We start from the raw sequence: 144,179 nt of genomic DNA on the forward strand, positions 1-144,179 counted from the left end.
CTTTCTCCTCGTTTAGGTTTAGTGGTTTTGTAAGGGTCAACAGCAGTCTTTGAGATAGCCGTTGGTTAGCCAGAGCATGTCTTGAAGCTTTGTAATGGTTGAGTGACTAATATGCTTGGGACAGCACTTGCACTGCCAGGATTTCTTTGGTGAATCTGTGGAATTCATTGCCACAGGCGGCTGTGGAGGTCGTCATTGGGTATTTTTAAAGCGGAGATTGATAGGTTCTCGATTAGTGAGGGCGTCAAAGATTACAAGTAGAAGGTCAGAGAATGGGGTTGAGAGGGAAAGATAGATCAACCATCGAATGGCTGAGCAGACTCGATGAGCAGAGTAGCCTAATTCTGCTCCTTTGTTTTATGATGTCCTAAAATGTTTGGAGAGAATGCAATCCAACAAAAAATCTGCAAACGTCAATGAGTGATGTGACATTAAGATAGCCAAAGAGGAGAAGACAAAGCACATATGAAATCCTCAATTAATCCCAGGCATAAGCACTCACTTCAGGACACAAAGTGCTGGTATAACTCAGTGGGTCAGGCAGCATCTCTGGAGAACATGGACAAGCAACATTTCGGTTCGGGACGCGTCACCACTCGGAAGAGTGGTTCCGACCCGTAACATCACCTATCCATGTTACTCCAGAGTTGCTGGGTTACACCAGCACGTTTTGTCGTTTTGTGTAAACCAGCATCTGCAGTTCCTTGTTTCTACAAGTACTCACTTGTTTCTCACCAGTTTTATATTTCCGCCACTTCTCTTTCCTGATTCTTTTTACATGCTGCGTGTCTCACACTGGGTCAACATAAAGAAAGCACAGTGGCTATATTACTGGATGAGGAATTTGGAGTTTAGAGATGCAGCATGGAAACAGGCCTTATGGCCCTGCATGTCCACGCCAACCATCGATCACCCGTTCACACTAGTTCTATGTTATCCCACTTTCTCATCCATTCCCGACACATTAGGGGAAACGTTTTTTTTTCTCCAGAAGCCAATTATTTTACAAACCCCGCACATCTTTGGGATGTGGAGCATCCAGAGGAAACCCTTGCAGTCACAAGGAGAACATGCAAAGTCCTCAAAGACAGCATCAGAGGTCAGGATCGAACTCGGGTCTCCGGCACTGTCAGGCAGGCTGCAGCTCGACCGCCCCTGAGTTTACGGGACTGAACCAATAATTTGTAGTTAAATTTTAAAACAACACTACAACAGCTGGAGATTTTTAATGTAGTGAATTAAATGAATGTGAAATAATAAAGGTAGGATCAGTCATAAAACTATTCAGTTAAAATAACAAAAAAAACCCTGCTTCACTGGGGAAAGCATTCTCATTTCCTTATTTATCTCCTGGTCCGTACTCCTAAAGAGCTGGCCAAGTTCCAGGCTAACTTGGAAGGAGGGATAAATGTTGGTCTTGTTGTTGCTGACCACATGATGTGAAAGAATAAACACAATTCCAGAAAATGGCAAATATTGAGTTAGCAGCAAAGCTACCGTGCTGCATGCTGGTGGAGAGTGACACATTCCAGTCACAGATCTGCGTCGAATTATGGCTCCAGATCAACATTTCAGGGCATGACTTGGCATAACATATTTTCCAGCCAGCCACAGAGTCCACAAGCTCATCATTAATCATCTTAGCAAGTACTTAACAAGCAAAACACAGGTTTTCAGCTGTGAAAATCTCATTGATTTTAGTTTGAACTGTTTAATTGATGGAAATTGCAGCTGGAATTACATACCATCTAAATGATAAACACTTAAATACACAAACAATACAACAAATACAACAAATAAAAGAGTCGTACAACGGAGAAACAAGCCCTTCAGCCCAACTTGCCCACACTGACCAACATGTCTCATCTACATTTGTCCCACCTGCCTGCATTTGCCCATATCCCTCCAAACCTATATTATAAATGTAACCTATCTAAGGAGGTACTGTGGTACAATTGCACAGCCGTAGAGTTGCTGCCTTACAACGCCAGAGAACCAGGTTTAATCTTCACTACGGGTGCAACCTCACGCCGGGTGCTCTGGTTTCCTCCCACACTCCAAAGAGTTTGAAATACAGGTTTGAAAGTTAATTGGCCTTGATTAAGATTGTAAATTGTCCCGAGTGTGTAGATATTGCTAGTGTACGGGGATAGAGTCATAGTCATCGAGTGATACAGTGTGGAAACAGGCCCTTCGGCTCAACTTGCCCACACCCGCCAACAATGTCCCAGTCACACTAGTCCCACTTGCCTGCTCTTGGTCCATATCCCTCCAAACTTATCCTATCTATGTACCTGTCTAACTGTTTCTTAAATGATGGGATAGTCCCAGCCTCAACTACCTCCTCTGGCAGCTTGTTCCTACAAACCTGTGCATCTTCGGAATGTGGGGGGAAACCGGAGCACCTGAAGAAAATCCATCCAGTCACAGGGACAACGTACAAATTCCGTACAGACAGGACCCGTTGTCAGGATTGAACCCGGGTCTCTTGCGCTGTGAGGGAGCAACTCAACCGCTGTGCCTCCCTATGTTTCTGTTTCCTTCCTTCAAGCTCCTTTTGTGTTGTTGGGTCTAAATCCTGCAACTGCTTCCCTAATTCACGAGAAGGCCTGCCATGAGTCAAGGCAGCTAATCAGCACCCCCTCAAGAATGATTTGAAATGAGTAGTAAATGCTGACTCTGCCAGTCGTGCTCCTTTCATGAGACACCAATCAATTAAAATTAAAATTCACTTCTGCATTTGTGTCAAGCAAGTGTATATAAGAACATAATGAATGGTAGCAAGAGTAGTTCATTCAGTCTCTGCACTGCTCCACCATTCATCAAGGTGGTGGCAGGGTTTTCTACTCCAGCACCATTATCCAGCATTATCCCTGTGCCTTCTTCACACTGAGGGTGGTGGGGAAATGGAGTGAGCTTCCAGAGGACAGAATTGAGGCAGGTACTACAACAACATTTAAAATATATTATCCCCAATTCCATGTGCTCTAATCTTGTTGACCAACTTACCATGCCGAGCCTTGTCAAAGAGAGCAATGCAGCAGAGGCCTGAGGAGGCTAAGGATCTACTTCAGGACTGCCTACAGTCAAAGGACAGGAACAGTTACGAGACCACTTCAGCCTGATTAAATGTATCTCAGTCGTTACTGGTTTTATCAAGAAATGCAGTGACAAAGCTTAATTGGCCTCTGTAAATTACCCCTAATGTTTTGGGAGTGAATGAGAAAGTGGATACCATAGAACCAGTGTGAATGGGTGTGTTCGGTGAATGTTCGGTGTGGACTCGGTGGGCTGAAGAGCCTGTAAAAAAAAATGTTGTATCTCTAAACTAAGCCATGTTCTGACAAAGAGAATTATGGTCAATCTCACCAGGAAGCTTGGATGAACAGGGAGATACATTGTCTGCTAGTATCCAGATTGGAGGCTTTCAAGAAGGATGACCGCGTACTGTACAAGAAGGCCAAGTGTAATCTTCGCAAGATTATCAGGGAATGCCAAGAGATAACTCTAGAACAATCTAGAGACTCTGTTCAATCAAGCAGATGCCAGGAGATGGTGGTATGGCCTGAATTCCATCAAAGATTTCAAGACTAAATCGGGGGCGTTATCTGGCAGTGAGGCATCTCTACCAGTTGAGATCAATGCCTTCTGCGCCCATTTTGAACAAGAAAACAATATTCTATCAAGGCTCATCCCTTGTAGAGATCACACTTGGTCTTCTTGAATGGTTCGGGTCATCCTTTTTGAAAATGGAAATTGGTGGAAATGTAATCTGCTTTCACGAGGATAAACTCTCGGACAGCCAGCCAACCTGGACTATCTGAAGAAGGGTCTTGACCCGAAAGTTCACCCATTTTTTCTCTCCAGAGATGCTGACTATCCCACTAAGTTACTCCAGCATTTTGTGTCTATCTTCTGATCATAGGGTGCAGCAGTACAGTTGCTGCCTTACAGCGCCAGAGACCCTGGTACGATCCTGGCTATGGGTGCTTGTCTGTAAGGAACTTGTACATTCTCCCTAAGACCTGCAAGGATTTTCTCCGAGGACATTCAGTTTCCCCCCACACTCCAAAGACGTACACCTTTGTAGGTTAATTGGCTTGGTAAATATTGTCCCTAGTGTAGGATAGTGTTAATGTGTGGGGTTCGCTGTTCTGTACAGACTTGGTGGGCCGAAGGGCCTGTTTCTACGCTGTATCTCTAAACTAAACTAAACAACTAGTGAAAGTCTTCACCAACACCATCAACCTCTCACTTCAACAGTCTATGTTCCCATCTGATTTGACGAAACCTCCATCATTCTAGTCCCCAAGAAAAGTAAAGTGACCTGCCTCAATGATTATGGCCCAGTAGCTCCTACATCAACCGTACTGAAGTGCTTTGAAAGATTGGCAATGACCCACATCTGCACCAGTCCGCAAGACAGCCTAGATTCCTTGGAGTTTGCGCACAAGAAAATAGGTCTACACAGGACGCCTTCTCTCTTGCCCTACATTCAGCTCTGAATCACCTTGACAATAAGAACATCAATGTCAGCATGCTGTTCATTGACTGCAGCTCAACCTTCAACACCATAATACTGTATAAGCTCATCTCTAAACTCTGGACCTTGGTCTTGAGATTTCCATCTGCAACTGGCTTCTGACTTCTTGACTTGCAGACCTCAGTCAGTTAGGATTGGTCCTAACAATTCCTCCACCGACCCTCAATATTGCTGCTCCTCAGATTTGTGTGCTCAGTCCCCTGCTCTGTTACATGTGCACCCGTGACTGTGTGGCCAAGTACAACACCAGCTCGATCTGTGAGTTCCCAGATAATACCACTGTTGTTGGCTGGATCACAACAATGATGAGACAGAGAACACCGGAAAGAGATCCCAAACCGTGCGCCACTGTCTCAGAATAACAACCTAGCCCTTAACGTCAATATGACCAAAGAGTTAGTTATTAACCTAAAGAAAGAAGGGGATGAACACATTCCTATCCTCAACAATGGAACTGCTGTAGAGGTGGACAACAGCTTCAAGTTCCATATCACCAGCAACCTAACCTGGTCCCTTCACACTGATGCAATGATCAAGAAAGTGTATCAGTATATTTACTTCCTTCGATGTCTGAGAAGATTCGCCATGTTCATGATGATTCTCTTGAACCTCAACAGATGTGCTATAGAAAGTGTTCTGACAGGATGCGTCTTTGCCTGGTGTGGCAACTGTTCCATTCTTGACTACCTGAACTTACAGGGAGTGGTGAACACAGCCCAGTACATCACAGGTTTGTCACTTCCTTCCATCCAGTCTATCTACAGTACATGGCACTTTGCGTCAGGAAGGTAGGAAGTATTGTCAAGGGTGTCTGCCACCAAGGCCATTCCCTTTGTTCTCTTCCTACTTTCTGGGAGAAGATACGGGAGTTTGGAAAGCCTAGACTTAAGAACGTCTTCTACCGCACTGCTATCAGACTCCTGAATCAATCACCTCTTTCACATCCCCGTCCCAGTAATGCTGCCACATACTCTTACTCTTAACTCTCACTCAGTTATTCCATTATTGCACTTCAGTATTTTTTTTTGGCATTACTTCAGATTGCCCTGCAATAGAACACAGTACAGTACAGCGAGCTGATCCAAAAATCTCATATATGCCACTATCATATCTGCATCACCATCCTCTCTGCAAAATACTTGACCTGCACATCTCCGTTAAACTTTGCGCCTCTCATCTATGCCATCTATCATGGAAAATAGGTTCTGACTGGGCTACCCTATCTATGCCTCTCATAATTTTATATACTTCTATAGGTCTCCCCACACCCCTGGTGTTCCACAGAAAATAACTCAAGTCTATCCAACCTCTACCTGTAGCTAATACCCTTAAATCCAGGCTTCATTTTGATAAACATCCTCTGCACCCTTTTCAAACCTCCCTTCCTATAATGGGAGGACCAGAATTGAATGCAATACTCCAAATCACTATTACAGAGTAAACTGTGACCTTCATGCGAGCAAGGAATATCATTGCACCCATAAACTAACCTGTATGCAAAATTAAACCCTATCCACTGGTTCTCCTTTGTTCCTCTATTGATCATGTGCTGAAAGAAATGGCACAAAGTGTTGGAATAATTCGGCAGGTCAGGCAGCATCTCTGGAGACCATGGATAGGTGACATTTCGGGTCAATTTGTGTAAACCAGCATCTGCAGTTCCTTGGTACACAAAATTGCTGGGGAAACTCAGCGGGTGCAGCAGCATCTATGGAGCGAAGGAAATAGGCGACGTTTCGGGCCGAAACCCTTCCTCAGACTGATGGGGGGGTGGGGAAAGAAAGAAGGAAAAGGGGAGGAGGAGGAGGGTCCTAGCGCCCGTCTGCCCAGCCTTGCTAACCTCAGTGGCTGCTCCACTGACCCTCCCCCATCGCCCCCCAACCATGTCACACCCGCTCTTCCCCACCCACCTTACAGCCCTCTCTCCCCCCCACCCCCTGACCACCCACCACCCCTCCAACACCCACAACCCCCCCCCCCACACATCGCCCCGTCCCCAGTCTACCCACCTGCCTTCCTCTGGCCCCAACTCCCACCCTTGCCGGGTGTTCACCATCCCCCCCGACCTCCCCCACCCAACGGTCTGTCCTCAGCAGAGGTCTCACCTTTGTCCCCCTCCGTCCCCATCTCAATGAGTTCCGCGCCCACCATGACTTGGAGCGCTTCTACCGTCGTCTCCGCCTCACAGCGCACGTCCATGGGAAGGAGTCCTCGCCCCCTAATGATGACCCCTTTTCCCGTCTCCAACGCACCCCCTCCTCGTGGAACCCCCCTCATAAAGTCCCGGCTCTGGAACTCTTCATTCAGAACTGCCGCCGCGACGTCAACCGCCTCAACTTCTCCACTCCCCTGTCTCACTCCAATCTTTCCCCCTCTGAACGCACTGCCATCGAATCACTCCGCAAAAACCCAGACTGGGTCATCAAACCAGCCGACAAGGGAGGTGCCGTGGTAGTCTGGCGCGCCGATCTCTACAAAGCTGAGGCCACGCGCCAACTCTCGGACACCTCCTCCTACTTACCCTTGGACCATGACCCCACTGACGAGCACCAGGCCACCATTTCTAGCACCATCACCGACTTCATCAATTCCCACGCCCTACCTGACCAAGCCTCCAAACTCATCGTTCCCCAGCCCCGCACGGCCCGTTTTTACCTTCTCCCCAAAATCCACAAACCCGGCTCTCCCGGCAGACCCATTGTCTCTGCGTGTTCGTGCCCCACCGAACTCATCTCCACATACCTTGACTCCATCCTATCCCCCTTGGTCAAATCCCTCCCCACCTATGTTCTAGACACCTCAGACACTCTCCGCCGCCTCCACGCATTCCACTCTCTGGGCCCTCACCCCCTCACCTTCACCATGGATGTCCGGTCACTCTACACCTCCATCCCCCACCAGGATGGCCTCAGAGCCCTCCGGTTCTTCCTCGACCAGAGGAGCAACCTATACCCAGCCACTGACACTCTCCTCCGCTTAGCGGAGTTGGTCCTCACCCTCAATAACTTTACATTTGACTCCTCCCATTTCCTCCAAACACAAGGCGTAGCTATGGGCACACGCATGGGCCCCAGCTACGCCTGCCTCTTTGTCGGGCACGTTGAACAATCCTTGTTCGAGACGTACCAGGGCCCCATCCCCGACCTCTACCTCCGTTACATTGACGACTGCTTTGGTGCCACCTCCTGCACCCACACACAACTGACTGACTTCATCCACTTCACCACCAACTTCCACCCGGCACTCCAATACACCTGGACGATTTCCGACACTTCCCTACCATTCCTTGACCTCACCATCTCCATCGCAGGGGACAGACTCCTGACCGACATACATTACAAACCCACTGACTCACATGGCTATCTGGACTACACGTCTTCCCACCCTGCCCCCTGTAAAGACTCCATCCCCTACTCCCAATTCCTCCGCCTACGCCGCATCTGTTCCCAGGATGAGACATTTCATACCAGGGCATCGGAAATGTCCTCGTTCTTCAGGGAACGGGGATTCCCCTCCGCCACCATAGATGAAGCTCACACCAGGGTCTCATCCATACCCCGTAACACTGCTCTCTCTCCCCATCCCCGCACACGCAACAAGGGCAGAGTCCCTCTGGTCCTCACCTTTCACCCCACCAGCCGGCAAATACAACACATAATCCTCCGCCATTTCCGCCACCTCCAACGTGACCCCACCACTCGCCACATCTTCCCATCTCCCCCCATGTCTGCCTTCCGCAAAGACCGCTCCCTCCGCAACTCCCTCGTCAATTCTTCCCTTCCCTCCCGCACCACCCCCTCCCCGGGCACTTTTCGTTGCAACCGCAAGAAATGCAACACCTGTCCCTTCACCTCCCCCCTCGACTCCATTCAAGGTCCCAAGCAGTCGTTCCAGGTGCGACAAAGGTTCACCTGTATCTCCTCCAACCTCATCTACTGCATCCGCTGCTCTAGATGTCAGCTGATTTACATCGGTGAGACCAAGCGTAGGTTGGGCGATCGTTTCGCCGAACACCTCCGCTCAGTCCGCAATAACCTACCTGACCTCCCGGTGGCTCAGCACTTCAACTCCCCCTCCCATTCCCAATCCGACCTCTCTGTCCTGGGTCTCCTCCATTGCCAGAGTGAGCAACAGCGGAAATTGGAGGAACAGCACCTCATATTCCGTCTGGGGACCTTGCGTCCTTATGGCATTAACATTGAATTCTCCCAATTTGGCTAGCCCGTGCTGTCTCCTCCCCTTCCTTAACCCTCTAGCTGTCTCCTCCCACCCTCCCATCCGCCCGCCCTCGGGCTCCTCCTCCTCCTCCCCTTTTCCTTCTTTCTTTCCCCACCCCCCATCAGTCTGAGGAAGGGTTTCGGCCCGAAACGTCGCCCATTTCCTTCGCTCCATAGATGCTGCTGCACCCGCTGAGTTTCCCCAGCAATTTTGTGTACCTTCTGCAGTTCCTTGTTTCTATGTGCTGAAAGAACTTCAGAAGATTAGTGATACATGATTTTCCTTTCATAAACCCATGCTGTGGCTGTGCTCAGTCATGAATTTTCACACAAAGGGTGGTGGGTGTATGGAACGAGCTGCCGGAGACTATCCCAACATTTAATAAACAGTTGGAAAAGTAGATGGATAGGACAGGTTTGGAGGGACATGGTGGGACTAGTGTGGATGGGACATGTTGGCAGGTGTGGGCAAGTTTCCCCATTGTAACACTCTATCTTCCACAGGGTCCCATTGCATCTGAGCATTGGCAGGATCCGGGTAGCAGCGCCCCCCAGCGGCACTGAGCCCGGAAGTGCTCGGCGCCTGGTTACTGCGGAGACGCGACGCGGCAGTTGGCGGCGGTTGACGGCTGACAGTCGCGTGGTTTAAAGGGCGAGTTCTCCGGCTGACAGTCGCCCCGCGGTAGTTGGACGAAGGGAGAAAATAAAAAGTTTCTCGCCGATCTGACGGGCTCGGACAGCATGGCCGGGTATTTACCTCCGTGTGTCATTGACTGCGGGACCGGGTAAGTTGCCGTTAGCGCTGGCGCTGCACCGACGCCCCGCCCCGCCCGCTGCCAGTCACAGCCCAGCTGATTCCCGTCTGTTGCACCCAATGCAGCATACACACACACATATATATACATATATATACATATATATTTAAATATAAATGCACATTAGCAGCAACTCCTCCTGTTTGCACTGCAATGGGTGCAACTATGCACGTATAAATAAATACACCAGAGTATGTTTTGTTTTGCAGGGCAATTAAAACAGTGGGATTAGAGGAATAGCAGCTAGTGTTTTTGCAAATTACATTTGTGTTTTTTTTTAAATCCCCCATAATGTTATGGTAATGCTCAGCATTTCAGGCAGCTTCTGCACAGGCAGAATCCAATTTAACGCATGCGAATGACCTTGCATCTGTTAGTGTCTTGATAAAGATACTGCCTCTTGTACTAAGTGCAATTGTGGCTCAGTAAATGACAATTTAGCAACATTCTGATTTAGCCAGAAAATGTTTACACTTCAGTGACTTTCATGGATAAATAAAATCTCGGTATCATCATTTTGAAGAACCTCAGAATATTTATTCCTAATCGACATTATCACAATCCATCATATTCTGTCTAAATTGATGGTTGAATTTCTTGTGTTACAATGGACTAAACTTCGGTTGAAAAGGGGTGTGAAAGATACAATGTGAATTGAAGTTTCTGTTTTCAATTCAGGTGAACAGAATTTTTTATTTCAAAAATTAGATTTCCAGCATTACCAGGTGGGGCAGTAATTTGAAACGACCGACAATCAGTGTCGCAAAAATGCCCATTTTGTGGTCTTCAGCTGTCCACATCACTGTAGGTATTAAATTTCAGCTGATATTTATACCTCCTTGTTTCTGTATTCTCCTCCAGCCTTCAAACCTTTGACATATCGGATTCTGGCCTCATAATCAGCCCAGGTTTTACAATCTGAAGAAGGGTCGCGACCTGAAAAGCTGAAGAAAGGTCTCGACCCGAAACGTCACCCATTCCTTCACTCCAGAGATGCTGCCTGTTGCTCCAGCATTTTGAGTCTACCAGGTTTTACAATCTTTAGGAGCTATGTTTTCCGTTGCTATTGAGCAAGAATTAAAACAACATTCTTAAACTTTACACCTCGCTTTCATGTCTTCCCCTTTATTCACTGTTAAATCTTCCATCCTTTTTAACCATTGGCCTAACATCTTTAATGCAGCATCTGTGAAGCATTTTGGAATGTTTAATTAAATTAAAGGTACCTGGAAATTTTACGACCAGCCTATAATCAAGGAAAAGTCTCACCCCAGTCACTCTCTCTTATCCATTCTCCCATCAGGCAAGTGCAACAGAAATGTGAAAGTGCATACCTCCAGATTCAGGGACAGTTTCTTTCCAGCTGTTATCAGGCCACTGAACCATCCTATCACCAATTAGAGAGTGATCCTGACCTACCATCTTCCTCGTTGGAGACCTTCAGACTATCTTTAATCAGACTTTATGAACTTTCTCAAACTAAATGTTATTCTCTTTATCCTGTATCTGTACACTGTGGATGGCATGATTGTAATCATGTATGGCCTTTACGCTGGCTAGATAGCATGCAACAAAAAGTTTTTCACTGTACCTCGTTACATGTGACAATAATAACCTAAATTAAACTAAATCAAGAAACAGAGGAAGTGGCATCAATAAAGGCCATAATGTTGCATATCAGTGATCCAGAACAAGTTGCATCTCCAGCCAAGCTGTTCAAGTAACTTTGGCATCTTATAAATTAGAGTGGAACACTGCCCAGAAATGCCTGGTTCACAAAATTGAGGGGAAATCCAACTCTGGCTTATCAGCAACAAAGTGTTAGAATGAATTGTTGACAGAGGTGTCAAGCTGTGCTTTTTCAATAATATGCCCAGAGGTGCAGCCAACAGTTAGGAAGATCAAAGGTTCAAAGGTTGATTTATTGTCACATACACCTAGATGTAGTGAAATTCTTTTTGCCAATGCAGCACATTAAAAAAGGAATACAAACATAATAATAATAAATAGCTTTAACATAAAAAACATCCCCCCACAATGGTTCCCATTATGGGGGAAGGCACAAAGTCCAGTCCCATCCCCAATGTCCACCCATAGTCGGGCCTATTGAGGCCTCCACAGTTGCCTCTACGGAGGCCCGATGTTCCAGGCCGTCCTCGCCGGGTGATGATGTTCCGGCGTCGGGAGAGTCCTCCCAGCGGCCTGGGAACCCTGGAACGGCCGCCTCCCTACTCGAGACCGTGGCTTCCGGAGCCGACAAGGCCGCGCCGAATGGAGCTCAACTGGCGATCTCGTCGCAAGATCCCAGGCTCCCGGTGTAAAATTTCAGCGTAATGTGTAAATTACATATTAGCCTTTGTTGCAAGGAGATTAATGTAGAAGAATAAGGAAGGCATTGGAGTTATGAGGGGCTTTGCTGTGATGATGCTGGTATTAAAAAAAAAGGGTTACATTTAGGAGAAAAACATTATTATTTAATTAGGCAGACTAGCAATGCGTCTAGATATTACATGTTGGCAATAGGAGGTCTTGAGTGTTTTTTACATGAAATGGAGGCATGGCAGGACGGTTCAAACCCTTGAATGCATATCAAGAGTCAAGAGTGTTTTATTATCATATGTCCCAGATAGAACAATGAAATTCTTACTTGCTGCAGCGCAATATAATATGTAAACATAGTACATTGTAAACAATATGATAAACGAGAGAGAAAAAAAAGTTAATTCTACCTCGCCACCAATTCCAATGTTGGTGGCTGGGGGGGGGGGGGCTTTCTGGAGCGCTAGTATGGGTGTTGTGGGCTGAAGGGACTGGTTTCCAGAGGGCTAGTATGGGCATTGTGGGCCAAATGGATTCTTGGGCTGGCGGCTCAGTCACTCAAGCCTGTTGTGCTGGCAGCTCACTCGCTCATGGCTGGTGGGCTGGCTGTTGACTCACGGCTATTCCTTGAAATTCCATTTCAAGCAGGGTGCAAGGCCACCAAATTCAGGTGCAGTTTCTTACCACTTCAAGCAGGGTGCAAGGCCACAAAATTCAAGTGCAGTTTCATACCATTTCAAGCTGGGTGCAAGGCCACTAAAGATAGCGAGTCATGACCTCTCCCTCCTCCATCTTGCAGACTGAGCCACGCCCACACTTCTGGGTTTCATAGTCCCTCTCCCCCTCCCACCAGCAGGGGCGTGGCCTTCATGATGTGATTGACAGGAGAGAGAATCACAACTAATAACTCTTTTATTTTTCATCTATGGGAAAAATCCTTGGCACCTGATGAGCGGAGGGGGACTCTGAGTAAGATGGTCAAAAATCATAGCCGTACGCGGTAGCGTTTTTTCTAAAATCAATATAATGCGCAAACAGGAAGTGGTCAAGATTAGACTTTTAATTATATAGAAGGCAAGGCAACTTTAATTAGGCAAGGCAACTTTAATTAGGCAAGGCAACTAATTAGGCAAGGCAACCTTAATTAGGCAAGGCAACTTTAGCATTTCCAAACCAAAGGCAACACAGCTTTAGCATTTCCAAACCAAAGGCAACACAGCTTTAGCATTTCCAAACCATGGCGGACTGCAGGAGTGGGGCGCCATTGTGTATGGCTGCTCTGCCTGCAGTCCGTCCTTTCACCCTTTTTTATTTTTATTCTTAGTCTTGTTAAAAAAAAAAAGTTTGTTGGAGGTCTTCTTTTATGTGGGGGGAAGGGGAGGGGGGAAACTTTATTTCCTAGTCCCTACCTGGTCGGAGAGGTGGCTTCCCTCCGAGCTGCTTCTTCACCCCTTCCTCGGACTGGAGCGGTGTCTCCTGTCGGGACTGGCCAGAACCCCAGCTTCGGCGGTGGCGCAGCACTGAAACACCATCACGGAGCGGGCGATGCCTTACCGGGTTGCCGTGCGGTAAGCTCCGTGCTGTGACCGCCGACTCCAGCACCGAGGAGCTGCGGTCTGCGGAGGGTCCAGCCGCTGGCGGTGCTGGATTTAAAACACCACGGAGCCTGGGATCTCTCGCCGAGATCGCCGGAGTTGGAGCTCCGACCAGCATGGCCTGTGGACATCGGGAGCCGCAGTCTCCGGGGAGGGAGCGGCCGTTCCTGACACTCCAAGCCGCTGAGGAGTGTTTCCCCCAATGAGCTCCATCATCCGGAAAGAGGGCTTGAAAACATCGGACTGGCTGCGGAGGCCACAAATAGGCCCCGACCTCGGGTGATCACAGAGGAAGAGGACTGAACTTTCTAGTGCCTTTCCCCACAGTGGAAAATTTTGATTCTGCTGTGGGGGGACGTTCATGTTAAATTCTATAATGTGTCATTTTTCTTTTTTAATTTTTCTATGGATCTACGGAAACCTAATTATTTCTTCTATGTAAAGCACTTTGGTTTCAACGCGAGTTGATTTAAACATGCTATATAAATAAAATGTACTTACTTACTTACTTACTAAAGGCAACACAGCTTTAGCATTTCCAAACCAAAGACAACGCAGCTTTAGCACTTCCAAACCAAAGGCAACACAGCTTTAGCATTTCCAAACCAAAGGCAACACAGCTTTAGCATTTCCAAACTATATTTTCAAACCACATTAAGGACACTGACAGGTCAGTAAAACCACTCACAGTTTAGTAGACATGTGTTCAGTGTTATTCACAGCTCAGACTGAGAGACGTGGCCCTTTCGCTCCCCCATCTTGCAGAGACTGACTGAGGCATTCAACACTTCCGGGTTTTATAGTCCTTCAGGAAGTGGCATGGCCTTCAGGAGAGAGAATCTCAACATTTTTTAAACACTAATAACTCTTCTTTTTCATCGATGGGAAAAATCCTCTTGTCCTGTGCAACGGAGGGGAACTCTGAGTAAGATGGCCAAAAAACACAGCCGTAAGTGGCAGCGTTTTTTACTAAAATCAATATACAGAACAACAGGAAGTGGTCAAGATCAGACTTTTAGTAATATAGATATAGATATACATACTCACAAGTACACATGCACATATATCATACACACATATTCAAAAAACAAACAGTAGTGCAATAATAATAATTATAGTCTATTGTACTTCAGAGCTTATTTAAGGTTGTAGTGTTTAATAGCCTGATGGCTGTAGGGAAGAAGCTGTTCCTGAACCTGGACGTTACAGTTTTCAGGCTCCTGTACCTTCTTCCCGATAGCAGTGGTGAAATGAGTGTGTGGCCAGGATGGTGTGGGTCTCTGATGATGCTGGCTGCCTTTTTGAGGCTGCGACTCCGATAAATCCCTTCAATGGTGGGGAGGGCAGAGCTGGTGATGGACTGGGCAGTGTTCACAACTTTTTGCAGTCTTTTCTGCTCCTGGACGTTCAAGTTGCTGAACCAGGCCATGATGCAACTAGTCAATATGCTCTCTACTGTTTGAGAATTTAGGATGCTTCTCTCATCCACAAAGCTCAACGAGGTGGTTGGAAAGGTAATGGGTAACCACTAGGCAAAGGGAAGACATGGAAGGTGTTACAATTATATGCTGTATGTTGTCTTACTAATGATCACTTCTCAATGCCAGAGAAAGTGATGGTTCATCAGGGTAATACAGCCTGAGCCAGTTCTGTGACAGCTGCCTGAAATTGGGATACAAAGGGCAGGAGAGCTACTGTAATAGTGGGTTGATTAGTTAAGGCGCAGATGATTCCAGACTGATATGGTGCTAGATCAAGGATATGATTTGATTTTGATTTGATTTGATTTAATTTATTGTCATTGTCCTCAATGAAGAGACAACAAAAAATTTTTTCTCTTACAGTCGTACAAAAAAAAACAAAAAACACAAAACACATAACACAGGAGTCCACAACACAAACATCCCCACAGCAGCACCAAAGTTCCCCACTGTGAGGGAAGGAACCAAAGTCAAGTCAACCTCCCCGTCGATGTTCCCCAATGTTCACCCGTGGTCGGGGCCTCCCGAGCACCCTGTAGTCGCCGTTATGGGCGGCCCGATGTTCAGGCCCTCTCGCCGGGAACCTCTCGTCGGCCACCTTCCACCGGAGTCCGCGGCTCCCGATGTTCACAGGCTGCGCTAGGCGGAGATTCGCGCTGGCAACCCCCGGCAAAGGGTCCCAGGACGCCGCGATGTTAAAGTCAGCGCCGCCCGCGTTGGGAGCTCTGCACCCACAGCTCCGTGATGTTGGAGCAGCTGCCCAGCACTCCGGAGCTCAAAGCGGCGTTCCCTGGAAGGCCTCGCCCGCTCCGCGAAGTTTCCAGAGCCTCGCCGCCGCTGCTGAAGCTCTGGTCCGGTCCTGGCAGGAAAGGCCGCGCCAATCCAGTTGGTAGGCCGCGAGGGGGGGGGGGGGCGAGGACGTGACTCGGATAATAGCCACATCCTCGCCAGGAAGCGACTGAAGGACGGTTTCCCCCTTACCCTACCCGCTTCCCCCCCACATAAAATACAAAAAAACCCAGAAAAAACAAAAAAAACACACTTGAAATATAACAAAATAAAAAAAGACAGCCAGACCGTGGGCGGAGGCAGCTAGCAACAGCGCCGCCGGATGTCCAGACAATGGATATCATTGAGTCTGAGGAGGCAAGGTCAAAGCCTAAGGCTGTGGTACTAGAAACAGAGAAAGAAGGGTGACTTAGATAACAGGGATGTAAGGAATGTGATTTTTAAAATAAAGTAGGACCTCAAAGGTAATAATCTCCAGATTGTTACCAGTGTCACAGAAATAGAGGTAAAAAGGTTTAAATGAAAGTGTGAAGGTAGACAAAAATGCTGGAGAAATTCGGCGGGTGAGGCAGCATCTATCGAGAGAGGGAATAGGCGATGTTTCAGGTCGAGACTCTTCTTCAGACTGATGTGTGGCTCAGGACAACAAGCAGGAGGAAGGTTTTTAATTCCTAGCACAATGGGACAAATTCCAAGATAATATGAAACCTTTGTACGCTAGATAAATGGTTGTGATTTAGCAAGTGAGCATAGAAGTTGAGGAAGAACAGCAAGTATTGGAATTATGGAGAGAAAAATAAGAGAGGTATTAATAAGATTAACATAGAGTTTATAGAGTCATAAAGTAGGTATGTTACAAAACTTACCTTCAGCGACGCTGCAGTTCTGTCACTTCCCGTGTGCACCACTTTGGCACCTTTGAGAGGGGGGCGGGTTTAAAATGCCGGTTTTTCCCAGCCTGTTGAAATCGATTTTTGTCAGGCTGTTTAGCTGCTGAAGAATAATCGCTCCGACATCGGTTTTATTAAGTTTTTTTTCAACTGCACTGGATATTTTAATAGCTGGAGTAAATAAAAAATCAACTTCTAAAGCCGTCAACACCGACAACGGGGACGGATTTTACATATGGGACAGGTAAAGGAAAGCCGTTTATTTTACATATAAACGTGCTTCTTAGGATGCCTTTAATCAAAATTTTATGTTGCGAAAAGGTGACTTAGGCCCCATATGAACCAGCAGTATTTTTCCTGCCGATATGGGGTTTAAATTCACCGCAACCGCAACCGCAACGTTCCAAATGATCGCGTTCCACAAAATCCTACTCGCAAGATGATTAAAATGGCCATTAATTTACGGGAATTAAACACTAAATTCCTTCCATTTGGCCTATAAATTCATGACAATGAGATTTTAAAATCATGTTATATTGTGAATTCTTGTGTGAATGATATTTGGACACTTAGGCTATTTAAAAATGTTAACCTTTTCTTAAGAAATTGATAAATGTTTAGATCTAGTAATTGAATTTAGTAATTAGCTACAATTAGGTAACTAACTAATTATATGCTTTAATTTCAGGTCATCCAAGTAAGATTGTTTCATATTTGTTTCAGAATGCTTCAATCTATAATAACTGAAAATTTCATTCAGTTCTCTTAATTTTTAAGAAAGTTATGGGCTTTTGACTGTCCTTGATCACAGCTTTTGAGTTAAGTCAATGGAAAAGCAATAGGGAACAAGATGCTAATTTCCGAGTATGAAATGGCCATAACGTTTTTAATACTGAAGATATGCAAGTGAATTAGGTGTCAAATTAAACTTCTTTTCTGCTTTATCTGATGGGTAAATTGCAGACTTGATTTTTAAAATCTCAAAATTTTGTAACATTGCTACATAAAACAATACAACATGGAAACAGGCCTATCAGCCAACTTGTTCATGTGGACCAAGTTGGCGTTCTGGGATAGTCCCATTTGCCTGCATTTATCCCTCTAAACACATCCTATATTGCAGCGTTGATGCAGCAATCAGATATGCTGTGAATTTATTGAATGGCGGAGCAAAAATACCCTAATTCTGCTCCTTAGCTGTATGTTTGCATGGAAAATGGCTAATATGGTTTTACTGTTTTTTTTTAATGGTTAGATTTTGTAAATAAGAGAGGGATATGGGTCAAATTCAGTTAGATGGGACTAGCCGAAAGTGACCATTTGGTTAGCATGAACCAGTCATTTTCCATAGGTGGTAGAGTAATTATTGGACACATTTTTGATGGGTAAAATAAATCAACATTTTGGAAGGTGCAGGTTAATCAAGGGAAGTCAGTTTGCATTTGTTAAGGTAAATGAGGAGTGAAAATAGGGAAAACACTCCTTCGGTTGGAATCCTATCTTAGACAAAAGAAAAGTGTTGTAGTTGTTGGAGGTCGTAAACCCAAACATTTTCTTTATCACTGCTTTATCAATGACCTAATATTGGCTGTTGATTGTTCAATACCCTTTGAAAATCCTCAATAAATGAAGCATTATGTGGTTTTAACATTCTGGCATGGGCTGATAAGTGGCAAGACACATTAACACCACAAAAGTGGGAAAACAATCATTATTTCAAGCAACGGAGAGTCTGCCTGTCTACCCTAACATTCAACGGTATTACTGTGGGCGAACCTTTACCATCATCATCCTGGTTGTCACCATTGACCAGAAAGTCAACTGTTCCTGGCACATAAATACTACAGTTAAAGGAGCAGTTCAGAGGTTGGGTATTCTGTGATGAGAGATGTGTTTCCTGATGGCATCAGGCTCTCCCACCATCTACAAGACCCAAATAAGAAGCAAGTTGGACAAATGCAGCTCCAGTCACTCTTGGCTCAATATCATCAAGGACAAAGTAGCTTGCCTGATTGGTACCCGACCCCTAATCCTAAACATTAATGCACACCGCCAGCACACAATGGCTGAAGTGTGTACCATCTAAAAAAGTCACTGCAGTTACTCACCTGGACTGCTCTGACGGTTCCTTTAAATCCCATGTTCTTTACCATCAAAGAGGGTATGTCCAGTAAGATTATGTAAACAGCACCACCTTCAGTTTCTCCTCCCAGCAAGCCATCCTGAATGGGAAATATGTTGTTAACTCTTAATGATGGAACTCCCTTTTAATCATAGTCTAAGGATACTTTCATCAGAAGATCAGCTTTGGTTCAAGTTGACAGTCCGTCTCCTCCTTCTCAAAGTCCATTAGCGATGGACACAGTGGCTGCACTGGCTTTGCCAGCAATGTCCTGATCCCATAAACTGGATAAGTACCAATGAACATGAAAGTGAGCTAAATGTGGAACGCGCATTGTTGTAACATTGTCCCATTGAAATTAATATAATTTTTCCTTGCCTCACAAGAAATGAACAATAATATTAATAACTTCAATCACTGAATAGTTTAACACCCTGATTTATTTTTTAAACAATGTAGTGGTGTAATTATGATTTCAATAATGATTTGTTCAGAAGTAAAATCAGTTATGATGTCCCTCAGGGTCGTTGCTGTAATAATTAGTGGTAGTTTAATTACATTGATGCAGATTGGACGGCATTTTAAGTTAAGGAGAAGCAAAAATATAGTATTACATCAAAACAGTTTTGATCCAGAATTTGAACCACTGAAATTTTGAGGGAGCTACTTTTTGCATTAATCCTTTTTTCTGTTCCCTATTGTAACCCCATAGTCACTACAGATTTTCATTGCAGAGAATTTGCTTACATGCATATTGTCCAGATTACTTAACAGCTCTGGCCATCCCCTCCACTGACGTTGCCTGACCCGCTGAGTTCCTCTAGCACCTTGTCTTTTACCTAACCTAACTGTCCGGGTGATAATGCTTCATTTAACCTTCCTATTCCAATTTTGTTCATATGATTATCTAGCTTTACCTTAAATGCATCCATGATATTGAATATCTGAGATGTTGTACTTGTAGGAAAATGTACTTTATCCCAAGTTCATTCTTTGACTTATTAACTGTATGTATTCATGACGTCACAAGCAGAAACATTTCAATGTTCAAGCTATCTAATATCTTTATTTATTTTAAAGCCCTTTCCTTTCTTGTATTGTCCCACCATTTTTTTTTTGCACTTTGTTCAGTGTTTCCATACTCCTTTTGTTATAAAATAGAGCATTGGATATTTTGCATGTCCCTCAGGGTCTAACCATGGTTCATTTGATAAGGCTCACTACTTAATAAACAGAAACTCACAAAAACGTTAGTTAGACCAACTCAAGCTTTACTGATCATTGGCCGGGAAGTGACGAGGTGCACCAATCAAGTAAGCAACACAGACACTTGACTTCCCCCGTGCCACCACTTCAACGAAGAAAGAATTGCATGATGTTTTATCCTGTGTGTTTGTCACTTAGTCACATTCCAAAGATGTTTGTCATGGTCAGAGATAGTCAATACACATTACCACAGGATGCGTCTGAGCTTGTCTCTTGTCATTTAGTAGACACATTTCAAAGGCATCTAATCAGTTGGTACTTTCAAGACAAGACATCTCAAAGACATCGGTCATTGTCTCAATATACATCACTGAGACAAGTCTGCACTTCTTTCGTCTCATCAATTGGTACACACATTTCTAAGGCATCGGTCATTGTCTCAATACACAGCAACCTGTGGCAAGCCCGGGCTTGTCTCTCTCTCTTATCAATCTGCAGGAAAAGGCCTGCTTGAAACGAAATATAAGCTATAACCTAGTCCAGGATTCCATTATATATCTTTTATATATTTAAAAGCATTTAACCTTTTCATTCCCACCTTTTTATCATTTTTGATGATAACAATTACAGTCCTCGCAGAGTACATAAGAAAGGCCATAAGCATCGCAACAGACAAATTAAGAGCACAATTAGTAATACAATCAATCCATAGTGGACAATAATTCCCCAAGTCCTTCCAAACATATTAAATGGCCACCAACCTCCCCTGGAACTATAATCATGGAATTCAGCCCCTACCTTCTTTATTTTAGCCACTTCCATTCTGATATGGGCGGCCAAGTTGGTAATGTTGGAGGAAGCATCGGGAATAAAAGTACAACATTCCCGGCTGATTATGGTGCACGTCCCTCCTTTTACTGCTAGGATAAAATCTAGGGCCATTCCGTTTTGTAATACTACAGTTCTCATAGCTACCATCTCAGCTGTTACCCCTTCTATCTCCTCCTGGGTTGCACTCAAGGAGGCGGCAGTGGCATTAGCAAGCATCTCCACAGTGGAGACCATTTTAATGAGTTCCCGTGATACCACCATACTCCCATAGGACAGGAGGAGGATCATAAAAAATTGCTCAGCTTTCGTTAGGCTTTGCTTGGAAATCCCCGTATGCTGGTGTAACTGGTTCATGCTTCTCATGTGTGGGATCACATATGCAACATAACAGCACCCTGTCAATGATTGGGTCCTTTTAGTCGTTCCCAAGTAGTCCCGTCTGCTGGCGGCATTCCTGGTATCCATGGGTAGGCCCAGGATTCACATACAAAATATGTGCCATTAACCGGTCGGGGTGGGCCAGTAATGGTGGCTGACTGTTTCCCAAAAATACACCAGTGCCTTGGCAAAAACAGGTAGTATTAACTGGCCTGTGCGGATCTCTTACTTCTGCAGTCGGGGTGCATCTGCTGCGCTTGTCATGTTTAATTTCCAATCTTGTTTAAAGGGAAGGGTGTACCATCCTTTAAATATGGGTTAGTCCTCAAGTTTGCCATTCTGAAGGCATCCATTAGTTGCTGCCCTATTGTGAAAACAGTTCCTCCTCCATCAATGTATGAGATGTACGTATACACCCAGCATACACTTATATTATCACATAGGGCAAATTCAAAACTCATAGAAACAAATTATTTTCCCAAGTCCAGTCCATCTAGGCCAACTCCAGAATAAAAGGTGGGTCAATAGCCCAATTGTCCTTTCTTGATTCTCCGAACTGTTTACAGTCAGTCAGATGTATCCAACAGAGGTGATCTTCAATCTTCACGGTGGTTGATGTTGTTGGTAGCATTTGGTACAGTTCCTTTTAACACAGTCTCAATTTCTTCCGGTCCCAGTACTTTATCAGTATGTAGTCTGACAGTGTAAATAGCTCGTTCTAAGCTTCCCCGCAGTCTAGTTTCAGTCAATAAAATACTGAGTCAAGCACTTGCGCATCTAAACTTTATTTTGGTAAAACAGTTCCCAGTACTATACCTAAACACCGCTGGTTTTATCTTTGTATCTGCCTGGCGAAGCCCTTCTAGCCTCGTGCAAGCAGAGACCCTCCAGAAGGTCACGCAGTCCTAAGCGTTCTCCCAGAAGTTCGACACTGGACCTCGTGGGAGCGGCCTTTTATAGGTCTCAGAACCTTGAGGGGCAGAACCACATGGGGGTGGTCTCTATACAGTCCAATAACAGATATCGATTAACACAGTACATGATAAACATTTCTCTAACCAAATAATACAGTGTATCTGACAACGTTTCTGGTTGCAAGTTAACAGAGATGAATTATGCAACATGTGCCTGGATATTCAAGAAACCCAGACAAGGCTCAACACTTAACCCAATCAACATCTAGCAAAGTAAAGCTACACAAAAAAGCTGGAGAAACTCAGCGGGTGCAGCAGCATCTATGGAGCGAAGGAAATAGGCAACGTTTCGGGCCGAAACCTCTAACAAAGTAAAGCTTTGCAACAATAATTACAATGTGTATGTCTGGTTTGCATTCACCCAATCCGTTCCATGTAATTTACACCTAATTGTCAGAATCTGCAGATGTTCCATTCTCTTCCTGCAACTCTTATCTAGGCTTTAGACAAACTGGCACCATTCTGCAGCTTGTCCCATTTCTGCAGAAGGCACATTAAATTGACCTAATGGCCTAGCAGCCTTTACTCAATTTTAGTGTCCTGGCATCTCCAATTTGACCAGAATTAACATTCCTTCCTTTTTATCCTTCTGAACCTTCTGAATTTTGTAGTCAACAGGGCAGTACTCTGTATATCGCCAACTTGGACAATATTTACCAAGCCAATTAACCCACAAACCTGTACGTCTTTGGAGTGTGGGAGGAAACCGAAGTTCTCGGAGTAAACCCACGCAGATCACGGGTAGAACATACAAATTCCATACAGACTGCACACGTAGTTGGGATCGAACCCGGGTCTATTGCGCTGCATTTTGCTGTAAGGCAGCAACTCTACCGCAGTGCCACCATGACTGCCTGTGATAAACCATCATTTATGATAACCAGATAATCAGGTAATCAGGTAACCAGATATACATATATGTGTCCATTACATTCTCCATCTATTAACAACAACAAGACGATGATGTTTCTTCCCAGAATCTTATCAAGCTTCCCGAGTTTTCGTGGGCATAGCTTCACAATTTCTATCTGATGAGTCTTCACCTCCCGATTTTTCATGGGCGCGAATTCCCTCCATCCGTGTTGTTGCCCATTCTTCCATCCCTTTCCATGGTCGAACCTATAACCTATAATTCCTGAAAAACATGGGACAAAACAATTTACCATTCATGTGCTAAAGCTTTCCCATACATTCAACTATAATTCTGTTCTGTCAGTACTATCCCTTTTCCATTTCACTATAACTATCTCCACTATATTCTGGTCTATCACTGTATTCCTATTACTATTCTATTCTATAATATACTCTTTACTATCCTAGGATCAACACTAATCAGCCCTCTCCGTATTCACATGATTTTCCTTAATGTATATCTGATGATGGTTTCTCATAAATTTCAACTGGGTTCAGTCCAGATTTCCCCACAGGCACGACTCTTATTTAAAGCAAACCATGAAGAATGTTTCAATTTAACCAAATTCAGTTTCAGCCTTCAATTTAATATTTTAAGTTTCAGGGTCCATCTCACTCTTCTCATTTCACAGCTTTGTGGTCTATAACACAATTCAATTCCAATTCCTGTGGAATTCCCAGCTGATCAAATTTAATCAATCGTTTTCCATATGTTGTCAATTTTACTATAAAGCCAATCAAGAATGCCAAATCTAGGAACAATTTCTTTCCACCTTAATAATAGAAGCCGCTTTACTATCAAGGGTTAAACAATTTAGATCCACCGGTCAAATACATCAACTCTGATATCTCAACACCCATTTCTTTATTTCTCCTTCTAATTCAATAGACTTCTCCAGTACTTCTTCCTTAGTATGTTGGCTCAGCTCTCAGTCCATAGGGGTTCTTCCTTATAGCTAGTTTTCTTTAACCACTTTTTAGCATCAACTTTGGTCTCTTAAAGGGAAGTCTTGCTGTTCAGAATCAGAATCAGAATCACACTTTATTCGCCAAGTAAGTTTTGCAACATAAGAGGAATTTCATTGGCCAGGTCAGTCATACAATTAAAAGCAACAGATCAGTCAAAAACACATTTTAACATGAACATCCACCACAGTGACTCCTACACATTCCTCACTGTGATGGAAGGCGAAATAAAGTTCAAGTCCTTCCCTTAGTTCTTCCTCAGTCATGGGCCTTGAGCCCCCGTTGACGGGAAGATCTTGACTCCCATAGCCGGTGGCGTTCGGGCCCACTGCGTCGAGGCGATCAGCTCCCGCATCGGGGGGATGTCAGCTCCCCCGCGCCGGGCAATCGAACCTCGCTGGTCGAACCTTCCGCACCATTGGAGCTTCCCGACTAGCCTCTCCCGAAGACTGCGAGCTTTTGATAGTAAGTCCGCGGTGGTCGTGGTGGGAGCGATCCCAGGCAAAGGATCAGCACCGATGTTAAGTCTGCGCCCCGCGATAGGCTCAAAGTCAGTTCGAGGAGGCCTCCAGCTCCATCGATGGAAGGCCGCAGAGCGAGCTGGAGAATGTGATCCGAAAATTAATCACATCTCCGGCAAGGTAAGAACCTGAGAAAAAGTTTACCCCAATCCCCTCCCCCCTCAAACCGAAGAACATTAAAAGCAAACTTTTAACACTAAAAAATAACAAAAAGAATGAAAAAACAAACAGACTGCCGACAGGTTCCTCATAGTTCCTCTTTTTACTATTTCCAATTCCAACTCTCATATTCCCTGAATAATCCTTCCATGTTACCAGATCTTCCCAGGTTCCATCCTTTATGATGTTCTCAGAATAATCCTTCCCATCTTTGGCTGCCTGTCTGGGGATGAGACAATAACAATACCCAATTAATAATCAGACTTTAACTACTCCTAAGCCAAATCTCACAAGTCAGTTCCAAATTTCAAACTTTAAGGTCCCTCTAATTCATTACCATACAATTTAGAGACCAAATTCAAAATTTTATTAATTTATTTCCAATAACTATAATTTAGGCGCAAAGTAGGTGTTTTGCCCCAAACCACAGTGGAGTGTCTATTTTCAAATTCAAATTCAGTTATAGGAATAGTCATCATAGGTTGTCTGTATCTTTTAGAAATGGTTGGATGGTGTTATTTTCTTTTTCCTTCACTGGTGTCAAAAACTAGATGATGTTAAAGTTGGGCACTAGGGTAGGTATCTTCTTCTTCCTTGATGTTAGTTTCAAAGGAGTAGGGATACTGAGTAGCAGACTTTGCTATCTGTTGACCTTGCCAGATGTGTCTTAAAGGGACAGGACAGTATCATTTCTTCCTTGTTGTTGGTCCCTGTTTCTGGGGAGCTACTTTACCTGAGCTGTGTCTTCCACCCATTCTCAAGGGTCCAACTATTCTTTACCTCACTCCCCAGATAGTATGTTGTTGATTATACTGTCCTGCATGCACAATAACTTAGTAACGAGTTAGTACAATAGCTCCTTTCCCTACTCCCGTACCTCCTGCACAATAAGTTCATTTCTTCTCTCCCTAGTGCCGGTTCAGTTTCCTTTAGTCCTTATTCTCTTTGACACCAGCTACTATGTTTCCCTTTTCGTAGTCCTTCCTTTTAGTGAGGTTTCTCGATCCAAATTAGATTCCTTGTGTCTCTCCTCCTGGGATTCAGAAGGGGTGGTGTTCTTTCACGTTCTTATAATTTATTATTATTTTTAGGCCATGTGAGGATGCCCTCAGATTTCATACTTTGTATTAGCTGGCAGATCAGGGCTATCGGAATGGATTTGGCTGCCAGAATGTCCCTGCCCCCTGATCTCCTGGCCAGTGTCCTCTTCCTCTACCTTCGGGGTCCCAAGTGTAACCTCTAGGGATCCACTGATTTCTTAAACCCTGTGGCCCTTCTTTGCCCCCTTCCTTCTTGGAATTCCCTCACAGGGCACGATCAGCTCCAATGTCCTAATTCCCCACAGTTGTAGCATTGATCAGGTCTATAACCTCTCCAACCAAACCGAGGGAAAGTCGGCTCTCGGAATGGCATGTTAATCCACACTTTAAGATACTCCTCCTCCTTATCTTCATTCAAAGTTATTTCACGTTTCTGGATTCTTAGTACGGGTCTCTGGAAGGATTTAGTTGCCGTCGAACCAGGTTGCATTGAAATGTGGACATCTGTGGCCCGGGGATCATTTACACCTACTGCGGGATCTAATTTTAAAGGTGGAGTAGGCAGCTTCCTACTAGGGAGTTGCCTACAGGGAATCCACTCTATACCCACATCGTCGGGAATTTGCTCCGACCTAATAATACTATCAGTCAGGATCGGCCACTTCATATCCTCCTGCTGCCTCATATAACCATTTAATAACCATATAACAATTACAGCACGGAAACAGGCCATCTCGACCCCTCTAGTCCGTGCCGAACACATAATCTCCCCTAGCCTCACCCTCAGAAAAGCTACTCGTTCTGCTACCGGAATCTCTGTACTTAAGGAAGGATTCTTTCACTTTCCCACTTGATTTCCTAATTAATTTTGGTACCCACTTCTGCGGAACCTTCCCTCTAGCTCCTTGATCCCCCATACTATCCTCTGCTGCCACACCTCATTCAATATTGCTAAATCTCAGATATTCACACACTTTAAAACAATAAAATTCTCACTCGAAAGTAACACAATTATACACACCTCAAGGAAATTATTCAAATTCTTAAAACTGTGATACACCCAAATACGCTCATAAGCTTGCCCACCATTCCACACGTGATGCACTGAATTAACATGGAATTTTCACGAAGGAAAATGGGCATCACAATTAGTTTTTGAAATTGTATCTCCATGGTTTTCCCTCCTTACCAGTACAGGTGCACAACCTTTTATCCGAAAGCCTTGGGACCAGACACTTCTCGGATTTCGGAATTTTTCGGATTTCCGAATGGAAGATTTTTAGCGTAGATTAGGTAGGTAGCGCGGGCGGCTTGAAAAGTCTGGAGCGGCTGCCTCCTCCCCGGAGACCGGGGAATCATTGTAAATCATTGCTTAAATGTTAGTCAGTTAGTTTGGAGGGATTTTATGTGGTGGGGGGGGGGGTGAAGGGGGAAACTTTAATTCTTAGTCCCCTACCTGGTCGGAGAGGCGGGGAGCGGGCAATGCCTTACCGGGTCGCCGTGCAGTAAGCTCCGGAGCGCTGTGGCCGCCGACTCCCAACATCGCGGAGCTGGGGGCTGCGGGCGTCCGGCCGCGGGAGGCGCCAGTTGGAGCTCCGACCCCGGCAACTCTAACCTGGCTGCGCGGCGCTCCAAATCCAGCGCCGCCCGCGGCCGGATGCCCGCCGCCCCAGCTCCACGCTGTTGGGAGTCGGCGGCGTCGCAGCGCTGGGATACCAGCGGGGAGCGGGCAATGCCTTACCGGGTCGCCGTGCGGTAAGCTCCGGAGCGCTGTGGCCGCCGACACACAACATCGTGGAGCTGGGGCTGCGGGCGTCCGGCCGCGGGCTGCGCTGGATTTGGAGCGCCGCGCAGCCAGGGGTAGAGTTGCCGGGGTCGGAGCTACAATCGGCGCGGCCCGCAGCCGGACGCCCGCAGCCCCAGCTCCGCGATGTTGGGAGTCGGCGGCCACAGCGCTCCGGAGCTTACTGCACGGCGAGCCGGTAAGGCATTGCCTGCACCCCGCCTCTCCGACCAGGTAGGGGACTAAGAATTAAAGTTTCCCCCTTCCCTTCACATAAAAGCCCTCCAAACTAACTGACTAACATTTAAGCAATGATTTACAGATGTTTAAGTGTCTCCCCGGTCTCCGGGGAGGAGGCAGCCGCTACAGTAGTACAGACCTGGGTTGACCGTGGGTCGTTTCGGGTCAAGTTTGGCGCCAAACGCGAGCTTTGGTGTGCAGACGACATCCTGGGAAAAAGGTCCGGTTTTCGGAGCTTTTCGGTTTCCGGAACTCCGGATAAAAGGTTGTGCACCTGTATTCGTAAGGCAGTGTATATGATATTAAAAAACGGACAGAAAAACATCAGTTATACAAACTTTTCCGAAAGGGGTTAGCCAGAGGCCCGTCAAAGAGTCAATGGCACAGCCCTCTCATTTCCAAAAATCGCGTTGGGCGCTAAGAGGTGTCTCTCTGTATTAACTTTACATCACTCACGTCTTGGCAAGGCCGTACTGTTTACTAGAATCTTTGGTTCTGTGGGGACTAATGTGCAGAATTTGGTGCTTTGGCAGAGGCAAGGGTCGACAGTAGTATCCTGTCTCAATGATACTCTGGCTCTGCATTGTTTAGCTCTCTCACTGCTGGATTCATTAGTGCTCTTCCTTCCTCCTCTGCATCAGCCCTTTCTCCTCTTTTTTCTCATCTTTTTATGTCTCCGCGTCGCTATTTGTTCCCCATTCCCCCCTGAATTTGTTCCTTATCCCCCCTTCTTCCATAAACAGTATCGCCATGCCAGACAAGGTGTCCCCGGGGTTATTTCGTTTTAGCGCCCTTTCCCCCCCCTTTTTTTTTAACCAATTGTCGCTTAAATTGCAACAATCAGACCTTTTTTTTGGCCTTTTCCTGTTGTTTTATAATGCCAATTACATTCTGCCTATAACACATCCCAATTCTTAGGTATACCATCCTTTTTAATCTTTTCTGCCTTTTTAACAGTTTCTAAATTCCATAGTCTTTGTTACTTTTAGGATTCAAATAACACGTGTTGGACGGGCGTTCCCCCGTCATTTTAATCCAAATTATTCCCCATAGCCGCGAGTCTCTTCTCAGCCCGGCTACTTCTCAACCTAGCCGCGAGTTTCTCTCTGCCCGGCAACCTCTCAACCCAGCCGCGAGTTTCTCTCTGCCCGGCAACCTCTCAACCCAGCCGCGAGTTTCTCTCTGCCTGGCTACTTCTCAATCTAGCCACCAGTTTCTCTCAGCCCAGCTACTTCTCAATCAAACCTCGAGTTTCTCTCTGCCCGGCTACTTCTCAATCTAGCCGCGAGTTTCTCTCTGCCTGGCTACTTCTCAATCTAGCCACCAGTTTCTCTCAGCCCGGCTACTTCTCAATCTAGCTGTGAGTTTCTCTCTGCCCGGCTACTTCTACTTTCCCAGTAGTAAAACACCTTACCGACTACTTTCCTAATTAAATACATTAATTTATGACAAACCTTTTTAGTTTGCTCTAACCAATCGCCGACTACTCTCTTTGTAGCAAAATACATAACTTACGACAAATCTTTTTAGTTTGCTCTATCCAATTGCCGACTATTCTCTTGATAGCAAAATACATACACAATTGGTCTTACCATTGTCTGTATTAAGGACCTCGACAGGGAACCAGATCAACCTCTGTCGAAGGACAACAGATGTTACCGGGAGTTTCTACGGATGTCGGTCTCAAAGGGTCCGATTAGAGCTCAGTTTTCTCCATGTCCGATCCCGGTCACTTTGCAGCCTCTTGCACATTCATCTGTTGACGGTCCCAGCGAGGTCCTGCCGACTATACGTCAATGATAAGGTTCACTACTGAATAAGTAGACAACTCACAAAAACGTTAGTTAGACCAATTCAAGCTTTACTGATCATCGGCCGGGAAGTGGCGGGGATGCAACAGTCAAGTAAGCAACACAAACACTTGACTTCCCCCGTGCCACCACTTCAGTGAACAAAGAATTGCATGATGTTTTATACTGTGTGTTATTTAGTCACATTCCAAAGATGTTAGTCATGTTCAGAGATACAGTCAATACACATTACCACAGGATGCGTCTGAGCTTGTCTCTTGTCAATTAGTAGACACATTTCAAAGGCATCTTATCAGTTGGTACTTTCAAGACATCTCTAAGGCATCGGTCATTGTCTCAATATACATAACTGAGACAAGTCTGCGCTTCTCTCTCTCATCAATTGGTATACACATTTCAAAGGCATCGGTCATTGTCTCAATACACAGCAACCTGAGGCAAGCCCGGGCTTGTCTACCTATCTTATCAATCCACTGGAAAAGGCCTGATGAGACGAAATATAAGCTATAACCTAGTCCAGGATTCCATTATATATCTTTTATATATTTAAAAGCATTTAACCGTTTCACTTTATAGGTTTAACAGAATTATTTTGATAGTGAACTCTATTCCAGAAAAGCTCAACATTGTTCCAGAGAACAGAGAAGAGAAATAAACATTTTTTTATAGGTGGATTGCTGGAGGGAGAGTATGGTCGGACTCCAACTATTTTGCAATATGAATGATTTGGATAAGGGAACTGATTTTAATAACTCCAGGTTTGTAAACAGTGCAAAGCTGGAGAGAATGTAAGCTGTGAGGAATATCTAAAATGGCTCAAATGTGACGTAGACAAGCTGTGTGTGGGCAAAGCACGTCAATTTAACATGGGTGAATGTAAGTTTATCCACTTAGGTTCTAAAAGCAGAAGGATTGCATTGTGATGGATTCTGAAAAAGGATGAATTGGATGTCCTTGTACATTGAGAGTCAAGGGGCAGGAGTGTTTTATTGTCATCCATTGCATTCAGAAAGTATTCAGGCCCCTTCACTTTTTCCACATTTTGTTACGTTACAGCCTTATTCTAAAATTGATTAAATTCATTTTTTTAATCATCAATCTATACACAATACCCCCCAATTAAAAAAGCGAAAAAGGTGTTTAGAAAATTTTGCAAAGTAATTTAAAAGAAACAACCGAAATATCACATTTACATAAGTATTCAGAGCCTTTGCTATGACATTCAAAATTGAGCTTCGGTGGATCCTGTTTCCATTGATTATCCTTGAGATGTTTCTACAACTTGATTGGAGTCCACCAGTGGTAAATTAAATCGATTGTACATGATTTGGAAAAGCACACACCTGGTTTATATAACGTCCTGCAGTTGACAGTGCATGTCAGAGCAAAAACCAAGCCATGTAAACAAAGGAATTGTCCGTAGACCTCCGAGACAGGATTGTGTCGAGACACAGATCTGGGGAAGGATATAAAACAATTTCTGCAGCATTGCAGGTCCCGAAGAGCACAATGACCTCCGTCATTCTTAAATTTGAAAAAATAACTTTGAAACCACCAGGACTCTTTATAGAGCTGGCCGCGCGGCCAAAATGAGCAATCAGGGGAGAAGGGCCTTGGTCAGGGAGCTCCAGAGTTCCTCTGTGGAGATGGGAGAAACTCCCATAAGGACAACTATATCTGCAGCACTCCACCAATCAAGCCTTTATGGTAGAGTGGCCTGACGGAAGCCACTTCTCAGAAAAAGGCAAATGACAGCCCGCTTGGAGTTTGCCAAATGGCACCTAAACAAGATTCTCTGGTTTGATGTAACCATGATTGAACTCTTTAGCCTGAATGCCAAGTGTCACGTCTGTAGGAAACCAGGCACCGCTCATCACCTGGCCAATACCATACTTACGGTGAAGCATGGTGGTGGCAGCATCATGTGGTGGGGATGTTTTTCAGCGGCAGGAATTGGGAGACTAGTCAGGATTGATGGAAAGATGAACGGAGCAAAGTACAGAGAGATCCTTGATGAAAACCTGCTCCAGAGCATTCAGGATTGGGGAAGAGGTTTACCTTTCAACAGGACAAGGACCCTAAGCACACAGCCAAGACAACGCAGGAGTGGCTTTGTGACAAGTATGTGAATGTCCTTCAGTGGCCCACCCAGAGCCCGGACTTGAGCCCAATCGAATATCCCTGGAGGGACCTCAAAATAGCTGTGCATCGATGCTCCCCATCCAACCTGACTGAGCTTGATAGGATCTGCGGAGAAGAATGGGAGAAATTATCCAAATACAAGTGTGCCAAGCTTGTAGCGTCATACCCAAGTAGACTTGAGGCTGTAATCACTGCCAAAGGTGCCTCAACAATGTACTGAGTAAAGGGTCTTGAATACTTATGTAAATGTGATATTTCAGTTATTTCTTTTTAATTACTTTGCAAAAATTTCTAAACACCCGTTTTCGCTTTTTTATTATGAGGTATTGTGTGTAGATTGATGATAAAAAAAAATAATCCATTTTAGAATAAGGCTGTAACCTAACAAAATGTGTAAAAAGTGAAGGGGTCTGAATACTTCCTGAATGCACTGTATGTCCTGACCCCTATACCTTCTTCCCGATGGCAGGACTGAAATGACAGCGTGGCTAGGGTGGTGTCGGTCCTTGATGATGCTGGCTGCCTTTCCGAGGTGGTGCCTCACGTGAGGCATGTGAGCTCGTCTGGGAGTGATACATATTTGTAGCACGAGCTGCCCCCTGGTTTTGCTTTGTAGGAAGTGACAAGGCCAACAGTCAATAAAAGCAAATGTTCAAGTCAGTCAGCAAGTCAGAAGGCAAATCGTATGTTGGCCTTCACTGTCAAAGGATCTGAGTACCTGAGCAAAGATGCCTTATCACAGCTGTACAGGGAAGGCCTATCTAGATTTTTTATCTACAGTTTTTTTTTTTTAACTCATCTAAATTTTGATTTCCCTATCTGAGGATGATCTTGCCATGGAGGAAGTGTAAAGAAGGTGACCGAGAATGATTCCTGAAATATGAGGATAGAATGCTTGGGTTAGGCATATATTCACTGAAGTTTAGAAGAATGAGGAGATCTGTAGAAACCTACATTCTAATAGCTCTAGGTTGATGAGATGTAAGGAAGTTGTTCCTAGAAGCAGTTTACAGCCTTGGGAGATCAGGTTGTATAATTCAGGATAAATGTCTTCACCTTTTGGGTGGTTCACGTGGAGTTCTCGAGCACAGAAGGCTGTAGAGGCCAAATCATAAAATATCTCCAAGTTATATTTTACCCAGAATGCCAGTCTAACTAATCCCACCTGCCCGTACACAATCTGTACCCCTCAATTCCCAGCCTGGTCATGTGTTTCTCTAATGCATATATATTTTTGTCTAGACTGTCCCAATGGAACAGAAGCCACATCTACCACAACAATCTTTGAGCAACACATTACATTTCCTAATCTTGTACATGATCCATATCCCTCCATTTCCTACATATCCATCTGCTTAGCTAAAAGTCTCTTAAACACACATATATATATATGTCTCCACTTCCACCTCCGCATCCAACATCCACTGTGTATGAAGTTGCCAATTGGATGTGACCTTGGTAATGAACCCACTGTTCTCTTGAACCAGCCACTCCCATCCAGGAACTCTTTAGTCAAATGAAGTTGACCAAGTATGGGGAATAATTTGGCTCCAGTCTGCCTCTGCCAGGGATAATGTGTCACTTTTGGTTATGGAGGTCTTTTATCTGAATGCAAACTGAACAAGTCAAAGTGGCAGTATTAAGATGGAGGATGAATTCATGAACTGAATACAAGATGGTTTTCTAGATAAATATGTTGAGGAACTAACTGGCAAAAGGCTTGTTTTTGACCTTGTGCAGTGAGAAAGTGGCAATCGATGATTTGTCAGAAACGGGCCTTCAGGGCATTGCATTTATAATTTAGAGTTTTACATTGAAATTGAAAGTGAAGTAGTTTGATACAAAATGATTGTCTTAAATCTAAATGAAACAAACGATGTGTGAGGAGAGAGTTGACTGCGACTAGTTGGGAAAATATATCGAAAGTATGACTGTAAAAATATGGCTATTGAAATAATGGGAGATTAATTTAATGGGAGATCCCATAGAATACAAAGAGCACACCTTAATAAACAAAAAGAGTTGGGGGGTCTAGCGCTCCCTAATTTTATGTATTATAATTGGGCAGTAAATATTAAAAATATGATTCACCTGCTGGACAATTCTGCCCAGCAGGTGGACTGGATTGTAATGGAAAGAGAGGACTGCTCTCCGTGTAATATAGGAGCGACTCTCCTCTTACCAATACATCTGAATAACAAAAATTATAATAAAAATCCAATTATACATAGCACAATTAGAACATGGAAACAAATAAAACAGAATCTAAAATTAAGAAACCTATCTCTTTTAATACTGTGAGATACAAATTCAATCACAAACTCTTCAGAGACAAGGTCAAGAAACAAGTTTTCCTTTATTACATTTCTGCGCAGAAAAGGGTGTCTCTCCTCTATCATCCTCTAGAGACACACAAAAATGGAGATTGTATCTATCTTTTATACCTTTCTTCACTATGGGCACTACCTCATGTCTCCCCATCGAGCTTCGTCCAATCATAACATAAAGCCCACATTCCCACGAGAACGTCCAGAAACGTCTCGGAACATCTCCTGACGTCAAAGGCTTCTGCTGGAGTTTTTATCTGTTACTTCTTTATCTAGAAGTTCCCTCTGTCCTGTATATTGTTACTTTCTTCTACCAGCAGTCTGGCTTCTGCTGACACCTTATTTCTTTCTAAGTTATATTTTTCAGAGTTCTAGTATAAATCAACCATCCCTATTAATCCTTCTCTCACAATCCACCATTTTACTTTTTGGTACGCAACTCTTGATTTATACTATATCTTCCTTTTCTAGTGCTAGCAGCAGATTCTTCGCCTCCCTATCCTCCTCTCGCTAGTCATACTGTGTTCTGAAGGCCATCATGACGGTGCTGTTCTTTGTCAGGGCTGTCTCTATCAATCGCTGAGCCAGACCCCGTGCGCAGGGAATGATACAACATCCGAATAGGCACAAAGTCAATGGTTCCTTCCCTTCACGCACAGTCCATGGGCTGATATTGTCCGGTGGGGCCTCCATAGGACCCTTAAATCAGCTTGCGTGTGTCCACCCTTTTTCTTTTGTTTGTACTGGTGTCTTGGTGATTAATAACACAAGGTAGGATCCAGTCCACCTAGGTTGCAGCTTTTCTTCCTTCCATGATTTTACAAGATCCCAGTTCTCTGCTTTCACAGAATGGATTGGCAAGTCAAGATCGGGGACTCTGTGCCAGCAGCCCCTTGGTTTTTTAATTCTGTAATAGAACGAGATACTGCCAGTAAATAGTTCCTTAAGAAAACATCACTACCCTCTATGGTGGGTATTCCTTCTCTCTTTCCCCAAATATCTAACTCGTTCAACCTTTCTCTTATAATTATGCCTACCAAAATTATACACCATACTCCACAATTGACCTCACCAATACCTTGTACAATTTAACATTACAACCCAACTTCTATAAACAATGCTCTGATTTCAACTTCATTCCTCAATTCACAATCATTTACCATGTACGTCTAATTTGAATTGTCCTGCCAAGATGTATCACACTTATCAACATTAAATCCATCTGTCATGTTTCAACCCACTCTTCCAAATGACCTAAATCTCTCTGTACACTTTTAAAATCTACTTCATTATTCACAACACCACCTATCTTGGTATCATCTACATACTTCTTAATCTATCTTACCACACCAACATCCATATTATTGATTCACATGACAAACAACAGTGGACCCAGCACACATCCCCGAGGTACCCCTCTAGTCATTGACCTCCAACCTGACAAACATCCATCCACCATTACTCTCCCTCATTTCCCATACAGCCACTTTTTAATCCATCTTGCTATTCATTACTAACCTCTTCTTAACCAACCTTATTTCCTTATTGAACCTTGTCAAAGGCCTTACTGAAGTTCACCACTTTAACCTCGTCAATTTCCCTAATAACCTCTTTTTAAGGAAAAAAGATCAAGATTAGTCAAATATCACAATCACAAATCCATGCTAATTCTTCCTAATCCTACCCTATTTATCCAAATCCCTATAATATTGCCTTTAGTATCCTTTCCATTATTCCCCACCACTGATGTCAAACAACGTTCTTGTTAAAACTCTACACTTCTTTGTCCTCTTGTTCACTTACCTCAGGGCTATTATCTATTCGTACCTGCAGGACAGCCCTCATGTAATTATTGTAATTGTACTAGGTATCTCAACCTTCTAAACGAACATCGGTCAGGTGATTTAGAAAACTCATACATACACCTTGTCTTCAGGTTTAAAGGGTCCTTCCTCCTGGTCCATCTCCGACAGCTTTTACTTTACCTGTTCATAAATAGACTTGTATATCATTATTAACTGTTTCATATACTTTTTTTTTTTAAATTCGATCTGTAACTGTTCCAAACTCGGTCCACTGCAGGGACTTCTCCATTGTGCCACCCATGGCTGGTTAGTTTGCATGCAACATTTCTTCAGTGCCAATGGAAGAGCATTACACAAATGTTCCATTTATTCTTTTCATCAAATGAAAACAATCCGTTGTCAAAGCTGATTTCTGTAGGTTTACCAAACCTCTTAATTACCTTATTCATCATAAACGACACTCTAGTGTTTATACCTAAATTGATTCAGACTTACCCTGGACATCTCTTCCAGATGCTGTTTCAGCTGCTTTGTCTGCATTTTAATTTAACTTCTTTGACATGTACTTTTACCGTTTCACCATACAATTTCAACATATTTTCCGACCTAGTCTGAACTATATCCTGCCTTTCCCAATGTCATCATCTGCTGTCTTATATTCTGAAGTATTTCTCTCTCTCTCTCTCTTTACTTGTGGAACAAACCAACAAATTGTCCACATCAGCAAATACTTTCTAAGGGTATACCATATAACCATATAACCATTACAGCACGGAAACAGGCCATCTCGACCCTTCTAGTCCGTGCCGAACACGTATTCTCCCCTAGTCCCATATACCTGCGCTGAGACCATAACCCTCCATTCCTTTTCCGTCCATATAACTATCCAATTTATTTTTAAATGATAAAATCTAACCTGCCTCCACCACCTTCACTGGAAGCTCATACCACACAGCTACCACTCTCTGAGTAAAGAAGTTCCCCCTCAACTTTCAACTCTGCCTTTTCCATCTAATTAAAAAAAACTACCTCATCCTAGCCTTTCTTGACATCCTTCCTTAAATCCCTTCCTCTCTCTTGGGGACCCCAGTCCTGTTAGGGCTTATCATCTCCAGATTAATTTCACTCCTGATAGGACTTTTCGAGGAAAAGTTCCCCAAGACATGTATTATTGGCATGTAATTCTCTGGCCCCGCTTGTTTCCTTCATAGGACTCACTTGTGTCAGTTCATCACTTATTTCAGTCTTTTCAACCAGGGGCTTTGTTCATTGACATTGACCGCAGAGACCAACTGTTTACTGATTCTGCTTGACTTTAAGAAGAATGCCTTCCACCACAATAGTTCATAATATAATGTTCATCAACTGGTTGCCGTCTACTTCTTGTTCATTTTCAACTCTCCACCTTTTCATTCCCCTTTATTCCTTGGGGTTCACCTTAAGTGGGTAACATTTGCTGAGGGGCCTGCATACCCTCGTTCATGACGGCATCCAACCAGAAGATGGCGCCGTGGCCGGTATGTTTGTGAGCGGCGGCCATGTTTGTAGTCTATTGCCGGTCATTGTAACAATTTACATAGTGATTCCCACCACTTCACCAATGGTGCCTTCAAATCTTCCATGGCCAACAATCGTCCCACGTTCTCCTCCTCCAAAGCCCTAATCCATTTTTTTAATTTTTTAATTTTTTTAATTTTAGCCCTCTCAGTTCATGGGTGCTCCAAGGGATAATCTGTCGTCTCTTACTTCTGTTTCTCTGTCTCTCTCTCTCTCTCTTTCTGTCTGTGTCTGTGTCTCTCTCTCTCTCTCTCTCTCTGTCTCTCTCTCTCTCTCTCTCTCTCAACGCTGAATAGATTCAGGACTGGACATGGCCCCTGCTTGGCCAGCCTTCACAAATGGGGCAGCAGCCCAACCCCACGTGTGCTTGTGGCACTCCCTTACAACACATAATTGAAGCATGCCTTCAACAAAGACTCAAAGGAGGACGTGTCACCCTTCACACAGCAGATCAAGAGGCAACTGCTTGGCTAAAGGACTTTGCATTCGCTAAATAAATAAAATCTCTCTCTCTCTATGTCTGGCTGTCTCTGTGTCTGTCTCTCTCTCTCTCTCTCTGTCTGTGTTTCTCAACTTGTATGTCTACCATAAAACAACATAAAAGCTGGTCATGTTTCATCAATTAACTTATTTCCAGTTAACTTTACTGACAAGAAATCTAAAAGAACATCAAGAAACGATTTTTACAACTTCTCCTTTTCAGGTTACCAGGATACAACGAGTTAATTTTTGCAGCTTGTTCGCAATCCCCTATGGCCCAAACACAGTGGGAATTCCCACCTCTGCCACGGGGCATCTGTGTTCAATTTTACAACTTGCTCATTTCAACTATTTGTTCCAAACCGGTTTTAAAACAAATCACTTTGTTTCATTCTTACTTCAAATAGATTATTCAATTTATATTTTCTCCCTGCCTGCACTGTTGTCCCCGGCCTTTGCCGTCTTCTATCACATCCCCCTTTCACGGCCTCTGCCGTCTTCTTATCTGCTACTTTCGGGAGTAACTCCCTTATCATCCTGTCTCAGGAATTTTCCTGTCTCTCAGGAATTGATCTAACTGTTCTCGTCAGACCTAATGAATCTTCAAGGAGGCAAACTCCCTTCCCTCTCAGGGTCCTCTCCTAGGTACCTCCCTCAGGGGTCTAATTTCTACCGAACTTCTTATCTTCCCCTTCTGCCCTTTGACTCCCCGTCCTGTTGGCTGGGTGATGTTCGTCCACCCCGGCCCCTGTCTTCTCTTTCCCTTGGGTATTTTGGCCCCCTCCAGCTCTGCATTTTCCGTGGGTACTTCCTGCTCATATGCAGCTCTGCATTTTCCCCAACTAACTATAACTTCTCCAACCCCAGGGTATTTCCTGCCCTCCAGGGTCCAGCATTTTCCCCAACGGACTATTGGGCAGAATGCGGGGATTTGGCCCACAGCCTTTTCCCCTCCCTTCTGGGTTTGCCTTGCAGCCCCCTGAATCCTTCAGGGCGTTAACCACAAGGTCTTTACAATCGCCCAGGAAGTACTTTATTAGTCATTGTTCCTACCTGGGTCTGTGCACAGAAATTGCTCGATTGACTTTTCGCGATTTCCAACCACTCCCACACTATCACTTGTTTCTCGTGTCTCTCTGTGTGGTCCTGGATACTACTGCTCAAACAGCTGGCGGCAAGCAAGGAGTCTGAGACTGCTGAACTCAGCAGGGTGCACCTTCCCTTCGTCCGTCTACTCCCGTCAGCTGGCTGGAGTAATTGATCCCGGAACCGAGCCCCCATTTGTGAGATACAAATTCAATCACAAACTCTTCAGAGACAAGGTCAAGAAACAAGTTTTCCTTTATTACATTTCTGCGCAGTAAAGGGTGTCTCTCCTCTATCATCCTCTAGAGACACACAAAAATGGAGATTGTATCTATCTTTTATACCTTTCTTCACTATGGTCACTACCTCATGTCTCCCCATCGAGCTTCGTCCAATCATAACATAAAGCCCACATTCCCACGAGAACGTCCAGAAACGTCTCGGAACATCTCCTGACGTCAAAGGCTTCTGCTGGAGTTTTTATCTGTTACTTCTTTATCTAGAAGTTCCCTCTGTCCTGTATATTGTTACTTTCTTCTACCAGCAGTCTGGCTTCTGCTGACACCTTATTTCTTTCTAAGTTATATTTTTCAGAGTTCTAGTATAAATCAACCATCCCTATTAACCCTTCTCTCACAATACCAATAGTTAATAATCCATCATTTAAACCATCAATTATAGACAAATCATTTATACAATGGGAAAGAATGGGAATCAAAACGCTCGAAGATCTGTATGAATTGGGAAAATTACTACTGAAATATAATTTGAAAAATAATCAATATTTTAAATATCTTCAAATTCGCGATTATCTGAAAAAATATACAAAAGACTATCATAATATGCCTACCGATTTACTGGATGAAGCAATGAAGACAAAGGCGGAATCAGCTAATCTAATATCGTACCTATATAACATCATCTTAAACATAGAAATACCCACAACTGATGGAATTAGAAGAGACTGGGAACAAGAATTAGCTATAAAATTTCAAAAGAGAGCTGGGATAATCACTTATTACAGGTGCATAAATGTTCGATCAACGTACGACATACTCTCATCCAATTCAAAACATTACATAGACTATATTATTCAAAAACTAAAATAAATAAACTCTTCCCTAATGTCTCACCCATCTGTGATAAATGTCTGTGTCAAGAAGCTACCATAGCGCATTCTTTTGTTTTCTGTACAAAAATCCAAAAAGTCTGGTATGAAATATTTGATATCTTTACAAAATTAATCAAAATAAAACTGGTACCAAAACCAGAATGGATCATTTTTGGAATATCGGAAGGTAACCCTGAACTAAATGTGTTTCAGAAGAATTTATTCAATTACGGGCTAATAATGGGAAAAAAGCTCATACTTAAATTCTGGAAAAATGCGCCCACACCAACATTAAAAATGTGGATATCAAATATGTTTGAAACACTACATCTGGAAGAGATGAGACTCCTCTTAGCAGGCAAAGCAGACCAATTCCAAAAGACGTGGTCTACGTTTTTGGAGCTATTACAAGCATGAGGTGCAATAGTAATCTTTAAAAATAAATAAATAAATAAATAAATAAATAAATAAATGAACGGTGCCAGGATCTGGGGGTACCAGGGGGTAAAACAACAAAAACAGACTTGGTTGGTAGTCCCCTTTCTGCGGGGTTTAATGTTATAATAGAGCGATTGTTTCTTTTTCCTTATTTTCTAGGGTCTTTTCTAACTGCTTTTCTAAGGGGCTTTCTTTTCTCAACACTCTCTTGCACCTTCATGACTCTTGCGCATTTTCCTTACTTCCTTTACTTCTATCTTTTTCTTAAAGCTCAAAAAATGAAGCGGTACAAAAAAATGTATTAAGACACATGTGTTGTGTATTATTGTAATTTACCGTACTTCGAATAAATAAATAAATAAATAAATAAATAAATAGATAAATAAATAAATAAAAAAAGAGAAATGATGGGAGATGATCCACTTTGGTCACAAAACAGAAAATCAATGTATTTATTAAATGGTGAAAGATTGGATAATGTTTATGTTCAAGCTGGTAAACGTGCAGAGAAGATTTACGAGGATGTCACAGCCTGAGATATAGGGAGAGGTTGAGTAGGCTGGGTCTCTATTCCTTGGAGCGCAGGAGGATGAGGGGTGATCTTATAGAGGTGTACAAAATCATGAGAGAAATAGATTGGCTAGACACATAGAATCTCTTGCCCAGAGTAGAGGAATTGAGAACCAGAGGACATAGGTTTAAGGTGAAGGGGGAACGACTTAGTAGGAACCTGAGGGGCAACTCTTTCACACAAAGGATGATGGGTATATAGAATTAGCTGCTGGAGGAGGTAGTTGAGGCAGGTGCTATCACAATGTTTAAGAAACATTTAGACAGGTATGAGAGGTTTTGAGGGATATGGGCCAAATGCAGGCAGGTGGGACTCATGCAGATGGGACATGTTGGCTGGTGTGGACAAGTTGGGCTGATAGACCTGTTTCCACGCTGTAAGACTCTATGCAGAACCTGGCGGACTGGTGCGCACGTAACAACTTGTCACTAAACACCTCCAAGACCAAGGAGCTGATTATTGACTTCAGGAGGTCCCATAATGGAGAATACGCCCCAATCTCCATTTACGGGGAAAGTGTGGAGAGAGTGCCCAGCTTTAAGTTTCTGGGCACTCACATTTCAGAGGACCTCACATGGTCCACCAACACCGCTGCGCTGGTCAAGAAGGCACAGCAACGACTGTTCTTCCTGAGGACATTAAAAAAGACTGGTCTGCCCCAACAGCTGCTGACAACGTTCTACCGCTGCACCACAGAGAGCATATTAACATATGGCATCTCTGTGTGGTATCTCAGCTGCACGGAGGCGGAGAGGAGAGCTCTTCAGCGCGTCGTCCACAGAGCTCAGAGGATTATTGGGACACAGCTACCAGCCTTGGAGGGCATCTACCACACACGATGCCTCAGGAAGGCCGTCAGCATCCATAAAGACTCCTCACACCCTTGTAACGGACTGTTCGAACTACTTCCCTCCGGCAGACGTTACAAGGCCTTCTATGCCCGAACCTCCAGACTCAGAAACAGCTTTATTCCCAGAGCTATAGCGGCTCTGAACCGGCCCTGCTGAGTGCCCCCCATCCCCCCTGGACTGTCTCCCTCGGATGGTCACGTCACACATCTTATTTATTTATTTTACTTTTCTTTTACATCGGTTGAAAGCTGCATACTAAATCTCGTTGCACTGATGTGCAATGACAATAAAAGATATTATTATTATTATTATTATTATTATTATTATTATTATTATTATTATTATTATTATTATTATTATTATTATTATTATTATTATTATTATGACCGATATACACATTCATCAAGAGATTAGGAAGAAAAATGGAAAATTAGTCTTTAATATAAGAGAATTTGGTGATGGCCATGTTGAAAATGTGCAGGGCTTTGTATAATGACTACACCTGGGACATAATAGTACAGGCTTGGTCTCATTGCCTCAAAATGGATATACTTGTCATAAAATTATTTTCTTGCTAAACTTTTTTTTGCCAAATATCCCTTTCCATCCACAAATATTTCCCTGCTGGCTCTTGCAATCTGTTCATTTTGTGGCAGCACCCCCCTCCCTCCCTCGGATGCCGCTCTGATCCCTCCCAATCACCGGCAGCCAGGCCAGGAAAGGTCAGTCCTCAGCATCATTAGTTACAACTGGGTCCAATTAGCTGTCATCGGATTGGCTTACTTAAACCTTGTCAGACTACTCCTTATAAAAACCAGGCATTCCAGCCAGAGGGAAGAAAGAAGAGCCAAAGGGAGAGAAAGTGGGGCGCCTCCCTGCTAGCTGTGCTCCCCTGTCGTATGTATGAGGAAGACTGAGGCACTTGGACAAAACTGAGACCATCAGCGCCACCATGTGGTCAAGAATGGGCTGCTGGGAAGAAGCCTTAGATAGCCAGTGCCTCTACTGAGGCTAAGACTGAGTGGTTGGGGAAAGCCAAGGCCTCTTCCTTACCACAGACAATGAGATACTGCGCCCACGCACAGAGGCAAAGACTGAGCCATCAGGATTATTCAGAAACCTCCAGCACCACCTCTTCAGACTAGGTTCTACCTTTTTATTTCTTTTATTCACTCTGTGGCTCTCTTCAATTGCTTTAATAACTTAACTCGGAGGTATCCCTTTGAGATTCCATAAAAATCTATGTATTGCCTTGACTACATTTGCCTTCTTGACCAGTAATTTTGATGTTCTCATAAAGTTGACTCCTTCTTGTGGATTACTTCACAAATCCTGCAGCTGAAGGGCATGTTTCAGTGCTCTATCTCTAAATTCTGGAAAAAAAATGAAAGTGTCCGCTACCAGCTTGCCCTGCTGCACACCACTGTCTTCCAACAATATAGATCTATGTAAGACCCTGGATAATGTGCACAATTCCCATACCTCAGAAGTTGCTTATTGGCTACAGTATATCCAATTCACCATTGGCTTCAGTGCACCAGGACAAACCTTAGCTGCTGAGGAAAATAAAATTTCAATTTAAAGATTACAAACTTGTATAAAGCAAATGTTGACTGAGCAGCAGAGATTCCTTTCCTACTTATATGCTTGTGGAATTTGGAGTACTTGTAGCTATTTCAAGATATTGGAAAGAGATCTTCTACAATGCTATCACCACGGGATCCTCCAAATCCAGTGGCAGGATCAGTGAACGAGTATCTCCAGCTTTGATGTCTTAATGCATCCAGTCACCTCGATTAGACAAATCATGTAATTTGCATGCCTGATACCAGACTTCTGAAACAGATTTTTATGGGCGCTGTAATGGGAGAGATTACCAAGCTGACAGAGGAAAAGCTCCAAGGATAGACTCAAAATCTTCATGTAAATGATACAATATTCCCACTGGCTCCTTGGAAGTCTTGAGCCGTGATGACTCGGAGTGGAGAAGGAGCATTTGGTTTGGTCTTGCGAGCCTTTAGCCCTTGCATTGGTAGCACACAGCAGCCAAGTGAAAATTGGGTAAGGAGTGCATGACCTTGTCCTGGTAATGAAGGCAATTGCGTTCATTGGTGGGGACATTGAGTATAAGAGTCAGGAAATCTTAATACAGCTTTCTAGGACTTTAGTAGGCCACATTTGGTGCCATTCCGGTCGCCCCTTTACAGGAAGGATATGTAATGTGCAGGCAGATGAGATTAGTTTATCTTGACATCTTGTTTGGCACAGTCATTGTGGGCTGAACGACCTGTTCCCGTGCTGTACTGTTCTATGCTCCATGACCTTCCAAACTACCCATTTGCCTGTTCTAGCAAGCATCTCCTGCCACATCTGTGTCAGTCCCATGTTTTCCTTAGCAGTCACCTAAGAATCCAGAGAACTAGAGTGGAAACTAGTCATCCTGAATACTGCATGAGAAGAAGACACATTGACCTTCCCTTCAGACTTCAATAGCTTCAATGACGCTGCCTTGCCCTCTTCCCTGTTTCAGCACACTTCTATTTTAAAGTGGCAATTTCCACTGTGAAAAGAAAGGCAACATTTTCATGTCTAAATACAAAGTTAGTTAAGGATCTACAGAAAGTTCCAGACAGCCCCTTACAGCGCCAGAGACCCGGGTTCGATCCTGACTACAGGTGCTGTCTGTACGGAGTTTGTACGTTCTCCCCGTGACCTGTGTGGGTTTTCTCTGAAATCTCTGGTTTCCTTCCACACTCCAAAGACGTACAGATTTGTAGGTTAATTGGCTTGGTATAAATGTAAAATTGTCCCTAGTGTGTGTAGGACAGTGTTAATTTGCGGGATCGCTGGTCCGTGCAGACTCAGTGGGCTGACGGGCCTATTTCCGTGCTGTATCTCTAAACTAAAGTTAATGTTTTCAAATAATTACTAACTATTCTGTGCTTTGGTCACAAGAAGATTATATGCCAGAAATTGTAAAAATTCCAATTTTTTATTACATTTATTGTACTTTGTATTAAAACAATAATATGACAACACATATAAATCACAAAGAATTAAAAGACTAAGGAAAGATTTTTCATGCCATTTTGCAGAGGTAATTTTTCTGTTAACTTTGAATAGTTTCAAAGTCCCTTCTGCTATCAAATCGTTTCCTATGAAAACATAGTGAAAGGAGACATTCCCTCTTAATAAATATGCTTATATGAAAGATAAACTCTGAAGATGTGTCTTTTTTTTCTCTCTCTTCCCCGCTCCCTGTCTCCCCTGTCTTCCCCTCAGATATACAAAGCTTGGCTATGCAGGTAACACAGAACCACAGTTCATCATTCCTTCTTGTGAGTACTATGAATAACCTTTTAAAAATATTTTCAGTTGGATTTTGCAGTTTTATCCCAGTTTAATGACATGAAACATTTTTTTTCATCTAGGGGGGAAGTATGAACATTTATAAATGTTACCTGAAATGCTTGTGGTAGTTGTATATGTTATATTAGTTGAGTTTTTGACTTCACGTTCATAATGTGTTTGGTGCCTTTCTGTGACCATCGCTGACCTCTTTTAATTCCTATCATTTAGTTTTAGCTTAGTTTAGTTTACGGATACAGCATGGATACAGGCCCTTCAGTCCGCGCCACCAGTGATCCCTGCAAACGAACACTATCCTGCACACATTAGGGACAATTTATAGAGGAGGAATGAGTGACATTTCGGGTCGAGCCCGGGTCTCGATCCGAAACGCCACCCATTCTTTCTCTCCAAAGATGCTGCCTGTCCCGCTGATTTACTCCAGCATTTTGTGTCTATCTTCGGTTTAAACCAGCATCAGCAGTTTCTTCCTACACACAGGGACAATTTATAATTTTACCCAGCTAAATCACATGGAGCTCCCAGAGAAAACCCACGCAGGTCACGGGGAGAATGTGCAAACTCCGTATTAATAGCACCTATAGTCAGGATCAAACCCGGGTCTCTAGGGTTGTAAGGAAGCAACTCTATTGCTGCACCACCGTGCCATCCTATCATCTTTAACTTTAAATATGAGTTTGCATTAGTAATATCTTTCAGAGAATTCCATGATGGTATGGCACAACATTGTACTGTGGTTCCCAGAAAATTGCCATAAAATAAAAGGGAGTTAGAATTTGCAGGTCCCAGCTTTTGACTCCGTTGGTATTCCACTGCAATGGGAATGTTGATTAAGTTACTGTATGCAGAAAGAAGCACATTTGTTCTCCTACCTTAACCAATGCTGCTCAGAAACAGGTAATAATAATCTGCTCGCCATATTCTTTGATCATTCTGATAGTCAGTAGATGCCATGGACCATTGATCCCTCTGTCAATTTGAAACTTTGAATCCCAGGAATTAAGAAAATCTGGAATAAAAAGTTTGCATTAGTAAAGCTGATCATGATGCTACTGGATTGTCATTAAAAACTCCTCAGGTTCACTAATCTGCTTTTTGAGAAGGAAGCTTGAACTATAAAATTAAGTCACATCTTGCATATTTTCTTATGACATAGAAGGAGGCCATTTTCTCCGTCAAGTCATTGCTGGTTGTAAGAACATTCCCAGCAGTCCTATTCACACATTTAATTTCCCGTACCTAGTTTCTGTCATGTGCCTATTAACTTGACTCCAATTTTCCTGCAATCTGTTTACACTAGTATATAGTGGTCAATTAGCCTACTAACAAAACGTTCATATTCTGTATGGTTACAGGGCTCTTTTATGTGCCAAATCAAATGTTGGAAAAGTGTAATACAGGCTGCAGTTTTGACGAGAGCTATTTAATATATCATTCAAGATAAATTCACCCCCAAAGATTTGTAAAGAACAAAGGTTCTGACTTTGGCAATATTTTCTATGTTTCCTCAATATTTTCTTGTAAATATTTTGCCGCCGCTCCTCCCTTCCATCCTTCACCCACCTCCACCCTCTATGATATATAACTATCTCGTATACTCAATGTGCAGTATGGATTGACCAAATCAAATTTCTCTTTCGTCGTTTCTCCCCCCGCCTTCTAGATAGAGATTACTTTTTAAACTTCACCAATGCTTTCCTTCCATTAAATGCTGCTAATGGTGCAACAGTTGTCTGATTATGATTTGTCCCAGAATAACCAAATACTACATGGTGTACAACAATTAATAATCCATCAATAATTTTAATTAGTTTGCATTTAGAGATATATGGAAACAAGTCCGCACTGACCAACGATTACCCATATACTGGTTCTATCCTACACACTAGGGACAATTTTACAAAAAGCCAATTAACCTACAAACCTGCACGTCTCTGGAATGTGGGAGGAAACCGAAGCACTCGGTGAAAATCCACCTGGTCACAGGGAGAACGTACAAACAATGTACAGACAACATCAGTAGTTAGCATCGAGCAAGGGTCTCTGACGCTGGAAGCAGCACTGTGTCCCTGTGCCACCCATATGAATATTAAGTCCCTGGCCTCAATGGTGGGATTTGAACTCGCATCTAAACCAGCGATCCGGCAACTTAACCACTGCACCATCGTTCTCAACCAATAAATTAGTTCGCTTCAAGAGAGCTATAATCAGAGTTTTAAATATGGGCTTGAAGTTTCCTTCATTTGGAGTTTCTCAACAGGATTTAATTTATTTGGTCTTTCCGTGAATATGTTCTTAAAATAATGTCCTTTTTTTTTAAACACAATGTCTGGACCATTCCAGGAAATCATTATTTGGCAAACGATGAGATCTTTACATACCAGATTCACAATTATTGCTGTTCTTAAATTTCAATCATTTACTAAGAAAGTAAAATAAGCCTACTTTTTGAATCTTGGGTCACTTGCTGCAATATCTGTTATTTTATCAGATAGTTTAAGAGTACCTGACAAATCATCTGATAGTTATAATCTGATTTCCAAGAGCATGGTATCGATTTCTTTGCTTGGAATGATGCCATTGGGAAAGAGTATTTTTGGCAGCAGGTTGGCACAGTTTGCGGCATCAATACCTGAAATCAAGCGCATAAATTTCCATCAGGACTTTGGAACATACACTCCCTACACACTAGGGACAGTTAGCATGCACCATGTACCTGTAGCCAGAGGAAATACATATGATGTTACAGTGGTGCAGGTTGAGAAGAGCTATTTGGCTGAAGGCTGCCAAGGTACTGAAGGAGAATAAATTTGGTCCCTTTCAAGTGTGTCAGTTTGGATACAAATGAAGGGATCTAGGAGGATAAACATATATTCCATTACATCGTGTGATATAATGGAATATTTTTAACTTGTAATAACAGACAGAGTAAATTGGAAGTTTTCTATTGGAAGCCAAATGTGGCATTGACAGTACTGAATCCTTGGTGGAGTGACAACTGATCCCACAAATTCATATGACATTACCGCAGTTACTGATTGGTGAGGACACATTCCTTACATAGTTTGGCCCCACGAAGAGCATTTCCACAGAGTACACTTCTCATCTTTGCTCCCGAAGTCCAAGCAATATAGGCGAAAGTTATTCCACTTTTACCTCTGTAAACAAGTCATATAAAATTTTCTTGCACCTAGTACCCTCAGCAGCGTGCTTGTTATGGTTCTTGGTTAAGCAACTCCTTCATTATTTTTTAAATACTTCGGGCCTACAACACACTTAGATATTTGGACCCTCCATTTCCAGTCTCTTCATTGCTCCTAAGAAGAGCCCCAACCCGAAATGTCATGTTCTCCAGGGATGCTGCCTGACCAGCTGAGTTGCTCCATATCTTTGTGTCTTTTCCTTCAATGCTCCACTCCTCGTTGTTTATCTTTCAGCTGTTTGGGCCCTAAGATCTGGAACTCCACCTGTAATTTCCTTTGTGCCCCTCCCTCTTGTTTCTCTTTTAAGATAAATCTTTGAAATCCTTTTCTGTTCAGCAAGCTTTGCAACTTCTAATGTTGCTCTAATATTTATCTGTGTGGCATGGTGGCAAATTTTGACTAAAACCCGTGAAATTGTTTGAGAGATTTAGCTGCATTCAAGGTGCTTTTATATATACAAGCTGTTATCTTCAGCAGAAAGTTAACAGAACCATCAATAGATTTGTCTTCATCACATTCAGCATCTTGTGGTTATGCTTTGTCACTAGAATTATTTACAATTATCCAGAAATGATGAATGTAAGATGATAACCAGCTTCTCTGCACAAATAATATTTGTGTACTGCCCTCTTTACCTACTCCATCTTCATCATGATCACATGTGTGAGAAATCCGTGAGATTTCATTTGTCACAAATATTATGGCTATCCACACCTTTCCCATTCCAACAAATCTCTCATAATTCCCTGACCCGAAACGTCACCTATCCAGATTTGCCAAGAATGCTGTCCTACCTGCTGAATTACTCCAGCACTATGCGTCTTTAGATCCCATCATTTGTTTAGTTTAGTTTAGCTGTACAGCATGGAAACAGGCCCTTCGGCACACTGAGTCCATGCCGACCATTGATAATTTAAATTCTATGTTATCCCAATTTGTCATCCACTCCCTACACACTAGGGACAGTTTACAGAGGACAATTAATCTATAAATCCACATGCCTTTGAGATGTGGGATGAATTTGGAGCAACTGGAGAAAATCCACACAGTCCCAGGGAGAATGTGCAAACTCCACACAGACAGTACCCGAGGCCAGGGTCGAACCTAGGTGTCTGGCGCTGTGTGAGGCAACAGCTCTATCAGCTGCGCCACTGTGCCACCCTAATGTTCCCTACCAACCTGGAGCTGAAATCTTAGAGTTCTGTGGCTTCTGCCTTGTATTATTAATCTTTTGATTCCTTTCTGATTGCAATTTTGACTGACTTGTTTCCATTTAAGAGCAAAATGTAATCAGCTGGTGTGTTACATTCTTCAGCTTTTTGATCAGCTTTGATTTAAAATCCGCCATCACTAGATTTTTGAGGAAAACCCCCCCCACATTTTTTAGACCATTATCCTTGCAAAAAATGTGCCTCATCTTCAATCTCTCTTTTACTAGTCAAAATGCTTACACATTGTGGTTGCCAAACTCATGGCAATATATGTGCAAAAATCTTTGAGGGTGGCAGGGCACATTTATTAATATGCTTTTTAAATTAATATGTTTATTATTAATATTAATGTTTATTAATATGTTTATTAATAAAGCATAAGGGCCCCATGGATTTTTAGAGAGGCGATGAGTACAAATACATGGAAGTGCGTTGAATCTTTATAAAAAACAGGAATGAAACTCCATTTGGGGCAATGTGTTCAGCTTTGGTCTCCACATTTATCAAAATGTTAGGATATTGGATAAGCTGCAAATATCTGCTCAACTCATATTGGGAATGTGTGATTGCAGTTGTGTGCAGTGACTTGAGAAATTGTGGTTGCTCTTCATGGAAAAACTTTGATGAAGGTATACAAAATCTTGAGTAATTTTGGCAGAGCGAACATTGAGGAACTATTTGAAGTGACAGAGGATTGCACATTTGAGGCAGTAGGTGAAAGGTTTAGAGACAACTTAAGATTTTATTTTACAAATCACATAGCCATGATCTAGAATGCTGTGTCTAATGGATCATGGAAGTGGATTTATTGCTGTAAAAATTCCCCCCTCCCACACCCTAGTCCTCCTACCAGTTCTACTGGTCGCATCCTTGTTTCCCTCTTGTTAACAATGGGACATAATGGGTTCCACTATTCCTGACGTCATCTGTTGTTGGCCCTGGTTTGTTTTGGCCTTTTCTCGCCTCCAGTTTATTCCCCCACCTCTACTTTCAGCCTGAACAAGGGTTCCGACCCAAAATGTCACCTATTAATTTTCTCCAGAGATGCTGCCTGACCCGCTGAGTTACTCCAACACTTTGTGTCTATCTAAGGAAAGTTATGGAGACACAGTCAGGAAGTGAGGCAAATTGGATGGGTTAGTGCCCCCGATGGGCTGAATAGCATTTATCTGCTAATATCATGCTATGCATTCAGTTTGGGGTTTTTTTCACTTTATGTGGGTGTTTAGCTACATTTAAAATTTATTACACAGATTTTACCCTTGGAATTTTCATTTTTCTTCGTCTATTTCTTGAAAAACTAATTTGGCAAATTTTGACATGGGATTTATTGTTATTGATGGGGTCCAGTTAAGTGGCTTTTACGCCCCCAGTTCCTATTTGTGAAAACTCTTCCTTCAGTGGATTTGCATTTTATTCCCCTGAACTGAACAAACAAGATAAAATGTATCCAGCACTCATGTACATTAGTTGCCATAGTTACCTCGAACCGTTAGATTTTTAAGAGGATGTCAAATTGCAATAACAGTGATACTGTAACACTATTTAAATGGATATAATTGATTGCATGCAGGTTCATATTGACCCTCTGCGTGTTGTATCTCACCAGGCATAGCTATCAAAGAATCAGCCAAGGTAGGTGACTATGCGCAACGAAGACTGTTGCGGGGAATGGAAGATCTAGACTTTTATATAGGAGATGATGCTGTAGATAAACCTACGTATGCCACAAAGGTAATTCAAATATTTTGTTTACCTTGCTGCCGTTACATTGCAGGATACAAGTTAAATATCTTGCTTTTGTTTTTAAAAGTTGTAAGCCAAAAGATTACTAATGTCCGACACAAATCAGAGGCAGAAAATCCTTTGTGTGCAAATTTTCTTTTTTCCGTGGCTTAAATGAAACTCTCAGTGTTGGGAAGGAAGTATGACAAACAGTGGTCTGTTTAATTCCAATAAGAGAATAAAGGGCTCATTGATGCCTCCTACCACTTGTATTTCAAGATCTACTACTGAAAATTATTTTGAAGAAAGATTTGTGACCTAAAATATTGACAGGCCATTTTCTTCCCCTGATGCTTCCTGACTCACTGAGTTGCTCCAGCAGTTTGTTTTTTCCTCCAGATTCCAGGATCTGTAGTCTCTTGTGTCTCCAGGTTGCAAACAAATCCTGATACAGGAATTTGATGAACGGGAAGGTTCTAAGTAAACAAAGGTGCTCTTCTGCCTCAGTAGGTTCTTCTCTACAAGCCCACTGAATCTCTTAATGTTTTGCCCTTTGCCGTGTTATCATTCTCACAACAGTATGACTCAAAAGTATGACTCATAGACTTTTCAGGACTGCGTCTGGTTGGGCCACAGGCTCTATTGTGAGGCTCTGCTTCTGAAAACCCAAAGTGTCCTTTTGATTCCTTGCCTCTGTCAAAGGCCTTTAAACCATTTGTAAATGCTTCTCATGGAGACATTTAAAAGTTGTTCAATAAACTTATATCATTAAAATAACTAATCATTAATGGCCGAAAGCAAATGTAATCTGGCCCAATAAAAGTTAACCAATGTGCATGTAGGTGGTTCCCATCGGTTCAACCGATGTGTGAAGCAGGTCTTTTGAAGAACTGGTAGATGGTTTTGAGGAAGTGGCAGAAACAAATCTAGAAACAAGGAACTGTGGATGCTGGTTCACACAAAAGGACACAAGTGCTAGATTCACTCAACAGGTCAAGCAGCATCTCTGGAGAACACGGAGAGGTGACGTTTTGACCCGATACATCACTTATCCATGTTCTCCAGGTAAACAAGCATTTATGCTTGTTTAAAAAGTACTCTTTCTCGTTTTCTCTGGCTGCAGTTTCTAATGTTTGTTTCTCTCTTGAATGAGAGATGGAGTCAAAGCCTTATCTTTATTAAGTAGAATTGACCAAGGATATTGCTTGTTATGATGGCAGTTGGTGGTGGCTCTCAAACAATTCCAAATTTCTTGGCATATTCAGTGCATACATGTGCTCTATTCCAAACTACGCTGTAAGCCTGTGCATTATCTTATAAAGAGCCATAGCGACTTAATGGCACTAGAAACAGGCCCTTCTGCCCACCATATCCATGCCAACCATCAAACATCCATCTATAATTATTCCATTTACCAGTACTTGGTTCATAGCTGCTATGCCTTGGTAATTCAAGTGCTTACCTTGATACTTCTCTCTGATAAATTCATTTTATTCAGTAATTAGCAAATTTATTGGACTGCAACATCTGCACAACATTTACTGGACTCCGATCACTCGCGAGTGTGAGGTAAAAACTAGGTTAACTATTCATCCTTTTAGAATCCAAAATGCGGCAGCAAAGGCTTTACAATCTCAGAAATCCCAATATAATGGGACGTCTGTCTTCCCTACATTGGGATGTCTTTTTTAAACAGAAATATAACACAGAAAAGCATGTTTTTGTCTGCATTTTCTTTAGGCCTCTATATTCTTTAGGATCTCTATCCTTTAAAACTATTTTCCAACAAAGTACACAGGCCTTCCACTTGATTTTAGAGAGGTTTATTTGTCATTTACAAATGTATTCTGTACATTTATTATGATATCCTTATATTTTGCTACAGTCTTCCTCCCCTACAATTTTAGCTATACAGGGTATGTTCTTCCTTTGTCCTGAAATGTTGATTTACACAGTTTTGAAGTCCATTTTCGAACATTAAATCCAATTTTGTGCAGATCTCACTTCTTAAACCCTTTCTGAACATTGCTGACATAGTCTAAATTTCCTTCTGTTACCTCTGAATTTCATATTTGCTATCCTGAAATCCATAAACATATTAAAGACAAAAAATTCTATTAATTCCAAAACCTGTTATTTTAATACTTTTAAGTCCATGTAATTGTTTGGTGCAAGGATTACTATGGGTGTCAGTGGTTATTGGGAGAGGGAGGAGAATGGGGTAAAGAGGGAAAGATAGATCAGCCATGTTTGAATGGCGGAGTAGACATGATGGGCTGAATGGCCTAATTCTGCTTCTATCACTTATGAACTTATGAAGGACTGGAACATTGATTAAACAAGTCTACCTCTGATTATCAAAACCGTAATTTATTAATCAAGTATGTTTTGCAACATACGAGGAATTTGGTTTGCCATGCAGTCATATCGAATAAGAGACAAGACACACATCTAAATAAAAAATAGACATAAACATCCACCACAGCAGCTCGTATCTCATGTGACTTCAGGAATCTCACCTTACTTCATTGGCATGGGAAACGAAGAAGCTCTCCAAACTCACTTCAAATGCATAACCTGTCAACTTATATATAAAGAAATAATTTTTGGTTCTGTAGCTGTATTGACACAATTCCCTCAGTGTATATTTATTTGGAGATTGCCTCAGGAATCCTCAGGTTTATTTTTTAACACTTCTTTATCCCTTTGGAAGCAACATGGATTGAAGGCTTATTATATGTACAAATAGGAGTAAGAAGGAAAGGTCCTTTTGGCCAACCCATGTGATCATACAATATGAGCCATTGTTTTTCTTTATGTTGTCCCCATGGCATTTGAAGAACATCATTCATCGATGAGAAAGACTATTATATGTACACTGTTATATAATCTACCCGCTTCTATGTGCGGTTGTGCTCTTAAGAATGTTATTTTTTTTAATTTTATGACAAAAATTCTTATTCAAATAAGTAATTAACTGTAATAATGTTGTCTATTTGCAAGACATGTACAAAACATTGCGGAGGTGTATTACAATTCTTATTTGATTAGTATGCCTGCTGCATAATGTGTCAAAGAGAATTAATTTTATTTCTGTTCATGTATTGTGAAGTTGTGAAGATTTCCGGAATTGACATTGAAAAATTGTTGAACAAAAACGATGTTTAATATTAAATGCAGGTGCACAAGAGGTGAAAAAGGCTTAACTGACAATGGATTTCTTTTCAAATTTCTAGTGGCCCATTCGACATGGTATAGTTGAAGATTGGGATCTAATGGAAAGGTTTATGGAACATGTGATATTCAAATATCTGCGGGCAGAACCTGAAGATCATCACTTTTTAATGGTAGTAATACAGCTGGAATATTAGTATCCAATTATCATATTTTACTGTTCCTTTACGATTGCAGATGTTATGTGCATATTCTGCATTATTTCTAGCCATCGAGTGTTCAAGGAAGTAGCCAAGTGGACAATTCAATATTGAATCAAAGCTATGGAGGGGTTGAGGCAAGCTAGCCATTGAAAATTACCTAATTATATTAATATTTATGAAATTAATTTGGTTTAAATTTATTTGTTCATGGGATGTAGATGCCAAGACTAGCATTATTGCTCATTTGCATTTGTTCAATGAACTGAATGTTTACTTGGCCATTTCAGAGTCAACTACTTTGATGGATCCGAAAACAAATGTTATCCATACTGTGTAAGATTGGCAGATTTATTTTCCTGTGGGGCATTAGTGATGTTCTTGCAGCACAAAAAAAACAGTGCTGCAAGAACTCAGCAGGCCAGGCAGCATCTGTGGAGGGAAATGGACAGATAACATTTTGGGTTGGAACCCTTCATCATATAGCACTTTGTTTGGTGCTTAAGATTCCAGCATACACAGTCTCTCATGTCTCTCTTTTTTAATTCCAGATTTATTTGAATTTAAATTGCTTAGTTGCAGCACTTGGATTTAAACATCTCCGGATTAATGGTTCATATTGAATATCAGTGCAGTAATTTAACCACCAAATTTCTATACTGTTATGTTTTGCCACAATCTGGTGTATTTTTTTGATTATGTTGCAAACTGTCAGTCATGGAGCCATAGAGCCATGCAGCAAGGAAACAGACCCTTTGGTCCAATTCAGCCATGCTGACCAATGTACCCCATCTAAAGTAATCCCATTTCTCCCTGTAGAAACAGAGAACTGCATATGCTGGTGAATACACAAAAGGACACAAAGTGCTGGAATAACTCAGCAGGTCCGGCAGGATCCCTGGAGAACGTGAATAGGTGACGACTCGCGTCGAGAGCCCTGGCAGATCATACATTACCCACCAAATTGACCCTCGGGTCCCTATTATATATTTTCCTTCTCATCTTGAACCTATATCCTCTGGTCCTTGATTCTCCTACCCTGGATAAAAGACTGTGTATTCACCTTATCTATTCCTTTCATGATTTTATATACTTTTCAAAAGATCATCCCTCAGCCTCTTGCGCTCCAGGATAAATTTATCAAGTGGCAATTACACCCCCATCTTGATGTGGTAAAGCAGCTCCTGAATTATGCATGTTCCAGCTTGTCAAGCTGTGATGAAGATAAACTGAGCTCCAAAGGCATCCATATGAAAAGATAAAAACAGATGCAGGTCATTCTGCTCCTTGCGCCAGTCCCACTGTTCATTTAGATCTTAATTGATCTGCAGCTTAACCTTATTGATCTACCTTTTATCCATAATGCCTTAAAGAATAAAACAAATAATTGATCCCTGTCTTGGAAGCCACAATTTAACTGCAACCATTGCTTTTATGAATAGACTATGCAAGTCTGCATGTGCTAAAATCTACATTTCCCAAATGATCTGACTAGAATATCAAGGTCATACCTTCATGTTCTAGATTCCTCACCATAATTTTTTTCTCATTATTAAAATCTAACCAATTTATTTCATTATTCTATTGATTCTACACGTCATCTCCTGTCTATTGCACCCATTTTGATATCTGGCAATTGAAACTTAACACAATTTTTCATATGGAGCATTCTATGACAGGAACAAAGTCTTCGTATTTGTGCTGGAAATGCTTAGGTCAGGTAGCATCTGTGGAGAGAAAAACGTTTATATATCAGGTGGTTGACTTTTCGTAAAAACTGGTGAAAATATTAAAACATTTCCATGAAAAACAACATTAAAAAGTATTTCTAGGAATCTTTGATTTTAATTTCAAATAACCAGTATTTGCAACCTTTTGCTCTTTGATGGTACAAGTGGAGCCAGGCTCAAGATCAATAAGCCATTAAGTTGATTCATTAATTCTTGGAGTCTATATTGCTCCGGTTTTCAAACCCCTATTGCATTTGTTGTCAAATGCATAAGTACGGTGAGGTTCAGGTATAATGAAAATCTAGCTTGCAGTAACATCACAGGCACATCGACTCAAACACATAAACATAATTTATACATAAATTACACCTAGAATTCTGCAAGATTGTAAAATAAGAGATGATAAAAAAACACATGATACAACTAGAAAGAATTAATGGTAGTACAAGTGGTGATCTGCAACATTCCATTAATAGTACTAGAGTAACTCAGCGGGTCAGGCAGCGGGTCTCTGGAGACAAAAGATTGGTGACATTTCGGGTTGGGACCCTTCTTCAGATTGAAAGTAATCAGGAGAAGAGGGAAAGAAGTGGAAGGGATGGGATTCTGATGGAAGGGATGAACATTTCGGAGGAAGGATGGTGCGGGTCCATGATAGATCAGATCAGGGATAGAGGAGGATGGAGATTGCTTCTCATGGAGTTTTGAGGCTTAGTTGCGGGAGCTATATATTTGAAGTGAAGCCAGATGCGGGAGGGAGAGATATTGGGTCGAAACAAGGAAACTGTTGAAACTGTGTTTTTTTGCTGGTTTACAAAAAAAACACAGTGCTGGAGTAACTCATTAGGACAGGCAGCATCCCTGAAGAACATGGATTGGAAATGTTTTGGTTTGGGATCCTTCTTCAGAAAACAATGAGCTGCAGGGAGGGTATGGAAAGAAATTAGTACGTGAATGGCAGTGGGAGCTACCTGAAATTGAGGAATTTAGTGTTGATATCTTTGGTTTGTAGACTACCCAGTTAGAATATGAGGTACTATTTCTCTAACTTGAGTTTGGCCTCACTGTGGTAGTGGAGGAGACCGAGAAAAGAAAATCAGTGTGGGAATGGGGAGGGGAGTTGAAAGGGTTTGCAACTGAGAGGTCAAGACAGACATTGCGGACAGAGCACGGGTCCTTGGAAAAGCTCTTATTCTTATAAGATTTCATAATTCTTAGCCCTTTGTTGTCTCTACATCACCTCCTAGCCTCCATCACTATCTCTACCCCTCCTCCGCCATTGGGCTCCACCTGCCATCAACCCCTCCTCAACTGAATCCACTTATTGCTTGCCAGCTCCTGCGTCATCCCTTTCTCTCTCCACTCTTTCTACCAGCTATTTCCCCTTTCCAAGATCAGGGAATTGAGAGCTATGGATACTTTGCACAGAAGAGATGAGACCTGAGGCAGTTCAGCCAAGATCATATTGAATAGTGTGGTCGGCTTCAGGACCAGCTGGTCTACTGTTTCCAATTTCATGTGCTCCATGATATTGAAAACCAACTTGTATTTCTTTCTTTCATATATCTGTTGAAGGCCCCCCAGATTCAAAATGTTAATTGTTTTTCCTCAGATGCTGCTGACACTCACATTTTGTGCTTTGATTTGAAATAAATAATTTGCCTTGACTTCAGACATATAAATCTCTGATTTCAGTTTTCAATGTATAAATTTATTAGATGAACACCGTCTAACCTGCCACTAAAATTTGTATTTCCTTCATTTATTTCTGTTGTGGCTTAATTATTATGAATTGTTTTGTCAGTTTTGAAATTGCTTAAGGTACAAATGAGTGGTAGCTGAAGATAAAGCAAATTGATATTATAATCCATTAATATGTTCTCTCTCCACAATGATAACAAGGGAATTGACTGTGTGGATTGAAGAACGTAGCTGGGCCAGAGGTCAGGGAACAGATTTAGGGAGCATGAAAGAAAGGGAAAATAAAGAACGATTATGGGGAAAAAAACAGCACTTGCAGGAGAAATCTAAAGCAATGCAGAAGATTGCTGGTACTGATAAGTGAAGATAGATATCTAGTAAACCATATGATGGATTGTTGTTATTTAATAACCATTGTTATGATGTTTGTACTTGCATGAAGTATCTTTGTTCCAGATATCATCACGAGCTGATTTTTGTTTTGTTATAACTTTTCTCTACCTGTATTGCAGAAAGGTTTTGTGAAAGCTCCTGTTTTTATCCGTCGCTCAGTGACATTAAAGCTTACCCAATTGGCCACCTTTTTACTTCGGATTCATTGACAATGAGTCTAATATTTAATCCGCCTTATTTATTCCCAATGCACCAGCAAAATGCACCAGTATCCCTCTGTTCCTTTCCTGTCCAAATGCCTTTCAGAAGTTGTCATTGTATCTGCCTCTACTTTCTCCTCTGGCAGCTCTTTCCAAATACTCACCATCCTCTGATCTCCTTTCAGTTTCTCCCTTTTCCAAACCTGTGCCCTCTAGTTCTGGATTTCCCTATCCTGGAAGACTGCTTCTGGATATCTTTTGATTATGGCCATAACGTATTATCAACATGCACTTCTCTGAGGTTTTTGTCAGTCTCCCTACCTGCGTCCACTATCTGCAACCTCTGGCAACCACCTGCAACCTCTGGAACTGCACGGAAACCTTGGGTGGGGCGCAAAGTCCCCAGAGGTTTCTGTTCAGGTTTCCTAAGTGGGACAGGGGCATTACCCACAACCCTAAGACACTGAGCTACAGTGCCCTCCATAATATTTTGGACAAAGACCCATCATTTATTTATTTGCTTCTGTACTCCCCAATTTGAGATTTGAAATAGAAAAAAAATCACATGTGGTTAAAGCGCACATTAGGGTTAGGGTTTATTAAAGGGTATTTTTATACATTTTGGTTTCACCATGTAGAAATTACAACTGTGTTTGTACATAGTCCCCCCCCCCTCCCCATTTCAAGGCACCATAATGTTTGGGACACATGGCTTCACAGATGTTTTTTTATTGCTCAGGTGTGTTTAATTGCCTCCTTAATGCAGGTATAAGAGAGCTCTCAGCACCTAGTCTTTCCTCCAGTCTTTCCATCACCTTTGGAAACTTTTATTGCTGTTTATCAACATGAGGACCAAAGTTGTGCCAATGAAAGTCAAAGAAGCCATTATGAGACTGAGAAACAAAAATAAAACTGTTAGAGCCATCAGCCAGACCTTAGGCTTACCAAAATCAACTGTTTGGAACATTATTAAGAAGAAAGAGAGCACTGGTGAACTTACTAATCTCAAAGGGACTGGCAGGACCTCCACAGCTGATGACAGAAGAATTCTCTCTATAATAAAGAAAAATCCCCAAACGCCAGTCCGACAGATCAGAAACACTCTTCAGGTGTGGATTTGTCAATGACCACTGTCCGCAGAAGACTTCATGAACAGAAATACAGAGGATACAATGCACGATCCAAACCACTGGTTAGCCTCAAAAATAGGATGGCCAGGTTACTATTTGCCATGAAGTACTTAAAATACCAAGCACAGTTCTGGAAAAAGGTCTTGTGAACAGATGAGACGAAGATTAACTTATATCAGAGTGATAGCAAGGGCAAAGTATGGAGGAGAGAAGTATCTGCCCAAGATCCAAAGCATACCACCTTATCTGTGAAACACGATGGTTGGGGGTGTTGTGGCCTGGGCATGTATGGCTGCTGAAGGTACTGGCTCACTTCTCTTAATTGATGATACAACTGCTGATGGTAGTAGCATAATGAATTCTGAAGTGTATAGACACATCCTATTTGCTCAAGTTCAAACAAATGCCTCAAAACACATTGGCCTGCGGTTCATTCTTCAGCAAGACGATGATCCCAAACATACTGCTAAAGCAACAAAGGAGTTTTTTAAAGCTAAAAGATTGTAAATTCTTAAGTGGCCAAGTCAATCACTCGATCTGAACCCAATTGAGCATGCCTTTTATATGTTGAAGAGAAAACGGAAGGGGGCTAGCTCCCAAAACAGGCATAAGTTAAAGATGGCTGCAATACAGGCCTGGCAGAGCATAACCAGAGAAGACACCCAACAACTTGTGATGTCCATAAATTGCAGACCAAGCAGGTATTGCATGCAAAGGATATGCAACAAAATACAAAACATGACTACTTTCATTTACATGACATTGTATCCCAAACATTAAGGTGCCTTGAAATGGGGGGACTATGTATAAACACTGCTGTAATTTCTACATGGTGAAACCGAAATGTGTAAAAATGGCCTTTATTAAAATCTGACAATGTGCATTTTAACCACATGTGATTTTTTTCAATTGCAAATCTCAAATTGTGGAGTACAGAGGCAAATAAATAAATGATGGGTCTTTCTCCCAAACATGGAGGGCACTATGTGATCATAGAAGCAAAAATATTGAGCCACTGGTGGCAAGGTTTTAGGAGAAAGCAAGGCTGAAATTGTGAAAGAGAACTGGTAAACTTTTTGATTGAGGATGATATAAAATAATAGATATTAAACTCCACCATGTTAATTTCAATAACTGCCAGGCCTGGAAAGAGCAAAGAGGCAGAAACAAGGAACTGCAGATTCTGGGTTACCAAGGAAAGACTCAAAATATTGGAGTAAATTAGCGGAACAGGCAGCGTCCGTGGAGGACATAGATAGGTGATGTTTCAGGTTGGGACCCTTCTTCAGAATGATTTGGGGGAGGGAGGGGGGGGGGGGGGGTGGGGGGTGGGGTTGGGGTTTACAACCCAACGCTATGAACATTGAATTCTACAATTTTAGATAACCTCTACAAAACACTCCTCCTCCCCTTTCACCCCATAAACTTTCTCACCCCTGAAACCACCTCCTCTTTCTTGCCCTCCTGTGAGTCCTGGCTGACCTTGCACCTATCCCCTCCCGTCCCCCTACATTCCTCAACAATTCGCTCATTGTTAATCCTCAAGTTTCAAAATTTGCAACTCTAATCTTTTTTGTCTCACATCTTGTGTGTTTCATCTCTGGCTTTTACCCAACCACCTGCCTATCAATCCCTCTTCGCCTGTGTTTACCGATGACCTGCCATGCGTTGTTCTTCCCCTTCACTCTTCTTGCTTTCACCCCCCTCCCTTCCCTCGCAATCAGTCTGAAAAAGGATTCCTACCCGAAATGTCCTATCCATGTTCTCCAGGGACGCTGCCTGGCCTGCTGAGTTACTCCGGCACTTTGTGTTTTTCCAAGGGCAAAAGCAATTTGGGTATGTTTTGGAGCTGCAGTTTTGTTCTTGAATAAGATGGATGCTGGAAGACTCCTTCGGAACATGAGAATCAATATAGAAGGCTTGAGATTTTTAGAAGTTGGTTGTAGAAATGGAAAAAGCTATTCAGCACGAAGAAGAAAATGCAGTACATTTGTAATCAAAGGAGATAAAGAGATTAAAAATAGTAAGCATGAAGGACTATGTCGAGTCATCTAAAGGAGTACTATTGAAGTCTTTTCAGAGGTGAAAGCACACATTTCTTCAATGGAAGGCATTAGCTTTGCATGTAAAGTTATTACTTTTTTGTTTTGCAGACAGAACCGCCTCTCAACACACCAGAGAACCGAGAGTACCTCGCTGAAATTATGTTTGAATCCTTTAATGTCCCAGGACTTTACATTGCAGTCCAGGTAAAAAAAAACTTGCAAATAGCAAAGGTTGCATGGGCAGCGGCAGTCGCAGTCAGGGGCCAAATTCTTGACGTCAATCTCATCGGGGGAGCAGGGAATTGATTGTGGTCCATATTGCAATTTCTCACATTTCAATGGTTGGAAACTGTGGCATTGGCAGTAGCTCGGGAGCAGCTTGCTTGCCAGGTTTCTTGGCTGGATGTAGTGTTTGCATTTTGTATGCTGATTGATGGGGAGCCAACAAAGAAAAATAAGTTCTAGCAAAAAACCAATTTAGTTAACATTAAAAGTGTTTTTTTCCCCATCTTGATGCAATGTCCTCTGTGAGCGTTGAGAAATTGAAGCCATCAGTTGGGTAGGTTGGGGTGGAGGGAGAACACACAATTAGAACGGTCACAAATGAAGAGGTATATTTTCATTTGAATTTGCCCTTGCACTTTTTAGTCAAATCTGGCTTATACAGATGGGGTGACAGGCTTCTTTCTCTGCTAATTATTATGGGTCAGTAGTTAAGGTTGATAAAAATCTCGACAGGCCAAATTTGATTTTTGGAGCACACCTCAACCTCACAACCTCAACCTGTCCCGAAATTTAAGGTGTTGGCCACGTTCATCAATAGCAGTGAAATAAGCCTATGAAATCCATTGAATGAGATCGTCCAATAAAATATTCCTATGTATTAATTAGATATATATATTGTTGTTTTATTATGAATCAGACCTAGTGAACAGAAGGTAGACAAAAATGCTGGAGAAACTCAGAGGGTGAGGCAGCATCTATGGAGCGAAGGAAATAAGCGACGTTTCGGGTCGAGCCGAAACGTCGCCTATTTCCTTCCCTCTATAGATGCTGCCTCACCCGCTGAGTTTCTCCAGCATTTTTGTCGACCTTCGATTTTCCAGCATCTGCAGTTCCTTCTTAAACATAGTGAACAGAAGGAGCAGCTTTCATATAATTCTTCATCTTGTGAGAATACAATTGAAACAGTTAAATGGAATATAGTATAAGAACCAATTTTTCTCTTTTGAGTATGATTTGGCCTTGCTCCTGTAATAAGAAATGGCATGGAACAAAGCTGTATGCCCCTATGTGCCTGCTTCCCCATTCATTTGTCTGAATTCACCTTTTCTGCTGATTACTTGCAACACTCACAGAAACATGGAATAAAGGAACGGGAGCAGGACATATGATTCTTTGGCCATACCCCTCTACCTCACCAACTTGTTTCTGCTGCCTGCCATACCTTTTGCTCCCCTTTCCATTCATAAATAGCACCCTCTCGATTGGATGCTGCTCTGATCTATCACTATCTGACAGGCCAGGAGAGTCCAATCCCCAGCATCATTGTTAACAGCCGGGTATAATTCGCTGATATTGGTTTGTGAACCTTGTCAGCCTACTCCCTATTAAACCTAGGCATTCCAGCCAGAGGGGAATGGGTGACAGAAGAAGCAGAACAGAAAGAAGGAGAAAGAAGAGGATGGGAGAGAAAGTGGGATAAAGTGGGGCGCCTCCGTGCTAACTGTGCTGCCCGGTCGCAGGTTTGAGGAAGATTGAGCCACTGGAACAAACTCGAGACCACCAGCGCCACCACGTGATCAAGACTAGGTTGCCGGGAAGAAACCCTAGACAGCCAGAGTCCCTACTGAGGCTAAGACTGAGTGGCCAGGCCAAGCCTGAGATGCCAGACGCTCTTCCTGCCCATGGACAACGAGGGACTGCGCCTACACACAGAGTCAAAGACTGAACCACCAGCATAATCCAGAGACCGCCAGAACTACCTCTTCAAGCCCAAAGCTGAGCCGACAGGATAAAGCTGAGAACACCAGTGCCTCCTCTCGAGGCAGGGGTGAACGACAGGGAGAAACCTGAGATCGCTATGTCTCCTCTTTCACGATCAGGACTGAACTGCCAGACAAGCCTGAGATCGGCAGACCCATTGCATATGTGCCCTGTCGGAGAGGGACAGCGCCCCCATGTGGTCCTGGACTTTCCTACCACTGTAAATAAATGACATACGTGAATTCACCCTACGGCGAGTGTTGGTGTGGTCACTGCCGAACCTGCCTCATCCCCTGCCACAACCTGAAAGCATTTCATGGCTTGGCTACCACTGCTTTCTGTGTTAGGGAATTCCACAAGTTCACCACATTTTGTGTGAAATTTTTTTTGCCCGATTTAAGTTCTATATAATGTGCCTGTATCCTGGGATCCTTGTCTCTGGACTCTCCACTTGTTTCAAGTCAAGTCAAGTCAAGTTTATTTGTCACATACACATATGAGATGTGCAGTGAAATGAAAGTGGCAATGCTCGCGGACTTTTGTGCAAAAAGACATACAACCAAACAACCAAACAAACTATAAACACAATCATAACACACATATACATAATAAATAATGGAAGGAAAAACGTTCAGTAGAGTTAGTCCCTGGTGAGATAGGCGTTTGCAGTCCGAATGGCCTCTGGGAAGAAACTCCTTCTCAACCTCTCTGTTCTCACCGCATGGCAATGGAGGTATTTGCCTGACCGTAGCAGCTGGAACAGTCCGTTGCAGGGGTGGAAGGGGTCTCTCATGATATTGTTGGCTCTGGAGTTGCACCTCCTGATGTATAGTTCCTGCAGGGGGGCAAGTGAAGTTCCCATAGTGTGTTCGGCCGAACGCACTACTCTCTGCAGAGCCTTCTTGTCCTTGGCAGAGCAATTCCCAAACCAGATGGTAATGTTCCCGGACAAGATGCTTTCCACCACCGCTGCGTAGAAGCACTGGAGGATTCTCGGAGACACTCTGAATTTCCTCAATTGCCTGAGGTGGTAAAGGCGCTGCCTTGCCTTACTCACGAGTGCTGAGGCGTGTGATGCCCATGTCATATCCTCGGAGATGTGGACTCCCAGATATTTAAAACAGTTCACCCTATCCACAGGATCCCCATTTATCCTCAATGGAGTGTACGTCCTCGGATGATGTGCCCTCCTAAAGTCCATGATCAGCTCCTTCGTTTTTTTGATGTTCAAGAGGAGGCTGTTATCCTGGCACCAGAGTGCTAGACCAGCCACCTCCTCCCGGTAGGCCTTCTCGTCGTTGTCTGAGATCAGGCCCACCACCACAGTGTCATCAGCAAACCTAATTATTGAGTTGGAGCTGAACCTAGCCACACAGTCATGTGTGTACAGGGAGTACAATAGGGGGCTGAGGACGGTGATGCTCTGTTTTTGAACCTCCTACATGTATCTAGTCTGTCAAATTCCATTATGGAGGTTTCACTCTTCTATTTTCGAGTGAATATACAGTGCCCTCCATAATGTTTAGGATAAAGACCCATCATTTATTTATTTGCCTCTCTACTCCACAATTTGAGATTTGTAATAGAAAAAAATCACATGTGGTTAAAGTGCACATTGTCAGATTTTAATAAAGGCTATTTTTAAACATTTTGGTTTCACCATGTAGAAACCAAAATGTTTATACATAGTCCTCCCATTTCACGGCACCAAAATGTTTGGGACACAGCAATTTCAAGTAAATGAAAGTAGTCATGTTTTGTATTTTGTTGCATATCCTTTGCATGCATTGACTGCTTGAAGTCTGTGAGTCATGGACATCACCAGTTGCTGGGTGTCTTCTCTGGTGATGCTCTGACAGGCCTGTATTGCAGCCATCTTTAGCTTATGCTTGTTTGGGGGGCTAGTCCCCTTCAGTTTTGTCTTCAGCACATGAAAGGTATGCTCAATTCAGGTGATTGACTTGGCCACTCAAGAATTTACAATTTTGTAGCTTTGAAAAACTCCTTTGTTGCTTTAGCAGTATGTTTGGGATCATTGTCTTACTGTAGAATGAACCACCGGCCAATGAGTTTTGAGGCATTTGTTTGAACTTGAGCAGATAGGATGTGTCTATACACTTCAGAATTTATTATGCTACTACCATCAGCAGTTGTATCATCAATGAAGATAAGTGAGCCAGTACCTTCAGCAGCCATAGATGCCCAGGCCATAACACCCCCGCCACCATGTTTCACAGATAAATTGGTATGCTTTGGATCTTGGGCAGTTCCTCTCCTCTATACTTTGCTCTTGCCATCACTCTGTTATAAGTTGATCTTAGTCTCATCTGTCCAAAAGATGTATAAACACAGCTGTAATTTCTACATGGTGAAACCAAAATGTGTAAAAATACCCTTTAATAAAATCTGACAATGTGCACTTTAACCACATATGATTTTTTTTCTATTACATAGCTCGAATTGTGGATACAGAGGCAAATACATAAATGATGGGTCTTGGTCCCAAACATTATGGAGGGCACTGTTGATCTAGCTGACCAAATCCCTCACACATCCTGGGTGCCATTTCAAGAATCAATCTAGTTAACCTTTGTCGAACTTTCCCCACAGTAAAGATATCTTTCCCAGGACAAGGTGACCAAAACTACACACGCAACTCCAGATGGGTATCACAAGGCCCTGTCCACTAAAATGTACCTGGACATGTGACAAAAACTGACCTTACATAGAAACATAGAAACATAGAAATTAGGTGCAGGAGTAGGCCATTCGGCCCTTCGAGCCTGCACCGCCATTCAATATGATCATGGCTGATCATCCAACTCAGTATCCCGTACCTGCCTTCTCTCCATACCCTCCAATCCCCTTAGTCACAAGGGCCACATCTAACTCCCTCTTAAATATAGCCAATGAACTGGCCTCAACTACCCTCTGTGGCAGAGAGTTCCAGAGATTCACCACTCTCTGTGTGAAAAAAGTTTTTCTCATCTCGGTTTTAAAGGATTTCCCCCTTATCCTTAAGCTGTGACCCCTTGTCCTGGACTTCCCCAACATCGGGAACAATCTTCCTGCATCTAGCCTGTCCAACCCCTTAAGAATTTTGTAAGTTTCTATAAGATCCCCTCTCAATCTCCTAAATTCTAGAGAGTATAAACCAAGTCTATCCAGTCTTTCTTCATAAGACAGTCCTGACATCCCAGGAATCAGTCTGGTGAACCTTCTCTGCACTCCCTCTATGGCAATAATGTCCTTCCTCAGATTTGGAGACCAAAACTGTACGCAATACTCCAGGTGTGGTCTCACCAAGACCCTGTACAACTGCAGTAGCACCTCCCTGCTCCTATACTCAAATCCTTTTGCTATGAAAGCTAACATACCATTCGCTTTCTTCACTGCCTGCTGCACCTGCATGCCTACTTTCAATGTCTGGTGTACCATGACACCCAGGTCTCGCTGCATCTCCCCTTTTCCTAGTCGGCCACCATTTAGATAATAGTCTGCTTTCCTGTTTTTGCCACCAAAATGGATAACCTCACATTTATCCACATTATACTGCATCTGCCAAACATTTGCCCACTCACCCAGCCTATCCAAGTCACCTTGCAGTCTCCTAGCATCCTCCTCACAGCTAACACTGCCCCCCAGCTTAGTGTCATCCGCAAACTTGGAGATATTGCCTTCAATTCCCTCATCCAGATCATTAATATATATTGTAAATAGCTGGGGTCCCAGCACTGAGCCTTGCGGTACCCCACTAGTCACTGCCTGCCATTGTGAAAAGGAACCGTTTACTCCTACTCTTTGCTTCCTGTTTGCCAGCCAGTTCTCTATCCACATCAATACTGAACCCCCAATGCCGTGTGCTTTAAGTTTGTATACTAATCTCTTATGTGGAACCTTGTCAAAAGCCTTCTGGAAGTCCAGATACACCACATCCACTGGTTCTCCCCTATCCACGCTACTAGTTACATCCTCGAAAAATTCTATAAGATTCGTCAGACATGATTTACCTTTTGTAAATCCATGCTGACTTTGTCCAATGATTTCTCCACTTTCCAAATGTGCTGCTATCCCATCTTTAATAACTGACTCTAGCAGTTTCCCCACTACCGATGTTAGACTAACTGGTCTGTAATTCCCTGTTTTCTCTCTCCCTCCCTTCTTAAAAAGTGGGGTTACGTTTGCTACCCGCCAATCCTCAGGAACTACTCCAGAATCTAAAGAGTTTTGAAAGATTATTACTAATGCATCCACTATTTCTGGAGCTACTTCCTTAAGTACTCTGGGATGCAGCCTATCTGGCCCTGGGGATTTATCGGCCTTTAATCCATTCAATTTACCCAACATCACTTCCCGGCTAACCTGGATTTCACTCAATTCCTCCAACTCCTTTGACCCGCGGTCCCCTGCTATTTCCGGCAGATTATTTATGTCTTCCTTAGTGAAGACGGAACCAAAGTAGTTATTCAATTGGTCCGCCATATCCTTGTTCCCCATGATCAATTCGCCTGTTTCTGACTACAAGGGACCTACATTTGTTTTAAATAATCCCTTTCTTTTCACGTATCTATAAAAACTTTTGCAGTCAGTTTTTATGTTCCCTGCCAGTTTTCTTTCATAATCTATTTTTCCTTTCCTAATTAAGCCCTTTGTCCTCCTCTGCTGGTCTCTGAATTTCTCCCAGTCATCCGGTATGCTGCTTTTTCTGGCTAATTGTACGCATCATCCTTCGCTTTGATACTATCCCTGATTTCCCTTGTTATCCACGGATGTACTACCTTCCCTGATTTATTCTTTTGCCAAACTGGGATGAACAATTTTTGTAGTTCATCCATGCAGTCTTTAAATGTCTTCCATTGCATATCCACCGTCAACCCTTTTAGAATTAATTGCCAGTCAATCTTGGCCAATTCACGTCTCATACCCTCAAAGTTACCTTTCTTTAAGTTCAGAACCATTGTTTCTGAATTAACAATGTCACTCTCCATCCTAATGAAGAACTCAACCATATTATGGTCACTCTTGCCCAAGGGGGCACGTACAACAAGACTGCTAACTAACCCTTCCTCATTACTCAATACCCAGTCTAAAATAGCCTGCTCTCTCGTTGGTTCCTCTACATGTTGATTTAGATAACTATCCCGCATACATTCCAAGAAATCCTCTTCCTCAGCACCTCTGCCAATTTGATTCACCCAATCTATATGTAGATTGAAGTCACCCATTATAACGGTTTTGCCTTTGTCGCACGCATTTCTAATTTCCTGTTTGATACCATCTCCAACTTCACTACTACTGTTAGGTGGCCCGTACACAACACCCACCAGCGTTTTCTGCCCCTTAGTGTTTCGCAGCTCTACCCATACCGATTCCACATCCTCCAAACTAATGTCCTTCCTTTCCATTGCGTTAATCTCCTCTCTAACCAGCAACGCTACCCCACCTCCTTTTCCTTTCTGTCTATCCGTCCTGAATATTGACTATCCCTGGATGTTCAGCTCCCAGCCTTGGTCACCCTGGAGCCATGTCTCCGTGATCCCAACTATATCATAGTCATTAATAGCTATTTGCACATTCAACTCATCCACCTTATTACGAATGCTCCTTGCATTGAGACACAAAGCCTTCAGGCTTGTTTTTACAACACTCTTACCCCTTATACAATTATGTTGAAAAGTGGCCCTTTTTGATTTTTGCCCTGGTTTTGTCTGCCTGCCACTTTTACTTTTCACCTTGCTACCTATTGCTTCTACCCTCATTTCACACCCCTCTGTCTCTACGCTCACACATTTAAGAAACCCTTTCCCTTTAACTCCATCCTCCACTATCCCATTCGACACCCCACCCCCCTTATTCAGTTTAAAACCACCCGTGTAGCAGTGGCAAACCTGCCTGCCAGAATGCTGGTCCTACACCCAGGAATCAGTCTGGTGAACCTTCTCTGCACTCCCTCTATGGCAATAATGTCCTTCCTCAGATTTGGAGACCAAAACTGTACGCAATACTCCAGGTGTGGTCTCACCAAGACCCTGTACAACTGCAGTAGAACCTCCCTGCTCCTATACTCAAATCCTTTTGCTATGAAAGCCAACATACCATTCGCTTTCTTCACTGCCTGCTGCACCTGCATGCCTACTTTCAATGACTGGTGTACCATGACACCCAGGTCTCGCTGCATCTTGCCTTTTCCTAATCGGCCACCATTTAGATAATAGTCTGCTTTCCTGTTTTTGCCACCAAAATGGATAACCTCACATTTATCCACATTATACTGCGACCTTGAAAGAAGACCACTTTGCTGCATCTGAAGGCTTTGTGAGATTTAGGGGTTATTTGGGACCACCTTTGTGAGGACAATATGTTGGATAGTTCTGCTATTTTTTTGTTCCCCATTATAATTCTTACACCGCTCTCCCTCATTCCTGATCGTAGGTTGCCTATGTTTCTCTACACTAAACTTTTTTTCTTCCCAATATGGAGTTTTTAAAAATAGATTTAAGCTCTCTTTTAAACTATAATCTATCTTTCACCACACAATCTATCTTTCCCTACTTAATCATTCATTTTATTCTCTGCTCAATTCTTATCTGGTCTCAAACCTCAACCCTGCTGTTTTCTGTGGTAATTTCACATGCTTTCTCTTTGAACTGATCGGATATGCTGCTGCAAGTAAGAATTTCATTGTTCAGATTTTGGTATATATGACAATTAAAAACTCTTGACTCATGAATTCAATACAATTTCTAATCTCTTTCATCAATCTTCTTGAACCTATTTCCTGACTTACTTTGTTATCATTCTTTAAATATTGACCATAGCTTGTACCTAAGCTATCTTGGCCAATTTATGACTCATATTTAATTTTTTTTTCAGATGCATTGACCCTGGTTTCAATGGACAATAGGTGCCAGGAGTAGGCCATTCAGCCCTTCGAGACAGCACTGTCATTCACTGTGATCATGGCTGATCATGCACATGTTCCTGCCTTCTCCCCATATCCCCTGACTCCGCAATATTTAAGAGCTCTACCTAACTCTCTCTCCAGAGAATTGGCCTCCACTGCCTTCTGAGGCAGAGAATTCCACAGATTCACAACCCTCTGTATGAAGAAGTTTTATCTCATCTCCGTTCATACCCCTTATTCTTAAACTGTGGCCCCTGGTTCTGGACTCCCCCAACATCGGGAACATGTTTCCTGCCTCTAGCGTGTCCAAACCCTTAATAATCTTATATGTTTCAATAAGATTCCCTCTCATCCTAAATTCCAGAGTATACAAGCCCAGCCGCTCCATTCTATCAACATATGACAGTCCCGCCATCCGGGAATTAACCTTGTATACCTACGCTACACTCCCTCAATAGCAAGAATATCCTTCCTCAAATTCGTAGACCAAAACTGCACACAATACTCCAGGTGTGGTCTCACTAAGGCCCTGTACAACTGCAGAAGGATCTCTTTGCTCATGTACTCAACCTCTCTTGTTATGAAGGCCAACATGCCATTCTGCTTATATTTCTTCACTCTATCTAAAGATGAATTCTATCACATTGTGATCACTCTTATTTTCATGACAAAGTACAGCAAGAATGCTAATTATTTATTTCTCAATGCATAATGCATCCAAAGTGTCCTTTTCTCTCATCTGCTGATTAAAAAAAATTATCATGTTCACATTTCAGGAATTTTGTGCCTGCATTATTATTAAGAATTTGCTTTGACCATTCTATACATAGTTTAAATTCAACGTTGATCACCTTATTGTAAGGTGATCAGTGTCGCTTGCAATAAGGTTACCAGTTGTAACCTTATTGCGGACATCTCCAATTTTGTGTTCAATTCAATTTCCCACATAACAACAGATGACTAATAATAACGTATGGTGTGCTCCTCTTACTGGGTTCCACGTGATGACTTAACCATCCTCAACATTGCAATGATTTTTATCTTTACTAACATCGTTAGCTTTTTTTTCTTTTTGGATGTCCTACCTCAGTCTTGAATATGTCTAGATGATTAGTTTGCATCCTTGGTCATCCTGCAGCCATGTATCTGTAATAATTATAATATATTTCCTTTTATATACCTGTGCTGTTAATTCATTGAATTTATTGCAAATGCTCTATGGGCAAAAAACAAATATCTGGAGAAACTCATTGAGTCAGGCAGCATCTGTGGAACAGGGTCAATATTCTTCTTTGGACTGGTGGAGTAGAGAGCAGATGCATTATGGATCAAGATATAATGCCTTTAAACTTGATTTTTATTGGATATCTAGCTATTTTTATTCCCCCCCTCCCCCCCTTGTTCTCCCCACCTTCTACTTTACTTCCTTTGTTGTTAGGCTTTTATTTTTCTCTTTTACCTTATTGTAAATGTGCCGCACATTTAGAATTTAGAAAGTATAGTTTTGTTAATCTACAAAAAAAGGGGGATATTGTGTGTATTAAAATAGCGTCAATTCCATTGGATATTCAACAACATGTAACCTTTTAGGATTCAATTTAAATTGCAGGCTGTGCTAGCGTTAGCCGCATCCTGGACCTCAAGGCAGGTGGGAGAACGCACACTAACGGGCATAGTAATAGACAGTGGTGATGGAGTGACTCATTGTATTCCAGTGGTGAGTATATTAGTTGAACACACCCAAATATTTATCACACCTTCTCTAAAAGGATAAAGATCTGGTTCGGTTAAAAAATCTAAACTGATTTTGGTAATTATTGTGACACATAATTTATTAACTATTTAGCCAAATCATTCTGGGCATGTCTGGTAGTTCTATATGGAACTATTGGTAGTCAGGCATTTAAACTGAAATTCATTCTACGCTTCCATGCACATGATCCTAGGATTAATTGACAGATATTTGCGCTTGGGTGGGTGATGAATCCATCACTTTGGCCAAAGCTTAGTGATAGATTCGTCACCCACCCAACCCCAAACATCTGACCTTTAATCCTAGGTTTGTGTGCCAATGCTTCAGCAAGGCCTAGTCTTGCTGGAGCATTGTTATTGGCTTTGATTATTGTTGTCAGGTGTACTGAGATACAATGGAAAGCTTTGCTTGCACGCTACCCAGTCAAATTATACGAAACATGAGTACAAACAAGCCATATGCAAGTACAACAGGTAGTTGGCAAAAAGAAAAATGCCAGAGTGCATAATATAGTCATATAGCGTTACAGCTGTAGACAAATTGCTGAATAGAAAAAAAGTATGAGGGGTTCAATTAGGTAGGTTGGGAGATTGAGACTACACCCTTAGCTTACGAGAGGACCCATCTGTAGTCTGCGACCAGTGGAAAAGAAGCTGTCCTGAATCTGGTGGTACATGCCCAAAGCTTTTGAGTTGACACAGGATAAAACCCAGCACTCCTTTGATTTCATTGGGGGTTGTAGTCCTGCAGATCAGCAATTTTGTTTTAAATCATTTTGCTTTAGTGTTTTAACAATTTTGGTATTGGTTTATTATTGTCACGTAGATGCAGTGAGAAAGTTTGTTTTGCGTGCTATCCAGGTAAAACATCCATGCATGAATACAATTAAACAATGAAGAATGGGTCCGAAGAAAGGGTCTCAACCCGAAACGTCACCCATTCCTTCTCTCCAGCCTGCCCTGCTGAGTGACTCCAGCTTTTTGTGTCTATCTTTGGTTTAAACCAGCATCCGCAGTTCCTTCCTACACAATGAAGAATATACTGTTACCAGTGCAGAGAAAGTGTGGATAGAAAGAATGCTAGGGCCACAATGAGGTAGATCAGGGTGTCTAAATATATTCTTAGCTTATAAGAGGTCTGTTCAAGAGTCAATGTTCAATGGCGAAGAAGTGTCTTTGAACCTGGTTGTATGTGCTTTCAAGCTTGTGTATCTTCTACCCCTATGCTAGAGAGGAGAAGAATAAATGACTGTGGTGTGAGTGATCCTTGATTATGTTGGCTGCTTTCCAGAGGCAGCAAAAATTGTAGACAAAGCTAGTGAAGGGGCTGGCTGGTTTGCACGATGGACTACATCCACAACTCTACAAGGCACAAGTCAGGAGCATGATGGAATTATATCAGCCCAAATTATATTCAAGGGTTTGGACACCATCTCCAGGACAAAGCAACCCGCTTGAATGGTATCCAATCCATCACCCTAAAGATCCATTTTTAGTTTAGAGATACAGCGCGGAAACAGGCCATTCGGCCCACTGAGACCGCGCCGCCCAGCACATTAACGCTATTATACACTCACTAGGGACAATTTTTACATTTACCAAGCCAATTTACCTACATACCTGTATGTCTTTGGATATTGGGAGGAAACCAAAGTTTCCGGAGAACACCCACGCAGTCATGGGGCGAACGTACAAACTCCGTACAGACAGCGCCCATCTACACTCGGGTCTCCGGCGCTGCAAGTGCTGTAAGGCAGCAACTCTACTGCTGCGCTAACAGGCGCCGCTCATTCCTTCCACCGTATATCATCAGCAAAATGCTGTGAAGTCATCAACATAGGGTTCTCTGACATGGAGGATGACCTGCAATGTTGGTGTTCCCTTGTACTCAATATCCTGGTCTGTGTCAATGGTAGTACAGGTGGTGCAAAAGCCACAAAGGACCAGGAAAATGATAATCAGGGAACATCGCCTGCAGTAGGTTCTTCTCCCGGTCACACACCTAACTTGAAGATATAGTTATATAGAGAAGGTAGACACAAGATGCTAGAGTAACTCAGCCGGTGAGACAGCATCTCTGGAGCGAAGGAATGGGCGACGTTTTGGGTTGAGACCCAAAAACATCGGTCATTCCTTCTCTCCAGAGATGCTGCCTCACCCGCTGAGTTACTCCAGCATCTTGTGTCTACCTTCGATTTAAACCAGCATCTGCAGTTCTTTCTGAAACATGTAGAGAAACAGTGCAGATCCAGGCCCTTTGGCCCACTGAGCCTATGCTTACCATCAAGCATCCATTTTTACACTCATCCAACCCTAACCCATTTTATTCTCCTCATATTGCCATCGACTCCCTCCAGGATCTACCTCTTATCTTCAGACTAGAGGCAATTTATAGAAGCTATTTAATCTACTGATCTACACATTTGTGGGATGTGGGAGGAAAGCAGAACACCCTGAGTAAAATCGTGCAGTTATGGTGATATCATGCAAATGCCATGGAGATGGTACCAGATGTCAGCATTGAACTTGGTCCACTGGGGCCCTGAGGTAGCATTTCTACTGTATCTGTGCCGCAATGCAACAAATATCACAATTTCTTCAGTATCACCAGGTATAGTTCCGGAACTCCCTACCCTCTAGCATCGAGTGAATAATCTCACAAGGACTATGATTGTGCAAGGTAGCATTTCATCAGTAGCATCTCAAGGACCATTGGAGACAAGCAATAAATCTTAGCTTTGTTAGTGAAGTTGACATCCTGAAAAATGAGTCAATAAAATGGGATCTTATCATCTGTATTCATACTTGCACCAAGGATTATTAATATTCTTCCTGCTTTCAGCAAACAGAAGTGGATTTTTCCTCCAGAGTGCAAATTAAAATATCAATTCATACCATTGCAATGCAAAATGATGATGCAGCTTGAGACATGCATTTCTTTAATGAAGGTTTGCTCCTTGGGAAATCAACTTGTAGATGCGTTGCAATCTTGCTTTTGAAGTGAGGCCCTTCTGTTGTACCCTATTTTCTGATGGTTGTTTCTTTGGGGCTTGTAAGATAATAGAGAGAGAATTTCAGGACTTCAATTGGGAAGATTTATGAGAGAGTAAGTAATAATAATTTGAACTTCTTTTCCAGCAGGATGCTGAAGGTGAAAATCTTGGATTTAAAAAAAATTCATTTATTCATTAAATTATAGGGTATGGGTGTCACTGCCAAAGCCAGCTTTAATTAAATGCCCCAATTGCCCTCAAAACTGTTGGATAAGTGTGTTGAACTGCAGCATTCCTTGAGGTGAAATGCCCTGCTGAACAGATTCCAGTTTTTTTTTAAATCCCAGTGACAATAAAGGATCAACAGCATATTTCCAAGTCATGATATTGTGTGTAGGAAGGATGTCATATTTCGCTTGGGCAGTTTATAACCCAGCGGTATGAATATTGATTTCTCTAACTTCAAGTAACCCTTACTTCCCCACTCTCCCTGTCCCTCCCCTGCCCTAGTTCTCCGACTAGTTTCACCGTCCTGATTGATTTTACTGCTTGTATGCCTCGTTGTGACCTCCATCTCAGCCAACAATGAACCATTCTACTTTTCCTTGACCATTGTCTGCTTTGATCTGTTGTTTTCACCTTACCCTTCCATATCTCTAGTTTTCCTCTCCCCTGACTCAGTCTGAAGAAGGGTCTTGACCCGAAACGTCACCCATTCCTCTCCAGAGATGTAGCCTGCCCTACGCAGTTACTCCAGCATTTTGTGTCTATCTTTGAGTTACTATCATATTGTGTCTATCTTCAAGATACTGTGTGTTCCTTGCAGGGAAATTTGCATGTTTGCATTTTTAGTGTCTGCTATCCTCATCCAAGATTCAAGATTCAAGATTCAAGATTCAATTTATTTGTCATTTGGACCCCTTGAGGTCCAAACGAAATGACGTTTCTGCAGCCATACATTACAAACAAAAAGACCCGAGACACAACATAATTTACATAAACATGATGGAAGGCAAAAAATAACTTATCTCTCCACTGCACTCCCCCCCCCCCCCCCCCCCCCCCCCCGATGTCAGAGTCAAAGTCAAAACCCCCGGCCATTAAAGCCACGCCGGGTGATGCAAGGTCGCACACCGGGTTTAGTTGTTAGAGCCCCCGGCGTGCGCTCGCAAAGTCCCGCGGCCATTCCAAGCCGAGCTCCAGGAGCTCTTCAACCCCGCAACTCGGGCGGGAGAAGTCGCCGTTGCGGGAGCCCCGAAAAGCGGTCTCCCTCCAGGGACCCGCGGGCTCCCGGTGCCACCGTCCGCCAGACCCGCAGTTGCAGCCTCCGAAGCTCCGGAGGTCGGGCCGCAGCAGCGTCCACCACAGCTCCACCCGCCCCGGACTCGGCCAGCTCCGCGACGGTGAGTAGTCGGCACTGGAGCCCCAGGTCTTCCTGTTGGAGGCCGCTCCACGTTGCAGCCTCAACGACAACGGAGACCCGACAAAGAAAAGGTCGGGTCTCCCGTGCAGGGAGAGATTTTAAAAGTTACCCCCTCCCTCCCACCCCACCCCCACCCCCCCCACACACACACCCCAACAGAAAATAACAAAAACTACATAAAAACATAGACAAAAATAATAAAAACGCAGACGGGCTGCAGAGGCCGCTGCTGACGAGAGTCGCGCCGCCTACATCCACAGTTATCTGGATGTAGGAGTGCTATTGGAGAAGTCTTTAGAAATTGTGGACGCAGTGTTCAATGAAGTTAGTGACCAGGAGAGATGAACTGGCATCTCTGTGCTCAATTATCTGGTCTCCATGGATACCTTTTTTGTAAAAGGTAAAAGGAATAGAGGAAAATGTAAAATGTTGCAGAATGAGTGCTAAATGTGATAAAACTGCCAAGTTTATAGAACTGTTGCATGATTGGTAAGTAATTATGGGTAATGGGAAGTGGTGTTAGATGAGAGCTAATGATGCATAAATGGAAACAAAATGTAAAAGGTCAGCAAAGATAAAGCATTCATTCACAGGACAGAGTGTGCTGGAAAGCTATTTTAAAGTATTTATTGGTGAGTGGAACACTTCTGCACACGTACATTTATCCTCGCTTCAGAAAGCACTTAGTTTAATTACATGAAATAAAATGGCAAAAGGAATAAAATGTCCCTTTCAGTGGTTAGGAAAGTTAATTGTTAGGTAGGTCGAGCAGCAGACCAGATTGAATCTAATGCAGCATGTAGGGCGAACAAATCACTGCAAATCAAATCACTGGGTCAATTGGGAGGGGGCAGGGACTTCTGCTACCGCCAAGATGGAGCATAATGATACAATATCTTCCAACCTTTCCAAAGCTCTACCTGGAAAAAAAACAAAACAGGAAACAAATGTCACAGTTCTGTTATTGCAGGTACACTTTTAGCATGGTGGAAAGAAAGTGGCATGTGGCCCAAAAGAAAAATGTAGGGTCTGCAAGTTCTGTACTAAGCCCCACTTATCTTTTATTAAGCGAGACATGGGATGAAAATGAAGCTGATCTATGATGAAAGGTACAAATGCACAAGTAATGTAAATAAAATAAGTTGCGCTATTGCAGGAGATCTATAGTGAGCAGGAAAATGACTCTTGGTGAAATCCAATGCTGTCAACTTTTATCTTTGGAGGAAGGTCAATGAACAATCTCTGACTTTCCTTCCTTCTTTGGATAAGTAGATCCAGTGACATTTGCCTTTAGATTATTGCATCTAAAATGCATCAAAACAGTTTGGAATTTGCCGTTCAAGCAGAAAATACAATGGCAGGCTGTACAAGAAACCAAGTGTATTTCCAATAAACTGCATTTCAATAAATATACTGTATATAACAAACTATGCAGACAAAAATTATGTCTAAATCTGACATAATTCTAGGGAGGAGGATAAACGCAACTGGCAGAGATTGACTTTCACATCCTTGAGTTACCGTAGAATAAGATGTCAGTTTTTCCTTCTCTCCAGAGATGCTGCTGATCCCGCTGAGTTACTCCAGCTTTTTGTGTCTTATCTTTAGTTTAAACCAGCATCTGCAGTTCCTTCCTACACAAAACATTGGTTAGGCTGCACTTGGAATATTGTTGCAGTACAGTTCTGGTCGCTATAGTACAGGAAGAATGTGGTAGGATTAGACAAGTGCAGAAGAAATTCACCAGGATATTGCGTGGAATGGAGGGCTTTATTTCTAAGGAGAGATTGGATAGGCTGACTTTATTATCACTGGAGCGCAGGATGTTGAGGGGTGACTTTACAGAGGTTTGTAAGATTGGTAAGCATAGATTGGGCCAATAGATTTCTGTTCCATAGGTGGAGGAATCTAAAATTAGTGGGTACATGTTTGAAACTTGGAGGTAATAGCTTAATGATGATCTGAAGAACATGTTTTTCGCACAGAACTTGGTGGTTATCTCGAGTGAGCTGCCAGGGCAATTGGGAGAGGCCTATACCATTACAATGTTGGTAAAAACATTTGGACCGATATTTGGATAGGAAAGGAGTAGAGGTATACTGATCTAATGCTGGAAATTGGGATCAATGTCGATAGACATCATGGCCAGCATGGACCAGGTGGACCGAAGGGCCTATTTCTGTGCTGTACAGCTGTATGATACCACCAAATCTCCACCCTATATCATCAAACTCCATAACTCGTGTAAGAGTAGAGGACATGAATGTTGAGAATTTTAAACCATCATTCGAGGTTAGTAAAACCAAACATGTTTTAGGGAGCATTCAAAATTCAATGCAGACCACTTTATTTTTAAACTTAAAAATAATGGCACAAATTCTGTTGCTCACTTTCTGGCAGTTCATAACCTCTACGCTTGAACATTGCAGTTATGTTGGGAATGAGCTTGAGGTCAGATGTCAGTGTATCTGACCTGTTTACTTGGCCTCTCTGCCACAGAGGCCACTTGTGTTGAGAAGAAGATTTCTTTCTGTTTAGCCACTGTGTCAAAGGATGGATGACTTAAGAAGCATTTCCCCACTCCACTGAGTAAAGTCACTGATCTTGACTGACAAGGTCAGTGGTTTAATTTTCTTTTGAGTCATAGGTGATACAGTGTGGAAACAGGCCCTTCGGCCCAACTCACCCACACCAGCCAACAATGTCCCAGCTACACTAGTCCCACTTGCCTGCACTTGGTCCATATCCCTCCAAACCTGTCCTATCCATGTACCTGTCTTAACTGTTTCTTAAACAATGGGATAATCCCAGCCTCAACTACCTCGTCTGGCAGCTTGTTCCATATACCCACCACCCTTTATTTTACTTAATGTTTTTTTGTTTTTTACAAAGAGACGTCAGGGGTGCCAAGAGGGATTTCCAGACCAAGCTAGAGTCCAAGGGCAACCACACCTGTCGTTTGTGGCAAGGCTTGCATATTATAATGGCCTCAAAGTGAAGCCGGTCAGTATCGCTGGCAACACATCCCTCATATGTGCCCATTAACTATCCTTTGCTTCTTTTTGTCATTAACCTACATTGGGATGTAAGTTACGGCACAGTGGCGCAGGGGTAGAGTTTCCGCCTTACAACGCCAGAGACCCAGGTTTGATCCTGACTATGGGTGCTGTCTGTACGGAGTTTTACGTTGTTCCTGTGACCACGTGGGGTTTGTCCAGGTGCTCCGGGTTTCTCTCACATTCCAAAGATGTGCAGGTTTGCAGGTTAATTGGCTTCTGTAAATTGTCCCTCGTGTAGGATAAAGCTAGTGGTCGGTGTGGACTCAGAGGGCTGAAGGGCGCGTTTCCACGCTATATCTCTAAACTAAACTAAACTAAACCAAACTTAGAGCAGCTCATTAACTCAGCAGCATGTCTTTGAGATGTGGGAGTAATCAGGGGCACCTGGAGAATCCCAAGCAGTCACAGAGAGCTCGTGCAATCTGCACAGGTTTTAATCCTTTTGGGCTATTTTTAAATGTCTAATTATCAAAGCAGTTCAAAGGTTTTTTATAGTAGCACACTAAAGCGTGCACCTTTAATTATGTTACTGCTCAACAATGATCTAATTGAATGTTTGTGCAAGCTCAAGGGGATGAATCGACTGCTTCCATGTTTCTTTCAAGTTTTGGCCCTCAGGTTATAAATACCTTCAGTAATGGACAAATTGCACTGTACAATTCATGAAGCGTAATGAAGGGCAAGTTTGACACCGATAGCTGCTCCTATTTCCTAAGTTCTTATTCTTAAATGCTAATCAGCCTTGAAACAAATTGCAAAATGATAGTGCATGTTTAACTTGTTATAAGTACCTCAAATCTCACATTGCATGGGATTGCACCAGGGGGCGCTGTTCTTCCTTTATTGCCGTTATTTCTGAGAAAGATTGAGTCACAATGATTGCTTTGTTTTAAACCATTTTTCATTGATTATAGTGTAAAACGTTTTGCCCTTTGATTTATTAGCAACCTGGAATTCTAATGAAACCTATTCAACAGAGATGTGCACTTTACGTTGTAATACTATAAACCTTGTATTTTAAACAAAATTAACAATGGTTTTTGTGTCTTCAGAAATGTTTAGGTTATTAAAATTCTGCTGCAAGCATGTTTTATTTCCCCCAACGTCATTCAAAGTTGGTTAATAATATGAAGATGGTTTTCGGATAGATGTTGACATGTTTTCACTGGTGGTGAAATGTGAAACACAGTTACAAGATCAGGGATTCCTGTATCCCTCTTGTTTTAACCTCTTCCCCAGCCAACAACGGGCCATTATCGGCACCACCCTTCCTTGGTCATCTGAAGCCAGCCCTGATTTGTTCTGGTCTTTTCCTACCTTCAGTCCCCCCCCCCCCCACATCCAGTCTGAACAAGGGTTCCGACCAGAAATGGCACCCATCCTTTTTCTCCAGTGATGCAGTCTGACCCTACAGCACTTCGTGTCTATCTTCGTTATAAACCAGCATCTGCAGTTCCTTCCTACACAAGATTACGGGGTTGGTCGTTGAAAATTAAGGTGCATAGTGTGAGATTCAAAATCAATCACAAACCCTTCAGAGACAAAATCAAAGAAACAAGTTTTCCTTTATTACATTTCTGCGCAGAAAAGGGTGTCCCTCTTCTATCATCCTCTAGAGACACACAAAAATGGAGGTTGTATCTGTCTTTTATACCTTTCTTCAGTATGGTCACCACCTCATGTCTCCCCATCGAGCTTCGTCCAATCATAACATAAAGCCCACATTCCCACGAGAACGTCCAGAAACGTCTCGGAACATCTCCTGACGTCAAAGGCTTCTGCTGGAGTTTTTATCTGTTACTTCTTTATCTAGAAGTTCCCTCTGTCCTGTATATTGTTACTTTCTTCTACCAGCAGTCTGGCTTCTGCTGATACCTTATTTCTTTCTAAGTTATAATTTTCAGAGTTTTAGTATAAATCAACCATCCCTATTAACCCTTCTCTCACAATCCACCATTTTTCTTTTTGCTACGCAACTCTTGATTTATACTATATCTTCCTTTTCTAGTGCTAGCAGCAGATTCTTCGCCTCCCTATCCTCCTCTCGCTAGTCATACTGTGTTCTGAAGGCCATCATGACGGTGCTGTTCTTTGTCAGGGCTGTCTCTATAAATCGCTGAGCCAGACCCCGTGCGCAGGGAATGATACAACATCCGAATAGGCACAAAGTCAATGGTTCCTTCCCTTCACGCACAGTCCATGGGCTGATATTGCCCGGTGGGGCCTCCACAGGACCCTTAAATCGGCTTGCGTGTGTCCACCCTTTTTCTTTTTGTTCGTACTGCTGTCTCGGTGATTAATAACACAAGGTAGGGTCCAGTCCACCTAGGTTACAGCTTTTCTTCCTTCCATGATTTTACAAGATCCCAGTTCTCTGCTTTCACAGAATGGAGTGGCAAGTCGAGATCGGGACTCTGTGCCAGCAGCCCCTTGGTTTTTAATTCTGTAATAGAACGAGATACTGCCAGTAAATAGTTCCTTAAGAAAACATCACTACCCTCTATGGTGGGTATTCCTTCTCTCTTTCCCCAAATATCTAACTCGTTCAACCTTTCTCTTATAAATATGCCTACCAAAATTATACACCATACTCCACAATCGACCTCACCAATACCTTGTACAATTTAACATTACAACCCAACTTCTATAAACAATGCTCTGATTTCAACTTCATTCCTCAATTCACAATCTTTTACCATGTACGTATAATTTGAATTGTCCTGCCAAGATGTATCACACTTATCAACATTAAATCCACCTGTCATGTTTCAACCCACTCTTCCAAATGACCTAAATCTCTCTGTACACTTTTAAAATCTACTTCATTATTCACAACACCACCTATCTTAGTATCAGCTACATACTTCTTAATCTATTTTACCACACCAACATCCATTTTATTGATTCACATGACAAACAACAGTGGACCCAGCACACATCCCCGAGGTACCCCTCTAGTCATTGACCTCCAACCTGACAAACATCCATCCACCATTACTCTCCCTCATTTCCCATACAGCCACTTTTTAATCCATCTTGCTATTCCTTACTAACCTCTTCTTAACCAACCTTATTTCCTTATTGAACCTTGTCAAAGACCTTACTGAAGTTCACCACTTTAACCTCATCAATTTCCCTAATAACCTCTTTTTTTTTTAAAGTAAAAAAATCAAGATTAGTCAAATATCACAATCACAAATCCATGCTAATTCTTCTTAATCCTACCCTATTTATCCAAAACCCTATAATATTGCCTTTAGTATCCTTTCCATTATTTCCCACCACTGATGTCAAACAACGTTCTTGTTAAAACTCTACTCTTCTTTGTCCTCTTGTTCACTTACCTCAGGGCTATTATCTATTCATACCTGCAGGACAGCCCTCATGTAATTATTGAAATTGTACTAGGTATCTCAACCTTCTAAACGAACATCGGTCGGTGATTTAGAAAACTCATACATACACCTTGTCTTCAGGTTTAAAGGGTCCTTCCTCCTGGTCCATCTCCGACAGCTTTTACTTTACCTGTTCATAAATAGACTTGTATATCATTATTAACTGTTTCATATACTTTTTTTTATTATTTGATCTGTAACTGTTCCAAACTCGGTCCCCTGCAGGGACTTCTCCATTGTGCCACCCACGGCTGGTTAGTTTGCATGCAACATTTCTTCAGTGCCAATGGAAGAGCATTACACAAATGTTCCATTTATTCTTTTCATCAAATGAAAACAATCCGTTGTCAAAGCTGATTTCTGTAGGTTTACCAAACCTCTTAATTACCTTATTCATTATAAACGACACTGTAGTGTTTATACCTAAATTGATTCAGACTTACCCTGGACATCTCTTCCAGATGCTGTTTCAGCTACTTTGTCTGCATTTTAATTTAACTTCTTTGACATGTACTTTTTCCGTTTCACCATACAATTTCAACATATTTTCCGACCTAGTCTTAACTATATCCTGCCTTTCCCAAGGTCATCATCTGCTGTCTTATATTCTGAAGTGTTTCTCTCTCTCTCTCTCTTTACTTGTGGAACAAACCAACAAATTGTCCACATCAGCAAATACTTTCTAAGGGTATAACCATATAACCATATAACCATTACAGCACGGAAACAGGCCATCTCGATCCTTCTAGTCCGTACCGAACACGTATTCTCCCCTAGTCCCATATACCTGCGCTGAGACCATAACTCTCCATTCTTTTCCCGTCCATATAACTATCCAATTTATTTTTAAATGATAAAATCGAACCTGCCTCCACCACCTTCACTGGAAGCTCATTCCACACAGCTACCACTCTCTGAGTAAAGAAGTTGCCCCTCAACTTTCAACTCTGCCTTTCCCATCTAATTTAAAAAAACCTACCTCATCCTAGCCTTTCTTGACATCCTTCCTTAAATCCCTTCCTCTCTCTTGGGGACCCCAGTCCTGTTAGGGCTTATCATCTCCAGATTAATTTCACTCCTGATAGGACTTTTCGAGGAAAAGTTCCCCAAGACATCTATTATTGGCATGTAATTCTCTGGCCTCGCTTGGTTCCGTCATAGGACTCACTTGTGTCAGTTCATCACTTATTTCAGTCTTTTCAACCAGGGGCTTTGTTCATTGACATTGACCGCAGAGACCAACTGTTTACTGATTCTGCTTGACTTTAAGAAGAATGGCTTCCACCACAATAGTTCATAATATAATGTTCATCAACTGGTTGCCTTCTATTTCTTGTTCATTTTCAACTCTCCACCTTTTCATTCCCATTTGTTCCTTGGGGTTCACCTTAAGTGGGTAACATTTGCTGAGGGGCCTGCATACCCTCGTTCATGACGGCATCCAACCAGAAGATGGCGCTGTAGCCGGTAGTCAGGCTGCAGTAACAGCAGCTGACCTAACGGTGGCGCTGTTGCCGGTAAGTTTGTGAACGGCGGCCATGTTTGTAGTCTATTGCTGGTCATTGTAACAATTTACATAGTGGTTCCCACCACTTCACCAATGGTGCCTTCAAATCTTCCATGGCCAACAATCGTCCCACGTTCTCCTCCTCCAAAGCCCTAATCCATTTTTTAAATTTTTTTTAAAAATTTTAATTTTAGCCCTCTCAGTTCATGGGTGCTCCAAGGGATAATCTGTCGTCTCTTACTTCTGTTTCTCTGTCTGTCTCTCTCTCTTTCTGTCTGTGTCTGTGTCTGTCTCTCTCTCTCTCTCTCTCTCTCTCTTTCTCGACGCTGAATAGATTCAGGACTACATGGCCCCTGCTTGGCCAGCCTTCACAAATGGGGCAGCAGCCCAACCCCACGTGTGCTTGTGGCACTCCCTTACAACACATCATTGAAGCATGCCTTCAACAAAGACTCAAAGGAGGACTTGTCACCCTTCACACAGCAGATCAAGAGGCAACTGCTTGGCTAAAGGATTTTGCATTCGCTAAATAAATAAAATCTCTCTCTCTGTCTGGCTGTCTCTGTGTCTGTATCTCTCTCTCTCTCTCTGTATCTGGCTCTCTCTGTGTCTCTTAGTCTGTCTCTCTCTCTCTCTCTCTCTCTCTGTCTGTGTTTCTCAACTTGTATGTCTACCATAAAACAACATAAAAGCTGGTCATGTTTCATCAATTAACTTATTTCCAGTTAACTTTACTGACAAGAAATCTAATAGAACATCAAGAAACGATTTTTACAACTTCTCTTTTTCAGGTTACCAGGATACAACGAGTTAATTTTTGCAGCTTGTTCGCAATCCCCCACGGCCCAAACACAGTGGGAATTCCCACCTCCGCCATCGGGGCGTCTGTGTTCAATTTTACAACTTGCTCATTTTAACCATTTGTTCCAAACCGGTTTCCAAACAAATCACTTTGTTTCATTCTTACTTCAAATAGATTAATCAATTTATATTTTCTCCCTGCCTGCACTGTTGTCCCCGGCCTTTGCCGTCTTCTATCACATCCCCCTTTCGCGGCCTCTGCCGTCTTCTTATCTGCTACTTTCGGGAGTAACTCCCTTATCATCCTGTCTCAGGAATTTTCCTGTCTCTCAGGAATTGATCTAACTGTTCTCGTCAGACCTAATGAATCTTCAAGGAGGCAAACTCCCTATTGATCTAACTGTTCTCGTCAGACCTAATGAATCTTCAAGGAGGCAAACTCCCTTCCCCCTCAGGGTCCTCTCCTAGGTACCTCCCTCGGGTCTAATTTCTACCGAACTTCTTATCTTCCCCTTCTGCCCTTTGACTCCCCGTCTTGTTGGCCGGGTGATTTTCTTCCACCCCGGCCCCTGTCTTCTCTTTCCCTTGGGTATTTTGGCCCCCTCTGGCTCTGCTCTTCCGTGGACATCTCCTGCCCATATGCAGCTCTGCATTTTCCCCAACTGACTATACCTTATCATTGTTGGCTTCTCCAACCCCTGGGTATTTCCTGCCCTCCAGGGTCCAGCATTTGCCCCAACGGACTATTGGGCAGAATGCGGGGATTTGGCCCACAGCCTTTTCCCTCCCTTTTTCTTAACACTGTGTTTATCATCCCTGCCTTGCCCGTATAGACCCCTGAATCTTTCAGGGCGTTAACCACAAGGTCTTATATTCTTAATACTGTGTTCATCATACCTGCCTTGCCTGTACAAGGTCTTATATTCTTAATACTGTGTTCATCATACCTGCCTTGCCTGTACAAGGTCTTATATTCTTAATACCGTGTTCATCATACCTGCCTTGCCTGTACAAGGTCTTATATTCTTAATACCGTGTTCATCATACCTGCCTTGCCTGTACAAGGTCTTATATTCTTAATACCGTGTTCATCATACCTGCCTTGCCTGTACAAGGTCTTATATTCTTAATACCGTGTTCATCATTCTCAATCGCCCAGGAAGTACTTAATAGTCATTTTCCTACCTGGGTTCCATGCACTGGAATTGCTCGATTGACTTTTCGCGATTTCCAACCACTCCTACACTATCACTTGTTTCTCGTGTCTCTCTGTGTGGTCCTGGATACTACTGCTCAAACAGCTGGCGGCAAGCAAGGAGTCTGAGACTGCTGAAATCAGCAGGGTGCACCTTCCCTTCGTCCGTCTACTCCCGTCAGCTGGCTGGAGTAATTGATCCCGGAACCGAGCCCCCATCTGTGAGATTCAAAATCAATCACAAACCCTTCAGAGACAAAATCAAAGAAACAAGTTTTCCTTTATTACATTTCTGCGCAGAAAAGGGTGTCCCTCTTCTATCATCCTCTAGAGACACACAAAAATGGAGGTTGTATCTGTCTTTTATACCTTTCTTCACTATGGTCACCACCTCATGTCTCCCCATCGAGCTTCGTCCAATCATAACATAAAGCCCACATTCCCACGAGAACGTCCAGAAACGTCTCGGAACATCTCCTGACGTCAAAGGCTTCTGCTGGAGTTTTTATCTGTTACTTCTTTATCTAGAAGTTCCCTCTGTCCTGTATATTGTTACTTTCTTCTACCAGCAGTCTGGCTTCTGCTGACACCTTATTTCTTTCTAAGTTATAATTTTCAGAGTTTTAGTATAAATCAACCATCCCTATTAACCCTTCTCTCACAATAGGAATTTCTTGCTAAGAGTGGTGGATCTTTGTAATTCTCAACCCTATTGGTTGTGTTGACTAGATCATTGGGTTATTTAAAGAGGAAGTAGATAAATTCTTGAAATTGAGGGCTATGGTGAATTGGCACAGAAGAGGAGATGATTCCTGGAGCATATTGAATGGTAGGGCAACTTGAAACAGACTGCTCTATTATTTTCTCGTATTCTTGTTTTTTATCTGCTAAACAGACTTGAAGTTCTGCTAATGTAGGAGAGAAGGGGATCCCTCTCAACTCTAACCTCCAATTGATTATCTCAATCTCACCAATAGTTAATGGTCCAGATCATGCTTAATCTGGCCTGCTTTCCCACACGAGCTATTGCCACAGTTGATCAGTTGTCGACAAGGTTCCACAAGGTGGGCTGCTCTGGGAGGTTAGATCCCATGGGATCCAAGGAGAGAGAGCTGAATGGATAGAACATTGGCTTCATGAAAGGAAGCAGAGGGTGATGGCGGAAGGTTGCTTTTCAGACTGGAGACCTGTGTGTCTCAGAGTTTGGTGCAGGGCTCATTGCTGTTTGTCATCTTTATCAACGATTTGGTTGAGGACATACATGGCATGATTAGCAATTTTGTAAATGATACAAAAGTGGGTGATATTTTAGGTAGTGAAGATGGTCGTCAGAATTTGCAGCAGGATCTTGATTGGTTAGGCAGGTGGGCGGAGGAATGGTTGATGGAATTTAATACAGAGAAATGTGTGGTGTTGCATTTTGGGAAGACTAACATGGGCATACACAGTGAATAGTAGGGCTTTTGGGGAGGGCCTTTGGGGATCTAGGAGTATACATACACAGTTCATTAAAAGTGGCATCATAGATAGATAGGTCATAAAAGGTTGTGGCACATTGGCCTTCATCATTCAGAGCAAAGATCTCCGCTATAGGATCTTTGATTCAGAGTACTGAGTATAGTTGGGAGGTCATGTTGCAGTTACATAAAATGTTGGTGAGGCCCACATTTAGAGTATTGTGTTCAGTTCTGGGCACCATGTTATAGGAAAGATGTTCACTGGAAGGGGTGCAGGGAAAATTTATGAGGATGTTGCCAGGACTCAGGGGCCTGAACGAAAGGGAGAGGTTAAGCAGGTTAGGACTCTATTCCTTGGAGTGCAGCAGGATGAGGGATGATCTTATAGAGGTGTACAAATCATGTGAGGAATAGATCGGGTAGACGCACAGAGCAGGGGAATGAAGAACTAGAGGACCTAGGTTTAAGGTGAGGGGGGAAAGATTTAATAGGAACCTGGGGGGTAAATGTTTCAAACAAAGGGTGGTTGGTGTATGGAACGAGCTGCCGGAGGAGGTAGTTGATGCAGGTACTATGGGACATAGTCAAACTATGGGACATATGGTGGTACTGATTGTGGATGATCAGCCATGATCACAGTGAATGGCAATGCTGGCTCGATGAGCGAAATGGCCTACTCCTGCAGCTATTGTCTATTGTCTATTGACATGTTGGTCGGTGTGGGCAAGTTGAGCCAAAAGGACTGTTTCCACGCTGTATGACTCCATGACTCTATTTCGTAAACTGAGAGGTATCATTGCTGTCCAGACCTTGGCTCTGCACCGGGTGTTTTAGGTTTGTGCTGTGGATCCTCAGGACCTGCTCCCAGCCCCAGCCCAGCCCCTTGAACTCATTTTAAATATTTCCCACAGTGAGAGTCATTTAGAAATGTTCAAGATTTAAATATTTAAAAACTAACGAGTCAAGAAATTAATTTAAGTAACTTGGGGTGGCACTGTGATGCAGCAGTAGAGTTGATGTCTTACAGCGCCCGTGACCCGGGTTCGATTCTGACTACGGGTGCTGTCAGTATGGAGTTTGTACGTTCTTCTTGTGACCTCATGATTTTCTCCGGGTGCTCCGATTTCCCCCCACATGGCAAAGACATGCAGGTTTATAATTTAATTGGCTTTTCCGTAGTGTGTAGGATAGTACTGGTGTACAGGGAGCGTTGGTTGGCGCTGACTTTATGGAGCAAAGGGGCTGTTCCCATGCTGTATCTCTAAACTAAACTAAGCTAACACAAAAAACACTTGTTTTTCATTCAAGGTCAATAACCTGATTCAAATGAATGGAACCTTGCCTCTATTCATGTCATGGTTGACATAAGGTTGAGTAGCCAGATGTGAAGTGCAACCAGGCCCTTGGCTCAGCGTGACTGACTCTCACGGCAGTTCTCTGAACAGTTGCCAACTCGTGAGCAGCACCATCCATCGTAACCTTTTTTGCTTTGGCCCTTCTTTCTCTTTCTCTCTTCCACCCTCCTTCTTTTACTTTACTACAAATGCACCAACACATTTTACTGAGATGGACAACCTTATTTTTTGTTCCCCATGTTTTATAAATGGTCCCTGTTCATGGAGACACAAGAGGCTGCAGATGCTGGCATCTTAAGAAGAAGGCAAAGTGCTGGAGGAACCTAGTGGGTCTGGCAGCATCTGCAGAGAGAATAAATAGATGACATCCCATCTTCAAACTGCCCATTCCGTCCATAGATGCAGCCTGACAAGCTGAGTTCCTCCAGCACATTGTTATCCATAGCCCTGTTCATCATGTTTTTAAAAAATGTAGTTGGAGAACAAATTGCATTCGTTTGCTTTTCTTATTTCAATAATGGAAATGTATTGTTAATTGAAAAGGACTTTGCAAATGTTTGGACTGTAGAGCCCAAGAGATTCTAGAGAAACAGGAGATATTAGTGTCTTAAGGAAATATTGTAAATATATGGAATAAAAATAGAAAATGCTGGATATGCTCATCAAACCAAGCAACACCTGCGGGGAGAGACAGATTTAATGTTTCAGATTGAAGACCCTTCTGGATCGGAGGGAAAAAAAGAAAAGACAAGGTAATTTCAAGCTCCAGAGAGGGTGGGTGAGGGGGTAAATATGACAATGTGACCATCTCTGGTAGAGTAGAGCCAGATATACCAAAGTGACGTTGTTGAAGCCTTCTGGTACCAATTGATCAAAACTCTCCAGCATGGAACTCTGAATTGTTGGTTGTGGCATTGATTGGTTCTTTACATCAGTCATTCCCTAGGCACTGAGTCATAGGGACATATACAGTGGAAACAGGCCCTTTGGCCCAACTTGCCCACACCGACCAACATGTCCCATCTACACTAGTCCCACCTGCCTGCGGTTGGCCCATATCCCTCAACACCTTTCCAATCAATGTACCTGTCTAAAAGTTTATTAAACGTTGCAAAGGGATCTTGCAAATTTCCCATTCTCCATATATCTCCACCTGCAGGCATCAATCTTAAAACCCATGAAACAATATTGCAATATTAAAGTTCTAGATTTTAGTATCATGTTATTTTTAGGAGTTACATGTCTTAATTCTCCACTTTGGTTTCTCAGTAAAATAAAATAAATGATTACTGGCACACTTTGGGCTTATACGTTTATTTGCTGTGCAATGGATATGTCTTAAAGCATGCGCAAATAATAGAAATATTGTCTAACAATTTTAAAATGTTGTTTCCATAATTATTTAGTAATAATTTCTTGATCAAACAAGATCCTGATTTTTTTCCTTAAATTTTGAAGATTTAAAGATAGGATATATACAATAAATGGTAGAACGGATGTTATTGAGGAACAAAGGGGACCTTGGTGTGACAATATAATGATCCCAAAAGGTGCTGCCACAAGTAGAAAGGGTGGTGAAGGCATATGAAATGTTTGCTTTTCTTAGTCAGGGTGGTGAAGGCATATGAAATGTCAAGTCAAGTCAAGTCACATTTATTTATATAGCACATTTAAAAAAACAACTCTCATTGGCCAAAGTGCTTTACATTTGTTATAAGAATAGTATTAACAAAATACATACAATATATACATATAGCCCTCGCTCAGTGGACGTCAGGAAAGGCTTGGGAGCATAGATATGATTTTAGTCTTGACTTAAAGTAGCAATGTTACAAAATTTTGAGATTAAAAAAATCAAGTCTGTAATTTATCCCATCAGATAAAGCATAAAAAGAAGTTTAATTTGACACCTAATTCACTTTCATATCTCAAGTATTTAAAAAGTTTTGGCAATTTTCATACTCGGAAATTAGCATCTTGTTCCCTATTGATTTTCTATGGACATAACAAAAAAGCTGCGATCGTGTGCAGTCAAAAGCCCATAACCTTGTTAAAAATTAAGAGAACTGAATGAAATTTTCAGTTATCGTAGATTGAACCATTCTGAAACAAATATAAAATAATCTTACTTGGATGACCTGAAATTAAAGCATAAAATTAGTTAGTTACCCAAGTGTAGCTAATTTCAAACTTCAATTACTAGATCTAAACATCTATCCATTTCTTAATAAATGATTAACATTTTTAAATAGCCTAAGTGTCCAAATAATATTCATAAATAATTCACAATAAAACATGATTTTTAAATCTCATTTACATTAATTTATAGGCCAAATGGAAGGAATTTAGTGTTCAATTGCTGTAAATTAAAGTCCATTATAAATCAGCTTTCTAGTGGGTTCCTGTGAACGCGCTGGTTTAGAACGTTCACATTGCGCTAGATTTGTGCCCTCAAATGCCCATAAAAATACTGCGGGATATAATGGGCCCAAAATGAGCTACTCGCAATATTAAACTTTGTATAAAGGGATCCGTGGGTTTAGAGATTGATTTTTAAACTACTATAACTATTATACGAGGCCTTTAAAACTAATAATAGCTTTTGCGACGGGGTCTTCCAGCGATTTTTCGTTAATAATTAACTAGGCTGAACATCTTCGATTTGAACAGCCTAGAGAAAATCGCGTTTTAAACCCCGCCCCCCTCTAAACGGCGCCAAAATCGCGCACACCCGCAGCGATAGATTTTCAGCGACGCTTCAGGTAGGCTTTGCAACATACCTACTTAAAGGAGTCGATGGAGGGGGCAGTTCTGATGGGAAGGGGGATGCTGTTCCACAGTCTAGGAGCTGCAACCGCAAAGGCGTGGTTGCCCCTAAGCTTATGCCTAGACCGCGCGATATTCAGCAGCCCCAAGTCGGCCGATCTGAGGGACCTGGAGGTGGAGTGGTGGGTGAGAAGACTTTTAATGTAGGAGGGGGCAAGCCCCTTGAGGGCTTTGTAGACATAGAGGAGGGTCTTGAAATGTATACGGAACCGCACAGGGAGCCAGTGGAGAGAGGCCAGGGTGATGTGGTCCCTTTTTCGGATGCCCTTCAGGAGTCTCGCTGCGGCGTTTTGGACCAGTTGCAGGCGGGACAGGGAAGATTGGCTGATGCCAGTGTAAAGAGAGTTGCAGTAGAGTTGCAAATGTAGTTCTAACATTGCTTTTTTTCCATTTGAAAGAAATTTCTCTGATGTTCTTTATATTTTTCTTCCCTTTTTCCCCTCACCCCTCAAATCACCAAAGGCTGAAGGTTATGTCATTGGAAGTTGTATTAAACACATCCCTGTTGCAGGTCGAGATATTACCTTCTTCATTCAACAGCTCTTGAGGGAAAGGGAAATAGGAATACCACCTGAACAATCACTGGAGACTGCCAAGGCCATCAAGGTAGGAATCAAAAAATATTTTAATGTTGTTGTCATTGGGAACATCACCTGTACCCCACTTCCAAACACTTGACACTGTCTGCGGAAGTGGGATATTGCCCCTAGTGTGTCGGAAGTGGTATAACATAGAATTAGTATGAATTAGAGATCAATAGTTGCTGTGGACTCGGTGGGTCGAACGGCTTGTTTCCATGCTGTATCTTTAAACTAAACTAAACTATGTTCAACCTAATATACTATTTGCTGCTCGTGATGTGGTCTTCTTTAAATTAGAGGGACGGCAACAGATTAACAGATTGCTCTGCCAGTTATCTATTAAGTCAACTGAAACATGATCCTGAACTGACAGTTGTTTGCCATGTAAATTTGCTGATATACTCACACTCTGACCTTTTTAACCTCCTACTCTCCTGTGTGCTCAACACCAGCTGGAAGGAGGAGCACATCATATTGCAGCTTTCTAATCTCAACTTTAGATAATAGCCTCTGCTCCCATAACGTCAGATCCACTCTTTGCATTTTCTCTACTGCCATACTCATGTCTTGTCTCTTTATTTGTATGATCACCCCTGTACCCTATTGCATACCTTTTGGTTTTTGCATTCCGTTCTTTGCTCATTCTCTACAACCCTTTTATCTTTGGGTTACATTTATTGATGTTACATTTCTAGGTACTTCCACGTGGGCAAGATGCAAGGAACTGCAGATATTGGAATCTTGAGCAAAACACAAAGTCTGGAGTAACAGCATGGACAGACAACGTTTCAGACTGGTGAAGGATCCGGATCTGAAATGTCGTCTATCCATTTTCTCTGCAGATGTTGCCTGACAAGTTGAGTTACCCCAACATTTTGTGTTTTGCGCCAGTTGTGGATGTATGGACCTGAAACATCTATTTTTCTTTTCTCAGATGTGGTCAGACTGTTGTGTGCCACAGAAACTTTCTGATATTAGTACATTATTTTATTTTATAACTTGCAGACACTTCCTTATTTACTTACTTATATTGACTCAGAAGGAAGCCATTCAACCCATTGAGGGAATGCCAGATCAGAGCAGAGACCCCATTTGACCTCAAATTTGCCTTTAACCTACAGTTTACTTTCACACATGCCTGTTAACTCCTCCGTTGCGACTTAATTGCACTAAGGCTATTTTACAGTTGCTGATAGAGCTGTTGCCTCACAGTGCCTTAGATCCAGGTCCGATCCAGATCCTGTCCAAGTGGAGTTTGCATGTTCTCCCTATGATCCCTGTGGGTTTCCTCCTGTGGCTTTGCTTTCCTCTTGTATCCCAAAGACGTGTGGGTTTGTAGATCAATTGACTTCTGTAAATTGCCCCTAGTTGGTCTGGAGTGGATGCAAAAGTGGGATAACATAGAACCAGTGTGAACAGGTGATCGATAGTCAGTGTGGATTCAGTGGGCTGAAGGTCCTGTTTCCATGCTGTATCTTTTAATAAATTCAATCAATCAATATTGTAGACAATTAATGTCTCAATGCATATTTGAGATATGGGCGGAAGCCACAACATCTGGGGGAAACCCATGTAATCACATGGAGAACATGCAAAGAAGCAAAAGGTAGCCAGTGAATGGGTCCCCTTGGGTTCCAAAGGGGTAATATACGGAGGTACACAAAAATGCTGGAGAAACTCAGCGGGTGCAGCAGCATCTATGGAGCGAAGGAAATAGGCAACATTTCGGGCCAAAACCCTATGGAGATGGTTCATGTCTTAAATGAATACTTCTCACCCATATATACCATAGATAAGGTCAGAGAAGCTAGAGAATTCAGGGAAGTTAATCGATGTCTTGAAACATATTAATATTATGAAAGAGGAGGTCTTGATGGTCTTGAGGTAAGTAAAGGCGCATAAATTCCTGGGATCTGACCATGTATATCCTGGGATGTTTTGGAAAGAAAAGGAAGAAATCGCTGGTGCCCTAGTGGAGATTTTTATATTCTCTTTAGCCATGGGTGAGGTATCAGAAGACTGGAGGGTGGCTAGCATAGTGTATTTATTTAAGAAGGGCTGCAAGGACAAGCCTGGGAACTACAGGCCTAGGAAATTGACTGAAGGGGATTCTATGAGATAGTCTATCGGGTCTCGACCTGAACCGTCGCCAATCCATGGCCTCCTGAGATGCTGCCTGACACTGAGCTACTCCAGCAATTTGTGTCTTCTTATAAGAGACAGAATCTATCTGCATTTGGAAAGGCAAAGACTGATTAGGGATAGTCAGCATGGCTTTATGCATGGCTAATAGGAATTTGGCATGAATTTGTTTGAGGTTTTTGAAGATGTGACAAAAGGATTGATGAGAGCAAGGTGATAGATACTGTCCACATGTAATTTGGCAAGGCTTTTGCCAAGGTTCTGCATTGTCGACTGTGCCGGAGGGTTGGATCACATGGATTCCAGGATGAGCTAGCCAATTGAAATCAAAATTAGTTTGGTGGAAGGAGTCGGAGGATTATTCAGATTGGAGTCCTGTAACCTGATGTTTGCTTCTGGGATTGGCACTGGGTAATTATATAAAATTTGGATGAGAACGTACGTGACTCAATTAGTAAGTTTGTGGATGATACCAAAATTGGTAGCGGTGGAAAGTGAAGAAGGTTGTCCAAAGTAGAAACAGGATTTAGATCAACTGGGAAATAGAGCAACGGAATAGCTCTGTGCAGATTTCACATGGACACGGTCAAATCATAGGGTCAAAAGTGAGTTGTTCCTGAGACTACATCATTACCTGCTTCTACCCCACTACTGAATCTGAAACATTGCTAGTATAATAGTAGAAGATGGCAAACTGATTGAATGTCCAGATTTAAAATATTGCATCTGTTCATTTGTAATGATGAGTTAACTATCATTATCACAGTTGAAGTGGTTCAGTGAACCTGCTATGTGCAGGAAGATTTTAATTTTTAACATTTATTTTGTAATGAATCCCAAACTGATGATTTTCTGTCTATTAAAACCAACCACTGGGCAGTCACTAAATTGGTGAATAACAATACCTTCCAATATCTGCCAACATTCTCAGTAGAAAGAACTCTCAACATATCTTTTGGGTGTAATTTGGTTTTTCAGTAATTCCAGATTTTACTGTTTCTATAATGCACCAGTGTGCATGCAGGTCTTTTGTTGAAAACATAAAATGTTGAATTAGTTACTAAGACTAAGATCAGGGCACCACCCTGCCTGAGGTCATTTGTGATCGGCACTGACTGGTCCTTGTCTTTTCTCACCTCCAGCACTTCACACCCACCCCCTACTTTCAGTCAGAAGAAGGATCCCGATCCGAAACATCTCCCATCCTTTTTCTCCAGAGATACTGCTTTACCCGCTGAGTTACTCTAGCACTTTGCATCTACCCATGATTGGCCTTGCTCTTCATATGCCATCTCGCCTGTTCTGCATCATTTAAAGGACATAGTCAAAATATATTGATCGGTGTTTTTGTGTTATTTGCTCGCACTTTCTGATGTCAGTTTTGATCAATTACTTTTTTTAGGAGAGATATTGTTATATCTGCCCAGATATAGTGAAGGAATTTACCAAGTACGATACAGATCCTGACAAATGGATTAAGCCATACAGTGGCATCAACGCTATTAGCAAGCGCCAGTTTGCTGTGGACGTGGGCTACGAGAGGTTTCTGGGCCCTGAAATTTTCTTCCATCCTGAGGTGAAAGTATTTACCATGCCCTGAACTTTCTTTTGTGTTCAGCATTTTTATTTAAATTCTACTGCAGCTTTGTCAAAACAAATGAAAATCAAATTCCAGGCTTTTTGTAGTTTGCAATCACGGCAATAAGATATAAGCCATTCTTTTTGCCCTCCACTTTGCATTTGCCATTGGAACAGCCAAGTTCATGCAATGGGTTGAAAATGAGAAGTGACAATGGTGCAAGAAGAGGAGGAATAGGAATACTTTATTGTCACATGTGACTAGGCACAATGAGATTCTTTGCTTGCATACACAGCTTGCTGAAGTCTGAAATGACATTGCAAAGAAGGTATTCATGTAACTTATCTGCGGTATAAATATACTTACCCATGGAGTCATCCCTCCCACATCCCAAAGATGTGCTGGATGTTAGCTTAATTGTCCAGTGTAAATCACCACTCACGCAGGTGGGTGTGAAAGAGATTGTAGGGTATATGTGAAGGCATGGATTGCTACAGTATGAGAGCCTACATAGACTTGATGTTCTATTTACTGACAATATCTTCCAATTAAGACTTACCTAGTATTAATGAGAGATGCTATTATTTGAATCTGAATGTAGGTGACATTTCTTGTATTTGTGCAATTGATTAAACTGAAAATTCAAATTATGTTTTACTTTTGCAGTTTGCAAATCCGGATTTTATACAACCAATTTCAGGTGTGGTTGATGAAGTGATACAAAATTGCCCCATTGATGTAAGGCGGGCATTGTATAAGGTAATACAATTACTAATGCTGCAGATCAAATGAAAAGTTTGCATCCTTGTGCTTAACAAGTCCACAATACAATATAAAATAGCTTCAAGCAACCAAAGTCAGTTTAGCTGTATAGCTCCTATTAACTTCATCCAGTTATAAATTATCCCTCATGTAGGAGATGCAGGGTGGGTGAGGGTGGAGGAGAGTTTATGGCATTTGGATGGAAAATTGGATTGATGTAGGTGGATCCTAGAGTTTTCATGTGAACACTGGGCTAAAAGAAGCTGTCTCAATGCTCTATGACATACTGAACTTCTGCCACATACAGCTGGAGGGATTGGCACTGCTAGATGCAATTGTTTTACTCCAACAGGCCTTAATTCACATCTATGTTCATTGCAGGCATCCACCCTAAATTTGGCTCTAATCTTAAAACCTTTTATGCATTTATCTAGCCATCCCTTATTTGCTCAACCACTCCTTGTGGTAAGAAGTTGCATAAACTAATAATTATCAGGTAAAACCGATGTCTTCTGATTCTGTGCAAACAAGGAACTGCAGATGCTTGTTTACGTGCACCTCTTCTAACCTCATCTACTGCATCAGGTGTTTGTGATGTGGCCTCCTTTACATCGGCAAGACCAAGCGCAGACTCGGCAACCAATTGGCCAAACACCTGCGCTTGGTGCGCCAAAGCCTACTACATCTCCCGATTGCTAACCATTTTAACTCCTCTTCCTATTCCCATATTGACCTTTCTGTCCTAGGACTCCTCCATTGCCAGAGTGAGTCTGCACGCAAGCTGGAGGAACAGCACCTCATATTCCGCTTGGGCAGCTTACAACCCAACAGTATGAGCATTGGATTTTCAGATTTTAGGGCACTAAACCCCCCCCCCCAACGCCCACTTCAATCCATCCCCTCCCCCTCGTTCCTGGGCCCCACCTGGACTTCACCCATTTCATCCCTCTCCCACCCTTTCAACCTACATTCCTTCCTCTGGCTTTACACTTCGCAACATTGTTATCCTTATCTCACACCTTTTGTCTTTTCATCTCTGGCCTTTGTCGAACCATCTGCTGAACAAAAACGTACTCACCTGTATTCATCTATCATTTGCCAGGCTTTGTCCTGCTCCTCCTCTCTTCCATTTCTCATCATAATCAGTGTGAAGAAGAGTCCCGACCCAAATCATCAACTATCCTTGTTCTCCAGAAATGCTGCCTGACCCGCTGAGTGCTCTAGGATTTTGTGTCTTTTTCTTCTGATTCTATTCTGGAATGATTACTATCCAACTTATATTAATGAATCCAGATTTGGCTGTGTTGTTTTTGAACCTAATCCTAATTTTCTGATTCCCTTAATATCATGCTTTTCAGGATTGTTTTCCCCCCCCCATATTTACTCTTTCAGGCTTCTGGTGTAGGAGCTAGGTGGCACTGTTGCACTTTTGATCATCTCCACAATTAAATATTGCAAATGTTTTTACCATTGACAGTTTGTTTGCTTTTTCAGTAATGCTGTTTAAATGGCAAAAAACTGATTCAATGGGAATTACAAGCACATGGCTATTGATAAATCAGCAGTGCACTGGACAATATATATTAACAAAAAGTGTATGGGAGCATGCAGAGTAGGCGTACTTGTTAGGGATAACATAATGGCAGTGTGAAAGAAAATGACATCCATTATATCTATGCCAATTGAAGAAGAACCTTGCATCCTAATAAGACCTTGTAGCACTGGGTCCATTGCCCTGCGTCAAGACTCTTCAAGTGAAAATCCAAGCATACAGTGGATTCAGAAAATATTCAGACCCCTTCACATTTTCCACATTTTGTTACGTTACAGCCTTATTCTAAAATGGATTAAATTAATTTTTGTTATGATCAATCTACACACAATACCACATAATATAAAAGCGAAAACCGGTGTTTAGAAATTTTTGCAAAGTAATTAAAATGAAATAACTGAAATATCTTATTTACATAAGTATTCAGACCCTTTACAATGACATTCAAAATTGAGCTTAGGTTCATCCTGTTTCCATTGATTATCCTTGAGATGTTTCTACAACTTGATTGGAGTCCACAAGTGGCAAATTAAATTGGTTTTACATGATTTGGAAAGGCACATACCTGTCTATATAAGGTCCCACAGTTGACAGTGCATGTCAGAGCAAAAACCAAGCCATGAAGATGAAGGAATTGTCCGTAGACCTCCGAGACAGGATTGTGTCGAGACACAGATCTGGGGAAGGGTATAAAACAATTTCTGCAGCATTGCAGGTCCCGAAGAGCACAGTGGCCTCCGTCATTCTTAAATGGAAGAACTTTGAAACCATCAGGACTCTTCATAGAGCTGGCCGCCCGGCCAACCTGAGCAATTGGGGGAGAAGGGCCTTGGTCAGGGAGGTGACCAAGAACCTATGGTCACTCTGACAGAGCTCCAGAGTTCCTCTGTGGAGATGTGAGAACCTTCCAGAAGGACAACTATATCTGCAGCACTCCACCAATTAGGCCTTTATGGTAGAGTGGCCAGACGGAAGCCACTCCTCAGTAAAAGACACACGACAGCCCGCTTGGAGTTTGCCAAAAGCCACCTAAACAAGATTCTCTGGTCTGATGAAACCAACATTGAACTCTTTGGCCTGAATGCGAAATGTTACGTCTGGAGGAAACAAGGCACCGCTCATCACCTGGCCAATACCATACCCACGGTGAAGCATGGTGGTGGCAGCATCATGCTGTGGGGATATTTTTCAGCGGCAGGAGCTGGGAGACCAGTCAGGATTGAGGAAAAGATGAACGGAGCAGAGTACAGAGAGATCCTTGATGAAAACCTGCTCCAGAGCGTTCAGGACCTCGGACTGGGGCAGAGGTTCACCTTTAAATAGGACGATGACCTTAAACACACAGCCAAGACAACGCATGAGTGGCTTCGTGACAAGTCTGTGAATGTCCTTGAGATGCCCACCCAGAGCCCGGACTTGAACCCGATCAATTATCTCTGGAGGGATCAGAAAATAGCTGTGCATCGACGCTCCGCATCCAACCTGACAGAGCTTGAGAGGATGTGCAGAGAAGAATGGGAGTAATGACCCAAATACAGCTGTGCAAAGCTTGTAGCGTCATACTCAAGAAGACTTGAGGCTGTAATCGCTGCCAAAGGTGCCTCAATAAAGTAATGAGTAAAGGGTCTGAATACTTATGTAAATGTGATATTTCAGTTATTTATTTTTAATTACTTTGCAAACATTTCTAAACACCTGTTTTTGCTTTTTTATTATGGGGTATTGTGTATAGATTGATGATTAAAAAAAAAGAATTTAATCCATTTTAGAATAAGGCTGTAAAGTAACAAAATGTGGATAAAGTGAAGGGGTCTGAATACTTTCCGAATGCACTGTAAATGTGATGAGGAAATCTTTCCATCACCCTCTCATATACAGGTAATGCCATCAGCTGCAGGATCTCAAGCAATAGGTTTTGGTGTATGAGTAGTAACACCTGGCCCATTAGCGAGGCTGAGTGTTTATAGACAACATGTTTCAGATGTTTCAGGAGGCAATTGATACAAAGATGGAATATGTGGTTGACTGCGAGGAGAAGATCATTAAGTTGCTGGAAGATGTTAATGATCTTGTTAGTTGTTCAGAAATGGAACTTATTTCTGCGAGTTATGAGGCATACATTTGGTTTGGGGGGGGGGGTGGGAGGGGGTGAGGGTTGGTATGAGGGTTGCACTCTGGCTAAGGAATGCACAACAAATAGTAATTTTAAAGAACAAAGGGATCTTGCAGGGCTATACATCAATAGGGCTATCAATGGGGATCAATAATGCACATTCTAGGCATAGAATATGAGAACAGGGATATTCTGTTAGAATTATGTAATGTTAGTCAGACCTTGGCTTGATTACATCAGTGCGTCCTTGGTCACCACATTGCAGAGAAGAAGATTCCATGATTGCTCAAAATGACACCATTTACAGATCTTTTTGTCTACAGAAAAGAAATGATTGGACTGGGGAGAGAGTGCTGAGGAGAATTATAAAGATGTCGCCAAGATTAGAAACTTTTAGATATTTTTTGGAATTGCCAGGAACAGATAGGGTTGTTTTCTTTGAAACCAAGGAGGCCAAGTGAAACTTCATTGAGACAAATCCAATTCTAAAAGAAGGCTACATAAGGCTACATAAGGCAGAGTTTATTTTCTGTGGTAGAAGGGTCAAAAAGCAGTTAGCATAGACTGAAAGTAATTGTTTGATGGATTAAAGGGCTCAAAGGTTTAAACGTGAGTTTATTGTACCAATTAAGGTACAGTGAAACTCGAATTACCCAAATTAATATACAGCCATACAAAAAAAAAGCAAGAAGACACACAACTACATAAGTTAACATAAACATCCACCACAGCGGATTCCCCACATTCCGCACTGTGATGGAAGGCAATAAAGTCTAGTTTTCTTCCTCTTTATTATCCCCCGGTCGGGACAGTTGAACCATCCGCGGTCGGGGTGATCGAAGCTCCCGCGTCAATGCGGTTGAAGCTCCTGCGGCTTGGAGCTCCCGAGGTCGGTCTCTAACAAGAGACCGCAAGCTCCACGATGTTAAAGTCCGCAGGCTTACGCGGTTGGAGCTTCCAAAGTCGATCCCCGACAGGGATCGCCAGCTCCTTGATGTTAATGCCTGCAGGCTCCTGCGGTTGGAGCTCCTGAAGTCGGACTCCAGCAGAGGCCGCCAGCTCCTTGATGTTAGGCAATCAGTTTTATTTATACAATTAGTTTTATTTGTCACATTGCACATAAAGTGCAAGTGAAATAAATTTTCCAGCAGCGGTACAATGAAAAAGAACACACAAAAACACACAAAAAATGTAACACAAACATCCACCACAGCATTCATCACTGTGGTGGAAGGCACAAAAATAGTAAGATTAAACGAGAACTTACCAGTTTGAAGTTTGATCTTTGTTTTATGAGGAGTTACGATGAGCGATTACGTGAATAGAAGGCCGCCAGTGCGCATGTGCGTCAATCTTCAAAGCAGCGGTGTGAAATCACAGATACCAGTAATTGAAGTGACATAGTAAGATTAGAGACAACTAGAACTACCAGATGACCTTTATGATATGAGGGTTGGGAGCGGAGGGCACGTAATCGCTCATTGTGACTCCTCATAAAGCAAAGATCAAACTTCAAACTGGTAAGTTCTCATTTAATCTTACTATTTTACTTCGGAGTCACGTGAGTGATTCCGTGAAGATTTCAAAGCTCTGTGATTTCATGCCGTGGAAAAGTCCACACAAGCACAACTGCATCAATTGACCACAGATAAGGGAAACATTGATAATGCATACAGACATGACATGGATTTAAAACATGCTGATGCTATTTAATGAACAAATAATAATAATAGTAACCCCTCTCATCCGGGAGGAACTATAAAATAGAACCTAAAATAGAGTTGGCAAATACCTCTGGTCTGGCTATGGGTTATTATAAAATGTTTGGAAAGCTCGTTCGTTAGACCATCCTGCAGTCGCTAGGATGTGGTCCAGCGGACCGTACATAACCCTTGCTGGTGATGTTGTAGCAGCCCTGGTGAAGTGAGATTAGAAAATATAGTATCTACTCCTTCATAAGCCAAACCCCATTTCAACCACCTGGAGATGGTCTGAACTGATACCTTCTTATGAGGTTTTTCGTAACTAACAAACATTGCTAGTATCAGAGACTCTAAGGCTCTAGGTGACCTTGACGTATTGTTGTAAATGTGTGACCACACATAGCCGAAGGTCCATGGGGTATGCCATGAGAACTAGTTTGAGAACTGATGCCCCAGGGCTGCTCTACTTAACTAAATCATAAACGTAAAATATTATATTATTTGCAGGTGTAACCATCCTGTCCAGTCGCAATTTATGTAGTGACTGGACCTGTTGCGCTGAGACCAGAGAGTTGGTCTCAATTACCTTATGAGAGCTGGACCAGACAAGTTAAGGATGTAACTGGAGCCCCCTGGTGAAGTAATGTTAACACAGTGTCAATATCCCATACTTCCGTGTGCTTGGCCTGGGAGAACATGTGTTAAAGATATCCTTTATAAACTGGATATCAGCGTGTGAGACCCGACAGAGTGGGTCCCGCTCGCTGCAGCAAATATGATGTGAAGGCACGTTGGGCTCAGTTAATGGCTTTATACTTAATTTATTGTCAAGGACCCATTTGAAATGAACTCCATGATGTCAGTAATCCGTGCCGTATTATATGTAACATAGTATTTAAACAAAACGCTTCCCATCTCCTGAAGAGGAAATGTACTGATTTTTTGGTGCTATCTCTGCACTCTGCAGTGAGCACATACATGGCTTGGTCTGACAATCCGAGCCGCAGGAGCAGTCTTCTCAGAGTCTGCAAGTCGATGAATTGATTTTATCATGCAGGGCTGGTTTCCCGAGTCACAGGCCGAACCAGCAAAGTTTTATGTTTAGAATAACCATCTAAGGTTCTATTTTACTTTGGAGTCACGTGAGTGATTCCGTGAAGAAGCCCCGCCAGTCCGCATATCGTCGTTCGCATGGCGAAGCACCGGACTGGCAGGCGCGTCGCTCCTGCCAGCGGTAAGTTTAAACCTACAGGTAAGTTTTGTATTTCTTACTAGGTTCTGATTTCCTTGCAGGAACCTCTTTTTACAGAGGTTTCCTGCTGGATATTGTTGCGGAGCCCGGCGAGGGAAACCGGCTATGGGCTGTGGGGAGACCCCGGTTCCGACCGTAGATGTGGATAGCCGGCGGATGTTGGGGTTGCGATCCCAGTCACTGACAATGCGGTCAGTGGCTTCCATGGAGGGGTAAATCCAGGACAATGGCGGCATTACCACCAGAGTCGCTGACAGTGTGGTCAGCGGCTCCCAGACTGCAGTGGTCCCCAGGACATGGGGTAAAACCAACAATAAGTCGGTCAGCCCTGTGGATATTTGAAATAATCAGGAGGAGGCTATTGCTATGATGAGGCAATGATAACAGTTTGATAACAGTAAAGCATTGCAAAGTGGACTACTCAGAGTTCAAAAACACTTGTTATGTCTTGTCTGGAAGATATTTTAATGCTGTATTTTGCTAAAATCAACTGTTTCAGCCTCAAACTATATTCGAGAAATTGGGGTCCTCTATCCAGTTAAATTTAAGTTGTTACCAAATAGACTTGTTGGTCATGAGGATTTACCTTTAACTATTAATCAGCCTATGACTCGGCCCTGGTAGAGATTGGAGTTAATGAAACCTGTAACGGCCTTGTTGTTATAAAGCAGTCTTGCGGGCCTGGAGGATTCCCCTCCGGTAATCTTATATTACTAAAAGTCTGAATTTGACCGTTTTTGGCCCACTGTGCTGCGATTTCCGAGAGAACGCCGCCACCTATGGCCGTCATTTTTGGCCATCTCGCTCAGAGCCCCTCTGCGCCTTCCGGGACCGGAGGATTTTTCCAATCGATAAAAAATCAGAGAGATATTAATGTTTTTTTTTAAATCGCCATTCTCTCTGCTGCCCCCGCTGGTGGCAGGGGGGAGGGACTATAAAACCCGGAAGTGTAGTCCTTCACTCAGACTCTGCCAGACCCAGGAAGCAAGAGGGTCACGGCTCTCTAAGCTGCGAATAACACTGAACGCACGTCTACTCCACGGTGAGTCCCCTCGATGCCGCTGTAAAATGGCTGCAGCCCAATTGTTTGCCTCGCATTTTTTTTAAAGTTTGTGTTCACAAAATGAATTTTGGTTGTCAGGTGTGGCTGCAGCCGAATTGTTTGTCTCGCCTTTTTTAAAAAGTTTGTGTTCACAAAATGAATTTTGGTTGTCAGGTGTGGCTGCAGCCCAATTGTTTGCCTCGTCTTTTTAAAAAAGTTTGTGTTCACAAAATGAATTTTGGTTGTCAGATGTGGCTGCAGCCCAATTGTTTGCCTTGCCTTTTAAAAAAAGTTTGTGTTCACAAAATTAATTTTGGTTGTCAGGTGGATGCAGCCCAATTGTTTTCCTCGCCTTGGCTTTTAAAATCGTTGCAACAGTTGGCTGCCAGCCCAATAATCCATTTGGCCCACAATGTCTATACTAGCCCTCTGGAAACCAGTACCTTCGGCCCGCAACACCCATACTAGCGCAACAGACACCCTCCCCCCCCCACTGGCGTGCAATATTGGAATTGGTGGAGAGGTGGAATATTGCATTGGTGACCAGCCCTCCCGTGAGATGCTGGGACCCAACGGGTCCCAATTAGTGCATAATATATTTGGAGGGTTGTCCAGGATAGAGCTCCTAATGGAGAGGATGCTCCACCTAGATACACTCCAACAGAGGAGTTGTGGCAGCGCCGGTCTATGGGAGAGCCCGCGCCAGCAGCACCTGCGATAGGGCTGCTTAATGTCTTCCTCTTGGAGGAGGAGAGCATGCCAGGTCAGTGTAATTCTGACGCCGAGTCTGTGGCAGCGCCGGCCTGTGGTAGAGCCTGCGCCAGCAGCGCCTGGGACAGGGCTGCTTAATGTCTCCCTCTTGGAGGAGGAGAGCATGCCGGATCAGTGTAAATCTGACGCTGAGTCTGAGGGTATAGCCGTGGAGCATACCCCAAGGGATGAAGGGCACGTGTCAGAGGTACCATTCCTGGCAGCAAGGTTTGTGATCCCAACAGAATCAGGGAAAAAATGTTCCATCCTGGTATAGGTCCGTTAGAAGGACCATATCAGCGCAGGTGTCAGGGGCCTGCGGCAGCACCTGTTTCAGGGCTGCCTACGATTCACCCTCTTTGAGGAGGGGAGTGCGAGTGGTCAGTATATAACTGACTTCAAATTTTAAAGTATGTCCGTGAAACATACTGGAGCACATGTGTGCCGGCAGTGAACAGTGCTATCAGGGGGACATTAGAGCCAGCCGCCGAAACTTGTATTCAGGTAGGCCTATTCAACAGGCAAAACCTGGAGGACGAAGCAAAAGCTATCGGACCAATCAAGGTAAAAACAATGATCAAAGCTTCATCGTTTCGGCGACAACGCACCCCACGGGATCATTGGCATTAAGCGGTTCACTGAAGCTGGTGGCAGCATGAAAGCTGGGCAGAGGTTCCACGCACCCTACCAGTTTTACTCTACAACTAAGGTAACCAGGCAGATAGGTAAGTCTGGCACTTCCGAAACACTTACAAGTTGGTAATATTTATACTTGGTTGTACAATACACAAATGGTTAAGACATTGTCATCTACTAGCGGCATCTAACCATGTAAAACTGGACAATGCTAGCATTCCAAGCAGGTTTGGAATTGCTCATAAATATGGACAGAGTTGTCTTTCGAGGCAGGCTCAAAATTGTGGCCAGAATTGTCTTTCGAGGAAGACTCAGTATTATGGCCAGGATTGTCTTTCAAGACAGGCTCAGAAATCGGGCCAGAGTTGTCGTTCGAGAGGCACGAAATGATGGCAGGCGTGGCCTGTTCATTATGAAAGTGGAGAATGTTGTTTAACTCGCATGTGCAGTATAAACTTTTCTGAATAGGAAACTTCGTTACTGACTAACAACTGATTTCATAGGGTGTTCCCATTTACAGCGATCATCGGAGACAAGAGTAATTGGCAATATGCTAACTGTAATTCAGCTGTGCAAGTGGGTGAACTGACATCGTGCAAAGTGGCAACCTCACAAGTGCCATGTAGGTCATTATTAACACACCTATGCTATTACCAGCTGAAGCTTCCAAAGTCACAATGATGGACGAACAGTATTCAGCAATAGTTTACCTAATACATTTGCCACTGGTGTATCATCAAGTACAGATCAATGACAACACAGAATGGGTGTTGTATTTATGAAATTCTGGTTCGATGGAACACCGAATATTGATATGTTGTTTTCATGCTTATTCACCGGTTGCAAAAATATGTGGCATAACAGTGGCGAGAGATCCATTCTCGCTACAAGGAGGAGGAATGGTCTTTTATGTCTTCCTCCATTTTGCCTCATCAGTGGGGTCTTCAAATAAAGTCATCAAGATCCCGCTTTAGGTTTTCCTACAGTCTGACTGGCCGATGCAGCTTTGTTTCCCGCTTTTGTCGGGAATAATAATACAACCTTATACGGTTATTCTAAACATAAACTTTGCTGGTTCAGCCTGTGGCTCGGGAAACCAGCCTTTGCATGATAACATCAATTTATGACTTGCAGATTCTGAATAGACTGCCCCTACGGCTTGGGTTGTCACACCGATCCATGTATGTGTTCACCCCAGAGTGCTGGATTACACCAAAAAAGCAGTACATTTCCCTTTCAAGAGATGGGAAGCGTTTTGTTTAATGCTAATGTTACGTTTAATATGGTACAGATTACTGACGTCTTGGAGTTCATTTTTAAATGGGCTTTTGACAATAATTGAGTTATAGGGCCATTAACTGTGCCCAACGTGCTTTCTCATCATATTTGCTGCAGCAAAGAGAACCCACTCTGTTGGGTTTCACCCCCGGATATCAAGTTTGTAAAGGATATCTTTAACACAAGTTCTCCCAGGACAAGTACGGGACAGTATGGGATATTGACATTGTGTTAACACTACTTCACCAGGGGGCTCCAGCTACATCCTTAGCTTTGGCCGGCTCTCATAGGTAGTTATCCTCATCGCGCTGGTTTCAGTGCAATGGGTTCAGTCGCTACATAATTGCGACGGGACAGGATGATTATATCTGTAAATAAAATATATAATATTTTATGATTATGATTTAATTAAGCAGAGCAGAAGGGGCGTCAGGTCTCAGACTAGTTCATGGCATACCCAGGGACCTTCGGTTATGTGAGGGCACATATATACAACAATACGTCAAGGTCACCAAGAGCCTTCGAGGCTCTGAACTAGCAATGCTTGTTAGTTACAAAAAACTTTATAAAAAGGTATCCGTTCAGACCATCTCCAGGTGATAAAACGGGGTTTGACATGCAGCAGTAGATACTGATTTCCAAATCTCACTCCACCAGGGCAGCTACAACATCAGCAGCAAGGGTTACTTACGTTCCACTGGACCACATCCTAACGGCTGCAGCATGGTCAAGCGAACGAACTTCCAACCATTTTATAATAACCCATTGCCAGACCAGGGGTATGTGCCAACTCTATTTTAGGTTCTATTTATAGTTACATCCAGACGAGAGGGTTTACTATTATTATTACTTGTTCATTAAACAGCATCAGCATGTTTTAAATCTATGTCATGTCTGTATGCATTATGAATGTTTCCCTCATCTGTCAATGAAGCAGTTGTGGTTGTGTAGACTCGCTTCTCAAGGCATGAAATCACAGAGCTTTGAAATCTTCACGGAATCACGCACGTGACTCCGAAGTAAAATAGTAAGATTAAATGAGAACTTACCAGTTTGAAGTTTGATCTTTATTTTATGAGGAGTTACGATGAGGGATTACGTGCCCTCCACTCCCAACCCTCTCTCACAATGGTCATCTGGTAGTTCTAGGTTTCTGATCTTACTATGTTACTTCAATTCTTGTTACCTGTGATTTCACACCGCTGCTTTGAAGATTGACGCGCATGCGGACTGGCGGGGCTTCTTCACGTAATCCCTCATCGTAACTCCTCATAAAATAAAGATCAAACTTCAAACTGGTAAGTTCTTGTTTAATCTTACTATTATATTCCCAACATAAACGGGAACCATGGCTGCATAGGCCAGTCAGTCAGTACAAAAACCAAGAAGCGGGATCTTGCTGAATTTATTGCAATACCCGACTAATGAGGCAAAATGGAGAAAAGACATAAAAGTCCATTCCTCCCCCATGCAGCGAGAATGTATCTCTCGCCACTGTGAACCACATATTTTTGCAACCGGTGAATGAGCCTGGGTACAAACATATCGATATTCGGTGTTTCATCGAACCATAATATCATAAAGTACTTTGTGATCGAATATCCATTCTGTGTTGTCATTGATTTTACGTGATGATACACCACCGCCAAATGAGGTTAGGTAAATATGACAGGATACTTGACTGGATTGCGCCTACGTGACTAACATATTCCACCACCACAGTGTATCAACTTGGAATTGAGCATGCAAATTATGCATATTCGCACAATTTGCACTTATGTGCAATGACAATAAAATATATTATTATTACAATAACCCTTTAACCCTTAGAATGCACATAGTATCTATAGGTAGTTGATACCAGTAACTGGAGAATTGGTAACTCATGCAAATCCTATCTGCCTCCGTGACTAGAGATGGCATTCGTAATTATCCATCTTTGAGCACAAGCAACAGTTTGTAATATAACTGAAGATTTAGTGACCAAAACCTACTGTAGCAATGTTGAATACTGTTCGTGCACCATTGTGACTTTGGTAGCTTCAGCTGGTAATAGCATAGGTCTGTTAACAATGACCTACATGGCACCTGAGAGGTTACTACTTTGCACGTTGTAAGTTCTGATAATGCAAAGACCCAATTTGCACAGCTGATATACAGCTGCTATATTGGCAATTACACTTGATGAATAGAAGGCTGTTTCATAACAACAAGGTTGTTACCGGCTTCTATTATTTCCAATCTCTTGCCCGAGGGCGGAGTGGCAGACAAATTAATAATTAAAGGTAAATCCCAATAATCAATAACGCTAGTTGGTATCAACTTAAATTTAATTGGATGGATGAAGAATCTCAATTTCTCAACTATAGTTTGCGGCTGAAACAGTTACTTTTAGCAAAATACAGCATATAAAATATCATCCAGATAAGCCAGAACAAGTGTTTTTGCGCTTTTGGCAGTCCAAGCACCGGTTTAGTAATTTGGTAAATAACCTGAGCGCTTAAGTTAGCCCATTTTGCAACCCTTTAACTGTTATCATTGTCCCATCCGGATATATTTTAAATGTCTCCGGTGATCCCTGAGGATGGAAATCAGTTGTTTAACAGTAACGAAGTTCCATATTCTGAAAAGTCTATGTTGCACATGCGAGTTAAATTAAGGTCGACCCGACATGCTCCATCGTTCACAATGAACAGGCCACACCTGTCATAATTTCGTGCCTACCTCAAACGACAACTCTGACCATATTCCCGAGCCTGTCTCGAAAGGTAATTCTGGCCGTAATACTGAGCCTGCCTCGAAAGACAACTCTGGCCATAATACTGGGCCTGCCTTGAAAGACAACTCTGGCCATAATTCTGAGCCTGCCTCGAAAGACAACTCTTGCCATATTTCCGAGCTTGTCTCGGAAGGCAATCCTGGCCGTAATACTGAGCTTGCCTCGAAAGACAACTCTGGCCCCAATTCCAAGCCATGCATGGAACCCTTACTGTGCAAAAATAAACCAATCACATGTTATCATCCTCATTTGTACAAAAAACAAGTGTAAATATGATCAACTTGTAAATGGTCCACATACCCCATGTTTCGGAAGAACCAGACCCACCTACCTCCATGGTTACCGGTGGTCTTATGGTAAGCCCAAAGGCCCCTGATGTAGGTTCTATTCCCGTCCTTGATTGGAGAGTAGGACTGGTAGGGTGTGTGGATTCCATATTTCCTGAGACCGGCTTGGACCTTTGCCTGAAAGACCTCTGCCCAGCTTTCAAGCTGCCACCAGCTTCAGTGAACTGCTTACTGCCGATGAAGCGTGGGGTGTATCGTCGCTGAAACGATGAAGCTTTCTTTGTTGTTGGTACCTTGATTAGGCCGACAGCTTTTGCTTCCTCATCCAGGTATACCTGGTGGATAAGTCTTACCTGAAGAGAAGTTTCGGCGACTGGTTTCATTTCCTGGATTCATGCCTCCAATGTCACCCCTGATAGTGCTGTTCACTGCCGGCACTTGTAGCGTGAGGGGAACTCTGGCCCCTTCCGGGTTTTCTGCCAACGGCTGGAACCAACTTTTCCGGCAGTAACCCCTTCATTTGCGAGTATTTCCTTGGAGCCATATGCATGTGCTCCAGTATGTTCCACGGACATACTTTCGAATTTGAAGTCAGTTACACACTGACCACTCGCACTCCCCTCCACAGAGAGGGAGATTCGTTGGCAGCCCTGAAAACAGGTGCTGCCGCAGGCCCCTGAGGATACCTGTGCTGACATGGCCCCTCCTACGGACCTATATCAGGGTTTTTGCTCAGACTCAGACATGAACCTACCCCGAATGCTCCCCTCCTCTGACAGGGAGACATTGTGCAGCCCTGAAACAGGTGCCGCTGCCGCGGGCCCCCAAGGAGACCTGCTCTGATAACTCCCTCCTTTGGAGTATCAATGTGGAGCAACCTCTCCATCAGGTGCTCCATGTGGGTCTAGACGTCCGCAGACGCTACCCATTGAAGGAGGGGAACCCTCCTGGCCCGACTCATCCGAGTCCAAAGGCCTGACTGTCTTACTGCTGGTTTAAACCCTTTTCTGGGACACCATAGCGGTCTGGGAGCTGCTGACCGCACTGTCAGCGACTCGGGTGATGAGACTGCCTTACTCCTGGATTTACCCCCTCCACGGGACCCCATTGTCAGCGACTTAGGTAGCGAACCCGACGGCCGCCGGCTACCCGTGCTTCCACGGTCCGGACCGGTATCTCCCCATGCCCCATAACCAGTTTCCCTGCGGTCCGTCTGGACTTCGCCCCGAAATAGAATCCAGCAGGCAAACTCTGTAATAGAGCTTCCTGCAAAACAAAAACAGAACCTGGAAATGTTCTAAAAACCTACCTGCAGGTTTAAACTTACCGCTGGAAGGAGCAGCGCGCCTCCAGTCAGTCGGTGCGCCATGCGCAAGACGTAATGACGCGCATGCGCACTGGCGGGCTTCTATTCACGGAAGCTGATGAAGCCCCGGGTACGTCTCCGGGAAAGGCCGCACCGATCCTTGTTGTTAGGCCACGGGGGAGGTGACATGGAGGAGGCGACCAAAACGGTTTCCCCCTTACCCCCCCACACCATCCCCCACACAAGACACACAATGAAACATTAAAAACATACATTAAAACACACAAAAAAAATAAAAAAAGTTGAAAAGACTAACACGTTGCTGACAGAGCTGCCGGCTTGCAGCGCCCCCACCAGCCGCAGTGTGGACGAAGATACGATATGGAAATAAAATCACAATTCTGTCGAGGTGAGAAATTAAAAAAAGTTTCTCCCACCACCCCATCTCCCCACATAGAACAAGCTAAATAACATTAAAACATACATATATATATATATCATGTCTTGATTGGTGAATATGTTTAGTTTGTGAGTTATTTGAAGCAGAAATAATATGTGAATGTAGACAAAAGTGCTGGAGAAACTCAGCGGGTGCGGCAGCATCTATGAAGCGATGGAAATAGGCAACGTTACGGGCCGAAACCCTTCTTCAGACAGATGGGTTTCGGCCTGAAACGTTGCCTATTTCCTTCGCTCCATAGATGCTGCCGCACCCGCTGAGTTTCTCCAGCACTTTTGTCTACCTTCGCTTTTCCAGCATGTGCAGTTCCTTCTTGAACATAATATGTGAATGCTTCATTGAGCATAATTCCGACCGGTAACTACGCACTTCGTCCGAGCACATTATCGCACGCGTCATGCAAACCGTCTTAAATGACCACCTAAATTGTCATTTGGCAACCTAAAAAGCTGTCAAGATTGCCCGGCTGGCAACAGGGAAAAAAAGTTAAGTGAGAGCCCTGTAGATGGGAGTGAGATGTGAACAAGCTTACTGAAACATTAAGTGTTTCTTTATTTATTTGATATTATAACAGGTGTGCACTGGAATGCATATTCTTTATATGAATGGTCATTTCATACAGCTGGTGCTCAACATAGCCACATGCAATATGAAAATATAATTTTGAATGAAATATTTCTTGCAGAATATAGTTCTTTCTGGAGGTTCGACAATGTTTAGGGATTTTGGACGTCGCCTGCAAAGAGATCTAAAAAGAGTAGTGGATGCAAGATTAAAAATTAGTGAAGAGCTTAGTGCTGGTCGAATAAAGGTGAGTTATTTTCTAATTCTGTTCTCATTCTCTACTTTGAGTTAATTTGGAAAATTAAAAATAATTCTCCCCCATGATGTATTTTTTAGTTTAAGGAGAGAGCTGTATGTTATGAATCACAACAAAAGTGTACTAAACAATTAGTGTTGAATATGTCACTGAAAGCAATAAGTTTGCCTTTTTGTCTGATTATTTTGAAATCCTCAATGTTAGTGAAGGTGTATTTTGTTGGCCAAAAATTCATGACTTATTTCGTGGCTTAAAAAGATCAGTTTTCTCTATGAGTGTGCTCAATGTAATTGTATTATTTTGTGTGTGCCTATTTCATTTAGGAAAAGGCCTATTGTGTACCTATTTCATTTAATAAATGTCATTCAGGAAAAAATGTGACCAATTCATATTACACTGCCAGTATTTTCTCTTACCTCCACTACATACAGAAAACCAAAATTTAGAGAAGTTACAACCCAACTCAATCAGTTAACATTTACCCACTATATGAATGCACAAAATATTTTACTCAGAGTAGGGGAATCTGGAACCAGAGGACCTAGATTTAAGGTGAGAGGCGAAAAATGTAATAAGAACTCCAGGGGCAATTTTCACAGAGGATGATGGCTATATGGAATGAGCTGCCAGAGAGAGGTTGTTGAGGCAGGTACTATAATAACATTTAAAAGATATTTGGACAGGTACATGGATAGGTTTGGAGGGATATAGGCCAAACTCGGGCAGTTGAAACTAGTGTATTTTGGTTGGCATGGGCAAGTTGGGCTGTTTCTGTGCTATATGACTCTATGACTCTATTAGTCCATCCTGTTTTCATAATTAATGGGATAAATGGTTGATGGGAAAGGGAATAATATAATCTAAGATGTCAAGATGGATTCTGCTGCAAAAGTTAGTCCTGCAGGCAAAACATGCAATCTCCCAAACATGTAGAGAAATTTAGCTTCCCTCTACCTGAAATTCTTGAGATCTGGCTTCAACCGCTGGATAGGGTCTCAGAATCTTAAGTGATCATCATTTAAATACTTTTATAGTGTTGTTCAGAAACATGCCTTATGAAAACGGTGACTGTGAATTGCAGTTTTCCGAATTGAAAAGCTCAATTTTAAAAATGTTCGACATTTAATCATACTAATTAAACTGATAAATTGCATAAAGCAAAAGTTAAACTGGTGCAAGTTCCAAAAGTGCAACCAAATATTTTTCTGTGTTCATGTACAATAATGGCAGTAAATCCTTGCATCTGATTCTGAATATACTTACTGATGATCAATTATTATTTTATTTAATAAGCCAAAGCCAATTGAGGTTCAGGCAATAACGCATCAAATGCAGCGATATGCAGTTTGGTTTGGTGGCTCCATGCTCGCGTCAACGGTAAGTGACAATGTTATTTTGACTGAAGCTTCCAGGAAAACCCTGCAGTTTGGATAGAAAGTGCATGTTTTTTAAAACAAAAGATGCAAAGTGCTGGAGTAACTCAGCAGGTCAGGTCCCATTTCTGGAGAACATGGATAGGTGATGTTTCGGGTCGGGAACCTTCTTCAGTCTGATTGTAGATGAGGGGGGTGAAGACAGCGAGAAGAGAGGTGGGGATTCTTTGGCTTTTTTCATCCATGGCCTTCATCCAACAATCTGTCACTCAACCACCCCCTCGCCTGGGTTCATTTATCACCTGCTTTGTCCTGCCTCTCCTGTCTCCTAACTTTCTTTCAGTCTGAAGAAAGGTCCCGACCCAAAACGTCACCTATCCATGTTCTCCAGAGATGTTGCCTGAGCTGCTAAATTACTTAGCACTTTGTGTCTTTCTGTGATGGTTTAAAAATATATAGTTTTCAGTATATACATATTGTATCACTAACAAGGTCAGGATTTATTGGCCATCTCTACTTGCCTTTGCGAAGGTGGTGAAGTTACCTCATAATGCTTTGAGTAGGTAGTTCCAGGAATTAACCTCAATATGTGGCTTTTAATATAGCAAATGTTGTTTTAAATGCCACAGTGCAGCCCTGATGCACAACTGGCTGCACTGGACATGTAAGCAGCCCCTAACATACACTGGCAATGTACAGCTAGTTTTGGTTACAGTGCCTAGCAGTGATTTCATTGTGATACCTTAACTCTGTGGCAAAGCTATATTGAGTTTAATGTTAAAAAGCTAGGCTGAGCCAGCACCAAATTAATGGATTTCAAATTCACCTCTGGCCGTTAGCACCAAGTGGTTGATGGACTCAACCAGGAATGCTCAAATAAGAGCCAGCACAGACTCCTGGCTCCAGACTCCAGCACAGACTCAATGGGATGAATGGCTTCTTCCCGTACTGTAATAATTATTTGATTCTATGACTGTGAGACGTGAGTGTGAAGGCAAGGGGATGACAACATAAATATTGGGAATAACCAATGAGCAATAAAACTCGTATTACTTTAAAACATCATGATACTTCACAATATCATGCTTGCGTGTTTTTTCTTCTTCTTTTCCTCTCAATAGCCTGAGTTTTACCAAGTGTGCCATACAAAAAAAGATTACGAAGAATTTGGTCCTAGTATCTGTCGGCACAACCCAGTTTTTGGTGTTATGTCATAATAGCACATGATTTCCGCATAGGAATTAAAGGGCCTGCTACAAAACAGGATGGGTGTACCAACTGACACATTTATACCCTGCTGAATCGAAATCTGGACATTTGTACCTGGAATGCTTTATGCTATAAATTTTGGGCACTGCCTAGACTCATTTCCATTTAGCTCACTGTGCGCCAGCTATTTATGTTCTGTTTCCTATATTTAAGCTAAATAGTCAAAGTGTTTTGGATCCGAGGTTTAGTACATACAGTGCCCTCCATAATGTTTGGGACAAAGACCCATTATTTATTTATTTGCCTCGGTACTCCACAATTTGAGATTTGGAATAGAAAAAATCACATGTGGTTAAAGTGCACATTGTCAGATTTTAATAAAGGCCATTTTAAAATAATTTCGTTTCACCATGTAGAAATTACAGCAGTGTTTATACATACTCCTCCCATTTCATGGCATCATAATGTTTGGGATACTGCAATGTCACGTAAATGAAAGTAGTCATGTTTAGTATTTTGTTGCATATTCTTTGCATGCAATGACTGCTTGAAGTCTGCGATTTATGGACATCACCAGTTGCTGGGTATCTTCTCTGGTGATGCTCTGTCAGGCCTGCATTGCAGCCATCTTTAGCTTATGCTTGTTTCGGAGGCTAGTACCCTTCAGTTTTCTCTTCAGCATATAATAGGCATGCTCAATTAGGTTCAGATCATGTGATTGACTTGGCCACTCAAGAATTGACCATTTTTTAGCTTTGAAAAACTCCTTTGTTGCTTTTGCAGCATGTTTGCGATCATTGTCTTGCTGTAGAATGAACCGCCGGCCAATGCGTTTTGAGGCACTTGTTTGAACTTGAGCAGATAGGATGTGTCTATATACTTCAGAATTCAATATGCTACTACCATCAGCAGTTGTATCATTAATGAAGATAAGTGAGCCAGAACCTTCAGCAGCCATACATGCCCGGGCCATAACACCCCCACCACAGTGTTTCACAAATGAAGTGGTATGCTTTGGATCTTGGGCAGTTCCTTCTCTCCTCTATACTTTGCTCTTGCTATCACTCTGATATAAGTTAATCTTCATCTCATCTGTTCACAAGACCTTTTTCCAGAACTGTGGTTGCTCTTTTAAGTTCGTCTTGGCCATCCTATTTTTACGGCTAACCAGTGGTTTGCATCTTGCAGTGTAGCCTCTGTTCATGATGTCTTCTTCGGACAGTGGTCATTGACAAATCCACACCTGACTCCTGAAGAGTGTTTCTGATCTGTCGGACTGGTGTTTAAGGATTTTTCTTTATTATAAAGAGAATCCTTCTGTCATCAGCTGTGGAGGTCTTCCTTGGCCTGCCAGTCCCTTTGCGATTAGTAAGCTCACCCAAACATTATGGAGAGCACTGTATACTAGTTTTTGTAAAACAATGCAGTCAGCATTTATCCTCCCTTTCCTCCGATGAAAATAAGATGGTTCGTTTGAAGGGATTTGTTTCCTTTTATAAATATAGAAAGATATATTGCAAATGATGTGACAGAGCAGTGTTTATATTTCATAATTTTTGTATTGAAAGTCAAACTGTTTCCTAGCACAATTCTGATGAGTATATTGATATATACAAATTGAGTATTTTTGACTTGGGGATGTGGGGTTCCTTGGGCAATGTGGGTGGGCATGGATGGTTTGTTTAAATTAAATAAAGTTCCCTCTTGGGACTTGTTTTTTGTTGTTGGAATATAATTACCCTTAAATTATCAGTTTTCAGTTGGGAGTGTTAGTTATATTATGTCTTAAACGTTGGTGGTATCTGTACAGTAATTTATTACCAGTGTTTCAGATTGTTTATTTCAAGCGAGAATATTGAAAAACATGTTAATTAATTTGAGATTTGGATAGTTGGATGAAAAGCTACCTTGCACCAGTCTAATAAAGATGCTTCATACCCAAATTCTCCATGAGTTTGCTATTTTGTCTTTTATGTTTTACGTCTTTAGTAGATACTACTAATACTACCGTTGGGTCCCATGTTCACACGGGAGGGCTGGTCCCCCAACGCAATTTTCCACCTCTCCACCAATTCCAATATTGGTGGCCAGTGGGGGCTTTCTGGTGCGCTAGCATGGATGTGGTGGGCCGAAGGCTGGTTTCTAGAGGGCTAGTATGGACATTGTGGGCTGAACGGATTCTTGGGCTGGCAGCTCAGTCACTCAGCCCTGGTGGATTGGCAGCTCAGTCACTCAGGCCTGGTAGGCTGGCAGCTCAGTCACTCAGGCCTGGTATGCTGGCAGCTCAGTCACTCAGGGCTGGTGGGCTGGCAGCTTAGTCACTCGGGGCTGGTGGGCTGGCAGCTCAGTCACTCGGGGCTGGTGGGCTGGCAGCTCAGTCATCCAGCGCTGGTGCGCTGGCAGCTCAGTCACTCAGGGCTGGTGGACTGGCAGCTCAGTTACTCAGGGCTGGTGGGCTTGCAGATCAGTCACTCAGGGTTGGTAGGCTGGCAGTTCACTCACGGCTATTCCTTGAAATTCCATTTCAAGCAGAGTGCAGGCCACCAAATTCTATTTCATAGCATTTCAAGCAGAATGCAGGCCACCAAATTCAGTTTCATAGCATTTCAAGCAGAGTGCGTGACACCAAATTCAATTTCATAGCATTTCAAGCAGAGTGCAGGCCACCAAATTCAGTTTCATAGCATTTCAGGCAGAGTGCAGGCCATCAACATCGGTTTCATAGCATTTCAGGCAGAGTGCAGGCCACCAAAATCAGTTTCATAGCATTTCAGGCAGAGTGCAGGCCACCAAATGTAATTTCATTGTATTTCAGGCAGAGTGCAGGCCACCAAATTCAATTTCATAGCATTTTAGGCAGAGTGCAGGCCACCAAATTCAGTTTCATAACATTTCAGGTCACCAAATTCAATTTCATAGGATTTCAGGCAGAGTGCATGCAGGCCACTAAAATTCCGTTTCATAGCATTTCAGGCAGAGTGCAGGCCACCAAATGTAATTTCATTGTATTTCAGGCAGAGTGCAGGCCACCAAATTCAATTTCATAGCATTTCAGGCAGAGTGCAGGCCACTCAATTAAATTTCATTACATTTCAGGCAGAGTGCAGGCCACCAAATTCAGTTTCATAGCATTTCAGGCAGAGTGCAGGCTACCAAATTCCGTTTCATAGCATTTCAGGCAGAGTGCAGGCCACCAAATTCAATTTCATAGCATTTCAAGCAGAATGCAGGCCACCAAATTCAGTTTCATAGCATTTCAAGCAGAATGCAGGCCACCAAATTCAGTTTCATAGCACTTCAGGCAAAGTGCAGGCCACCAAATTCAATTCCATGGTATTTCAGGCAGAGTGCAGGCCACCAAATTCAATTCCATGGTATTTCAGGCAGAGTGCAGGCCACCATATTCAATTTCTTAGCATTTCAGGCAGAGTGCACGCAGGTCACCAAATTCAATTTCATAGGATTTCAGGCAGAGTGCATGCAGGTCACCAAATTCAGTTTCATAGCACTTCAGGCAGAGTGCAGGCCACCAAATTTAATTTCATAGTATTTCAGGCAGAGTGCAGGCCACCAAAATCCATTTCATAGCATTTCAGGCAGAGTGCAGGCTACCAAATTCAATTTCATAGCATTTCAGGCAGAGTGCAGGCCACCAAATTCAATTTCATAGCATTTCAGGCAGAGTGCAGGCCACTCAATTCAATTTCATTACATTTCAGGCAGAGTGCAGGCCACCAAATTCAGTTTCATAGCATTTCAGGCAGAGTGCAGGCTACCAAATTCCGTTTCATAGCATTTCAGGCAGAGTGTAGGCCACCAAATTCAATTTCATAGCATTTAAGGCAGAGTGCAAGCCACCAAATTGCCAAACAACTCATTGCATTAAGGGCAAACAAATCATTTATTGCAAGTACATTGCAGACTCACAGTTCAGTTGATTCGAGGCACGAGAGCCGTTGGAGAGGCCGCAGAGGGAGGAGCTACACCCGAGCGGTAGGATTTAAAGAGGAGCGCGGGGCTTGCTACTACAGAGGCCCGAGAGCCGTTGGAGAGGTCGCAGAGGGAGGAGCTACACCCGAGCGGTAGGATTTAAAGAGGAGCGCGGGGCTTGCTTCTACAGAGGCCCGAGAGCCGTTGGAGAGGTCGCAGAGGGAGGAGCTATACCCGAGCGGTAGGATTTAAAGAGGAGTGCGGGGCTTGCTTCTACAGAGGCACGAGAGCCGTTGGAGAGGTCGCAGAGGGAGGAGCTACACCCGAGCGGTAGGATTTAAAGAGGAGCGCGGGGCTTGCTTCTACAGAGGCCCGAGAGCCGTTGGAGAGGTCGCAGAGGGAGGAGCTACACCCGAGCGGTAGGATTTAAAGAGGAGCGCGGGGCTTCTTGCTTCTACAGAGGCCCGAGAGCCGTTGGAGAGGTCGCAGAGGGAGGAGCTACACCCGAGCGGTAGGATTTAAAGAGGAGCGCGGGGCTTGCTTCTACAGAGGCCCGAGAGCCGTTCGAGAGGTCGCAGAGGGAGGAGCTACACCCGAGCGGTAGGATTTAAAGAGGAGCGCGGGGCTTGCTTCTACAGAGGCCCGAGAGCCGTTGGAGAGGTCGCAGAGGGAGGAGGAGCTGAAATCTGCAACGTTCCAAGTTCCACCAAAAACAAGTGGGTTTGAGGAAGCCGCTGATTGGTGGAAGCAGACAAGAGGGAGCAGCTGATTGGGAGTCAGATCCCTGCTGATTGTACTGTATTGTAGCTGTTTGTTTTATATTGTATCCTAGGTAAGGGGAGTATGAGGGCCAGGGCAGTTTACTGTTCTGGATGTCAGATGTGGGAAGTCATGGAGTCTGATAGCCCTCCAGACGTCCACATCTGTGCCAGGTGTATCGAGATGGGGCTCCTAAGGGACCGTATTAGGAACCTGGAGCAGCAGCTCGATTACCTCCGTCTGGTCAGGGAGAGCGAGGAAGTCATTGATAGGAGTTACAGGGAGGTGGTCACTCCAAGACCACAGGAGGCAGGCAAGTGGATCACGGTTGGGAGAGGCAAGGGGCACAGGCAGGGACTAGAGAGTACCCCGGTGGCTGTACACCTTGAAAATAAGTACTCCTGTTTGAGCACTGTTGGGGGGGACAGCCTACCTGGGGGTAGCGACAGCGGCCGGGCCTCCGGTACAGAGACCGGTCCTGTTGCTCAGAAGGGTAAGGAAAAGAAGAGGAGAGCAATATTAATAGGGGACTCTATAGTTAGGGGGTCAGACAGGCGATTCTGTGGATGCAGTCGGGAGACCCGGATGGTAGTTTGCCTCCTTGGTGCCAGGGTCTGTGATGTGTCTCAACGTGTCCAAGATATCCTGAAAGGGGAGGAAGAGGAGCCCGAGGTCGTGGTACATATAGGTACCAATGACATAGGTAAAAAAAGAGAAGGGGTCCTGAAAGGAGAATTTAGGGAGTTAGGAGGGGAGTTAAAGAGTAGGACAGCAAAGGTAACAATCTCGGGATTACTGCCTGTGCCACGCGACAGTGAGAGTAGGAATGGAGCAAGGTGGAGGATAAATGCGTGGCTGAAGGACTGGTGCAGAGGGCAGGGATTCAAATTTCTGGATCATTGGGACCTCTTTTGTGGAAGGTGCGACCTGTACAAAAAGGATGGGTTGCACTTGAACCTGAGGGGGACCGATATCCTGGCAGGGAGATCTGCAAAGGCTACTGGGGAGACTTTTAACTAGAATGGTTGGGGGGAGGGACTCAAATAGAGAAAGCTATTAGACAGTGTGTGAGGCAGGAGGCAGAGAAGGAAAGCATTCAGACCCAACATGTAGGGGGGAAAGAAGAAAACAATAATAAACAGAGAATAAGAGGTGGTGGGGTTCTTAAATGGGTGAGCAGAGAAACAGAGGGGTGTAAAATGCGGGCGGAAGCAATAGGTAGCAAGGTGAAAAGTAAAAGTGGCAGGCAGACAAATCCAGGGCAAAAATCAAAAAGGGCCACTTTTCAACATAATTGTATAAGGGGTAAGAGCATTGTAAAAACAAGCCTGAAGGCTTTGTGTCTCAATGCAAGGAGCATTCGTAATAAGGTGGATGAGTTGAACGTGCAGATAGCTATTAATGATTATGATATAGTCGGGATCACGGAGACATGGCTCCAGGGTGACCAAGGCTGGGAGCTGAACATCCAGGGATATTCAATATTCAGGAGGGTTAGAGAGAAAGGAAAAGGTGGTGGAGTAGCGTTGCTGGTTAGAGAGGAGATTAACGCAGTGGAAAGGAAGGACATTAGCTTGGAGGATGTGGAATCGGTATGGGTAGAACTGCGAAACACTAAGGGGCAGAAAACGCTGGTGGGTGTTGTGTACAGGCCACCTAGCAGTAGTGGTGAAGTTGGGGATGGCATCAAACAGGAAATTAGAAATGCGTGCAACAAAGGCAAAACAGTTATAATGGGTGACTTCAATCTACATATAGATTGGGTGAATCAAATTGGCAGGGGTGCTGAGGAAGAGGATTTCTTGGAATGTATGCGGGATAGTTATCTAAACCAACATGTAGAGGAACCAAGGAGAGAGCAGGCTATTCTAGACTGGGTATTGAGTAATGAGGAAGGGTTAGTTAGCAGACTTGTTGTGCGTGCCCCCTTGGGCAAGAGTGACCATAATATGGTTGAGTTCTTCATTAGGATGGAGAGTGACATTGTTAATTCAGAAACAACGGTTCTGAACTTAAAGAAAGGTAACTTTGAGGGTATGAGACGTGAATTGGCCAAGATTGACTGGCAATTAGTTCTAAAAGGGTTGACGGTGGATATGCAATGGAAGGTATTTAAAGACTGCATGGATGAACTACAAAAATTGTTCATCCCAGTTTGGCAAAAGAATAAATCAGGGAAGGTAGTGCATCCGTGGATAACAAGGGAAATCAGGGATGGTATCAAAGCAAAAGATGATGCGTACAAATTAGCCAGCATACCAGAGGACTGGGAGAAATTCAGAGACCAGCAGAGGAGGACAAAGGGCTTAATTAGGAAAGGGAAAATAGATTATGAAAGAAAACTGGCAGGGAACATAAAAACTGACTGCAAAAGTTATATAGATATGTGAAGAGAAAGAGATTAGTTAAAACAAATGTAGGTCCCTTGCAGTCAGAAACAGGTGAGTTGATCATGGGGAACAAGGATATGGCGGACCAATTGAATAACTACTTTGGTTCCGTCTTCACTAAGGAAGACATAAATAATCTGCCGGAAATAGCAGGGGACCGCGGGTCAAAGGAGAACTGAGTGAAATCCAGGTTAGTCGGGAAGTGGTGTTGGGTAAATTGAATGGATTAAAGGCCGATAAATCACCAGGGCCAGATAGGCTGCATCCCAGAGTACTTAAGGAAGTAGCTCCAGAAATAGTGGATGCATTAGTGATAATTTTTCAAAACTCTTTAGATTCTGGAGTAGTTCCTGAGGATTGGAGGGTAACAAACGTAACCCCACTTTTTAAGAAGGGAGGGAGAGAGAAAACGGGGAATTACAGACCAGTTAGTCTAACATCGGTAGTGGGGAAACTGCTAGAGTCAGTTATTAAAGATGGGATAGCAGCACATTTGGAAAGTGGTGAAATCATTGGACAAAGTCAGCATGGATTTACGAAAGGTAAATCATGTCTGACGAATCTTATATAATTTTTCGAGGATGTAACTAGTAGAGTGGATAGAGGAGAACCAGTGGATGTGTTGTATCTGGACTTTCAGAAGGCTTTCGACAAGGTCCCACATAAGAGATTAGTATACAAACTTAAAGCACACGGTATTGGGGGTTCAGTATTGATGTGGATAGAGAACTGGCTGGCAAACAGGAAGCAAAGAGTAGGAGTAAACGGGTCCTTTTCACAATGGCAGGCAGTGACTAGTGGGGTACCGCAAGGCTCAGTGCTGGGACCCCAGCTATTTATAATTTATATTAATGATCTGGATGAGGGAATTGAAGGCAACATCTCCAAGTTTGCGGATGACACTAAGCTGGGGGGCAGTGTTAGCTGTGAGGAGGATGCTAGGAGACTGCAAGGTGACTTGGATAGGCTGGGTGAGTGGGCAAATGTTTGGCAGATGCAGTATAATGTGGATAAATGTGAGGTTATCCACTTTGGTGGCAAAAACAGGAAAGCAGACTATTGTCTAAATGGTGGCCGATTAGGAAAAGGGGAGATGCAGCGAGACCTGGGTGTCATGGTACACCAGTCATTGAAAGTAGGCATGCAGGTGCAGCAGGCAGTGAAGAAAGCGAATGGTATGTTAGCTTTCATAGCAAAAGGATTTGAGTATAGGAGCAGGGAGGTTCTACTGCAGTTGTACAGGGTCTTGGTGAGACCACACCTGGAGTATTGCGTACAGTTTTGGTCTCCAAATCTGAGGAAGGACATTATAGCCATAGAGGGAGTGCAGAGAAGGTTCACCAGACTGATTCCTGGGATGTCAGGACTTTCATATGAAGAAAGACTGGATAGACTTGGCTTATACTCGCTAGAATTTAGGAGATTGAGAGGGGATCTTATAGAAACGTACAAAATTCTTATGGGGTTGGACTGGCTAGATGCAGGAAGATTGTTCCCGATGTTGGGGAAGTCCAGGACAAGGGGTCACAGCTTAAGGATAAGGGGGAAATCCTTTAGGACCGAGATGAGAAGAAACTTTTTCACACAGAGAGTGGTGAATCTCTGGAACTCTCTGCCACAGAGGGTAGTTGAGGCCAGTTCATTGGCTATATTTAAGAGGGAGTTAGATGTGGCCCTTGTGGCTAAAGGGATCAGGGGGTATGGAGAGAAGGCAGGTACGGGATACTGAGTTGGATGATCAGCCATGATCATATTGAATGGCGGTGCAGGCTCGAAGGGCCGAATGGCCTACTCCTGCACCTATTTTCTATGTATCTATGTATCTATGATTCACAGCTTAGAATCACAGTTGTGATTCTACAAATTTGAATTAATTGTATAAGATGTAAACTATTTCAATACCAAACTTATTTATACTTAAAATAATGTTCTTCACCTTATATTAGTTTTGATCCTCTTGCAAATTTAAACTATCGGCTGTTCTCCCCTCAAAGGGCAATAGGTGACATTTCGACCTCTGAAATTTCTTGGTTGTACCTTTTTGCTAGCTTGACTCCTAATCTTTGTGATCATTGTCATATGTATGTGTTTTACAAATATAAGGAAGTTCCTTAAACTGGGTCATACTTTGATAATCAGTGCATGCCTTACTGGCTAGGTCTGAAAAAGGGTCCTGACCCAAAACCTCACCCATTATTTTTCTCCAGAAATGCTGCCTGACCCGCTGCGTTACTCCAGCATTTTGTGTCTATCTTCAGTATGAGTCTAACCTACATAACCTGACTTTTTGAGTTAAATTGAGTTGAAAAACACAGATTGGAAACAGACTCACCTAGTCCATGCTGACCATCTATCACCCATTCACACTTGCTCTATCTTATCCCACCTTCGCATCCACTCCCTGCACACTAAGGGGAATTTACAGAGGCCAAATAACCAACAAGCCTGTATGTCTTTGAGATGTGGAAGGAAACAGGAGCACCCAGTGCGGCATGCGCAGCACAAGAGTTGCTGCCTTACTCTGCCAGAGACCCGTATTCGATCCTGACTACGGGTACTGTCGGTACAGAGTTTGTGACTTGCATTCTCCCTGTGACCTCCAATGACGTACATTATTGTAAGCTAATTGCCCTGTACAAATGTAAATTGTACTTAGTGTGTGTAAGATCGAGTTAGTGTGCAGGGATCACTGGTCGGCGTGGGCTGAAGGGACTGTTTCTGCGCTGTATCTCCAAACTAAACTAAACAATCCTCATTGAGAACATGCAAACTCCACACAGGAAGCACTCAAAGTCAGGATTGAACCCAGGTCTCTGGCGCTGTGAAGGAGTAGCTCCACTAGCATTCCATAAGGGTTGCTGGCAAGTTATCTCCCTTATCTTGATCTCAAATTAGACTGAAACCCAAGCATACATCCAATATTCAGATCCTTTTATTTATTCTTGTGTATCCAACAATATAATTTGATGAAAATAAGACACAAAGTGCTGGAGTAACTCAGGGTGTCAGGCAGTATCCCTGGAGAACATGGATCGGTGATGTTTTGTGTCCGGACCCTTAATGTTTTGACTAATCTACCAATTATTGGCTTTCTCCTCTAAAACACTACAACAACTAGTAGAAGGGCTCAGATCCCAGTGAGAGAAAAAGGAGCTGCGAAATAAATATATAGTACAAGCGAGCAATTCGGATTTCAAATTTATTTTCCAATACAGAGATTGTAATGCAATTTAGTGAAAATGCATCCTCAAGTGGGTTGACTCCGAGTGCATTTATCAATTAGGCTTCAAAACTTCATAGATGGGCACTGAGAATGTATCTTGGAAAATGTTACAGAATGACAACTATCAGAATCATCCAGGGAATAAAATTGCAAATTGCTTTGCAGCCTTTTTTTTCTTCTTCCACGCTACTTTCCTTTGCTGAACTGTTCTTTTGACGTTGTTGGATTATCTCGCTATGCAGATGGACCACTTTTGGTTTGTGTCATTCCGTAGGGACCGCTGACAAGTTATCTTCCCTCATATTAAGTATGGAAAGCATGTCAGTGCTGTTGATGAATAATTTAGGCTTCCCTCCTCATCCCCCTCACTTTCAGTTCTAATTTTATATGAAACCTGTGCAATATTCAGATGATTGATTTCACCCCATCAAACATACAATTGAGGAGTTGGATCTTCTGCTGTTTGTGCCAACTTCTTTAAGAATGTGTTGCAGCAGCAGTGAATTTTGGCAAACGATTCGCAGGAGATTTTAATGAATTGGAACCCAAAAGGCTTCCAAGATTGATAACCTATCGCTTCATAAAAGTATTAATGAAGATCACTGTCCAACAATTCATAACATCTTTAATATTCATCTTGTTAAATTTATTTAATATTCACCCTTGTTAACCCTTGTTGTACACATCAAGTAAAAATCATATTAATTCCAGAAGTGTTTATATGCGGTTCTGAACAGTTTGAACATGGCTTCAATTTCCATGCATCAATTTTAACACCTCTAGCACTGAAAACACAAATGGAACTTGGTTTCTTGGCTCATTTTAAGGCTTCATACAGCATCATCTTTGCGCTGGGCTCTATTAAATCAGCTTTGCTGGGAACATGTTCTTTATGAAGATTTTAGTGGATGCATGAATGAATAATCTGGTAGCCATTTCCCCCACCTCGCAGCAGGGTGGTGCAGCGGTAGAGTTGTTGCCCTACAGCACCAGAGACCCGGATTCGATCTGGATGCCGTCTGTATGGAGTTTGTTCGTTCTCCCCGTGACCACACGGATTTTCTTCGGGTGCTCCAGTTTTCTCCCACATTCCAAAGACGTGCAGGTCTGGAGGTTAATTTGATTTTGTAAATTGTTAATTGGCCCTATTGTGTAGGATAGAATAAGTATGTGGGTAATCATTCGGTCGGCGCGGCTCGGTGGGCTGAAGGGCCAGTTTCCACGCTGTAACTCTAAAACTAAGACTAAACCAAAACTGCGTAAGCAGCACAATAATGCTCTCCATGTTCTTCCCCTCATTTATTTTGTATCTTTCTCTATACTCACAGAAAAGGCAGCTCGATTTACTTGTTACTCACCTTGTGTGCTATTTCAGGCTATTTCTTCCTTCCCTCCAAGTGCCTCTATTTTTTCTAGAGGTGATGCCGTTATGGCTGCTACTCATACCTCTCTGCAAGTTCTCTACGGTCGGATTGACATTTTTTCTTTATCTCATATTGCCTTCTCAGCAGATGTTTTTTTTCATTCTTAACTATTTATTTAACTTTTTTTTTCTCCTTTTAAAATCTTTGCCTTTTCTTCCTTTTTTTTTGGAAAATTCGATCCTTCTGTCCACTGTGGCCAATTATGCTCTCCTGGGCCTAGCTCCACCATTTGGCTGAGATTTGTTCCTTTCACCACCTATTTACTTTTCACTGGCTGGGGTACTGTCACAAGTTGTCCACTGCCTTGTCCCACTGGTCTGCTCCACTGTCCCTCTATATACTAGAACACTTGCCCAGTGCAGTGGCAAGTAAAAAAAACCCAAAATGTTGGAGAAACTCAGCAGGTCAGGCAGCATCTCTGGAGAACATGGATAGGTGATGTTTCTGACAGATATCTGAAGAAGGGTCTCGACCCGAAAAGTCACCTATTCATGTTCTCCAGAGATGCTGCCTGACCTGTTGAGTTGCTCCAGCATTTTGTGTCCTTTTGTGTATTGACCACTATCTGCAGTTAGGCAATAGACAATAGGTGCAGTAGGCCATTCAGCCAGCATCGCCATTCAATATGATCATGGCTGATCATCCACAATCAGTTCACCGTTCCTGCCTTCTCGTCATATCCCCTGACTCTGCCATCTTTAAGAGCTCTATCTAACTCTCTTGAAAGCATCCAGATAATTGGCCTCCGCTGCCTTCTGAGGCAGAGAATTCCACAGATTCACAACTCTCTGGGTGAAAATGTTTTTCCTCATCTAAATGGCCTACCCCTTATACGTAAACTGTGGCCCCTGGTTCTGGATTCCCCTAACATTGGAAACATGTTTCCTGCCTCTAGCGTGTCCAATCCTTTAATAAACTTATATGTTTCGAAAAGATATCCTCTCATCCTTCTAAATTCTAGGGTATACAAGCCCAGCCGCTCCATTCTATCAACATATGACAGTCTCGCCATCCCGGGAATTAACCTTGTGAACCTACGCTGCACTCCCTCAATAGCAAGAATGTCCTTCCTCAAATTTGGAGACCAAAACTGCACACAATACTCCAGGTGTGGTCTCACTAGGCCCTGTACAACTGCAGAAGGACTTCTTTGCTCCTATACTCAACTGCTCTTGTCATGAAGGCCAACATGCCATTAGCTTTCTTCACTGCCTGCTGAACCTGCTTGCTTACTTTCATTGACTGATGAACAAGGAACCCCAGATCTTGTTGTACTTCCCCCTTTCCCTACTTGACACCATTCATATAGTAATCTGCCTTCCTGTTTTTGCCACCAAAGTGGATAACCTCATATGTATCCACATTAAACTGCATCTGCCATGCATCTGCCCACTCCCCCAACCAGTCCAAGTCACCCTGCATTCTCATAGCATCCTCTTCACAGTTCACACTGCCACCCAGCTTTGTGTCATCTGCAAATTTGCTAATGTTACTTTTAATCCCTTCATCTAAATCATTAATGCATATTGTAAATAGCTGCGGTCCCAGCACCGAGCCTTGCTGTACCCCACTAGTCACTGCCAGCCCTTCTGAAAGGGACCTGTTAATCCCTACTCTTTGTTTCCTGTCTGCCAACCAATTTTCTATCCATGTCAATACCTTACCCTCAATACCATGTGCTCTAATTTTGCCCACAAATCTCCTATGTGGGACCTTATCAAATGCTTTCTGAAAGTCCAGGTAAACTATATTCACTGGCTCTCCCTTGTCCATTTTCCTAGTTATATCAAAAAATTCCAGAAGATTAGTCAAGCATGATTTCCCCTTGGTAAATCCATACTGACTCGGACCGATCCTGTTACTGCTATCCAAATGTGCCGCTATTTCATCTTTTTACAATTGACTCCAGCATCTTCCCCACCACCGATGTCAGGCTAACTGGTCTATAATTACCTGTTTTTTCTCTCCCGCCATTCTTAAAAAGTGGGATAACATTAACTACCCTCCAATCCACAGGAACTGATCCTGAATCTATAGAACATTGGAAAATGATCACCAATGTGTCCACAATTTCTAGAGCCATGTCCTTAAGTACCCTGGGATGCAGACCATCAGGCCCTGGGATTTATCAGCCTTCAGTCCCATCAGTCTATCCAACACCATTTCCTGCCTAATGTGAATTTCCTTCAGTTCCTCCGTCACCCTAGATCCTCTGGCCACTAGTACATCAGGGAGATTGTTTGTGTCCTCCTCAGTGAAGACGGATCTAAAGTATCTGTTCAACTCGTCTGCCATTTCCTTGTTCCCCGTAATAAATTAAACTGTTACTGTCTTCAAGGGTCCAACTTTGGTCTTAACTATTTTTCTCTTCTTCACATACCTACAGAGACGTTCTCTCCTTCTAAAAAAACCACAACTGAAAACACTTCAGTTCGCAGATTTTTATTGATTGATTGATTGATTGATTGAAACGTATAGCATAGAAACAGGCTCCACCGGGTCCACACACACCATTGATCACCCATTCACACTTGTTCTTTTTTTTCACACTGTTGAATTCACTCCCTGCACACTAGGGGCAATCTCGAGAGGCCAAATAACGTGCAAGCCCACATGTCTTTGGGATGTGGAGGGAATCCGGAGCACCAGGAGGTCACTGGGAGAACGTGGACATTCTGCACAGACAGCACCCGAGATCAGGATTGAACCTGGGTCTCTGGTACTGTGAGTCAGCAGCTCTATCAGCTGTGCTGCTTGTGGGAGTGTGTTCCTCGATGATGCTGTGGAAAGCACATATTGCATCCCCATGAGGTTTAAATCTGTTGTAGACATATAGATTTTGATTAGAGGGGGATATTAACCAGCCAACTTTCTGTAGCAACATGTTATTCATAAGGTGCAATAGACCGTGATAATTAAATTTTTATTGAGAATATTGATCATGGTTGTGTAAGAGGCTTCTGTTTGTAATTTATTTTAACACATAATTTTCACGACGAATTGCCTGATTTTATACTTTTTAATTGTAACCTAACCTTTTCATTACTTTAGGTTTCTATTCTCTTTCATACCTTGCTTTGTTTTCCCACTGTTTGAGGGAAATGTACTCTTTTCACAGGCTAGCATTCTTCTTACTCCGCAGTGCCATTCGTATGCTTGGCCTCCTTTGACTGTTGTATCTGACAGAGACCCCCTCATATACAACATGGAAACGAGCCATCTCCCATTAAATCTACACTTGTAACCAATTTACACCAATCCCACATTCATTCCAATTTTGTTTTTTATCTTCACATTTTTTAACTCAATTCCCTTCAGAAGCTTCCTCTCACCTGCACACCCAGGGGCAATTTTCAGTGGCCAATTATCTTAGTTTAGTTTATTATTATTGTCAGGTGTACCGAGGTACAGTGAAAAGCTTTTGTCTTGCCTGTTATCCAGCGAAAAGACTGTACATGATTACAATCAAGTTGTCCACGGTATACAGATGCAGGATTAAGGGAATAACGTTTAGTCCAAAGGTCTCCAACGAGGTAGATGGTAGGTCTGCACCGCTCTCCTGTTGGTGATAGTTGCCGGATAACATGGCATGGCTCAAACTTCTGTTTTCAAATGTATGTACCTCTTGCCTGATGGGAGAAGATTAATTTACCAACGTGCACATCTTTTGGACATAGGAGGAAACCAGAATAGCCAGAGTAAATCTATGCATTCCCAGGGAGAATGCATAAGTTCTACTCAGACAGCACTGAGACCAGGATTGAATCCGGCTCTATGGCACGGTAAGGCAACAGCTCGCTTAACTTTGTGCCACTGTACCACCCTTCTTGTTACCCTGCCACCTCCTTGCTTAACCTCTTCCCTTTGACCTTTCTCTGAACAAGAACATAATGTGATCTACATGAGTTGGCAGAGAGCTCCACAGCCCTGATGTCTAACCTCATTCTAAGTTCCACTGCCACCATGGAATCACCTGGGCAGCCAAATTGACTGGGCAAACCTCTAGGACCCTAAAGTTGAATGGTTCTATGGAAATGGTTATTAGTGTGATGAATCTGTGGAATTCTTTGCTACAGAAGGCTGAGGTGGCCAAGTGGATATTTTTAAGGCAGAGATATACTTTTGATTAGTACAGGTATCAGAGGTTATGAGGAGAAGACAGGAGAATGGGGTTAGGAGGGAGAGATAGATCAGCCATGATTGAATGGCGGAGTAGACGATGGGCCGAATGGCCTAATTCTACTCCTATCACTTATGACCTTTTAACCTTAAAACAATAAGGGGCAAGGAGCATATGTGCATCATGTTTGGTTTTAAAATTCCATACCAAAACTAACCATTATAGGATTTTTTCAACATCTGTATTATTCAAATTGCCATTTTGAATTTATTGGTATTTATTGACAAATAACTAATGGGTATCTAGTGTTAGAGATGTAACATATGGTATATCTGGTCAGGTAAGGACCCTTCCTTGACTTCTTCCCAACCCGAAATGTCACTTATCCATGTTCTCCAGAGATATTGCCTAACCCACTGAGTTACTCCAGTACTTTGTGTCCTTTTGTGTAAACTAGCATCTGCAGTTAATTTTATTAACATGGTACAGAGTCATAGAATCATACAGTTAGGAAACGGGCCCTTCGGCCCAACTTGCCTGTACCGACCAACATATCCCAACTACACGTCCAACTGCCCACGTTTGGTCCATAAATCTATCCTATCCATGTACGTGTCTAAATGTTTCTTAAAATGTTGTAATAGTATATCTGATCTGTTTGGATAACAGGCAAAATAAAACTTTTTTCTGTAACTCGGCACTTTACTGTAAGGGCGGCGCGGTGGCGCAGCGGTAGAGTTGCTGCCTTATAGCTCTTGCAGCGCTGGAGTCCAGGTTCGATCCCGACTACGGGTGCTGTCCGTACGGAGTTTGTACATTCTCCCCATGACCGCGTGGGTTTACTCCGAAATCTTCGGATTCGTCCCACACTACAAAGACGTACAGGTTTGTAGGTAAATTGGCTTGGTAAATGTAAGAATTGTCGCTAGTGTGTGTAGGATAGTGTTAATATGCAGGGATTGCTGGGCTGAAGGGCCTGTTTCTCTAAACTAAACTAAAAACTAGTGCATGCGACAATAATAAACCTAAACGTAAATTACATACATTCAATGCTCCTTTATTGTAGAAGATTGAAAGTAAGTGACATGGTCAGGGGAAAATGTAATTGTAATGTACACATCCACAATAGAACAGGTCCAGAATAAATATTTATCCCAAGAATTGAAGAGGGATTCAGTAGGTTTGATATCAGTATAAGTTTATGCATTTTAGCAGTCGATGACCAATACAAACAGAGCGCTGCAAGTGTGTGGTACATAAATCATTGCACAAAGAGAAATCTGCAGCTTTCTCCCCATGCACGAGAGCATGCAACATCCACTGCAGAGAAAAGCATGAGTCACATCTCAAAATGTTGCAGTGACTGAAAGATTTAGATTAAGGGAATGCAATTGTGGAAGATAAACATATTGTATTCCCGTATGGTTTAAACCTACTACAGTTGGATGTGGTTTGATTAGAATTCACAGATAACCAAAAACCTTTCAATAGTAACATTGGTAGGAAGAGAGAGTACATTTAGATGTTTAATTGAATTTTGATCTAATTAGATCTCTGGATTGCTTCCAGTACCACGTGCTAGTGAGGACAGGAACAGGGAGATAGGGGGTCTGAGGGGCTGGTGCAGGGAGCGTGGCAGTCTGTGTGGCTGAGGGGCTGGTGCAGGGAGCAAGGATTTAGATTTATAGACCACTGGGATCTCTTCTGGGGTAGGGGTGACCTGTACAAAAGGGATGGGTTACATCTTAACTGGAGGGGGACCGACATTCTGGCAGGCAGGTTTGCTAGGGCTACACGTGTGGGTTTAAACTAAATAGTGGGGGGGGGGGGGGGGAGGGATTGACAAATTGGGAGTATAAAGATGGAGTTGAAGGGGGAGTGGCTACAGGAAAAATTACAAAAGATTCTCGAATTAATGGGAAGGAAAGCTTGAGAATGGACAACAGCGTAAGGTCAGGGCCAATTGCGAGGGGGGGGAGTGAATACGGAGGTCAAAGTGCTGTATATGAATGCGCAAAGTATAAGGAATAAAGTGGACGAGCTTGAGGCTCAGTTAGAAACTGGCAAGTATGATGTTGTGGCAAGAAGTACTGAGACATGGCTGCAAGAGGGCCAGGGCTGGGAACTGAATATTCAAGGGTATACCTCCTATCGAAAAGACAGACAGGTGGGCAGAGGGGGTAGGGTTGCCCAGTTGGTGAGGAATGAAATTCAGTCCATTGCAAGGGGTGACATTGAAACAGGAGATGTGGAGTCGGTATGGATAGAACTAAGGAATTGTAAGGGAAAAATACCCTAATGGGACTAATCTACAGGCCCCCAAACAGTAGCCTGGACATGGGCCCGGAAGTGACGGCGCTGTAAAACGGCTGCGGCTCGCCTGTGGTCTGTCTGTTTTTACTTTTTTGTGCTTTTTTTTTGTCATGTTCAGTTAAACGTTTGGTTATTAGGTTGTGTTATGTGTGTGGGGGGGGGGGGGGGGTGAAGGGTGAAGGGTGAAACAGGGCTTTCTGTCTCTCCCTTCGGGGGAATGCGACTTTCTTGTCGTATCCCCCTTCTCTTCCCCCGTCCGAGCTGAGGCCTAATGGCGGAGGTGGCGGCCTCCAACCTGCGACCGACCTCGAGGATCCGGAGTAGAGCCAGCCAGGACTTACCAACGCGAGGCTGGCCGTCTTCGAGCTGCGGCGGCGTTCGGGCAGTGGCACGACTCGGCGCTCCGGTGGGGGTGGACGGCGCGGGGCTGAGACGCTCCCGTGTGAGCGGCTCGGCTCCCGGCTGAAAGGTGCTCCCGTGTGGACGGCCCGGTGCGGGGCTGAGGCGCTCCCGTGTGGGCGGCCCGGTGCGGGGCTGAGGCGACCCGTGTGGGCGGCCCGGTGCGGGGCTGAGGCGCTCCCGTGTGGGCGGCCCGGTGCGGGGCTGAGGCGCTGCCGTGTAGGCGGCCCGGTGCGGGGCTGAGGTGCTCCCGTGTGGGTGGCCCGGTGCGGGGCTGGAAGGCGCTCCCGTGTGGGCGGCCCGGCTGGAAGGCGCTCCCGTGTGGGCGGCCTGGTGCGGGGCTGAGACGCTCCCGTGTGGGTGGCCGGTGAGGGGCGGAGACGGTGCTCTGGTGGCTGAGGCGGCGTTCTGGCGGCAGCAACCTGAATCCGGGGCTCGGCCGCGGGCCAGTGGACGACATCGTCGGGAGCTCACAGGTCACAGGCTGGTGCCTGTTTTCCGGAGCTCCCGTGGCAACAACTGCGTCCGCTGGACTGGAGGGCGGCAGCTTCGACCACCCCCGGGCCGCGGAGCTTGAACCGCGGGACTGACTTACCATCGCCCGGTGGGGTATCGCCTCAGCGCAGAGGGAGAAGAGGAGGGAAGAGACAGCAACCCAAAGACTTTTGCCTCCATCACAGTGAGGAGGTGCTTGGTGAACTCACTGTGGTGGATGTTAATTTGTGTTTATTGTGTGTTATTTATTATTACATGTATGGCTTCCGATGGCGCTATGGAGTAGGAGAGACTCGCGCCATCTAGCTCCGTGAAAAATCCGAAAAAACGGGAGGAAAAGACAGATTCTACCTGCAGAAAACCGGCACCGATTGTTTTGAAGTAAGCCCGTGACGTCATCAGGCGCGCGACACCGGCAGTATGTCGACTCAACATACTCCCCCCCACAAGGCAAAAAACGGCAAGACTAAAGAGGTAGGCCCAACTGAAGCCTCGGCCTCAGGTTTAACAGCATCCCGAGAAGACATCTCAAAGAAGAAGAAAAAGACTGAGATGGAAGAATTAAAAACGTTCCTTAAGGAGGAACTTAAAAATCTTAGACAGAACTTTCAAGAGGTTAAAGAGGAGCTAGCATCTTTTAAAAAAGAAATTAAAGACCAAATTAAAGAAGATGTTACAGAGATTGTACACGAAGTCCTTGAAGACTGGAAATTAGAAATGGAAAGAAATATGACTCAAAATGTTGAAGAAGTAAATGAAAAACTGAATAAGATGGAATCCAGATTTGATTCTAAACTTGAACCTATTCTCCTGACATTAGACCAACACTACAAGATTAGAAACATAGAACATAGAAAGTAGGTGCGAGAGTAGACCACCAGGTCCGTCGAGCCCGCACCGCCATTCGCTCATGGCTGAACACTAAACAGACACACTTACCCACAAACAGTAGACACAAGACACAGAACACAAGACACTACCCTCCCCTTTATACCGCTATCACCCCTCTCCACCCCAAAAACCTCGTGATCTCCTGGGGGAGGCAAAAAACCGGATAAAAACCCAGGTCCAATTCGGGAAAAAAATCCGGGAAATTCCTCTCCGACCCCAATCTAGGCGATCGACACTTGTCCAGGAGATCACTCAGGTCTTACTATACTAACCATACCTAGGTCCATATCCCTGCCCTCTCCCCGTAGCCCCTTATCCCCTTGGCAGCTAAAAAACCATCTATTTTAGTCTTAAATATATTTAAAGTTTCTGCTTCCACTGCTCCCTGGGGCAGTGAATTCCATAAATTAACCACCCTCTGGGTGAAGAAGTTCTTCCTCATCTCAGTTTTAAAAGAGCCCCCCCTTATTCTGCAACTATGTCCCCTAGTTCTAGTTTCCCCGATCATTGGGAACATCCTCGGTGCATCCACCCGATCAAGGCCCCTCACGATCTTATATGTTTCAATGAGATCGCCTCTCATTCTTCTAAACTCCAAAGAGTAGAGTTCCAGCCTACTTAACCTTTCCTCATATGTCAATCCCCTCATTGCAGGAATTAATCTTGTAAACCTTCGCTGCACTGCCTCCAGGGCTAGTACATCCTTTCTTAAGTATGGACCCCAGAACTGTACACAGTATTCCAAATGTGGTCTCACTAATACTGTGTACAGCTGCAGCAAGACCTCCGTGTTTTTATACTCAATCCCCCTAGCAATAAAGGCCAAAACTCCATTGGCCTTCCTGATTGCTTGCTGCACCTGCATACTAACTTTTAGTGATTCATGTACTAATACCCCTAGATCCCTTTGCGTTGCATTACAACGCAGCTCCTCCTCATTTAGAAAATAACTTGCCCTATCATTTTTTTCCCCAAAGTGAATGACTTCACATTTATTAGTATTAAACTTCATCTGCCAAGTTGTTGCCCACTCACCTAGCTTATCTATATCCTTTTGCAGACTCTTCCTATCCTCCTCATCCCCTACTTTTCCTCCCATTTTTGTATCGTCCGCAAATTTTGATATATTACACTTGGTTCCCTCCTCCAAATCATTTATATAAATTGTGAACAACTGGGGTCCCAGCACCGACCCTTGCGGAACCCCGCTAGTTACCGGTTGCCATCCCGAGTATGAACCATTTATCCCCACTCTCTGCTTCCTATTTGTTAGCCAATCCTCTACCCATGCTAATATATTACCCCCAATTCCATAATTTTTTATTTTTAGCAATAGTCTCTTATGTGGCACCTTGTCAAAAGCCTTTTGGAAGTCCAAGTATACCACATCCACCGGTTCCCCTTTATCCACCCGGGTTGTTACTTCCTCAAAGAATTCGAGCAAATTCGTTAAACAGGACTTCCCCTTCACAAAACCATGCTGGTTCTGTCCGATGAAGTCATGTTTATCCAAGTGCCCCGTTAGTGTTTCTTTAATAATTGTCTCTAACATTTTACCCACCACCGATGTTAGACTAACCGGTCTATAGTTACCCGCTTTCTGTTTACTTCCTTTTTTAAATATAGGTGTTACATTGGCCATTTTCCAATCCACTGGGACCGTTCCTGCCTCCAGGGAGTTTTGGAAAATTATCACCAATGCATCCACAATCCCCACCGCTATCTCCCTCAAGACCCTTGGATGTAATCCATCAGGCCCAGGGGATTTATCCTCCTTCAGTCTCATTAATTTCCCTAATACCACCTCCTTGGTGATCTTAATAGTATTTAGCTCCTCCATTCCTACCGCCCCCTGTTTATCCAACATTGGAATATTTTTTGTGTCTTCTATGGTGAAGACTGATACAAAATACTCGTTTAATGCCTTTGCCATTTCCATGTTCCCCACCAACAACTCTCCAGTCTCACCCTCCAATGGACCAACGTTCACCTTAGCCACCCTTTTTCTTTTTATATAGCTATAAAAACTCTTACTATTAGTTTTTATGTTGTTTGCTAAATTCCTTTCATAGTCTATTTTCCCCGTCTTAATTAATCTCTTAGTTATTTTTTGCTGACCTTTAAATGCTTCCCAATCCTCTACCCTCCCACTATCTCTGGCTACCTTATATGCCATTGCCTTCAGCCGAATACTATCCTTTATAGTTTTACTGAGCCATGGCTGACTGTTCTTACCCTTACCCCTTTTTTTCTTCATAGGAATAAATTTTTCTTGAAGGTTATACAGTAGACCCTTAAACGTACACCACTGCTCATGTACCGTCTTATTCTTGAGTCTGCTATCCCAGTCAACTTTGATCAGCTCAGTCCTCATACCTTCATAATCCCCCTTATTTAGACTAAGCACCCTAGCCTGAGTTTCAACCTGCTCCCCTTCTATTTGAATATGGAATTCGACCATATTGTGGTCACTTGTTCCCAACGAGTCCCTAACTATGACATTTTTAATTAATCCTGCTTCATTACACAGGACCAGATCCAAGATTGCCTCCCCCCTTGTCGGTTCTGTGACATACTGTTCTAGGAACCCGTCTCTAATACATTCTATAAATTCTTCCTCTAGTCTACCCTGCCCAGTTTGGTTTGCCCAATTAATATGAAAATTGAAGTCCCCCATGATTACAGCAGTTCCCTTTTTACATGCGTCAACTATTTGCAGATTTATGTTCTGACTAACAGCGTCACAGCTATTTGGAGGTCTATAAATTACACCCACTAGTGTTTTTTTCCCCTTGTTATTCTCTATCTGTACCCAAGCTGTTTCACTATCCTGATCCTTCAACGCAATATCCTTCCTCTCTATTGCCGTTATTCCCTCCCTTATTAAAAGGGCCACCCCTCCTCCCTTTCTTTCCTGTCTATCTTTCCTAATTGTCGAGTACCCCTCTATATTTAACTCCCAGTCCTGATCCCCTTGCAGCCATGTCTCTGTAATGGCCACGATATCATAACTATATATACTTAATTGCACCGTTAATTCATTTATCTTATTACGAATACTCCGTGCATTTAGATAAAGCACTTTCAGATGATTTTTACTACCCTTCCTTTCCGTTTTTGCCCCTTTTACATCTAGAGCTTTATCTTCACCCATTATGTCTCCTGTCACATTTTGACTTTCCGCTTCCCCACTGATACCCTGCTCTATTTCCTCTACCCCTGCCGTTATTACCCCCCTTGATACCTCCCCCCCGCTACTTAGTTTAAAGACCTCTCTACTGCCCTAGTTATATGATTTGCCAGGACCCCAGTCCCAGCACCGTTCAGGTGAAGTCCGTCCTTACAGAACAGATCCCCCCTGTCCCAGTACTGGTGCCAGTGGCCCAAGAAACCAAACCCATTATTCCCACACCAGTCTTTGAGCCACGCATTCAGCTTTTTAATTTTACGTACCCTCGCCGATTTGGCCCGTGGCTCAGGTAGCAATCCGGAGATCAGTACCCTCGAGGTTCTGCTTTTTAATTTATTCCCTAACTGCTCAAACTCCTTCAGCAGATCCTCCTTCCTCGTCCTTCCTATGTCATTGGTCCCCACATGGACCACGACCACTGGATCCTCCCCCTCCCACTGCAAATTTCTCTCCAGCATCGCAGAGATATCCTTAACCCTAGCACCGGGTAGGCAACACAGCCTTCGGGACATGTTCTGCTGGCCGCAGAGAACCTTATCTACCCCCCGAATAATACTATCCCCTATCACTACGGCATTTCTTCTAACTCCCCCCGCTTGAATGGCCCCCTGATCCACGGTGCTGCAGCCAGGTTGCTCATCCCTCCCACAGCCCCTGATCCCGTCCTTACATTGAGTAAGAGCCTCGGTCATGCTCGTCAGGGACAAGGGCTGTGGCTCCTGCCGCATCTCCTCCTGGTTCCCCCTACCTGCCTCGCTTATGGCCACACCTTCCTTTCCTTGCTCACTGCCTACTGAATTAGTTAAACTGGTCGGTGTGACCATCCCCTGGCACAAAACATCCAGGTAATACTCCCCCTCCCTGATGTACCGCAGCGTATGAAGTTGGGTCTCCAGCTCATCAATGCGGAGCTGGAGTTCCTCTAGCCTCAAACACTTACTGCAGCTGTAGGGATCTTCTACATCAATGGTGTCGACAAATTCCCACATCTCGCAGTATTGGCACATCTCCTGACCGCCCATCTTATATAAATAATTAACTGGTCCTATTTATTGTAAATATTATTAAGATTGTAAAAGAACTTGAGGAACTTGCTGAGACAAGCACCGCAACTACAAAACAACTCATCACTGAGAACCAACGCCTATCAAAGTTATTGTATCAAATAACTGAAAAATGTACAGACTTGGAGGGACGACAGAGGCGTCAGAATTTAAGAATCGTGGGCATCCAGGAAGGCAGAGAGGGGACTCGTGACCCCCGTGAATTTGCTGCAGAAGTACTGAAAACAATTTTGAACCTGGATCAGGCGCCATTACTTGCCCGAGCGCACAGAGTGGGTCGCCCAAAGGTGGGCGACCGACCAAGAATAATGATAGTAAAGGTCCAATATGACCATGTATTGGATGACATGATGAGGAAAATTGGTAAAAGCAGAAATCTTGTATATGAAGGAGACAAGATTAGCGTATTCAGAGATTACCCCGTGGAAGTTGCTAAGAAAAGAGCGTTGTTCACAGAAACAAGAAGAATACTGAAGAACATAAAGAATCTGAGATATGGACTGTTATACCCCGCAACACTGAGAGTCAGTTACGAGAAGAAGGAATACTTCTTCATCAAGCACACGGAAGCATTTGAATTTGCCAAGAAAGTCGAAGACAAGATCAAAGATTGAAAAATATTCAACTCTTAACACCTACTCGGACACTGCTATCTCGCAGAGAAGATATGGAACTCTAAACTTTAAACTATTATATTTAAGAGTTGCCTAATATTCGCAATATGAATTGGGTATATTTCCTACAACGGATATATATAAAACTAACATTCTAGTACTAACCTCTAACCTCTAACAACTATTAATAATCAAGAATATTAACTAACACTAACTAATGATAACAAGATTATTTAGATTATTTAAGAATTAATTAAAAGTATGAAATATAAGTAAAGTATGATTCAGGTATTTTATAATGAGAAATGTCTGATGGCCCTTGCCCTGATGTTTTCGTTTTTGATTATTCTTTGATAAATGTTTAGATTATACAAAACTAATATCTCAATTTGAGACTACTAATTATACCATTAATGGAATATAATCAATATTTCTTTCCCCCCCCACAAATTGTATGCATCGAATTGGAAACTTTCCTTTCAAGGAAAGCACGGAGCTAGTATTTTTATAAACCAAAAGCTACGGAAGTCCATAGATGCTTAGCCACATTAGGGTGGCTATCACTAACTGCACTAATTGTAGTTGTAGTTGCTTTTCTTTTTTACTTTCCACACTTTACTAACCCTATTAGCTATCATCTTTTTTTATCTTATATCACATTATATTTTGTATTTGGAATGGAATTGCATATTTTATTTAAGGAGATACGTTCGGATGGAAAACAGACGTGACCTAAAATTCATCTACCTGAAGTTCAAGTATAAGGTAGGGTTGAGTGTGCTGAATCATCTGCTCTACCACTTAATCACAAGATGCAAGACATGAATATAAAAATTGGGGGTGAGGGAATTAAATTCTGTAGTTGGAATGTTAAGGGAATTAATGAACCTATCAAGAGAGGCAAAGTGTTAGCACATTTAAAATCATTGAAAACAGATATAATATTTCTCCAGGAGACACATCTTAAAAAGGAAGCACAACATAGACTGAAAGCGAAATGGATTGCTAAAGCGTACCATTCTTCATTCTCACATAAATCAAGTGGTGTTGCAATATTAATTCGTAAAGGTATACCCTTTAAACATATATCAACGATAGAAGACATTGAAGGCAGATATATTATAATAATAGGGGTTATACTTAAAAAAGGTGACTCTCCTCAATGTGTATGGACCAAATTTTGATAGCCCTCTGTTTTTTAAGAGAATTCTTAACAATATCCCGGAAGGTACACAACAAAACTTAATAATTGGTGGAGATTTAAATTGTACATTGGATGCTTGTTTGGACAGATCATCAACTCAAAGAAAACTAAAATCTCGATCAAGTGAATTTTTAAATTCATACATTAATACCACAAATATTAAGGACGTTTGGAGAATTGAAAATCCATCAGGCCGAGAATATTCATTTTACTCACCAGTACATAAAACTTACTCAAGGATAGACTATTTTTTGGTAGATTCAAAACTTATCCCATTCACCTATAACTCACAATATCACAACATCATAATCTCAGACCATGCCCCATTAACATTTATGATCAAAGTAAACGGAATGGCAGAGACACAGTCACAATAGAGATTTAATCCCCAAATCTTAAAAGATAAGTCATGTAATGAATATCTAGTAAAACAGATTAAAATGTTTTTTGAGGCTAACGATAGCCCTGAAATCTCTGCCTCGCTTCTTTGGGAAACATTTAAAGCATTTGTACGAGGAGCATTAATTTCTTCCCAATCATTTTTTAATAAAGAGAATAGGGCCAAACAAAAGAAACTGGAAATGGAAATAAAGCAATTAGATACAGAAAATGCAGCAGCACCATCCACGATAAAACACAATAAAATTGCAGTATTGAAATATAAATTAAACAAGATTTATTCAGACCAAGTTATAAAACTTTATCAACATACAAAACAATTAAATTTTGAATTTGGTGACAAACCACAAAAACTATTAGCGCGTCAACTTCGCAAATTGGACGGGGAAAAAACAATATACAAAATTAGAACAGATAAGGGAGAAACATTAACACTGCCTAAAGATATTAATGATAGATTTCTACAATACTATCAAAAATTGTATTCATCTAAAATAACAGAACAATCAACGGGAATGGAAACATTTTTACAGAATTGTAAGTTTGCGGGTCTAGATCAGAAAGAGAGAGAATTGCTAGGGGCTGAAATTACGATAAAAGACATTGAAGAATCAATAAAGCTTAAAAAACGGAAAGTCGGCAGGACCTGATGGTCTAAATTCGGAATTTTATAAAAAATTTATGACTTGCTTTCCCCACGCCTACAGACAATGTACAAATATGCTTATACTCAACAGAAACTCCCAGAAACTCTAAATGAATCAACAATCATACTTATACCAAAAACGGACAAGGATCTTGAAGACCCAGGTTCATACAGAGCTATAGCCCTCTTAAATACTGATCAGAAAATATTAACTAAGATTTTATCTAATAGATTGAGCTTAGTGATTAGTAAATTAATACATCCTGACCAAACAGGGTTTATCCCCAAACGGTATTCATTTTTTAATCTGAGAAGATTATTTAATATTATATACTCCAATAGAATCCCCAACGCAGAGCTAGCAATTATCTCGTTAGATGCTGAAAAAGCATTTGACCAGGTAGAATGGCCATATTTATTTTCGGTGATGGAAAATTTTCAACTAGGAGAGAAGTACTGTACATGGGTTAAATTGTTATATTCTAACCCAACAGCTAGAATATTAACAAACAAAATGTTATCAACTAAATTTAATCTCTCTAGAGGCTGTAGACAAGGATGCTCACTATCCCCACTATTATTTGCTCTTGCAATCGAACCCCTAGCAGAAAGCGTTAGAAACCATCCAGGAATATTTGGATACAATACTAGAGACACAAGGAATAAAATCTCCTTATATGCAGATGATATACTAATATATATTACAAAATTAGAAACTAGTATTCCAAACCTATTAAATCTAATAACTCAATTTGGTCAGTTTTCGGGATATAGAATCAATTGGAATAAAAGCGAAATCA

At 42.9% G+C, this 144,179-nt stretch overlaps 1 protein-coding gene across 3 annotated transcripts; it reads left to right on the plus strand.

Moving 5' to 3' along the window:
* Positions 1–9,353: 9,353 nt before the first annotated feature.
* On the plus strand, positions 9,354–116,660 carry actr3b (actin related protein 3B). Of its 3 annotated transcripts, XM_033044193.1 has the most exons (12): positions 9,354–9,545; positions 45,243–45,298; positions 51,353–51,477; positions 54,705–54,815; positions 62,150–62,245; positions 72,541–72,648; positions 93,157–93,300; positions 96,820–96,993; positions 97,663–97,755; positions 113,602–113,727; positions 115,030–115,113; positions 116,231–116,660. In XM_033044193.1, exons 1-12 carry the CDS (start codon positions 9,502–9,504, stop codon positions 116,324–116,326), a joined length of 1,257 nt encoding a protein of 418 aa, XP_032900084.1. In that variant the 5' UTR covers positions 9,354–9,501; the 3' UTR covers positions 116,327–116,660. The 3 variants fall into 3 exon arrangements, with proteins under 3 accessions (XP_032900084.1, XP_032900091.1, XP_032900101.1); XM_033044200.1 differs by lacking the exon at positions 45,243–45,298; XM_033044210.1 differs by lacking the exons at positions 45,243–45,298; positions 51,353–51,477.
* Positions 116,661–144,179: the final 27,519 nt, after the last annotated feature.

This window comes from Amblyraja radiata, chromosome 2, assembly GCF_010909765.2.
Source record: "Amblyraja radiata isolate CabotCenter1 chromosome 2, sAmbRad1.1.pri, whole genome shotgun sequence".
NCBI lineage: Eukaryota > Metazoa > Chordata > Chondrichthyes > Rajiformes > Rajidae > Amblyraja > Amblyraja radiata.

Bases quoted from the DNA above. Each gene is read 5' to 3' on its own strand.
- actr3b (XM_033044193.1), top strand. From the start codon at position 9,502: ATGGCCGGGTATTTACCTCCGTGTGTCATTGACTGCGGGACCGG. The intron at 54,816-62,149 runs GTAGTAATACAG...TTTGTTTTGCAG, and splicing joins AAGATCATCACTTTTTAATG to ACAGAACCGCCTCTCAACAC. The intron at 62,246-72,540 runs GTAAAAAAAAAC...TTTAAATTGCAG, and splicing joins GACTTTACATTGCAGTCCAG to GCTGTGCTAGCGTTAGCCGC.